At 48.3% G+C, this 132173-nt stretch overlaps 4 protein-coding genes across 10 annotated transcripts; 3 read left to right on the plus strand and 1 right to left on the minus strand.

Annotated features, from left to right (window-relative positions):
• Positions 1-2564: 2564 nt before the first annotated feature.
• Positions 2565-18766, plus strand: HPS1 (HPS1 biogenesis of lysosomal organelles complex 3 subunit 1). Of its 4 annotated transcripts, none has more exons than XM_082224980.1 (19): positions 2565-2881; positions 4087-4203; positions 4654-4791; positions 5591-5733; positions 6925-7033; positions 7645-7805; positions 8048-8162; positions 9410-9502; positions 9804-9873; positions 10304-10371; positions 11835-12002; positions 12080-12259; positions 12546-12613; positions 14236-14361; positions 14977-15041; positions 15703-15848; positions 16063-16176; positions 16544-16626; positions 17277-18766. In XM_082224980.1, exons 2-19 carry the CDS (start codon positions 4087-4089, stop codon positions 17437-17439), a joined length of 2127 nt encoding a protein of 708 aa, XP_082081106.1. In that variant the 5' UTR covers positions 2565-2881; the 3' UTR covers positions 17440-18766. The 4 variants fall into 4 exon arrangements, with proteins under 4 accessions (XP_082081106.1, XP_082081108.1, XP_082081107.1 ...); XM_082224981.1 differs by having other exon boundaries at positions 2566-2881; positions 8048-8150; XM_082224982.1 differs by lacking the exons at positions 9804-9873; positions 10304-10371.
• A 1978-nt stretch (positions 18767-20744) lies between these two features.
• On the plus strand, positions 20745-39378 carry PYROXD2 (pyridine nucleotide-disulphide oxidoreductase domain 2). Of its 3 annotated transcripts, XM_082224986.1 has the most exons (16): positions 20745-20930; positions 21765-21784; positions 21998-22091; positions 22186-22259; positions 24459-24614; positions 25766-25919; positions 26918-26979; positions 27116-27213; positions 28433-28574; positions 29366-29500; positions 31067-31139; positions 33186-33342; positions 34919-35073; positions 35556-35662; positions 35919-36039; positions 37431-39378. In XM_082224986.1, exons 1-16 carry the CDS (start codon positions 20789-20791, stop codon positions 37499-37501), a joined length of 1761 nt encoding a protein of 586 aa, XP_082081112.1. In that variant the 5' UTR covers positions 20745-20788; the 3' UTR covers positions 37502-39378. The 3 variants fall into 3 exon arrangements, with proteins under 3 accessions (XP_082081112.1, XP_082081113.1, XP_082081114.1); XM_082224987.1 differs by lacking the exon at positions 24459-24614; XM_082224988.1 differs by lacking the exons at positions 34919-35073; positions 35556-35662; positions 35919-36039; positions 37431-39378 and adding an exon at positions 34646-34877.
• Positions 39379-39496: 118 nt separating this feature from the next.
• Positions 39497-66867, plus strand: LOXL4 (lysyl oxidase like 4). 2 transcript variants are annotated; one of them, XM_082224978.1, is made up of 15 exons: positions 39497-41540; positions 53546-53830; positions 55404-55564; positions 55908-56113; positions 58982-59020; positions 59388-59604; positions 60164-60347; positions 60846-61000; positions 61343-61510; positions 61749-61911; positions 62737-62980; positions 63516-63631; positions 64480-64616; positions 64735-64846; positions 65855-66867. In XM_082224978.1, the coding sequence occupies exons 2-15, from the start codon at positions 53572-53574 to the stop codon at positions 65923-65925; spliced, it is 2232 nt and encodes a 743-aa protein (XP_082081104.1). In that variant the 5' UTR covers positions 39497-41540; positions 53546-53571; the 3' UTR covers positions 65926-66867. The 2 variants fall into 2 exon arrangements, with proteins under 2 accessions (XP_082081104.1, XP_082081103.1); XM_082224977.1 differs by lacking the exon at positions 39497-41540 and adding an exon at positions 51048-52297.
• A 7439-nt stretch (positions 66868-74306) lies between these two features.
• On the minus strand, positions 74307-110856 carry R3HCC1L (R3H domain and coiled-coil containing 1 like). The gene is given in 8 exon segments (XM_082224976.1): positions 74307-74892; positions 78752-78892; positions 79969-80064; positions 80203-80273; positions 80672-80847; positions 88852-90617; positions 110594-110702; positions 110704-110856. Coding segments are annotated over 8 exon segments (2526 nt in total). The 5' UTR covers positions 110815-110856; the 3' UTR covers positions 74307-74836.
• Between the last annotated feature and the right edge of the window lie 21317 nt (positions 110857-132173).

Consider the following 132173-nt stretch of genomic DNA (forward strand, 5'->3'; position numbering starts at 1 on the left):
GGTTTATTAATGCATATATAAAAACTCAGCCTGCGATAGAGGGGTTAACAGCATTAATACCCCAAAGTGTATTGTTTCTCCCATAGTCACAGCCGTGGATTCAAACAGATGTCAAACATTGCTCTCTGACCCTCTCTCCAGCTTGCTGCTTTACTTCTAGGTCACATTAATCCTACCTTTGCTCCAAACTCTGGCTTTTTTTCTGTTGAGACTCATTTGCCATCTCACATTGAGCCCCTTAATGGTTTATCACCCAGGCTATCACTTCACCAGAAAGCTAGCTTGGCTATTCCACCAATTAGAAGCCTTGATTAAATTCTAACACTTGCTGGGTCCAGGGATTAGAGGGGTCTGGCACACATCTTAACACCCCAAACTCATAACAATATGCATTCACTGTTATTACAATATGTATATTTTTGCTTCGTTTCATTGGTGGAAGAGAACTTTGCTGTTGTGCCAAAGTCTTCACAATAAATATACATTTTGAGATACGACTTTATGGAAGACCTGAAAGAAGTCCACCATATGGCAGTCAGAGAAGGAGAGGTGCCAGACATAATGGGCATTAAGAGAGAAAAAGGAGCCATTTAAGGAAGCAAGAGATGGCTGATATTATTACTGTACCAATTACAATAAAACAAATAGTTGAAAATAAGCCAGCTACCATGAAACACAGTTTAAAACACAACCAAGCCTAGAAAACTTCGATAAAATCTGGCAATGGTGCATATAATAAAGCATTTCAGTTAAAAGTGAGAGAAAACACAAACTACTTTGAAGTTCTCTTTAAAACCAGAAGTAATGGGAGTCAGCTGTATTACCCCTCTTGGGAGGAGATTCCATAGGATTCCACCACCAACATGACTTGCCTGGAAAGGAGACAGAGGAATCAAAGATAAAGGCAAGGCTGTCTGTCCCTGATCAAGAGGATGGATGGCGGTGTCAGTGGAGATGGAGTATGTACTAGGAGAGGAAGGCTTGTGGGGGGAAAGATAAGAAGTCTAGCCTTGACTATGCTGAGACTGAGACAGCAATAAAACATCGAACTATCAGACAAGCAGCTGTAGATATAGGACTGGATGGAGACACAACGTTCTGAGGTGAAGCTGGATATCATTACTGTATAGATGGTACTGAAATCCCATAAAATTTGATGCACTATTTTTACATTTATACCTCCTCCTTTCCTCCGGGGAACTCAAGATGGTGGGCCTGGTTCTCCTATTTTGTCCTCATAACAACCCTGTGAGGCAGGTTACACTGAGGTTGCCTCCAGACCGTTGCTATTTCCAGGTGGGATTCAACCACATGCCAGCAAATCGAGGCTTCCCAATTAAAATTGATTTAGAGCCGCTTCCCAAAAGATTTGACTTCTTGTGATAAGGAAAGTGTGGGTCAACACTTGCATGAAGCAACATCTTCTTACCTCAAGGTAACCTACTGAGTTCTGTGGGTCTTTGAATTTGGTCCTAGCCTGAACCTCTAGCCACTAGGCCACACTGCTTCTTGATGAGGTCACCCAGAGACATGTAAGGCAGTAATGGGGTGTGTGTGTGTGTGTGCTGTTGTCCTCCACATCTTGCTGGAGCCCCTCTTCCATCAGTCGTAGCCAGCATGGCCAGTAGTCAGGGATGATGGGAGTTTTAGTCCAACAACATCTGGAAAGTCACAGGTTCCCTATTTGGTGGGGGGCAGGCTGAGGAGAGTTTCCTGAGAACCCTAAGCAGCGCTGAGAAGGGTATACAGCGCAGGATTCGCCACGGGAAGTAGCGCCTTGTTTGTAGCATGCTTGCCACCAGTGAAGCCACAGCACTAGTGCTATCGTTAGGCCAACTAGGCAGCCGTCTGGGGCACAGACCTCAGTTTTTGTTATACAGTGGTACCTCGGGTTACATACGCTTCAGGTTACAGACTCCGCTAACCCAGAAATAGTGCTTCAGGTTAAGAACTTTGCTTCAGGAGAGAACAGAAATCGTAATAATAATAATAATTATTATTATTATTATTATTATTAACAGAAATCGTGCTCTGGCGGCGCGGCAGCAGCGGGAGGCCCCATTAGCTAAAGTGGTGCTTCAGGTTAAGAACAGTTTCAGGTTAAGAACAGACCTCCAGAACAAATTAAGTTCTTAACCCGAGGTACCACTGTATCTTATAAATTTTTGATAATATTTTACTTTTATTTTATATTTTGAACAATCTTACCGTTCCTACAATACACCTGTTTTTTGAAAATTTGAACTTAGCAAATTTTGGAGGGCAGTGTAATTAGCTAGGGCCTTGCCTGGGGTGCAAAACAGCCTGGCACTGCATGAACCTAGGGAGCTGCCCCACCAAAGAAATCACCGAACCTAGAGGACGGGAAAACCCTTCCTTGCCGGCCCTGCGTTTCCAGGGGCGGGGCGTGTCCAGGTGCACAACCTGCCGCCTCCTCCCTCTGCGCCCAATCGCTGCAAGGCAATCCTGCCTTCGCCCCGCCCCATTCCAAAGGACGTGGTTGGTTGAGCGGGCGCAGCCACCGCCCAAGATCTTCGCAGAAGTTTAGTTCCGGCTGAGTTTGCGCCTCTCCGCCCCCTGCGCCAGGTGAGGCGACAGCAAGTTCCAAGGGAGCCTCGCCAGGCGCCTCGACTCAGTCCCGGAGCAGGAAGAGGAGGAGGAGCTCGTGGCCCCGCCCCGTCCCGGGCGGAGTTGCCGCGGCTGCTGACATGTTTCCCTGGGACGGAGTCACGCGCGCTTTTCCTCGGGGCTGCTTTCGTGGAGCCCCTCCGGGACAGGATAGCCCAGCAGTCTGCGCGGTTCCCGCCGGCTGCGTCTGATTCCCGGGAACCGCCTTGCTCGCCGGCGACTTGCCTGCAAGGGGGTCTCTGGGGCGGGGAAGGTAGGGCTGTCGGCGCGGGCCCGGAGGCGCCCCTTCGCCTTCCGTGGGGGGCGGGGAGGGCGATCTCCGCAGGATCTTGACACTTCTCAGTGAACGGGGCTTCCTCCCGCTTCCATTTCTTGCAGCGAATAGTGGACCTGCCTGAATTTCCTCTTTCCACCCCAAGTTTGGGCGAAAAATGGTTTAGTTTAGTTGCACCTGGCTATTAGGAAGGGAGGCTTGGATCAGGCCCGGGTAGCCCATGACGATTCCTTAAGAGAGCTTCCTTTCTTTTGCGTCGCCCCGCTACTAAAGTAATCCAGTTTTCCGTCCAAAGCAACAGCAGCCCTTGTTTTACACGCTGCGTTTTGCTCAGCTTGCAGTCCGCCCCATCTGCAACAAAACATGCCTCTACTGTATGGGATTTTACAGCCACAACAGGCGCTGTAACTCTCCAGTGGTTTGACTCTGCCCCCAAAGGCACACTCCATTGTCTCTGGAGACAAATGGATGCCAAAAAAAGTTGGTTCAGTGCTTTTGGATGGTCATCTTGTCCCTTTTATATATATCTTTAATTTATGCAATACAAAATAGGGAAGAAAATTCTACCATTTCATACCTGCAGAGAATTAAATACAAACACAGTTGTTCCAGTTGCCCAATAGCACAACGATGCCTGTGGGTTTGTGAGCAGTAGGGGAGATGCACGCTATTGGAAATTAAGCCTCCAAGCTCATCTATTGTCAGGGGGAGACAAGGAGTGTTTGTCAAAGGCAAAGAAACCAGGACATGTATTTCTCTGGTGTGGGGAATGGTTCCAGTGTCTCCTGTGCAGTGATAACCCTCAGCTTTTACAAATGAGCTTGCAAGCCTATGTTGTGTTCCTCAGCTGCCTCCTTCCCCCACTCTCCAAGAAAGGTCACCTCCAGACTGTCAGAATTTTGCAGGACGGATTCACATGCATACTGAAAATGCATCATAGGACTGAGTTGAGCAAAATGGACTCTCCTCCCTCTGTTAACTCTAAATTTGTTCTGGTGTTCCCTCTAGTCCTCTAGAGCAGGTCTGGAGACAGGGTGGGGAATCGTATTGTGCTGGTGTTAATCTTTGTGCCAGCGCAACTATTTAGTTGAATACCAGCTGGGTTGACATTTGGATCAGGAAGCTAAGGAGGGGCCTTGTACCAGGGGTCTAGGTGAAGCATTAATGCATATATTTATTTGCAGATGAAGTGTGTGCTGATTACTAGTGAGGTGGCAGAGGTCCTGTTCTACTGGGCTGACCCAGAATTTATGGCAATTCTGCACCAGCGCTTTGGGGGCCATGATCAAGGTGGTGGTGAGGTGAGATTTAAAGGAAGAGGGAAATGGACCAGAGTAAATGGATGCAGGGCCAAAATGTCATTGCTGGCATTGTGTTCAGCGCTTGAGAAAGATGTTCTGCAAAGTTCCTGGAGTGATGGGGGAAAGTGTACTGGAGGTGGAAGTGTGTATGCTTATAAAAGCTTTGGGGCTTGTCTGAACAGGATCAGGTTATTTTTTCCCCTTCTGGTTTTGCTTTCATATTTGCATTTTTTATTTAAAAAATGAATGCTATGTTTTAATTGTTTTCAACAGTACACTGCCCATAAAACCCAAGTTCTTAGATGGCTAATGGATATGATGTGTAGATATGTATCTGGGAGGGAACTGGGTTATGGCCTGTCCATGGGTGTCCATGCACATGCGCATGGGATGTGGCGGGACTTGGCAGGGCACAGTGACTGCTGCTTTCCCCTCTTTTTCTTTCCACAGGCCCCCGCTCTGGAAGACAGCATCAACACAATGTTTGCCCCCATGATCATCTCCTGCACAACACTGCTAGAGAAGCTAGGAGACACATACACTTGCTTCTCCTCTGAAAATGACGAACACCTCTATGTGTTACATATGGTAACTGAATGGGCCACATGCTTAGAAATGTATAGATGTTGATGGGAATGTAGTTGACAGACTAAGTCACCTTGAGACATTCATTAGCGGCGGAGGGTGGAGGCTACCCAATGCAGCTACATGAGGCCTCCCATATTATTTAAATTGGGGTGGGTGGGTGTCATCCAAGCACCTTTTATTTGTTCCTGCAGTGGCAGGGAGGTAGTTTTCTTTGGCTATCACTCGTAGCTGAGTAAGATTGTCTTCCATGAACACGGTCTTAACAGGGAGTCCATAAATGACTGTGGAGGCCAGTTCTGGATCCACACGTCCTTCCACAGTGGGGACATAGGTTTCCAGACGGGAGTTGATATGTTGAGGGTTTGCCAAATGTGCCTTCCTCTTAGCAAGTTTCTCCCTTTTTTCCTGAGTTTGAGTGTCTTCAAAGTCCATGACACCTTTGGTAAAAGCCGTTCTCCATTTGGAGCACTCGCAGGCCAGTGTTTCCCAGTTGTTGCTGTTTATACTACTTTTTTTTTTTGGATTTGCCTTGAGAGAGTTGTTAAACCTCTTTTGTTGACAACCAGCATTATGCTTTCCATTTTTCAGCTCGGAATAGAGTAGTTGCTTTGGAAGACAATAATCAGGCATTGCATCCGAACTACATGACATTGCACAGATCTGTTTTATTTAAATAAACACCAAAATGCATCAATATTTTTGGAGCAAAGGGGACTTTAGATATTTCCATGATCATTTTACATCTGTCTTCATCTTCCTTATAATGACTGAGATAGCAATCCTCTTGCTGCTTCTACAGTTTGGTGAGTGCCTGTACATTGCTGTGAATGGCGATGGCTCCGAGAGTGAGGATGACTTGCGCCGTAAGCTCTACGTGCTCAGGAGACTGGCTGAAGCTCACTTTGGACTGGTCACGCTCGACAGCCACCTCTTCCGCAGAGAGTGAGTTACCGTGCCAGAGCAGGGATTTCCTTCCTTCCTTCCTTCCTTCCTTCCTTCCTTCCTTCCTTGTGATGAGCTTGTTTTCCTCCATCCCTGGATGGGATGTTTCGTTCACAGCATATGGGTACTGCTTTCAATGTGGTCTTCTTAGGCCCCTGTAACACTAAAGTCCCAGTGTGCTGAGCCACAGGAAAGCAGCCTCTCCTTGGTGCTGTTCCACACAGCTGGCACATGTGAGACTAGTTTGTATGGAACTGTCATACTTCTGGGCACATAACCACCTGGTGCATGAAGGAAAGGGAAGCCTTAGTGCGACAACCTTGCCCATGTGAGAGCAGTATTCTTGGAACACTGAGCAGTAGCTGCATGGGATGTCACCATAGTGCAAATTATGGTTTATATGCGCATGAAAAGAGCCTGAGGCAGAAGAGCCTGCCTTCCCTATAATTTGCAGAAAAGTAACAGCAAAGTAGGATCTGTTTGGGGTTTTGAGTGCATCTCTCAACAATGCCTATGTCTGGGGATGGTTACACAGGTGAGATAAGACCAAGGAAAGATGAATTGTATGGCCTCTCTGCTCCACAGGCAGGTAGCTGACTTTGCCCTGGGTGCAATCTGAAGATTATGAATGTAGCCCGAAAAAGTTCTCTTTGATTTGACTATGTAGCAATAAATTCTCCGCATAAGTTTTAAAGCCTTACTTGCAGAAACCTGGTTTAAACTTTACAAAAGCAATAAAAGATACTTTGTCTCAGTTATACATTTCTAGTATTACATACACTGGTCGCAGTATAAGGCTCAATCTTTGCCAAAACACAGTCATTTCAGCTAAAAAATAAGAGTCCTCTCTCTTTTCCAGCTTACTGCCTTTTGATTAATGCTCAGGGAGATCTGTGTGTACTTGAAAAACTCCTCTGAGTGGTGTGGGCTACTTCATTAACATAAGTAAACACTTTGGAACTCTGTCCCAAAAAAACATAAAACTTAACTCACCCCGTTTTTGCAGTGGAAAAATACAAACCTTCAGCTGTGTGTTCATTCTCCACAGTAACTTGAATACAATACGACAATTACGCACCATTTTATGTAACATTAAATAATTTTAACACAATCTGTAAGTTTGAGGATTTCTGTCTCTGCCCTGGAGGTAACCGTTGGCCTCCACTGATTTTGTGGGTTGTTGCTTTGTAGGCTGCGCCCAGGGGATTCTGAGCAGCGGGCTCACATTTGGGGACTGTTTCAGAGCCTCCTTCAGACCCATCACCAGCTCCGCCAGGATGACCAAAGCTTTGCTGTGGAGGTAAAGTGGACTGGGGCAGTCGATAAGTGGTGGTTGGAATGAAGCCAGAGATGCAGTTGTTCTACTGGGTAGCCTAGGATGGATGGAGCAAGCCAGGATGCGTGTGTGTTGCCCCCTAGAACAGGGATGAGGACCTTTTCCAACACAAACACGTTGAGCCAGAAGCAAAAGAACATCGAGCAATGGCTGTGTCTCTTACCATTGTCTACTAGGCTACATTCCAGGCATGCAAAAAACAGAGACTACAACACACACCCTCAACACCTCTGCATCCAGGGAAGCAAGATGCATTATCAGTATTAAATTGAATTTTTGATCTATATCCCACCCTTCCTCCCTAAGAAGCCCAGGATGAGGAGGGGTGTGTTTTTGGAAGAGTCCTGGAGGCCAGATAAAGGGCCTCCCAGGCCTGGGTTCCCTACTCCTGAAGTGGGTAGCAGGTAATGCATGTCCTTAATCTGCGTAGACTGATGGAGCTGGGGAAGTGGGCTTTTCATGTTGTGTGCCTCACGATAATTGCTGCCTGGGCTCTGCGTAAGGGACCATACATCCCAGGGCTGGGAGGGAAGACCTTGCGCTGCAAACCTGTTCCTCTACATCACCCTCTTTAGGCCGTGGAGCGACTGATCCACCCTCAGCTGTGTGAGCAGTGCATTGAGTTCCTGGAGCGCCAGGTCGTGCAGCACATCAATGGCAGCCCAGAGCGTGCTGGGCACGAAGTTGTGCATGCCTTCCTGCTTGTGCACACCAAGCTCCTTGCCTTTTACTCCAGGTAAACCCCCACTTCCTTTCTGCAGTCTCCTCATCCTCCCCTGAGGCACGTCCTGCTCATGCCAGCCCAGCATCTTCCACTGTGCCCGTTACCTCCTTTGGCACCCCGCACCTCTGCTTCAGTGCCAGCCAGGCCACCCTGGGCCTCTGGTTGTCTCTAGAAGGATACCTCCCACCTTCCGATATGTGGCTCCCCTAACAGATGGCCGTGTCTTCACCTCTTCTCTTTTACCTGCCTCCTAGTCGGAATGCCAGCTCTCTGCGGCCTGCTGACTTGCTCACACTCCTCCTGATTGTGCAAGATCTGTATCCCAGCAGCGCTTCTGAGGAGCTGCCAGCCTCCCAGGTACCTGCCCAGGTGGGGAAGGAGACACATTCATACAAGGGGCTCTGTGTTTGTGGAGATTCCTCTTTGGGATCTTCTCGGACAATGACCTTGAGCTGGACTGAGCTGTGTGGAGTTGGGCGTAAGTGAGATTCTGGGAGCTTGGTGGTACTTTACTGTCACAGAGCTGTCTTCCAAGTGAATTGCACTCTGCAATATAGGCCTTCATGCAGAATTTTTAGGGTGTGGCTACAGGCTTTGGTAAAAGGTTTAAATTGTGTTTTATGCATTTTGAGGGGTGTATTGACCTATGCTTTATCAGGCTACTGTAACTAGATTCTGCATTTGGATGGGTTTTTAAAAAATGTATATTATATTTGGTGTGTAAGCCACCTTGGGAGGGCTATGACCTAAGTGGCAAGCTTAAAATATTTAAATGAAAATTAATTAAATCTAAACAGGAGCTGGGATGGGTACCCTGGATTAATAGTAATAGTAGTAGTAATATTTGCATTTATACCCCACCCATCTGGCTGGGTTGCCCCAGCTACTCTGGGCGGCTTCCAACACAAAAACATAATAAAACATCAAACATTAATTAATCTGTTCCAAAATAAAAGCCACAATAACTTTAAAATAAATAAATCATATCAAACAAAGCAACGTTCATTAAGAGCTGTTGCGCTGTGTGAAGTCTGTCTAGATGCCTGAATAGCTAAATGTCACAGAGAATCATTGTGGATTAATCATTAGAGACCACAGAGGCCCAGGTCCAAATTCCCACTAAATGAATTTGGTCGAGTTTCTTATATGCCACTTTGAGCTCCTTGAAGGAAGGCCACAATAGGCCTCTTAACCACCGCTTTAATTTCCCATAATGTTCTGGTCTGACACTGAGTCCAGAGCATTGTGGGAAATTAAAACAATGGATCAGCACAGGTTCCTTGTTCATTTGTAGGAGGTCCTCAAACACTTCTTTAAAGAAACAATTCAGATCTGGAAAATTTCAGATTTGTAAAATTTCATGGAGCTCAGTGTTTGCAAATTGTTTGCTGCCATTTTATTTTAATGTTAGTATTTTTCATGATAACGTTTCGTGCTGCTTTATTAGAAACGTGCTATTTCATAGTATTAGAAATGAGACTTTAAGCTGCCTTGTGAGGATAGAGACACTATCAAAGGCAAGATTTTTATTAATAAATGGGCAGGAAGGAGCATGGCCTACATTGGTGGGTGAGTCCTGGCAGCTGTCCAAAGATGGCTAAGCCTGTCTCTTTCAGTTCTCAGAGGACGAGCCAAGTCTCCAGAGGCTCCATAGCAGTGAAAACATCCCAATGAACAGCCCTTGTCCCCATGCATCTTCCCAAGAACAGGTAAGTATCAGCTGGGCTTTGGGCCTCCCATCCCAAAGGCCCAACCCTGGGTCCTTGGAATTTGTGGTTGATCAGGAGTTGGGTTGTAGGCTTAGCTTTAAAACCTGAGGGAAGCAGGGGGGACTAGGATGCTGCTGTGGCAAATGATATGCGATTCATTATTTGCTAGGAATGGTGAAACCCCCATCATTGTCCTTCTGGGATCCCATGGTGGAACCTATTTTGGCAGATGGGGAGGGAGCCATCCTGGGCTCGTGCTGAGTCTGTTCCCTCCCACACCCTCCCTTACGCCCTCCCTCAGGTAGCAGATGATCTCTCTATGCCCGAGGAGTTCTACACCCCCAAGGCTTCCCCTAGCCAACAGAGCACAGGTGAGTTTGGGGTCAGTGCGGAGGAGTATGAGAAGCGACTGTGGTCTCCTGTAGATGTGGGGAGAGCTGTCAGAATGCAAAGAAAGAAAGAAAGAAAGAAAGAAAGAAAGAAAGAAAGGGTGACTTGCACGTCAGCTGGCTTGACTGAGTGGTGACTGCGTGCAAATCTGATTTCCCCTCCCTGTTTTGGAAAGGGGCATTGCCCCACTGCTTGGCTGACACTCAGAAGGTGTGCAAGTGTGGCTCTAAAAGCAGTTTCCTATAGCGCCTGCCAAGGGATGGGGTTAAGCGTAGGTGCTGCCCCAGCTAGGAGGTACCTGGATCAAAATGATGTTCTGAGTCTTTTGTTAGTTGCTGTTGGCAGCCACCTTAACTGTTCCCACCTGTGGTGCTGGGGGTATCTGGTGTCTCTTCTCTCTGTTGCCTGAAGGAAGCACGGCCTGGGCTGATGGTGTGGACTTTCAGGGTGAGGGGGAGACGAATTCTGCTGACATCCAGGTATGTGCTTGGGATCACAGCTCTGGATTTTTCTGCTGGGCCTCCCTTTCTGCTCTCTTCATTTCCACTTTACATTCTCTTCTGGGTCTGTCTGGGGTTTTTGTTGTTGTTTTGTTTTTGGCCACCTGTACTTCTCTTGTAGCCAAATCATATGATCAGTTTTTTTCACCACCCGCATAGCTTTTTGTGATCGTCAGCCTTGCAGCTTGTGGTTATGTCCCCCACAAATGGGGAAATGAACGGAAGCAGCTTTCTCAGAATTGTGCAAAGCACCACATGTGATGAGAAACGGCAACAAAGAAACTCCAGTAATGAAAGCTGGACAAAGAGGATCCATTCCACAAGGATTTTAGGGCAGCAGGCATTAGGGATCCCTTATGATCACATTTCCCAGTTTGCTTGATAGAGGTGTTGCTTTCTTTCTGTATACTTAGATGTTTCTATACTTTCTATACTTTCCAGTACTGTGAAATCTGGGACAACCTTCCCCACCACCTGAACCATTAACATACCATAAATGCAACCTTCGTGGTGTCATTAAGATTGCATATAAAGCTCACCGAAGCACATTGTAGTAAAGTTAACATTCCCTATGCTGGCAGACCAGGGTGTCTGTGCGTGGATGACCTTGGGGCTTAAATGAGGGGAGAAGAATGGACAAGAGAGCCTTTAGAGATCTCCTGGCCTTGCAGGGAAAGGGTTGGAACAGCATCCCCTCAGTTGCCCTCTTCCCCACCCCAAAAAAATGCAGATGGGAAAGACTGGCAGGGGAACAGGTCTGTGCATTCGTACTGCCCCACAGTTACCAGTAGCATGCGGATGGGAGCAGTTAGCCAACCGGGATTGGGAGCTAAGCATGTCCTGTTTTTCATGCCTGTAGTCCCTAATCCCACTCCCTACCTCAGCCAGGATCCCATCAGCAGTGAAGGGGACTCTCCCCTTCCAGCTGAAGGGATGCTGGTGGTGGTTGGGGGCAAGGAGGAATGGAATTGAGCTCTGAGGCTGCATGTTCTTTGAGCCCAGGACCGTAAGCCTGTGACCCTCCAGGTGTTGGGATATAGACAAATGGCTGTGCTGACTGGGGCTGATGGGGAGTGGAAGTCCAAGGACATCTGGAAGGCCACAGGTTTCCTCGCCCCTGCTTTAAACTAGGTGGGGCGCTGTCCAAAGGATGGTGGGGGCGAGGTGGGGGGGTGGTCTAACTTGACTCTGGAGGCCTCCTTTCTTCTGAGCTCCGTTTCCCTCTCCACTTCCTTCGCCTGTGGAATTGAGTTGCTCTGCTTGTTTCCTAGAATTGGCACTAGATGGAGCTATTGCTTCACTTTCCTGTTAAAGGAGCAGCCGTTTAGTTCCTAAAATTGTGGCGAAACAGGAGTCCTTGAGACACTTCACCCAAGAATGCTCTTATGTCCGGTCAGACAGATCCCAATTCTGTGACAACTGCATGCTAATCTTTTCCCCAGATGGCTGAGGATTCGCTGCAGTTTCTGGCGCCTCCAGCGCCAGAGGCTACCAATCCGCGGAGAATTTTCCTGGACGCCAACTTGAAGGAGGGCTACTGCCCCATGATGCCCCACATGATGTACTGCCTGCCTCTCTGGCCAGGAATCTCGCTGGTGCTCCTCACTAAGGTGAGCCAGCTCTCCTAAGCAGTGTTTATGACCCTCAGCCTGCCTGGATCTCACTGAATGTCCCCTCTGCCTCTCAGAGCCCCAGTTCCCACGTGGCACATTCCATCTACCAGCTGCTGGATGGATTTCTGGTGCTGGAGAAGAAGCTGAAAGATGGGCAGGAGATCAGGCCTCACCTGCGCTCTCAGCCGGTCCTCGTCGAACTCCGGCATCGGATGGACAACTTTGTCAGGAGGTTGGGTGGGCAAGAGCCACAGGTGAGATTTGGCCAATTTACATAGGAGCTGCCCAGGCACAAGGGTGCTGGAGTTGAGTACCCTTTCCCAGAACACACTGCTAAGAGGGGCTGAGTGATGTAGTGTCTAGTGGGGCAGAGCTGGGCAGGCATGAACAGGCCTGAGCTATGGGTGAGTTCCCATTTACAGGAGTAGGAAAGACAATAGAATTGCTGGGTAAGAGCAGACCCTGCAAAGAGATGAAATGATGCCGCACCTAGGAGCGCATATCTCTCTCTCTCTCTCTCTCTCTCTCTCTCTCTCTCAGTTGCAGAATACCTGGCTGGAATTCAAGAACAGAGCTTTCTCTCGGAACGAGACTGGGAGTTCCTGCGAGTGAGTTACTGGTCGGGCTGGGCTGAAGTGAGGGAGATTAGAATACAGGGTTGGGATAGGATTTTGGGGGTAGCATCCTGGGGACCAGTTACTATACCTTGGCCTCATCTGAGGATAAAATGGAAAGGTGGCAATGCTGCAGCCATGCGTGGTCCCTTCACGGATGCAAATGTAGTGATGAAAAGGATGAATGGAGGTCTATGAGGCTTAAGGGCTCTTTGGACTGTGACCTGGGACAAGGAAGCACCTGGCTGGACATGCTGTGAGGAAAGGAGAACGTTGCTGGTCTTACTGGATCTGAGCAATGAACAGACTCCTTTCCTGTCATATTTTGATTTGTGGGGTGTGTGCGTGTGTGCATGCCGCAGCAATTCTCTTTCAACAGCTGTGAGACACGGTTGCAGACAAATCTGGAAGAGCAAAACATACGAGGTAAAAATAGGAACCAATTTACAGAACACACCGTTGTATAGCACTCCTGGGACTGTACCACTTACAAATGTGTGTTTGAAGCTCCCCTGTGTGTGCACAATCAAGCAAAGCTTCCTCTGCACATAGTGAAGAGCGCATGAGGGAGAAGGCTTGGGTTCAAACCCTCCTCCTCCTTCCAGACATGCAATAGACTACCGTGTGCTGAGTTCAAACTTCAGCAGGGGCCAAAGGAGGCCTGGCTGGTAGCTGAAGGGGGAAGATTTGGCGTGCATTTGGAAAAGGGGCTGGAGGGACAGGGGAAGAGAGAAAGATTCCGATTGAATAGAGTGGGGGAGAAATGGCTGAAAGGACCAGTCTGGTCTTTTCACCTATTGATTTGTACCTGGGACACTAATGGAGTTACCAGCTGAATGGATTTAACAGTTCTTGCAGCTTGGGGAAAATGTTAACAATACCAAGTTAACCTCTATCGGTTAATGAAGATGATGTATTGACAGAGACTGCGTACAAATGAAACACAGATTGAACTCTGGGGCCATTCCTACTGCTTTCTTCTTAAAAGAAGCAATTTTCTCTGCATGACTGTTGCAGAATACTCCCTTTAGACAGGTGTTCTGTGGTGGGCGTGTCCTGCAACATGTTCTTGACAGCAGTCCTAGTGCACTAGTGGTGAGTTTCTTCTGCAATGCTTCCCTAATGCTACCACGTTATTGCTGTCCAAAGCAGCTGTAGCACAACAAAGGGGGGGGGGCAACCGAACTCCAGAACATTTGTGTTTTGAAATGTTGCAGGATTTCAGCAGGAATCTGTGGAATCTGCGCTCATTGGAAATGAAGCCATGTGACACACACACACACACACACACACACACACACACACACCAATAGCATAATGTGCACAAATAATCGTGAACGCACAAAAAAGGGACATGGGGGTGATCCTGAATGCCCTTCATAGGTGACAAAATTCAGATAATGCTTCTGGCTTGTCTGGATGGGGGGGGGGCAGAGGTGGGTGTGAAAACTGGCATTTCTGTACAGAGGTAAATTTTGCATTTGTTGCTCTGGCCTCTTTTGCCTCTGGCCCCACCATCGCTCCTGCCATGTGGCCCCTGGGAAGGGAATGTGGCCCTCAATCTGAAACAAGTTCCCCCGCTGCTTCAGAGGCACACTGATCTCTCTTTGGCGCAGGCTTCTGCAGGCCTTCTGCCGCATCCGGAGGCAGCTGTGTGCCGTGTATCGGCAGCTCTTTCTTGGATCCTCTGGGACGCAGGGCCTGCCGCAGAACTTGCTGGCCCAGGTGCAGCAGCTGACGCGGTGAGTGGGATGGAGCGCAGTGGCAAAACCACACGGGAAAGGGTGGCGGTGGCATATCTGAACTTGTACGCATTTGAGAGTTTGCACCTCATGCTGGATATCCCGTAAGGCAGTATTGGTCTGTTGTTGTTGGACTACAGCTCCCACCATCCTTGGCCAGCTTAGCCGTGGATGATGGGAGTTGTAGTCCAACAACATTTGGAGACCCGACATTGAGGGACGTTGCTGGAAGGTCACCCTGAAGTTCCCTTGAGCACAGCTCTCTTCCACTCTTATATCCATTCAGTTATGTCCAGGAGAAGCTGGTACACCCCAGTCATGCTCCACTCCTTATAGCGGCTGCTGAGAGGCTACTTGGACCCTTCTCCTGAATACCCATCTCTTCTTACCCTGTGCACTTTTGGGTCTAGTGCCTGCTTCTCCCCATGATAGTGGCCAACTAAGGAAGGAACATTGGGGAATTGAAAGGCTTGCTGTCTCCCCCCCCCCCCAAGGTGGGGCTGGAAACTCTGGCTCCAAAGCCAAGCACCACTTGCTGCAAGGGCAGGAAGGCAACACGTGCACCAAGCTCTTGGCCCTTGTAGCTTATTATTTCCGGTTCCTTTTTGTTGGCAGGGACAAGCTGCAAGACTGGAGAGATTTCCTGCTGGTGAAGAGCAAGCGCAATGTTACCATAGTGTCATATCCTTCCATGCTTTTCCCCGGTCCCGTTCACTTCTTTTCTCCCGGAGGACTTCTGAGCATCCCCAACCAAAACCAGGAGGAGGAGAGCTTCCTAGAGAAGTGATTGTGACGTATTCCCCCCTCCCTGGCTGAAGATACCCTGGTCTAGTGGGAGAGTACTGCTCCCACTTTGCATAGCAACCTTTGGGACAAGAAACTCAGCTCCCACCCTCACCTGGGTCATTTCCTGTATCCCAGCTGGTAGAATCTGAGACTCTTAGTCTCAGGGTCATAGGTGTGAGCCACACCGTGGGCAAAATATTCTTTTATTGCAGGGGGTTGGACTAGTTGACCCTCACGGTCCCTTCCAATTCTATGATTCTGTGTCTTGGGCACAGAGCTGGAGCAGGTGAATGTTGAGGTTAGTTCTTTCCTGGGCTCCACAGGTGTTGGGAACAGGCTGGCGAAAGTTCTCAGGTTGTACCAGGAAAGTACACTGTCCTTGGACAAACATTAAGGTCTAGAGGTGGGGGGGTGGGATGTTGAAGGATTTCCATCCCTCACTTGGGTCAAGAACCCCATCCCTGTTCCTTGAGAGGTTTTTGTGGGGCAGGCACCCAAGTCGAGAGGGGCAGCTGCCTTCTCCCCAGCCACAGGCCCTTAACTGGCTGCCATCCACATATCTGGAGGAATTCCCAGGGCTGGTGCACTTCATCTACGTGGACCGCACAGTGGGGCAGATGGTGGCTCCATCCCTTGGTGCTGCAGAGGACTCTGCTTCAGAGCTAGGCAAGGGGCCTTTGCCTGCCTTCATCAAGCAGAAGGTAAATCTCCCCAGTCTATGCAAGAGCCCCAGCTCCTGCTCCTTTCTTGCCTGCAAGGTTTTCGGTGCAGCAAGAGACAGGCGGTCTCCCGGTAACATGAGCACGTGGTGGGAGTTGGAGAGACCAAGAATTTTAAAATGGTGATTCAGGGCTCAGAAAGGGAGGTCTTGGGGTGTCGGGTTTCTCTTTGTCTTCCCTGTCTCTTCCTCCCCAGGTGTGGTCCTTGGTGGCGCTAGCGAGAAGCTACTTGCAGAAGGGCTATACCACGGTGACAGTCCGGGACGGAGACTACTATTGCACCTACTTTCTTTGGTTTGAGAATGAGATGGTAGGTGCAGGAGCTTTGGGGGAGAGGGTGGGTGGGCTTGGGATGCAGAGATCTCCTGCAACTTCCTAAGACGTCGAGGTGATGCCCTGTCCTGAGCGCTTACTCTGGATGTAAGAATCCCAGCACCAAATGATCATTCAGCTGCAGTCAGTCATCCTAACTTGTTCAGAGCTGATTTGAGGCTACAAATGATGCATTCAGGAAGAAGGATAGGGTATTGACATGGTGCATAAACAGTGTCCTCTGCTATGGTGTGGATAGTATGGGCTGAAGACATTTGCCTCTACATAGCCTAAGAATGCCTGCAGTGGTCCCTAAGCTCCTGTCCTGTCCCTGACCTCTCCTTTCTGTTGCCACGCCCCTGCAGGGTTACAGGCTGGAGGTTACGGAAGTGCCAGTGCTTTCAGATGATTCAGCCCCCATTGGGACATTGGCCGGCGACTATTACAGGTGAGCAAGGATTCCAATGCCCCAGATACTATTAGATACACGAAGGGCTTGGAGGGAGACTTCAGCCAGAAGACCCAGGTTGGAGAAGGGCAGTCCTTTTACAGCTTGGTCCATCACCCAGCCTCTTCCTCATCCTGGCACCTGCAGAGTCTACAGAGTGCTGCCTACAATCTCATGGGAATTTCTATTGCATATAGCATAGTATATTTTTATGAACCGCCTTATTTCTGAGCCTGTAAGTTGTTTTAAATTAAATTGTTTTCAATGTTCTTACTTGCCCTGGGACAGGATAGGGTGGGTGGTAATATTATTCATCCTCATCATCCCATGTTTTGGGATTTCCTAAGCTGAGGGTGGAAAACCTGTGACTCTTCGGATGATATTGGCACTACAAATCCCATCATCCTTTGACCATTGGTACTGCTGGCTGAGGTTGGTGGGGAGTTGGAAGCTCCATATAAGCCAGGGAGGAGCAACACAAGCCTTCAGCTTGCCTTGGATTACATGAATGGGCTTCAGCTGTTCCCCATCCTGTCTCTAGTTTAGCTGTGCATTCTCTGCTGGCTGGGCTGGGGAAGCTGTTTGGAATCCTCCTTGTCCCAGCAGCCCTGCCTCTTCCCCATTTCCTGACCACCGTCTCTCCCCTCCAGGAAGCTGCTCCGTTACTGCAGCAGGACCCACGCGAACGAAGTGGTGAAGTGCTATGAACTCCTCACCATCCACCTGGGTGTTGTGCCAACTGAGTTTGTGATCCAGCAGGCGTGTGACTTGGCCCGGCGACTTTGGGAGCCAACCCGCATCCCCTTGCTCTAGGGGTTTCATTTGCTGCCTCAGCGCCATGCTAGGGACTTTTCTTGAGACCATCACTTGTGGAAGGTTTTTGAGAATGGGCTCTCAAACCTGGTGCCTGGTACATCATCAAACCTGCTCTGCTGTTGGAAGTTTGTTTTTGTTGCCATTGGGGAATCTCATCTTCCCATAGTGGAGAAGGAAAAGTGCGAGGAGACCCAACTGCATTTAACCCTCCCCATATTAAAAGTGACAGGTTTCAGCTGAACAATTCTGTAGGCTTGAGTGCCTTCAGAAATGTGTGATCTAACATAAAAGATGGAGAGTTAATCATCAAATTAAACCCTGCACTTGTACTTCTGAGATGGAAGTTTGGTTTGGAGGGTGTGAGATGCTTTCCCACAGCACAGATAAATGCAAAGTGTCCCTTTCAAGGAAGCAGCCCCTGGAAAGAGGGAGATGAATAAACACAAATAAACCTTTAACTGAAAGTATCTTGCATACCAAAAAAAACCTGTCTGCAGTGCAGGGTTGTAGGACAGAAATCTCTCTTGCAATTGGTATGCAAGTTTGCTACAAACTCTGGTAGCATTTTTAATTGTATGTTTAGGAAACTGGAGTAAGCTAAACGTTTTATAAATGAACTGTACTAGCTGTCTTAAAATAAATGTTACCCCTAGGTCACTATTTCTCTCTTTTGCGATATTCATGTCCCACATACAATACAAATTCAATGGCAAAAAGGAGAGCTTTTATGTCTGTGAGGAATTATGATTTCTTATAAAATGTTGCAAAGGAGAATAATGGGGTGGGGTATGAAAATACCCAATATAATCTACATTACAAAGCTTTACGAAAGACTGTGTCCTTATTGCAGTGCTTTCTGAATAGTGACTCAGACTCATGAATAACTTCAGAGCAAGCTCCGCTGTTAGGAAACAAAGAAACAGGGGGTTGGACTAGGTCAGGGAAGGGGAACCATGCTGCCTTGCAGACATTGTTGGGCTCCATCAGACTCTGCCAACTGTCAGAGATGGTGGGCAGTCGTAGCCACAGGGTCCCCTTCACTAGACTGGGGTTGTTGATCAGTTGCCATAAAGCTCTTGTTTGATACAGTATTTATACTGCTGAACTCCCAGCTGAGGTTGCCACCTTTTCCTCTAAGCAAGCCCTGTGTTCTTAACAGCTACACGATGGACAGATTTTCCAAATGGGATGGCAATAAAAGGAAGGGAGGGCTGTGCTTGCTGAATTTCTGCCTGCTGTGCAACTATTTATTCATTTTGTCTACTATTTATATCCTCTTCTTCTGAGGATAGCTTTCAGCGGAATAAAGCATTTGTCAGGAAAAGATTGGCTGCTGTTCTTCCAAGGATGATGGGCATAGAGCAAAGAGGACCTCAGCATCAGACTTTTATTAAAGGTTCTATATATACTAATAGTGGACTCCTAATCCAAGTGCGGGTGTTTGTTTAGCAAAAAAGATACCATCCATGTGCCAAGAGGCTCTGAGAAACTCCAAGCATTGAATGAAATACTAAAAAGTCTTCAGAAACAAAAACTGTTAAAATGGGCAGGCGAGACCAACAACAGCCAAATGAGGACCGAGCATACTTGGTGACCGTACAGTGCTGCTATTTTGTTACAAGGTGGGGGTTAAAAGTGTAAAGTGGGAAAGAGGGGAGTTGGAATGGGGTACCATGGATTTGGGGCATGGCTGGCTACTTGGAACCCTGAATCGGGCACAATGTTTTGCTGCAGGTCCCACTTGTGAAATAATCAAAAGTATGCTTCGATTTCATCAAAGATTGGTTTTCTAGGCTGAAAAGAGTGACAAACAGTATAAAGCTGTGCCTTTCTACATTGCCATTTCCTCCTTCAGATGGAAACCAATCTGTTTAAAAATTAAGTCACATGGTCACATTCTCATTAAAATGCTAAGCAGAAATATTCTTCAATCTCTGAGAGATCCCTATTTGCAAAGGGATGGTTTGGTACCAAAAACATTGTATAAGATAATGGATATACAGCCTAGTGTAGTATATAATTATACCAATAGATATCAGAGGTTAATTATTTCTTTAAACGCTTGACTGGAAACCCTTCTCATCTCGGCTGCCTGCCTGCGTTGGCATTCAGCAAGGGGAAAATACTCTGCAGTGCTCTGAGCACAGTTGCTTGATTTGGTTTAAAGTCTTGAGTCACTTTTCCAATATCATACTTGAGCTCAAAGTGCACCATAACATTTTAAAAGTAAAATATGTCAATCTATATCCACATCAGCATAATACCCAAACACAATAGATGAAACCTGCAAAAACAGTAAACAATTCAATACACAATATAGTTCCATATGCTTAAGTTCCTCTGGGGGCTTTTATTTAGAAGGCGGGGTATAAATAAAATAATTCTAAACTTAATGTATCAGAAAAAATATATTTATATTATTTGTATTACACTTATATCTCACGTTTCCTACAAGGTGGACAAAGTGGTATGCAGGATTCTCTCCATTTTATCCTCACAACAACCCTGGGAGGTGGGTCAGGCTGAGAGATTGTGACTTATCCCAGGTCACCCAGCAAGCTTCATGGCTGAATAGGGATTTGTCTCCCAGGTCCTAGCCCAAGACACCAATAAGTAAGCCTGACCGGCGATGACAGTGGTTTACCCCTGAGTAAACATGCATAGAATTTCACTGTTGAGTCTGACTGACTGCTGCTCCCTGCCTGGAAATAAGAAATCTAACAACACAAAACACTGTGGCCAAGCCAAGGAAGCCTTGGTGTCTTTGTAGGTGGATCTCACGCCTATCTTTTTTTAACCGAGGGTCGTTTTGAGTCGCCTCTTGCAGCCCAGACACAGATTTAACGCCTCGGTGAGCGCCAGGTTAGCTTTCCTCATGCTTCAAGCTGATCATTGACGTTGACAAGTTCTAAGGCTGACTCTTGATCAAGACAAATAGGCAGCTCGCCTGGAGCCGCATTAGCGAGGCTTTGCTTGTCTCGTCCCTGGCTGAGGAGCTGCTTTGCGCGCTCATGTCGCAGCTCGGGCCCTCTTGCACTTACAGTTCAGTACTCCCCACAACTCTTTCCATATGTCTCTTTGGCCAGATAAGGGCCCCTCTTCGTGCATCGGATGAAGGCAGCTGCAACTTGCAGCCCAGGAAAGCACATGTGTCCCCCAATAAACTTAACGCGCGCCTTCTCTCTTCTCCTTCCTCCTTTCCCTGCGGACCTTTGCATTTGGGGCGGTTCACTGCCCTCCCTCTTCCTCTCGGCCCCTCCTTCCTTGCAAGCTCCCCGCCCCACGCCCCTTCTCCCTGGGACTGGACTGGAAGCGCCAGGCGAATGGCAAAGTCCTTCCAGGCGTCATGATGGCCGCGAGGCCCCGTCGGTGGCTGCGCGCTGCTGCTGCTGCTGCTCTCCTGAGGATCCCGGGGGGCTGCAGAGGATGCCACGTCGGGGCTGCTGCCTCCCTGAAGCGGGAGTACGACGCCGTCGTGATAGGGGCAGGTGGGTGGCTCTGGCAGAAAAAGCAAGGGCCCGGCGTCCAGGCGGGAAACATAAAAGTGGGGGGGTCACTCCGTGCCCCCCCCCGAACAAGATGCCCAGGGCGGTCTAGCAGGGGGGCCCGTGCTAATGAATGCTTCCCACGAGGAAGAGGAAAGCAGGAGAAGAATTGCGAGTAAGTGGGCAAAGAATGGTCTTAGGCTGGAAAAGAGCAGAAGGTTGGTTTTGAAAGACGATTGGCCAAATATAGAGAGGAAAAGACTTGTTCGAAGCATCTAGCTCATCCTCCACAGTCGAGGCAGTCTGCTGGATGGGCCACTGACCTGATGCCTCAGGTTATCTATCTATCTATCATCTATCTATCTATCTATCTATCAATCATCTATCTATATTGCCTTTATATCCCACCTTTTTCTCCAAGGAGCTCAAGGTGGCATACATGGTTCTCCCCATCCACAACAACCCTGTGAGGTAGGATAGGCCAAGAGGCAGTGACCGACCCAAGGCGAGCTTCATAGCCAAGTGGGGCTTTCAACCTTGGTGCCTTAGGTCTGGGTCCAGCAGGACATACTGGCTTACTGGTTTGGTGGTGCTATGCAAAGGGAGGATGCTTTAAACTGGAGGAAGGGTGGCTGGGATTGCCCATTTATTTGAGAGAAAGCTCCATTGAACTCAGCAGGGTTGACTTCCGAGTAAACATGCTTCACTTCAGACTGTGGGAGACAGTTTTGGAAAAGAACAACTTTAAAGAAGCCTTTAAAAAGAAGTGCATTGTGGCTACGTAAATTGTGGGAGGAGGAGGTGGCCCAAATCAAAGCTGCTCTTGTCTCTTTGCAGGACACAATGGACTGGTGGCTGTGAGTACTGAGAACTCCTGAGGGGACATGGCGTCAGGCCTTATGGGTCTCTGGGAAGAGATTGACTCAGAGGGAGGGGGCTGCTGGTCCCTACCTGGCTTGTCATCTGGGGAAGACCACCTTCTTGCCTGGTGATTGTTAAGTTCAGCAAAAGGCACGGGGTAAGCAGCTGGGACTTCTTCACGGCTAAGGGGATGCTCCTTGCATCTTCAGGCTGCCTACCTGCAGAAAGGTGGTTTGAAGACAGCTGTGCTGGAGAGAAGACACCTTGTGGGAGGTGCAGCAGTCACCGAGGAGATTATCCCAGGTAAGAGCTGTGCTTCCCGGGTGCTGCCCTCCAGCTTCTCCAGGCAGCATCCGACCGCTGCTCCTCAATGCACCTGACATGTCCTGTTCTACAGGGTTTCGCTTCTCCAGAGCCTCCTACCTGCTCAGTCTGCTGAGACCCCAGATTTACTCAGAGCTGGAGTTAAAGGTATGGGCTGTTTGCTTGTGCTGGTGGGGCAGGGTGAGCAATGACAGTGGGAATTGCTGGGTTCCTGCATGGTTTCTGGCCATTTTTGCTTGTCATTTTTTGGGCACCCCTGAAGCTAAACGCCTGCCAAATTCTCTTCCCTTCCTTCCAAAAACAAAAAGTTCTGATTTGCTGAACAGACCTTGTATCTTCCCAATTATCCAAAGTTACCATGTAACAAAGACCAGGGCAGTCTCTTTTCACTCTGCTTTTCCCCACTTTTTAATCTTTAGCCAGCAATTTCAATCCAGGAAGTCAGTCATAGTTCTACCATAGGCCCAGGGGCATAGGAAAGGGAGGGGGGGGCAGTCTGCCCCAGGTGCCATCATGGAGGGGGGTGACAAATTATCAAGGAACAATTACTGCCCTACTAGGGTGGTTCATAAAAAACTTTAAAAAAAATGCCTGCTCTGAAGGTCTTATCTTACTACACTAGGGATTAGTGTAGATTACTACATGCAGGAAATTAGTGAAATTTCATGCATATCAGTTAATATCTTGACCCTTCTCCATGAAAATAGCTGTTTACTTGGCCATTTTCCTATGTCGTGAAGGCTGAAATTTCAATTCACTGCAGCCATCCTACTGCCCTACCCTCCGCTGGGCTTCCCAGGTCCTGGAAAGTCGGCCTATGTGAAAATGAGACTAGGCTGAGTATATTAGGCCTTGCCTTCGCCTCGCCCCCTTGCACGCAGCCAATTTTTCTTGATTTTACTGCTGTGGTGTTTTTTTGTTTTTTGTTTTGGTAAACCACTTTGCAGGTTTTTTAACATAAATTTTATTAAATAAATAAACAATAAATATAAATAAAATAACACAAGCCAAAACACAATCCATCCTGTAGATTTAAGTATCTGTCTATAGTCGCCTACTTGTTACCAGAGGCCCAGAATCCACATTCCTTTGTAAGAAAACAAAACAAAACAACACAATGGGGGGGGGGACAAGAAATTTTCTGCCCCGGGTACCACCTGACCTTCCTACTCCTCTGCATAGGCCCAGCCCTGTAGAATCCTATGCCAGAGGCCTCTAGACTCATACTGAAAATTACTCTATTCTACTAGGATTCTGTGGACAATTAAAAATACATCTTTCTATAATAATTAATTCAATGATCTCTGGTTTTAAGTTTTGTACGTGTTGTTATATATCAATACTGTGGCAAACCACTTTGATATTTTAATGATCTTTTAATATATTTTTAAAAATAAGTTTCAAACTAATTTTTAAAAAAGTATAAACAAACAACAACAAAAACAATTCCAAATCCAAATATTGAGCTTACTCTGAACCTCCTGACTTTCCCCCAACCCCTCCATGGGTCCTAATGATCATATTTACAGCTGCATATCAGTATTTATCAAAAAAAAATCCTTCTAAATTATCCATATTTTCTGTTACTTTACAAGTGTGATTAAAATCCTGCTAATGTTTTAATTTGCTTAACAGTGGTCTTGTAAATAAATTATAAACTTTTCCCATTGTTTTTTAAAGGTCTTTTCTTCTTGATTTCTGAGCTTCCCTGTTAATTTTGCCATTTCAGCATAGTCCGTCAACTTGGTTTGCCATTCTTCTTTGGTCGGCGTTGTCTCTTACATCTTTTAATAAATTAATAAGCTTGGATGACTAAGCTACCAGGTTCATACACATTCTGACTGGAGGACCCCTGACACACAAGTTGTACAGTCTGAAATAGTTATTCTCCATCCCTCAGTCTTGGTATCCCATTTGTCATTGAGGTAGATAAATACTTATAATCTAAAGGCTGTCAGTTACTAGGTTTAGGTTGAGAAGGTGAGGTTTTTATTCATTTAGGTTGAGAGATGATATGGGGTACAAGCCTATCCATGTTTGTTCAGAAGCGAGTCCCACTACATTCAGGGCTCGCTTCTAGTTAGGTAGGTGCATGTGGGACTGCAGCCTTAATTGGCTGATGACACAGTGCATAAAATTCTGAATGATATGACCAATGGGCACAAATTCTAAGGCCAGTGTTCACAACTTGGTCTTGGTTGAGGCCCGTGGGCCTGTGACAGTGAAGCCTCTCCTAAAATCCAAGGACCCAGCGGTTTATATCTGTATCTGCCTCACCTCATGTGTGTGATAATTCAGCATGTTCTGTGTCCAGGCCTAGAGCCCATGCTGCCTTCTGTCTTCCAGAGACATGGTTTAAAGGTGCTTCCGCGTGACCCTTATTCTTACACACCGCTGCTGGAGGATGCTCGGGCTGGAAAAGCCCCCCGCTCACTGCTGCTGGGGAACAACATGGCTGACACACAGAGCCAGATCGCTCAGTTCTCTGTAAAGGATGCCCAGGTATTGTGGGGAAAACTTCCTCAGGTATGGAAGGGCAAGAAGCAGGCCCAGCCCAAGACATTTTGTTGCTGGAGGGGGGTGCAATGGGTATGAGTTCCTCGTGCGTAAACTGCCGCCTTTCTAGGCTTAATTGCCTTGGTTAAACCGTCCTGACTGCACAGCCCATCTCAGCGTGGCTGCCTCAGTCGCTATCAGAATCTGTCTGTGGGCATTTCTTAAACCTTTTCCAGCATAGAAGCTGTCTGACTCCCAGTCGCCTCCTCCTCTCACTGCGCGGGAGTCTTCTGCGCAGGGAGGGCGTGGGTAGTGGAGGACCTGTGCTCTCCTCACTGATGTCCAGAGAAGAATCCCGGAGCTCTCCCTCCGCTTCCCCCATTTGCCCCCCTTTATCCCTGGTGTTGCGCTGATTTCCTTCCTCCTGTACCGAGCTGCTTCTCCCCCTGGTGCTGGGTCCTTCACCTGCAGAGTCTGGGAGCCTCCCCTTCGCCTCTCGCTCTGATGTCAGTTCCCTGACAGGGGGGAATAGTCAAACACAGCCTCCCGCCCAGCCAAGTAATTTTTGCTCCTGAGGGGAAATCGCCCAAAGCATCCCTCTGGCAGTAAAAAATACAATAGTAATAATCATAGAAGTGGCTTGCTGGGTGGGCCAAAACCAATATGCTAGCTTCCCAGCAGGTGAGTTGCTGTCGCTTACCAAGATGGGGAGCGGGGAGGCTCAGCACATTGCAAACACACTGGCAGGAGTGTTGGATTGGCTTCGCCATTGTGTTTGCACCATGACATCCTCCCTTCAACTTCTTGTAACCCACCTGCTGGGAGACTATTGTAGCATCTCCACCCCACTTGGTGAGTTGCTTCTGAATATTAAAGTAAATAATTTGCTTTCATGACAGCTAAAATCAGCTGCCTTAGGTAGCTTCTTCATTCTGCCTAATGGTATCATCGGCCTGGGCAAAAGTGTTGAATGAGTCAGGGCCACGGGGCACAGGAAACTGGGCACAAAGACCTGCAGGGACTGACTGGGCCCCAAACACTCACGACTGGCCTGTGAGAAAACATTCCCTTGGCAAATGGAAGTTGTTGTCTTGGGAGAATCTCTGCTTGACATGGCTGATAGGACAGCACCCAGCAGTTTTCTTTTTCCTTTGTAGGCCTTTCCCAAGTATGAGGCGTTCATGAACCGCTTGGTGTCAGCCATAGACCCTCTTCTTGATACCTGCCCTTTGGATGTGGCTGGTTTCAGCCAGGGCTCCCTTCTTCAGAAGCTCAGAGCCTTACGAGGCTTACGGGCCCTGATCCGTGCAGGTAAAGGATGGAGGGGCTAGACCAACATTCTTGGGCTCAGGCTGGCCTTAAATCAAGAATGTGTGCCCACTGGATTTCCCCTCATGGGCCATTTTGTGTGTGTATGTGTGTGCAACTGAACCTCTGACCTAACTACTTAAACCGGGGTAGCTAACCTTGTTGGACACACATTTGGAAATCTAGGGAACTGTTATGGGCACCACAAAATACCCATTTCACAAAAGAGAAATTGGCAATGCTCAGCCTTCCCCTTCAAACACAAAACAAATGGAAAAATTGCACTCCCCAAACAACTAAATACGAGCCAAAACAGCAGGCCCCACCCCCCTCAAAAGTGTTTCCTAAATAAACAGCTGATGAAAGCAACACTCAGTTGTTTAAAAAAATAAAATTGGGAGGAGCAGGGAGATTGGCAGGCATCAGGGGGTGTCTGTAGCTCCTGTGGTGCTCGTGGGTGCCACATTGAAGACCCTAGATGTAGACGGTGTGTCAGAACCTCTATATGAGTTACCCTATGCTGGTGATGGGGCAACCTGTGGGCCCATAATCCCTGCCCATTGGTCATGGTGACTGGGCCTGATGGGAATTAGAGTTCAGTGATGTCTGAAGTTTAGCAGGTTTCTCAACCCTACCCTTCATTTATCTCTCTACCAGCCCTTTGTTGCTCTAAGCACAGGTTGTTTACAACCTGAACAACCCCCCAGGCAGTGTGCTTGGAGGGGCAATAGTGACAGAGGGCTACTGTTACTGAGGGTGAGGGCTTCTCAGAGACATCTGGTTCTCCACTGTGACAAAGGTGATGCTGAATTTGATAGACCATTTGTTTGTTCCAGCAAAGCTCATCCTTTGACTTGACTCTGTCGCTTGCCTGGCCAGCGGGAGAAGCAATGCTCACCTGGTTAAACCTTTCCTTAGGGATGGTCTGAGGTTCAGGGATGCTCTTTCACCTCTGGCTCTGTATTTGAACTACACCGGACCCCTGTTTTCCTTTTTGCCAGGCTTTACTCTGGGGAAACAGCTTCCGCAATATTATCAGGTTCTGACAGCCCCCATTTCCAAGGTAAAAACCACTGCATGACCCAGTCAGAATCCTCCTTCTCATCAGAATGGTTTCTGCTCCTTCTATAATCAATCGGCAGGTTCCTTTAGACGTTCCATACTGAGCCTGTTCCTGTTCCTCTTTCACCTTATTGCAGATCTTGGATTTGTGGTTTGAGTCAGAGCCCCTGAAAGCAACACTGGCAACAGATGCGGTGATAGGTGCCATGGCTGGTCCCCACACACCAGGCAGTGGGTAAGGTTCTGTTCAGGTGCACACAGCCTTTGGTTTTTGCCCATCCTGCCTCTGTGCACACCCTTCCCACTCCCTGTTTCAGGTCTGGCCCCAAAGCCTGTTGCTTATGTGAATACCCAGAGCAGAAGTGGGGGACCTGGGGCTCTCCAGATGTTGTTGGACTCCAGCTCCCATCAGTTCCAGCTGGTGTGGTCAGAGGTCGGGGATGAAGGGAGCTGTGGTCCAGCCACATCTGAAGAGCCTCAGGTTCCCCATCCCTTGTCCACCAGAGCCATCAGAGGTCTGCAGATGGGCAGTGCTCAACACAAGCAGAGATGAGTTATTCCATACTTAAGAACTTCGTGGGCCAGGTTCAACTAACCAGTTGCACTAGCAGATGGCAGCACAATGGGACTCCCCACCTTCCCAGTGCTGTTGTGCCCAGGTCCTGCTTGTAGGATTCCCAAAGGCATTGGGGTTGCTGGGCTAGATGGGCCAGTGGTCTGGTCTAGCCTAGCAGAGAGCCAGTGTGGTGTAGTGGTTAAGAGCGGTACTCTCGTAATCTGGGGAACCGGGTTCGATTCCCCGCTCCTCCACATGCAGCTGCTGGGTGACCTTGGGCCAGTCACACTTCTTTGAAGTCTCTCAGCCCCACTCACCTCACAGAGTGTTTGTTGTGGGGGAGGAAGGGAAAGGAGAATGTTAGCCGCTTTGAGACTCCTTAGGGTAGTGATAAAGCGGGATATCAAATCCAAACTCTTCTTCTTCTTCAGGTGCTTCTTGCACTCTTACCTTATGTTCCCTCCCTGCTCCCTCACCTTCCCATCAGCTGTGGCTGATCAGGAGAACCACCCCCTCTCTGGGAGGAGAGAGGAGATAGTTCCATCAGACAAGCAGAAATGCTTGCGCTGACAGAGCGATCTCCTTAGCGCTGCATTGAATTCCACCCCAGGCTTTTAATTTTTTTGTCGGTCCTTCGGGACTGAAAATGTAGAGCATTAAATATTGTAATAAATAAAGCCATTAATGATAACAACGTGCACGAAGGGGAAAGTGCCGTGCATTGTAACAGAGCCCTGCTTAGATGAATGCAAGCAGGAGGTAAAGAAAGTTGAGATGGCGCCAAGCCTGTCAAGCGCTCCTGGCCAGCTTCGGCCGGGGAGATGTTGCGTCTTTTGCCATGCTCTGGGAGCTCGGAGCCCTGCCCGTGGCAGCCCCTAACTCTTGGTCTTTCTCGTAGGTATGTGCTGCTGCACCATGTGATGGGTGAGCTGGAGGGGCGCCAGGGGGCCTGGGGCTATGTGGCTGGGGGCATGGGAGCGCTATCCCAGGCCCTGGCCAATGCTGCAACTGCACTCGGGGCTGAGATCTTCACGGAGAAGGTGGGTGGATCCCGTGAAGGGCAAGCAGTGCAGTGCGAGGGATACTGACATAATGGGATGGCACAGGGGAAAGAAGTTATCCTGGCACAATTCCCAGAGGGGTAGCTGTGTTCGTCTGTGTGGCAGCAAAAACAACCAAGAGTCTTGTGTCACCTTAAAGATGAACAAGTTTGGCAAAGGCTTTTCTGGACCAGAGTCCACTTTATCAGATGTACAAAGCCTAATCCTCAGTTGCAGTGACATACATATTTACAAATGAAGGCAAGAGCCTTGAAAGCAGCGAGGCCAGAGGGAAATTAAAAGCAGAAAAAGTGCAGGCAGAAGCAATGCAATTATAGCCAGAATGCACAGAGAGTCAATGCAGTGCCCGTTTGCAAATGCAGTGAGAGGTGACAAAACTCGGCAAAGCTGAGTTAATTAACGTCTGTAGCGGGACAGGAAATCATTGTCTCTATTCAGACCCAAATGGATAGAGGTGAACCTCTCCGTGAATTCAGCAGACTCTGGTCCACAAAACGCCCTGGTGATTTTCCTGGAGCAGTGAATGCAATCGCTTGGTGCCAATGGGATGCCACGTTTGGCATGCAGCAGAAGACAGAGGCAAAATGACACCCTCCAAAATGACAGTGATGTTGGCATCCCTGGAGATTTTGGTGGGGAGGATGAGAAGCTGAAGCCAGGGTCCTTCCTACCCCTGCTGGTATCTTGTTGATATGGGGCAGGTGAGAATTAGCTTTCTCCACGGACGCATTTATACTCTCGGTTACTTCTCCCTCTTCTCAACCCTGCAGGCTGTTGCCCAGATTCTTCTGAGCTCAGATGGGAAGGCGCAAGGTGTTTGCCTCCGGGACGGAACAGAAGTGAAGAGCCGTCTGGTCCTGTCGAATGCATCTCCGCAGCTCACCTTTCTGGAATTGACTCCTCAGGTGAGTCCTCCTCCTTGGCATAGCATGGGAAGCCTTGGGGGGATTCTCCAGACTTTTCCACTAGCCTTGCTTTTTCCTCTCAAGCAGCAGGATGCCCAGAGCTTGCAAAGGGACAATACCAGTTTATTACAGATACCCTAGAAGAGTGGGGAGCAGAGGCACCCCCTTTAAGGCTGAGCCCTCACCTAGGAATGATCGAGCAAAATATGCTGCTGTTCTGGTCCAGGTTAACTGTGAAAGCCCAGTTTCTGCAGCTCCGTAGCCAGTTGCACTGTCTTGCTTTCTGTACCTGCAAACCAGAGTGTTGCTGTGAAAGGAGGAACTGAGCTGACCAGAGACTGAAAGCATGGAGAGAGAGGGAGGGAGAGCTGAGGATGAGAGTGAAGAAGCTGAGCCCCAAACAGTGTGCTTCTAGTTTCTCCTACTCTTCCATTATATCAATGAACTATGCATTTTCAGTACAGCTGGAAACCCTCTCAAATTTAATGTTTACTCTAATATTGGACCACTTTGAGCCACCCTACCTTAAAAACACTTCAGGACTCTTTGGTCTGCTGTGTTCGGGATGGGGGGGAACTGTCTGGGAGTGCTGCCTTCATAGGTAGATTATTATTATTAGCTTTTGATGTTTTGGTGTGTTCCTTTATACTTCATTGGAAGCTGCCCATAGTGGCTGGGGCAACCCAGTCAGATGGGTGGGGTACAAAAAATGTATTATTATTATTGGTGGACTTGTAAAAGGGTAAAAAGTATTGGAAAATGATAAATAATGAATTGGAAAAAATGTTCAAAAGTACTTTTCCAAAAAAACCCCAATATATCTTCTGTTGGGGATAATTCAGACTGAAATTCCCAGGTGTCAAAAAAGGTTATTAATGTATGCTGCTACTGTGGTCCATGTTTTGTTAGCCCCAAAATGGAAAATGAGCAAGGTCCCAACCAAAGAAGAAGGGGAACTTAAATTGACAGAATATGTGCAGCTTGCAGACTTAACATATGGAATAGGAGAACAAGAATAACATACATTTAGAGAAGATTGGAAAGTGTTTATTTAATATATGGAAAATAACTGTGTACAGCTGAAAATGCTGGCAGCATTAAGATAAATTCAACAGTGTAGATAAGTTTTGATGGATGTAGTAATGGAATACTGAATGGTATAGTTTTTGTAAAATATGCAGGGATTTATGATATGCAAAATGAACCATGGAAAGCGAAAAAGGGAAGTCACTGATATCTTAAGGATGTAAAAATCAGTACTTTAGTACTTTAAATTGTAAAACAGAAAATTTAATAAAAAAATTATATAATGTGTGTGTGTGTGAAATGTTGAAATATATTATTTATTATTATTATTATTAGCATTGGAATCAGAGGCAATGATCTGGCTGCCTAGGATGCTAGGACAGCAACACCCCTTTGGGGGACTGATTACCAGCTGTTAAAGTGTGTGTGTGTGTGTGTGAGAGAGAGAGAGAGAGAGAGAGAGCAGTTTAACTTCCAGTTTTCTTCCAGATACCAAACTATATCCCAGGAGCTCATTCTGTGTCTGGCTCTTCTCTCTAGGAGCAGCTGCCCCCAGAATTTGTCCAGAGAATCTCCCAGTTTGACTCACGCTCTCCAGTCACCAAGATCAATGGTGAGTATTGCATGGAGGCAAAATGGGCCAGATGCTTACATGCAAAGGTTCTGCACTTCCACGATCCTGCAAACAGCAGGCAGGAGAAGAGTCACTCTGTGGATGAAGAACGTGAACATTTACACGTGGAAGAGAGCGGAAGTCTTTCAATGTCTTGCCCAAGGGAGGCCAGCAGCACCGTGTGTGGCCAGCAGAGGGAGCAGTAACACTACTAATGGGTGGTTTTTCAAGAAGGTTTCAAGGAGCAGGTTCATTCATTTCTATGTCTCTTCCCTCCACCTGCCCCCCCCAATCATGCTCAAAGCGGATAATAACAAAGAAAACAGGAATGCATTTCAAGCAAACACTACAAAAACAGTTTCATCACAACAGCAAAACAATAGCAAATGTAGTAACATTTTTTAAAAAATGTGTTTTGATACAATAAATATAACAAGATTGCTTAAACAACATGCAACATTCAATAGCAAACATAACAAGGGGGCATCAGTTTCACCTTAGTCCTAGAAACACCCCTTTCCCTGTCATTGCTCAGGGGCCCCCTTCCGCAGCACTTGCAAGGCTTCCAAGGGCAAGAAGGGTAGTGGTGGCTGGAAACATAATGATGTGGTCCAAGTCTTCCCAATAAAATGCCCAGGCTGGCTGCTGGGAGAATAGAGGGAAGAATTGAGGAAGCAAGACTCCAGGGCTCCTATTTTCTCTTTCGTAAGAGTCCTGGGTTCACCCTGCTCTCCCCTCCCCATGAATGCAGCTTTCTCCTAAAACCTCTTAATAATCAAAGAAGTGGTTGGTAGCCATTTTTTCCTTCCCCGCCCCCTCCCCTGCTGTTTCCTTGCTGATAGTGTGTTGGTGGCAGAGGGGCATGTATCCCGCCAGGACGGAGGGACTGGGTGCTCCCCTTCTCACAGATGACTGGCCTGCCTGCTCTTTCCGGCTTTCCTGAAGACGCTGTTAATAAATCCAAATACCACTTGGCTATAAAATAACAATGAGTTCATGCAGCTGCACCCGGACGCACTCTAATAAATTAGGTGCAAAAAATGTGCTAAAAAGTGCACCACCTCCCTCTTGCACCAAAAGGCAAGCCACTCTGACACCACAGAGGGTGTTTGTGCTTTATTTGGAAATGGGGACATTGCTTTTAGAACTTGGAAGCAGGTCCACCACACAAATACGCAAGGAGGCAGAGCAGGGGTGGGGAATCGCAGGCCCTCAAGTGTCCTTGGGACTCTTCCCAGAACACACCCTCAGCCTGACTTTACATCCTTCTTGTTTTTGCCCAGCTGGAATGAAGGTCATGAGTGGCTGGGTCTCACTGGCACTGCACCTCGCAGAGTCCCAGGTGGCCTGAAAGCAAAGTAGTAATAATAATAATAATTTATTTTTTATACCCCGCCCATCTGGCTGGGTTTCCCCAGCCACTCTGGACAGCTCCCAACAGAATATTATAAACATGATAAAAGATCAAACATTAAAAACTTCCCTAAACAGGGCTGCTTTCAGATGTCTTCTAAAAGTCAGATACTTGTTTATTTCCTTGACATCTGGTGGGAGGGCGTTCCACAGGGCAGGCGCCACTACCAAGAAGGCCCTCTGCCTGGTTCCCTGTAACCTCACCTCTTGCAGTGAGGGAACCGCCAGAAGGCCCTTGGCGCAGGACCTCAGTGTCCGGGCTGAACGATGGGGTTGGAGAGACTCCTTCAGGTATACTGGGCCAAGACCATTTAGGTCAGCACCAGCACTTTGAATTGTGCTCAGAAACGTCCTGGGAGCCAATGTAGATCTTTCATGTCCGGTGTTATGTGGTCTCAGCAGCCACTCTCATTCACCAGTCTAGCTGCCGTATTCTGGATTAATTGTAGTTTCCAGGTCACCTTCAAAGGTAGCCCCACACAGAGCGCATTGCAGTAGTCCAAGTATTGAAAACGAGGGGGAAGAGGTGGGAGTTGTGGGGCTTAGCAGAAAAGACTTGGGCCTTGGGCCCCCTTTGCCCCTCCCCTGACATCCCCCCTGTCCAGCCTCATCCTCCGTTCCTTCTGTCCATAGTGGCTGTGGATCGGTTGCCTGATTTCCGAGCGGCCCCCAATGCCAGGGATGGCTGCCCCTTGCCCCATCACCAGTGCTCCATCCACCTCAACTGTGAAGACATACAGCTCTTGCACCAGGCCTTTGAGGACGCCTGCCAGGGGAGACCGTCAAGCAGGTATGGGTGGGAATGCTAATCCCTGCAAGGACTGACTGGCACAGGTGGGCAGGATGGGGAATCCTTTAGCTAAAATTGGCCCCATCCTAGCCAAGGAACAAGAACAGCTAAGGGAAAGAGTGTGCTTAAAACTGAGTTGCAAGGGGCTCTTGTCTCGTGTCAAACAGCTGTGAGTGGACCTTGGTTGTTGCTTTCTTACATCTGTAAATCCCTGCCAGGCAAGTCCCCTGAGTGACCCAGGACCTCATGTCCTGTTTCCTAACACTGCGCTTGTTTGCAAATCAGAAGAGCCCAGATTTGTCTCCCTCGTTGTTGCCAAAGCCCAAGCGGAGATCAGCTGTAAGAAGGGAGAGAAAATGTAAAAATTGCAGAGGAGAGCTGACCGCTGCAGAAACCCACATTGCTCACAGCAGCCTCGTTTTGGCATAGTTCCTAGTCTCAAGACCTTACCATGATACGATCCTGGTCTAATGAGATAAAACTCCTCTTCTCGAAAAACAAATGGATATTGTCAAGTTCTTCTCCAGCATATTTATAATCCTGTGTGTGCTTTGGGAAGCACTGTTTCCTACACACACAATTAGCTGTTTTAGACGCTGGAGTGTCTGCCAGCCATCTGCCCCAGGGACGAGCGCAGGGCAGTCACTTTCATTTAGATGCACCTCCTGCATCGCCAGCTTTTGGCAACCGTTCTGCTCTGCCTTCCATTGCAAACTCCCTGAAACAGCAAAAGGCTCTGCTAGGTGTCTGCACCACCACCCTGTGTCGCTCTGGTTATTATCATTTGTTCAGCCCTTTAAGAGCAGAATATAAATTACATTCCCTCTTGCAGTTCACCTTGGAGTTCAACCTCTTATAGTGTCCATTGTACAGAAAACAAATAAACATGCATGCATGCTCAGTTCCACTGAGCTTAATTCTACTTACTCCTAGACATATGTGCATAGAATTGCATCCTTGGGCTTTAAGCATCGTGTTCTTAACAGCATGTTAGATTAAGCTGGGAAATGGAAAGCTGCATCTTTCAGATTCAACACTCCCAAGCCCTGGGCCACATCTGTCACAAATACAGTACATGATTCCCTCCTCAACGTTTACTGTATTAGTTTATGGGAATAACCGTTGCTCAATAACTTTTTTTATTTTTGCAAGATCAGCACCAAGCAAGTAGGAAGTATGCAGCATTGTCCTGCATTGTTATCGCTCTACATACTACGGGTCTTTTCAATGAGTTATTTCCAGGCTTGTGGCCATCTTCTCTTCTAAATATGTGTCCCCCTTACATCCCCTTCTACTGCAACAGTGATGGTGGCCTTCCAGAAATTGCTAGACTCCAACTCCCATCATCTCCAGCCAGCATGGCCAGTTGTCAGGGTTGGTGGGAGAGTCCAGCAACATCCACAAGTTCCCCAGCCCTCCATTACGCGATACCTGCAGGTCCACGGCCAGAATAGAGTCACTGCTTGAAGCCTTGCTGGTGCTAGATGAAAAGTTCAGTAGGGCTGAAGCAACTGCACTGAGGTTCTTCTGGACTTGACCCCAAGGGTTCCTGCTTGGCCTCTCTCTGCCGTTCCAGGCCCATGATTGAACTGTGCATCCCGTCTGCCCTGGACCCCACACTGGCTCCGCCGGGCTGCCATGTGGTCTCTCTCTTCACTCAGTACACCCCCTACACACTGGCCGGAGGGAAGCAATGGGACGACCGTGAGCGTGAGGACTATGCTGACCGAGGTACAGCCATTGCACAGAGGACTGGCAGGAGCAATGGTGGTTTTGCGCTGCCTCTCAAGAAAGGGGAGAATTTTCCAGTCTTGGGAAGGCTTACCACCACCCTAAACCTTATCCATTGGGCCATGTCTCCCATTTGCACACCCTTCTATCCTATGCTTCGCACCCCTTCTCTTTGGGGAGAGAACTCTCCTGCTTAAAACTGTGTAGCACAATCTTCTCTTGGTCTAGATGTTGCCCACTGGTCTCCCATGAGTCTCAGGGGTGGCTGGAGACCAACGTCCAGGGTCAGCTGAGAAGGGATTTCTCCATGGTGCCTAAGTGTGATTGTCTAGTCTTGGTGACTCTTGGGTGCTGAAATTCCAGTTGAATCCCTGTCAGAAAACCAGGTTTTTTGGGGTGGGGGTGGATCCTGGGTGACTAATACTTAGCCTTCCTTCAGGCAACTCTCAGTCTTTCCCATGTGGCATCTCTTCCCCTTGTAGTCTTTGATTGTGTTGAAGCCTATGCCCCTGGGTTCAAGGCCTCTGTCGTCGGCAGGGATGTCCTGACGCCTCCAGACCTTGAGCGGATCTTTGGCCTACCTGGTGGGGTATGTATTGGCTGAGCATCTCTGCCCATAGACTCTCCTGCCCAGCCTTGCCTTGCCATGCCCTTCCAGGGCAACCTCCCCAAATTGACTGATATGGCTTAGATGTTGCAGATGAGTTTTAACACCCACACAGACGTCTGCCCCAGCTGCCTCCCATCTCCCAGCCTCCACTTCTCGACTCCCTTTGTACTGGGAAGCAGAGACAGAGCACTGCTGCTTCCCAGCTACCTTGTCTGATGCTGCCTCTGGTTTTCAGAACATATTCCATGGAGCGATGTCTCTGGACCAGCTGTATTTTGCCCGGCCAGTGCCTTCCTATTCCAGCTACCAATCTCCAGTGGAAGGCCTCTACCTCTGTGGAAGTGGCGCCCATCCCGGTATGTATCTGGCAGGGGCAGCGCAAGGCCAGACGAGGTGTGTCTGTGCTGCTGCTGCAACAACGAGGGAAAGAGCCTGGCCTCGGTGGGAAGGGGGTGGCTCGAGAGGACCAGGGAGGAGGGGGGGCATCTGGTTGCGTTCCTGGTCCACCTTTTCCTAAAAGCCCACTGGATGCAGCATCGCTGTGGGGTGAGTTTGCCATGCTCCTCTAAGGTGTCTCTAGAGCTGGGTCTCAGGCTGTGCCTCTGGGGAGAGGAGCAGAAGACCTTCTTTGCCCAAGGACAAAAGAGAGAGGGCACTCCATGGATGCCCCACCCTGCAGTGGGTGGAAATGATGAGGTTTTTTTACTCTTAAAGATCCTGCCTGTGAATGTAAGCCTGCTTGTTTAATTTTTCAATGTACAGTGGTACCTCAGGTTATATACACTTCAGGTTACATACGCTTCAGGTTACAGACTCCGCTAACCCAGAAATAGTGCTTCAGGTTAAGAACTTTGCTTCAGGATGAGAACAGAAATCGTGCTCGAATGGCGCGGCAGCAGCAGGAGGCCCCATTAGCTAAAGTGGTGCTTCAGGTTAAGAACAGTTTCAGGTTAAGTATGGACCTCCGGAACGAATTAAGTACTTAACCTGAGGTACCACTGTATTTCTTTACATTTCAGTTTTGCCTTTTGCCCCGCCCACTTCATCTTTTTGCCCCGCCCACTCTTGGAATGTGACCCTCCTCAGAAGGTTGGGCTTATAGAGGTTTCCCACCCCTGCTGTAAAGGGCAGACACTTGTGTGTGCTGACCTTTCCCCCTGTGCTGCAAATCCCAATGAAACTCCTCCTCTCCTCTCTTTACTTCACCTCAAGGAGAAGGGGTTTTTCACTGTGACGGGAGAAAGGGTAAACACCACTGAACCTCTCCCCCATAGCTTCTGTTTAAAACAAAACAAGCAAAATTCAACATGTACATCAAATGCAAGCACACATTTTATGTGCTGTGTCACTGGCTTTGGCTTGGGTCTGCCTGGGATAGGTAGAGCTTTTGGTGTCTGGAAGGATAAATGGAGACATTCCCTGCCTTGTCTTCTGCCTCCTCCCTCCTGGCTAATGCTGACTGGAGACTGGATTGTGAATCTTCTCTGTGGGACATTCTTAGGTTGTTTGAATGCTTTCTTACGATGCAGCTCAGAAGGGGAACGAAAGGAGGTGCTCTCCCTTCTCTGGGTTCTTGCTGTGAGGAATTTTAGTCCCTTCCCATTCCTGCCCTGCTAGGGGGTGAGTGAACTGGGTTCAAGGATTCCCAGTGGCAAATACCCACAAGAGTTCTACCATTTGGCTTGTTGGCTGTGGACCTGGTTAAGCTGCCCACCCTATTCTTGCAACATCTCCCTTTTCTTCTCAGGAGGAGGTGTCATGGGAGCATCAGGGCGGAATGCGGCTAGAATGGCTCTGGAGGATTTTAAGAAGCTGTGACCTCCCCAGTAGGACCCTTGAGCTGCCCTGGCTCAGGAAAAGGGATGGACGGGAAGCCACTCTGTTGCATTCTGTCTCTGGGCCCAGTGCTAGAGAGAGATCTCCAGTCTTTTGCTCTGGGCATTGCACAGCTATGGAGCAGGAGGTGGGCACTGCTCTTGCAGATAGATGGACACAAGTGTGCCACAAGTGTGTTTGCAAAATGCTCTTGCTACCATTACCTCTCCCAGCTTTATAAATCAGCTAATGTGCGCTCCTCCTAAATGCTCCTATTGTACCCAAGGCTGCAGTTTCTTGCAAAGGCTCCGGTTTCTGCTTCCTTCCTCCTTGGGCTGGTTGGGAGATGCATCCTGTGGTTCCTGCTACAGGAAAAAGGGTAAAGTTTAGAGTCCTGGGTGAGGCTGGCTCCTGAGTAGAGACTGGGTATTTTAGTAGAATAGGGACCCACTGGGTTAAAATGCCCTGCAACAGCAGCAGCATTTATTCTGAAAGCCCGTCTCTGCTGCCAAACTTAGGAAATAGGAGTCTGCCTTTGAGAGTCTGACCATTGGGTCCATCTAACTCAGGAGTGTCTGCACCGATTGGCTGTAGCTCTCCAGGGTTTCAGGCAGGGATGCTCTCCAAGCTCTGCCTGGAGATGCCAGGGATTGAACCTAGGACCTTTTGCATGCAGTCATATGCTCTGCCGCTGAGCTTACATCCCTTCCACCCCAACTTACAAGACAGCATCTTGGCTTCGGTTCCTTAATGCGCTAAAACACAGACATTCTGCAAACGTGGCTCCAAACACTGAACAAACTGTCCTGAGAGACAGCTTAAGATCTACACATCTCTGGAAGCTCAGTGTTTCATGCCACCCTAATCTCAGAGCGGTGCAGGATTCCAGAGTTTCCAGGGTTTGTGTTTCCTTTGGAAATGAGGCACAGCAGAGACTGTGGTGTCTTTATGATATATGGCACATATACAACCTGAGCCTGTGATAGAGGAGTTCCCAGCATCAACACCCCAAGAAGGTCTTGTTTTTCCTCATAGCCACAGCCTTGGCATCCAGCAGAAATCAATCATTGCTCTGCTTCTCTCCCCTTCCAGCTTGCTGCTTTGCTTCTAGTTCACATCACTACAACTCTCTGCCCTCCACTCTGCCTTTGTCCTTCTAAGTACCCACCACCCACTTGCACAGAACCCCTTTTCTTTGTTCCCCATAATGGCCCATTGCCCATGCTATTGCCTCAACAGGAAGCTAGCCTGGCTTATGTTTTAACACTTGCTGGGTCCAGGGGTTAGGAGTGTTCTAGCATATAGCCTATTCCCCACCCCCAATTCATAACACAAGAAACAAGGCCAAGTTGTTACAGTGCTGCCTTAGCTAAGGGGCAAGGAGAGTCGGCTGCTGTTCATGTCTGTTGACCTTGTGCTCCCTATCCAAAGCCGGACATGCCTGGCTGAGCCCCAGTCCAAAAGAGCCATATTTCTCACTAGCAAAGAGCAGCTGCTTGCAAACACCTCTCTGCATTCGGACTGCAAATCCAGCTTAGGAAGTGGCTGGTAGCCAGCTGTCCTCTCTGGCAAGAGCCACTGTTGGGTTTTGTGCCCGAGGCAGCCTGAGGATCACACGATTCAGTTGCACTGGCTTTCATCCAGTTCCATCCCATTGAAATCAATGGGGATAAATCAGCTTAAATCTAAATACTCTGCTTTAATTGGCGGATGGAACCTAGCCAAAGTGTGTTGACACAATAAGGAAAAATCAATAGCTAACTTTCCTCCCTAGCTATGATGGATTGATTTCATGTGAAGAAATGATTGTAAAATCATTGCCAATGGTACACTTAGAAAATATATGTCCAAAGATTAAAGAGTTTTTAAAAGACTGAGAACCCAATCTTCCTTTGTAATAATCTTTCTCACTTTTGGGGGGTGGGGGAGGGGGGGAACTCTGCCACTGACCCCTGGGATGAGAAAGGCAGCCAAAATGCAACATCTTTGCTGGTGAAGTTGCCAGCCATTACAAGGTGCTGTTTTCCCAGGTATTCTTGCTGAGCACAATATCCATTCATTCCAGTGCAGCACAAAACTCAATTGAAATAAATGGGGGTTGTGTGCAGCAGTTGACGGACTTTCCCAAGGAGAAAAGTCTCGTGCTGACGGACGTCTTTGTGTTATGTAATGCTCTGCAACTGATGCCGTTTAAGTTAAGCGTCTTACACAATGAGGATGTCAGAAAGTTGCTTTGAGGAAACGGAAAGCACGTTCTATACAATAAATAAATGCCAAGAGCTATGAGCAGAGCTCTCTCCTCTCCCCTCCCTCCCCCCGCCGGAGGGGCATCCCTAAACATTGTCAACTCCAGAATATGCTGGCTCAGTCAAAATGCAACCCACGAAGCTTCTCTTGCTGCACCATTGCCCTGCTGATTCATAATCTGGCATCTTTCCCCTTACAACCTCTCTACTCCTTTCTTTTTAGTGTTTGCTTTTCCAGTGTATGACAGTGACTGGAGTTATAAGTGCAACAGCAATTAATTTTGCCTAATGGCAAATTATAAGCTGATAAATTCTCTGTGCCCTGGGCGTCGGCTATGTAATGCTGCCCCAACACTGCCATATTTTGAAGAGAGAAAAAAGAGGACACATTTGCATTTAACTATGGATCGCTATGACGACTCTACCCATGAAAAAGAGGACATATGGCTACTCTAGATGTCTGCCAGTGGATGCTTCCGCAGACAGGACTTTCCCCTCTCTGAAAGAGCCACAGCACTGCCTGATGAAAGCGACACAAAACCCACCTTAACTCCTTTGAACGTCCGCTCCGTGCCTGTTGGACCAGTCGCTTCCGCTAGGTGGAAGCATTGCTCCTTTAGCATAATTTAGCCATGTTTAACAAGCGCAAAGCCAAATACAGCAACGATAACTACCTAGCTAAGGCAGTTCCATACTTCTCATTGTTTTATGTCATGCCGGCCTTATGTACAGCTATTTTAGCATCGCCAGCAGTAGCTGGCAAGCACTGTGCCCGCTGCATCGAGGCTGACGGAAGGCCTTCCTGCTTGAGATATAGCGAAACATGGCAGGGATGATGAATGCGGTGTTGGAGCAGGGCCCTGGTAGGAGCTGAGAAGCAGGCAGGTCTCCCATGGCTTACAAGAGCCACAACTCCCCAAAGCAGGGGCTGCTGATCCTGGCTAGTGCCTCTTGACAGCTCAGGTTCCTTAAGTTGGTGGAGCAGGTCACCCGAGGTAATAAGAATACTAACCTCAGCGCTCCCAAGAAGTGGAAACCCTTCTTCACTCAAGGTGTCCCTGCTTTTCCGACACCAGAGGGCAGGTGCATGCGTCATGATTTCCTGCATGGAAACCAGTATGACTGACGGCCCTTTGTGGACGTTGTCTTCCCAGTCAGCTTACCCAGGAGGAGGAGAGGGCTGAAATGTCATATGCTGCACTTCAGGGTTTCAGACACACCCAAAGCACTGAGGCTCCTTCTCTTGCTCAGCTGTCCATGCCTCCCTGCCCCTCTGCCTCCTCCCTGGCCTCTGCTCACCCATCCTTTATTTGACTTTGGGTTAAGCATCCCTGCAGTCCCAGGGACTGCTCTTTTTGCTCTGCCATTGGCTCACTCCCCACACCCTGGCTGCCTCTGGGCCAATGGGATTGCTAGAAAGCACAGCTTCTGAAATGTTTTTAACTCACCCCCTAAAGGATGAAGTACCTTGCTCAGTTGTTCTATACATTTTATATTTGAATCGTTCGCTCTGTGCAATTGTTTAAACTTTTTCTATATGTAGTAGTTTTATCACATGTGGACACTATTGTAAGTCGGTCTCAGGTGCCTGATAGGGAGAGGTTCATAAATGAGAATAATAATATCGGATACATAAATGAAATAATGATGTTCTTGAGGAGCATAGGAAGCTGTTACTGTAGTTACACTGTTTTAAAAATACAGTTGAAACCATTTACAGTCAGAAGAATGAGAAGGGTCCTGAGACATCACCTATAAGGAGATCCCGACTAAACATCAGGAAGAACTTTCTGGCGGTAAGAGCTGTTTGACAGTGAAATGGTCTCCCTCAGGAGGTTGTGGACTCTCCTTCCTTGTAGGTTTCTTTTTTTAGCAGAGGTTGGATGGCCCTCTGTCATGCGTTGAGATCCCTGCATTGCAGGGGTTGGACTAGATGACCCCCGGGGTCCCTTCCAACTCTACAATTCTATATACTTATCTCAGCTGTAAAAAGCCAGGGTAAAGAAATGCTTCTTTAGCATATGTTGAAAGCTTCACTAGGTGTACCTCTATGAGGAGGGGAGAACACAGCTTGGGGGCTGCCACAGAGAAGAATCCCTCCCAGATAACCACCCCCCCAAAACACACACATTTTGGGGTGATGGAATTTCCAGTAGCACCCCCCAAAAAAAGAAGCATTGTATGAAGAAGTTCATAGACTCAGCTTGGCACTGACTGCAGGCTTGGCACTCTGGGCAAGGTATGGCTCACAGCACAGGTTTCCCTGAAATACCCGTCAACTTTAAATTTTAATCCAAACCAGGCTACAGGGTGCTTTCTGAAGAGGAGATGGCAGCCTCCAGCCTCCTATTGCACAGCATCTTGCCCTGAGTCTCCCTCCTCCCTGCCATCTTCTCCCTGCCTGCCTTTGTGGGAAGAGGAGAAGCAGGGAGTGTTTGTGTGGCCTAAGGGTGCCCTCCCCATCCCTGCCAGCTCTCGCAGGCCAGCCGTCAGCCTCTGCAGGGAGCTGAATGCTCTTCTATCCGTTGGCTCGGCCTCCGAAGCCTCTTCCTCCTGCTGACGCTTCTCCCAATTGAACTCTGCGCCCTGCCTCCCACCGGCCCCTAAATAAAACGTCCCTGGAACGAGGTGCTGCACCTGAGACAGCTATATAAATATTGACGGGATGAGAATAGCTCCAGGCGGAGCTGTTTTTAGTGCTGCCTGAGCTGCTCCCTGGCCTTAACCACAGAACATCCCGGGCCAAGGGCCTGACACGTGCTGAGGCAGCAGCTGACAGGGAGGACCAGCTCGCCTCCTCCGCTCCGCCCTGTGCCACGTTGGACTGGCAAACGGGCGTGCCCAGCCCAGGCAGTCAATGACACAACAGCTTTCCAGCCTTGAGCTGCAATGGCAGCAGCGCTGAGTGCTCTGTGGGCAGGTCAGAGGAGGAAGAGGAAACACAACCAGCAGGTGCAGGGGGAAAGGATGCTCTTATTGCCATGGGCAAAAGGCCTGCAAGGGATCTAGGGAAGGAAACTCTGCAGCTTAGTAGGAAATGGTGGGGTTTTTATTTATTATGTATACAGTCCTGGGTTTAATTTCCCGTGGAAGATCTCAAGTATTGGGGCTGGGAGGGTATTCCCCCCACCCCAAGAGACCCGCAAAGAGATGCAGGCAGTCAGCCCTGGGCTTGATGGGTCTTTGGGAAAGCAATAGGGAAACACAAGAGGGAATAATTCCTGCCCATCCAAGGTGGGCCATTTGACAAATATGGATGAGGGTAAAGCAGGTGGCATTCCTTTCTACTTTCGAGATTCCCCAATCATTCGTCCTGCTTTGTGTACCGTGTCTGAAGTGAGCTGCGCTAAATCAGTGGGGTGACAGGGTCCCATTAGAAGCCATGTGGGGCCCCGAGATATTTCCTTTGCACATGCATCTGCGCAGGCAGGTCTGGCTCTTGATGGATGAGTCTGAAGGAAGCGGCCCAGCTGGACTGGATCTATGCTTCTCTGCAATCCTTTGGAGAGCCTTCTTGAGCAAAGCAGAGCCATTTTCAAACTGGCCAGCCTGCTATATTTGCAGGCTAAGCTGTGAATCGGCTTGTTCTCCTTTTCTGATGCAGGTTGTATAGGTTACACATATATTTCCTGATGTATTAACCACTTTCCATTGAACAACAGGTTTCTTTCCTTGCTGTTTGATTCACTGCCAGTGTTTAGTTTGCTTTGAATCATAACCAGCATCCATTCTGTTCTTGGTTAAACCATGCAGGTTTGTGGTGTCACCAGATTCTCTGTTTCAGGTCCAAAGCAGATGTGATGTGAGTCGCCCGTTATCAACCACCCAACACCCTTTTCTTGGGTTAAAAGCACCTGTGAGAGAAGGAGTCATTTGAAAGCAGGCCATGTTGACACTTGAGGAGGGGGCTAACATTTCCCCCCACACCACAGCCCCAGTAAAAACCCACCCCCGCAATTACAGTTGGCTGTGAACAACAGGTGGGGAGCCAGAAAAACTGATACCCATATATTTCCTGTCTCTCCTTCTCCCACCCTCATGGTAACAGCAGGTTGGGGGGATTGAGATCAGAGGTGCTACATGGGGGAATCTGGTTAAGCCCCTTACCTTGCACCAAGGCTCTGCTTCACCCTTTCAGCTGATGGGAAGCCTGATCAAGAATCTCCCAAATCATGTTTACCGGTAAATTGGTCCTCGGTGCATGTAGGTTTGTGTAGTGTTTTTGTTGTAATACTACTGGATGGCACTTGGCTAAGTTTTAGTCAGAGTAGACCTTTTAAAATTAATGGACATAACTTAGTCAGGTTCATTAATATTCAGTTAATGATTGAATATGTCCATTAAAGATGACATACTGTAAAAAAATTTTTAAAAAAATTTAATATCAGTGGGTCTATTCTGAGCAAAACACAGCAGAATACCACCCATTGTGTACTGTTTTTATGTTGCATGCTTCCTAGTGCTCTTTTAAAAATATTAAGCTTGTGAGTTTATAAATGTTTTAAATAAATAAAACAACAGCAAATCTATTTTGCATTAAAAAAGTGCTACCTTTTGACCTCAGTGTGTACCTCTGATTTGCATTACTGTGGCAATGAGGCATGTGTGTAAAGCTGGAGCAAAAAAAGAGAAGTTAATGCCTATCTGCATTCATAAATTTATTATACCTTCTTGTAACTCAGAGCATGAGTATCAGCCCATATTATTCTGGCATGTTCTTTTGTCTCTGAAACTAATTTGATGCATAGCTAAGCTGGAATGTGTTTTTAATGCTTCCTTCATCTTATATACATGGTTTTATGTTCTCTTCTGTTGTTCCTAAATAACCATTTTTGTTTCGTTTGTGTGATTTGCCTTGGTTATACAAAAGCTCCGTCTTCCCACGCAGTCCTGGATTTAGACCTGAGGCTGGGATGACGTGGATTCAGATCCCCAGTTAGCCGCAAAACTTTTCTGAGTGACCTTGGGCCAGTCACTGTCTCTCAGCTTAACCTACCTCACAGGGTCAGTGTGAGGATGAAAGGAGGACTAAACTCCTTTAGAGCAAAGGCAAGATAGAAGTGCTACAGAAACAACAGCATTAGGAATACAATGGTGCCTCGCAAGACAAAATTAATTCATTCCGCAAGTTTTAATCTAGCGATTTTTTCGTCTTGCGAAGCATGGTGTCGGAAAAGTTTTGGAAAAGTTTCAAAAATACCAAAAACCTCAAAAAAGGCTACCACACCGCGTTCTATGAGTTGCTCCTCGAAGTCAAGTCGCAACTGTATTAACAGTGTTAAGAAAAAGGAAACAAACTTGCAAGACGTTTCATAGGGAAATTTGTCTTGCGAAGCAGCTCAAAAACCGCAAAACCCTTTCGTCTAGCGAGTTTTTCGTCTTGGGAGGCATTCGTCTTGTGGGGCACCACTGTAAGTTGAGCTTGGAACCTCCAATGTTACAAATAGATGCTGCTGTGATTGAATTAACCAGATTTACCTGTGTTGAGTTAAAATGGATGGTAAAGTGATGGCAGCTCAGTTGAGATGCCATTGAGGAATTGGTTCAGCTCACTCCTTTTTTTCTATGCTATGACAAGTCACTCAGGAGAGTGGATCTGATTGTAAGAAATGTGCAAAGCATCTGAGCTGGATCAAGACAAGCATCCCTGATATTTGCAGATACTTGGCCAATGACGCGTCCTGGCAAATCTTCCCAGAGCTGGCAAGACGGGCAGGAAAACAAATTATCGTCAGCCCACGTGGCAGGAAGAGTGTCCCTTTCTGGTTCAATGATTCTTAGGATGGGCAGAGCCTCCCTTTGATTCACCCCAGCCAGCCATCCAAAGGTCATCTGTCTTGCCTATTCTCCTCATGTTTTGCGCAGAGCAGCTGCCCTGCTGCTGACAGCTCTGGGTCAAGGGCAGTCATTTTTGGAAGGATCTGGTATTTTGGCAGTTGCTGGTGCCTTGACATCATATAGCCAGAAGCCACGTGCTGGGCAGAGATGCAGAAAGTGTGCCACTGCCAGCCTCTTGGTTGACCAAGCTGGGCACAAGTGGGTAGCCACAGGACTCTGCCAATAGACATGGGAGGATGTTCCCCTGTGCCCCCCTCATAAGAAATAGGGGCATGAATTTTTCCTCCGTGGTCTCGGTCTTTCCCTGCAAAGGATTGCCAGAAAAGGTGAGTTCACGGGGTATTTGGGGCCATGCTTTTTCTGGCTCCTCATGCCAGGAACCTACTCCTTAAACTCTAAACAAACAGCCTGTAGCCACTGGCACATTCCTGCCTGGGATGTGGACTACGGCATGGGCAACTTCCTGTTTATTTCCAGCCTTGTAATGGGGGCTAGTTGCTGCTAGGCAGAGGCCACAGACAGTGCTGGGCAGGGCCAGGATGAGTCCCAAGGAAGTGTTGCATGGGGAAGGCAGCAGCCCAAGGAGACACCTTGCAGGAGTACAGCTGTGGACCGTGGTTAAGGTGCCTTGGCAAAGCTGTCAGAAGAATCCCAGGAGCGAGAAGCGCAGAGCTAAATTAAAGCTGGCTGCAACTGATGAGTCGTGCATCTGTTGATGGTATCCATCTGTCTCAGGAGACAATGGAGGAGTGTGCCTTTGGGGGGGGGTGAGGTCAAGCTGTTGGAGAGTTGCAGCTTCTGCTGTAGAGACCAATACAGGAGAGACATGTTTTGTTGCAGCTGGGGCAAACGAAGGCATCCAGTTGTGCTGCTGCAGATGTACCATGGTGTTTCTTCTCTCTGTGCTCCACCCAGCAGTCATTTCTCCTCTGGCCACTGCTGTTGATACAAGACCTGACTGTCTGTTTCCAGGCACAGCAAGGGATTCCCACAGGGTGGGGTTGATGTTGCCAGCCTTCATGTCACGTTTGCAGAAATCTTTGCAACACAGAGTTGGTCTGCCAACTGGCCTGGGGCCAGAAGCCAGCTCCCTGTAGAGCACATCCTTGCTCTACATGGAGTTCAGACGTGATCACGAATCAGGGAAACGAGGTCTGCTTTCTGCTCCCATGTTTCTTTCTGTTTTGGAGTGGTGCCTGTGTTTGTGTGACCCTTAATAGAGCCTATTTTAATGCATTTGTGCACACATCATACACCCACAGTCATGACCTGCAAATATCCTCACATGTTCCACAAGTGCCCATAGGCTCACTTTTTTTCAAGCCCATAAAATTGACACACACATTGAAAACAAAGCATGTATCTTTTTTTCACGCAGCGAGCCATTAATCTTCACAGCTTGCAGCTAGAGGGCCAGCATTCCTAAACACGGTTAAAAGACATGACTTGGCAAAACGAGGAGGAAATGGGAATATCGGTGGCTATTATTAAGCAAGACAGATGGGAGGGAGTTGCCCCCGTTGATGGTGTCCCCAGTCAATCAGCTTCTTGAAGGTGGAAATGATTGACAGAGAGCAGAGCTCTCTATTAGTATCTTGAGCTGTTATCCTCTAAAAGCCTTTGCTGGAGAGAGCAAGGAATTCTCCGAAGGGACAAATGGTCACAACCTATAAAGATGAAAGTTTACCCTGAAGCCATTTTGCAAGCAGAAGAGGAGGTCTTCTCTCTCCACCCCCACCCCCAATCTAATAGCACTTTAATAGTTGCTACTAGGGAGCTTACTGGGAATCTGGGGAGCAGATTTATACTGAGACAGATCATTGGCCCATCTAATTCAGCATTGTTTACATCAGGGCTAGGGAACCTTTTCTCTATCGAGAGTTGAATTGCCACAGGCAATGCCAGAGTATGATCATCTGTCAGGGCCCACATGCCAGAGGTGGGTGGGGCTGGAGCCAGTGTTAGGTGGGGCTGGAGTCAAAAGGTGGTGGGTCGCCCACTCTTGCCCTCCCTTTCTTGCCCTCAGCATGGTATTAGGTCAAGGGCTGCACGTGGCCCTCAAGCTGACCCTTGGTCTACACAAGCTGCTATTTCTCTTTTTTTAAAAAAAATAATTTTTATTAACCGACCAATCAAATCAAATCACATCACATCACATAAATTCCGAATTATAAAGCCGAATTTTAAATTTTTGTTGAGGGGACCCATATTTCAAGTTCCGAAGGGGGATTCCGATCATCTTCTTGCTGCTGCGTTAATATCCAAATCAGTCCAAATAAAGTTCATAATTCTATCCAGTCTTATCTTGCTGTTTCCACATCTCATCTTGTTTGTATATATTTTTTCTTTTTTTCTTTATGATCTCTTCTGATAATCTCCTTAAGCAGATAAACCCCAATTGTAATCCTGTGTGAATTTTTCCGTTCGTCCAATCCTCATATCGAGATGGTTTCCATATATCATTGCTTTCATAAATAACATCGCTCTTTCCATCATTTATCTCGCAAACTGTCGTTCTTAAGTCCCTCTGAGGAGTCTCACACACAATACAAAAGCAGCTCTATTCCTCCTCCCAGACTCAAGTCCTCCGACAGAGCTTGCCAACATGGCGACGGTATTTTTAACTGCGTCATTCCAAAGCTCTTATACATTCTACGATCTTCTTAAAACATGCTTTGGTTAGAAGATTTATCTCCACACAGTCTTAAATCCACAGCTTAAGTCATTAAAACAACATTTCTGACTTGTGAGGGGGGGGGATTCTTGTTTAATCACATAGAGGAAAGAAAGGAAAGTTCCCCCCCTCCCCCATCCAGTCCCTTTGCCATACCGAGTCTTGGCGTATCTTCTCATGATTTATTCTTGTTCCTCCGACTCGTCTTGTTTATCAGAGATCTCTTCAGTTAGCAGTCTTTACTCCCCCTCCTTCCTTGAAATATGTGCATTCACTTCATCCTAATTGTTTCTTTTGAAGTTCTTGCAGCTAGTGGCGCGGATCAGAGACAGCGTCCAGGAGCGCCGAAATCCCACAGGAGGGCATTCTGCCTAGTGCCCCCATCCCCACAAATTCGGGGGTGGTATAGGGCACAGCAGGCAAGGGCAGCCCCCCCAACCTTGGGGGGGTAGGGAGGCTATTTACTCCCATCACAGCCTCCTAATTACCTCGTGTGGGTCGGAGAGATGTTATTGTCAGCCATCTTCCAATGCGCCCCTAGTGGCCCCTCGCTATCATCGGTTCTCAACCTGTGGGTCCCCAGATGTTGTTGAACTACAACTCCCATCATCCCTGAGCTCTGGCCTTGCTAGCTAGGGGTGATGGGAGTTGTAGTCCAACAACATCTGGGGACCCACAGGTTGAGAATGGTTCTCCAGGGTTTTGGTCAGGAATCTCTCCCAGTCCTTCCTGGAGATGTCAGGAATTGAATACGTATAGGACCTTTCTACAACCAAAGCCTGCACTTTGCCACTGACCTATGACCCCTCCTCTGGCACTTCATTGGTGCATTCCTCTGTCAAATGGTTCATAAGAGCAGAGGGGGCTCTGCCCCCCCAACCTCAGCCTACCTTCTTCCAACCAAGCAGGGGCATCTCTGCCTGTCACTGGCTCTGGCTCCGCCTACTGTTGGTCTCATGACACCTGCCCCACCAATCCCAATGGGCACTGCACCAGCCACTGCAGCCTATTTGCACATAGTGGAAGAGGGCAGAACTAACCTTGTTGCTAAGGAATTACATGCTGTAGATGGGCTATCCTTAAAAAAAAATGCACCAAAGAAGTAGAATCCTGAATCTCCAGTGGAACAATAACAGCAAGAAAAACTGGAAGAAAGTAGTTTACATTGGCACAGCATTCACAATGTCTTGGGGACCATTTTTTCTCTCTTCCCTACCCCAACAACAAGCTGTTTCAAAGATGGGAAATGAACCTAGCTTGGGGAGAAGGCCTGGGGGAAAGGTTACAAAAGAAATACTGCTGGGTGAATCTATTGATTCTCCTTGCAAATGCCTCCACATTATAATTAGACAACAAACACATTTGCTGAAGTAATGCACAGTTCCTCCCTGTGGTGGATAATGTGAAAAATAAGTATGTTTAAGATTAGTCACAAAGCAAACATTCCTCACAAGCAATGGAATTATCCCTTGAATGAGCATCATTGCAGGCTTTTTTGTTTGCATAAATGCCATTGGATCTCTCAGTTCTACAAGTGGGCTCATCTTCCGTCAGGTCTTCCCAGATAAATGAAACAGAATCACCACCTCAGCTCCTCTTTTTCCTCTATTCAGCCTGAATGCATCTGTGATTTTCTTGAATATCCTAAAAGGAGAGGCGTCTAGTCTGTGTACTGGTGAATTCCTTTGTATCACCAGTTCTGTTGTTATAGAGGAAGTTCATGGGAGAATTACATTTTGCAATCAAAGGGCATATCTAGGCTGTTGCTATTTTCGGGTGGGATTCCATCGCACACCTGCAAATTCAGGTCGTACAATTAAAGTTGACTGGGAGGTCTTGTGCGACAAACCCACTTCCTCAAATGGTCAGACTTTTTGTGATAAAGGGAAGTACTGGGAAATACTTTGGAAAGTGTGTGATAACACTTGCTTTGATGCAACATCATCTAACCGCCCTGAAAACAAATAAGAGCAAAAGCTCATTAAATAGTCGATACTGTCTAATACCCCCACAAACAAATCAGGATGGTAGTTTTCGTTTTTTTAAAAAAGGTTGTGTGAAAGTGCCCTTAGAAGATTCTTGGTTCTGCGATCTTTTGAAGGGAAGGGTTGTGTGAATAACCAGCAGCAAGCTGCTTTGGAGATTTGCAATTTTGTTGAGCAGACAATTGTTGTAGGTACAACGTTAGGTGAGAATAATTATGCAGATGAGGACACTGTGTTGAGATGTAATTTGGTGCCGACCCTACCATTAGGCAGAGTCAGGTAGATGCTCAGGAGTGTGGAACAGACAGAGGTGTGCAGAAGACCACATGACCAGCCCTGCACCCCACTCTCAAGCTAGCCTGGTACCCTCAGATTCAGTTGAGGGCACTGCCATGTTGCCAGTGTGGAAGAGTCAACTGCCAATGTAGCTGGTTTCCATGCACTGACTAGGAGAAGGCGCCATCTTGTCTTTCCTCAGGCAGAAAAATGTCTTGGGCAGGCTTTGATGTAAGCTGACTCCACATCCAAGGCCTGAGCATTTGAACCCTGCATTTCATTCTTTTCACAGCCTTGGCTCTCTTGTGATTAGACAGACTCACGTGAAAGGGAGCAGAGAGGCAAAGATCCTCTTCCTTTGTTGAAATGAGAGAGAGAGAGGGAGGGAGGGAGTGTTATCAGAACAGCTACTGTACCTCTGAAACCTAATGTGAGATCCATCATCCGTAGCCTTTGAAACGCAGAACATCTTCGGGAAAACAACTGCCTACCAGGAATCTTGCTTGGTTTTGTCTGAAATCTAAAGATTTCAAAACTTGAGATGGCAGAGCCTTCAAGCTTCTGCTTAGTGAAGTTAAGGAAGATGGTGAGACTTGGCTGTGGCCCCGTGGGCATTCTGGGACAGAGCTAAGGTTTCCCATCCCAGGGATGTTGATGGGATCAATGCAGGAAAAGTTTACTCAGATTCCAATCCTGCTCCAGAAGCGATGCCAACTATTAGGGTGAATCTGGAGCAAGTCTGTATTGCTGCTGCTTTAGATTCCTCTACACTTCTTCAAAAGAGAGAAACCTTCCACACACACCCAACAGGCCAGAGAGCATCCTGGGTTTCCCCTTAAATATGTGGTATAACTTCTCTCTCCAGCCCTGATCATCCAACAGGGTCACAGGATGCCCATGCACTTTGGGCCAACTCAAACCTGGACTTGTAGGGTTGGGAGAGGCACAAACACAAGCGTTCAACTGGCAGCATCCTGGCAGGGACTTCCCCACCCTCCCTGCAAATCACATTGCCCTTTTCTCTGCCCAGATGCCCTTTCAGGAGGATATCCAACAGCTGAAGGCTATGCCAGATGCATCAGTACTTCAGCTGTCGGCTTCCTCTCTCGGCAGCTTTTAAGACTGGGCTGGGGAACCTGTGACCCACCATACATTCATAGAATCATAGAATTGGATGGGATCCCATGGGTCATCTAGTCCAACCCCTGGGCAAGCAGTAATCTTCTTATTGGACTCTGGCTCCCAAAAGCCGGAGTCAGCAAGAGCGATGGTCAGGAATGATGGAAAAAGCCCTCCAACACTATCTGGAGGACCATCAGTTCCCCAGCCCTGATTTAAACGCAAAGGGACCTGCCCAAAGTGTTTTTCCCCCCTAAGGGGGAGAAAGCAGCAGCAGGCTGCGGGCACCCTATTCGTGGGCTCTTTCTGAAGGCCCCCCCTCCCTCTTGAGCATCCAGGCAGTCGAGGCTCCGTCCTGCCCTGCCCCTTCTCGGATCTGTCCGAAAGCCAGAGGGGGCGGCCGCCACGATAAAAAGGCTGGACGGGACGGGCTGCGGACGGAGCGGACGAGAGGCGGCAGCGCGGAGACAGGCTCGGCTCACCTCTCGCTCTCTGCCCCGCGTGGACGTCCTGGTCGGGATCGACGCCGCCTGAGCGCCCGCAGCCCCTGCGCTTCTCCTCTCCGACTCCGTCGCTCGTGGCCGCCAGCATCGCTCACTTGCTGCCTGAAGCCCCGTCTCTCCTTCTCCATTCCTGCTCCTGGACTGAGCCGCGCGTGCACGTGAGTATTCAGACGAAAAGTCTCGCCGGGGAGAGAGGTTTTGCGGGACTGGCTCTGGATTTCTGGGGAGAGTTATTATTTTGGGGGTGGGGGGAGAGGGGATGTCCCCTGCAACTCCTTTCCAAAGAAATTGGGCGCGTTACTTATTTTGCAAGACAGAACCCCCCCCCCCAAAAAAAAACAGGTGGTAGAAAGAAATGGAACATGGATCCCAACAGCAAGTGCATTCTGCTGATTTGGGGGGGGGGGTGTATTGGGAAAATAGCGATAAAAGAGGGGAGGGTCCAGCAATGTTTCCTTTTCTCTCCCATGAGGGGCTCTCCCACTAGATGACCCTGGAGTCCCTTCGGATTCTGTGAGCTCTGCATTCTCAGGTGAAAACACTGACAACCGGTACCTCCGTCCCCCTCCCCCCAAAACCACCCAAGGCAGCATCTAAATAAAGGAAAAGCAGACAAACAAACGTCTCAGCTCTCTGAATTGGAGGTATTCAGCAGAAGATTATAAGTCACCATCCCGCGCGTGTGGGTGGCTGGAATGTTCTTGCCTCAACCTGTTCACATCTGTCTCTCTGTCCCTCCACATCTGTCTGTCGGCCATCCATTCATCCTGGAGGAACGGGCTGCGCGTCTTTTTGTTTTGCTTTAACCCTATACAGTATCAGTGTTAGGTGCTTCGCGTGGGATAACTATCATCATTTCCTGGTCCTGTTTTTTTTGGCCTGGCTGTTTTCACACACACTTTCCCAAACGAGTGTTAGTTTTAAAATACTGTGTTACAAGCCACCTTGAAAGTCTCCGATGGAAAAGCAGGATATAAATGTTTTTTAAAATCAGTCTCAGTAATTAACAATAGAAACTGTTTAACTGCATAGTTTTATTCTGTCTTCATTTGTCCCTAGCGTGACAGTGCTCAGAAGATGCCTGTCTTAATAGGATGGGAAAAACTAACGTGATGACTCTGGACTACAACTCCCATCATCCCTAGCCATTGGCTATGCTGACCAGGGCTGATGGGAGATGGAGTCCAACAGCAACTGGAGGACCCTGTTGTAGCACAATATCCAGTCTTTTGGGAAGGACCAACCCTGTTAGTCTTGCCCAGCCACTTTCCTTCTCTTCCTGTAACTTTGTGTGTCTGTAATGATACCTAATCAAACATGAATTCATTGTAGCAGGGAGTCCTGCTGACCTCGTTCCTTATCCAGAAAACTATCTTTCCATTAATCAGGTTTCTCATATCTCCCAGGTCTCCCAGTCATCCTTGGACCCACGATGCTCTCTCATCTCACCTTCCTCCTGCTGGCATGCCTGGCTGTGCCCAGCTGGGCCCAGCGTCCACAGATTCAGCTGCGGCTGGTGGGGCCCAGGAGCCAAGTAGGCGAAGGGCGGCTGGAAGTGTTGTACAATGGGCAGTGGGGCACCGTGTGTGACGACGACTTCAACATCCATGTGGCGGGCGTGGCTTGCAGGGAGCTGGGCTACGAAGGTGCCGTGAACTGGGCGCACAGTGCCAAGTACGGCCCAGGAGATGGTAAGGAGGAGCTGGAATGGGGGGACATGGGGTGGTGGTGCTGATGGGCTCAGATTTCGATGGGTTTCATAATAGAATCATGGAATTGTAGAGCTGGAAGGGACCACGAGGGTCATCTAGTCCAACCCCCTGCAGTGCAGGAATCTTTTTGCCCAATGTTGGGCTTGAACCTACGACCCTGAGATTAAGAGTCTTGTGCTCTACTGACTGAGCTATCCTGCAGACTTCAGCCTTCCAACCTATTCCCTGTGTCCAAGCTGAGGACCTGCAAAGAGGACCTCTGAGCAGGTACAGAGAGCATTGTCTTCACTGTCAAGTAACCACAGTCCACATTAAGATCATGGGCCCTTGTTTTCAGGATCTGAAATGCTGCTTCCAGGCACATTTCCTTTTTAGAAACGAGTGCTTTGGTCAGGCTCTAGCCTTCTTATCAGCTCCAGTGTCATCAAGGGCTCACAGTGGGTGGAAGATTTGGCACACCTCAGTAAAACTGCTCTCGGCAAGGGGCACCATAAAGAGCAGGGCAAGTGTGCCACCTGGAGATTTTTAGAAGGAACTCCCTGCTAATGGTTAACTTCAACCCTGCTCAGTGTTCCAAAGTGCTGGCTGCCTTGCCAAGGGCACAGAGATGCCAACCTGGAGTGGCACCAAAGGTGGAGAAATTACTTTTGAAAATGTGCTTGTCTGTTGGCACGCACAGCTGAAACGTACGTCTCCATCTTGAACCTATGCATCCAGGTCTAGGGGGCTGTGAAATGCCAGACCCCTCTATGATGCGGCATATTTCATTCAAGCTAATTTATATCCCTGGTGCTTTTTTCTTTTCTTTTCGGTCAGGTAATTCTACTGAAAATATCTCAGGTCTGAAAATATCTCATGTCGCCGCAGATAGGCTGGCATCCGATTAGCACAGTCAATCTGCCCAGACAAATCTGCATGATAAATTAAGTCCTTGTTCTAAAGTCAAATGCTTTGGTGTTGTGCTAATGGGAAGAGTTACCTCAGCAGGGATTGGCAGACTTCAGGTTTAGGGGATATACTCTGGATTCCCCCCCAAAAAACTTGAACCCCAATGTTCACCATCCAGAACCAGGTACAAAATAGTGCCTCCAAAGAGGCAGATATTTATTTATAATGACTGAGCACATAAGCAGCACAGAAACCTGGTTTTGGTACCCAAACTGAACTCAGGGGTCTTTTCCCTCCAAAATCATCTCCATCTTTCCACCCACCTTCAGCAGCCTCATTTAGAAAATACAGTACAATCCTATACATGTTAACTCAGAAATAGTTCAATGGGACTTCCTCCCAGGGAAGTGGGTACAGGAATACGGTGTTATCATTCCTGTTTCCAAGCAACTAAAATTGGGAGCTAAGAAACCCTTGATCATCTACTGAAGATCACCCAGGGGTCTCCTACCAGTTGTCTGCTTTCTGCCTACCCCTGCCTTACAGTATAAATAGGAGAGTATGGGTTTTCCTAGGAAAGTGGCACCTACCTGGAGGAAATTGGGCTGTGACAGCCATGCTTGGAAAAAGAATAGCTAGGAATCCTTGTTCTGTCTATCCATAGGCCCCATCTGGCTGGACAACATGCGCTGCTCTGGCACAGAAAGTTCCTTGGCTGAATGTGAATCCAATGGCTGGGGTGTGACAGACTGCAACCACAACGAGGACACTGGCGTGATCTGCACAGGTCTACGCCGATCCAACCCAGCTACGGCACGCATCCAGGTGAGGAGTTCTGCAAGAGGGACTTAGAGCAGGTGTGGACAGCCTTTGACCCTCCAGATGTCGCTGAACGATAACTCCTATCAGTCATGGCCAGTTGGCCAATGGGTAGGGATGACGGGACTTGGAGTTCAGCAACATCTGGAGAGCTAAAGGTTCCCCACACCTGGCTTAGACCCACATCTCATGCCTATTTGCTCAGATGTGAGTTGAACTGAGTTTCATGGTACGTATTCCTCAGTAACTGGCCATAAATTTAATGGGAGACAAACCCAACCTTGGAACATGTCTCCCCTCATCTGTGGACGGGTGAAGTAACACATACCATTTCCTTTCTTTCATGCAGGACTCCAGAGTGGAAGAGGTGCGTATCAAGCCAATCCTGGCCAGGGCCAAGTTGGCTTCTCCCATCACAGAAGGCGCCCTGGAAGTGAAAATCCACGGGCGTTGGCGCCAGGTGTGTGATGCCGGCTGGATGCGCAACAACACTCGAGTGGTGTGTGGGATGCTGGGCTTCCCCAAGGAAGGACGAGTTGCCACAGGCTTCTACAGGTCAGAGCCGGTGGGGGGAGGGGGGCTGCACAGGTGGAAGGGCAAGTTGCCTTGTCAGGGTGCAGTGGTGCAGATGTGGCCGAGAAAGCGATAGAGGGCACCCATGATGGGAGACAGCTTGATGTGCATGCACAAAGGGTGCATATGCATCAGCATAGGATGTTTGGTGGGGAAGCATTTGGTGCATAGGAACACCGGAAGCTGTTTAAGTCAGATGATTAGGTCTACCTTGCTTGCTATTGTTACAGAAGCCTGGCACCTGTCCCACACAGGATCTCAGGCGCCCACACAGATTCTGTGTCCCTGAGAAGAGAAGACACAGCGGAGGTTGTTATGCTCTAAGAAATAGTATTTATTCACCTGCTTACACCTTCCATCTGCCTGGAGGGGGTTCAGATCCTACAGCATGGTCCACAGCAGTGCAGGCAGTCTTTCCTTCACCCTCACCAAGATTTTTCCCTTTCCTCCTCTTTCTTCTTCCCAGAAACCCCTTGTCCTCCCCCGAGCAGTTACCCTGGCAACCTTCCAAATCTCCAGTCTCTGGTCACACCTGGGACAAGGAGTTTTTTTTTTTTTTGTGGGGAGCCAGAACAAGCGATTACCAGGGACAAGGAGTTTTTGATGACCTTCAATGGCTCTCTAATTTTTATTATTTATCTTTTTTTAGAACACAAAATATAACAACTTTTCAAAACACAAATCAAATACTTTTGCTCCACCGAGCACACGACTTCCCTCATTCCCTTCAACTGGTTTCCCAATTTCTAATAAATTGCATGCACATTTCCACTGCCAGTTTCTGTCCTTCAGTATATATCAAGTTATTTTCTGGTCCATGATCAGATACTATTTTTACGTTACATTACAAGATTTATTTCAGTCCTGCTAGTGTATTCACATTTTTGCAATAATCTTTCAAGTAGTCAATAAATTTACTCCAATCTCTTTGGAATTTCTGGCCGCCTTGGTTCCAGATCCTAAAAGTCAGCTTGGCTAACTCCGCATAGTCCATCATCTTCGTCTGCCACCCCTGAATCATTGGTAATTCTTGTGACTTCCACCTTTGGGCCAACAAAATTCTTGCTGCTGTTGTGGCATACTTGAATAGTCTTTGATCTACTTTTGCAATTTTGCAAAAATTGCAAAATGGTTCTCTGTTTTAATGCTAACAGCTCTGCCCTTCCCTCAGCCAGCCAGGAACCCCCTTGCAGCATATATTCTCCCTTCATATCACAAAGAACTCCAAATCCTATCATTTCTTAACTTCTAGGGTCTACTCCACATCTCTAACACTATTGTCTATGCTATCTGACAGTTTCAGGGAGGGAAACTTTCCCAGCCCTACCTTAGAGATGCTGGGGATTGAACAGGAGAGCTTCTGCTGCAAAGCAGATGCTCTACCACTGAGCTACGGCTGTTCTCACATAGAATCATAGAATTGTAGAATTGGAAGGGACCACGAGGGTCATCTAGTCCAGCCGCCTGCAATGCAGGAATCTTTTGCCCAACCTGGGGCTTGAACCCACAACCCTGAGATTGAGAGTCTCCTGTTCTAGCAACTGAGCTACCCCAGAGTCTTATGCAGTATGTGATTTGGTGCTGTTTTTTAACACCACTTTCACAATAGTCCTGCATACACAGGTGACTGGTGCACATGAGTGGCTTCCTGGGGCACAATGGCCTCTCTATGTCTTGCCTCAATGTCCATTTTTGTCTCCCACGACTGTCCTGTCCCATTCCTGTGGCTTTGTGGGATCTGACTATGCCCCCCCCCTCACGTGCTGGTAGTCCCACGTGCCCCTGTTTTCTTCTGCTCATCTTCCATGCTCCACCCACCATTCTCTCTATAAATATAGCCCTGCAATGAGCAGGTGTGGGTGCCAGGACCATCCCTCCGGCGGGATAAGCCAAACCGCAGTGGGGTAATTACAGAGAAGGCTGGGGCTGGCCCAGGCAGCTTCTCACAGAGGAGAAGGACCTGCTGTTTCTGGCTCTGAGCCTGGGAGGCTTCCTCCCCAGACCAACATATTTATTGCAGCCAAAGCAGGCTGTGGAGAGACTTGGGCCCATCTTCCCAGACCATGAGGGTGAGGATTCAGCTAAAGATGCCAAGGCCCTTGGTACAGCTGCACAATCTTGATTTAGATTACCCATCCTTTTCTGCGGATGCTGGCACTCTTGTAGCATTTGCCACAGCTCTGGAATTTGTTTACAGGAGAAACCGTGCGGCTTTCCAGGAGTCCGGTGGGGGTGAGGGCATGACAACAGTAGCATCATCCAGTTGCTGTTTGAAATGTGGGCAGCTCCCCCAGAGGGAAAAAGTGGGAGAAAGGAAGGGCAGTTGGATGAATAAAACCCCTCTGGCAGGGGTTTTTACTTTGTATTGTGTCTTTTAAATTTACTGCTGTTTTCTGTGTTGTTGGGGTTTTTTACTATTTTTTATTACATGTCGTACATTGCTTTGAGATGTGTGAGAAAGGTGATAAATAAATAAATTGTTATGACTATTAGTAATAGTAGTAGTAGTAGTCGAATAAGTGTTTAGAATTTAAGATGATGAACAAAAAGTCAGTGCTTTTTTTCTTAAAAAATGTTTAGGGGTACTCTCATTTTGACTAAAAAAAAATCACCATTTTACAGCTCAAATCAGGAAAAATAAATACAGTAAATGGACAAAAGTACAAAGATACACAAGATGTTTAGGGGTATGCGTACCACTGTGTCCCCCCCAGGAAAAAAACCACTGCAAAACGTCTCAATAGAAAGCACATTTGGGTCTCTATAGAAGTGGCAACTCCAGTCACACACCATGCCTGTTCTCAATACCACTCTCCTGATGTACTGATATTCATTCTTCTCACCCTTCAGGAAACTCTGGAATCAGAAGCTGAAGGATCCACGGTCCAGGTGAGGGTTTTTACTAGTCTTGTCCTTCTGTTCAGCAGTGCACAATCAAAATGTGATAAGAGGAAACTTGGAAATGCTCGGAAGGAGAAGCATCATCTCTAGAGGCCAGAATATGAGATCTCTGCACAAGGCTGACCCCTCTCACCTCCCCTGTCCAAAAGTCAGGGTGGGCAATGTCTGCCTCAGGCTCAGAGCCAGAAGTGAGATGTGGGTCTCAGGGATTCGTTTGCCCCACCCACTTTTCCTGCTTGCTCCCAAGAGTTCGTAGCAGCAAATATTTGAAGCACCAGCAAAGATTGTGAGAGGAAAGATCATTTGGGATGGGGTTCACCCACCTCCCTATCACCTCTGCCTTTTAATTTTACAGTTTAAAGAGCCTGACCGCAAACAACACGTTCTGGATCCACCGGATCAAGTGCCTGGGCACGGAGGCCCATCTGGGTGAATGCAAGCTGCATGTGCCTCCCCCAGCTAGGAACCAGTCTTCCTGTCCCCGGGGCATGCATGCCCTGGTCAGCTGTATAGCAGGACCACAGTTCCAGCCTAGCAGAGCCAAGCTGCCTGGCCAAGCCAAGCCCAAAGAGGTAAGCAGAAGGGGGCACATTTCCCACTGGGCAGAGTCAGTGTCAGACACACCTTGCAAAGAAGGATTCCTTTATTTATTTCATAAAATTTAAACACTGCTTGATTGTGAAGGGGTGGGGACACCTCAAAGCGGTTTACAAAAGATAAGACTATAAAATCAAGAACTAGACCAAAGTCTTCCTATCAAGCATGGGAGAACTGATGGAGCAGTGGAACCAGAATCCACCAGCAACTGCACTGTCATGGCAAAAAAAACCATTATTTCCCTCTTGGTCTTCCCTGTCTTTGCTACTTTAGAAGTCACCCAGTCCTAGCAGCCAATTCCTGGGAGGGCAACATCCCTTCAGCCCCCCAATAATATATTTGAGGGGGCTGCTGCCCCAAAGTTGATGAGCATTGCCATTCAAATGGTGTGCGTGTGCTACTTCCTGTGATCAGTTATGTGGGGTGGGGCTTACCTGCCCCATGCCAATATTTTATTCAAGTTGGCAGTTTTGTCAAGACAGGCAGGGGCCTTCGTGCCTGCTTTGACTCATATCCGCCTTTCCACTCCTGCAGGAGCAGCAGGTTCGTCTCCGTGCGGGCGCACAAGTAGGCGAAGGACGTGTGGAAGTGCTGGTGGGTGGCCAGTGGGGCACTGTGTGTGATGAAGACTGGGACCTGCCTGCCGCCAGTGTGGTGTGCCGACAACTGGGATATGGCACGGCACGAGAAGCTCTTTCCAGGGCTCATCTGGGCCAAGGTGAGTGGAGGATGAGGCTGTGCAAGCATTACAGGGGAGCTTCCCTTGTCCTATGGGGGAAGGAGAGACAAGGAAAGGACCAGCCAAATGTCCCTCCCTCTAGAACACACCACAGAGCCACACAGTTTGGACGGGGAAAGGGAGACCCTTGGAGGGTGGCAGAAGGAATATTTGGTGATGGAGAGTGTGGGCTGGGGAGAGAGATCCAAGGGACTGTTGAGGCAGGGGAGGAAGAAGAAGAAGCAGCAGGGAGAGGAAGAGCCAAGAAAAACATCCTGCTGGGATAGCTCAGTTGGTAGAGCGTGAGTGAGACTCTTAATCTCAGGGTCGTGGGTTTGAGCCCCACATCGTGCAAAAGCGTCCTGCATTGTAGGGGGTTGAACTGGGTGGCCCTTGTGATCCCTCCTGACTCTACAATTCCACGAAAACCGAGGTTGGGGAAGCAGTGAGGCCAGTCTGGTGACTGTCCATCCCTACTAAAAGCGGCTCCTGTTACAGGCCTGGGTCCCATCCACTGGACAAGAGTGCGGTGCAGGGGCTACGAGCGCTCGCTGGCAGAGTGCCGCTCCCAAGGGGCGATGCAGACGGGGTGCCGTCACGAAACAGATGCGGCTGTTCGCTGTAATGTGCCCCAGACAGAAGCTCGGAGCCAGGTAAGACCCGATTCCTTGGGGGCACACAGGGAGTGAGACAAATAACACGAGGAGGGGAATCAGGTATTATGCTTTTGGACTCTGGTAGCTGAAATGACACTTGCTGGGCCCAAAGTTCAGGGCTGGGGGGCTGGAAAGCGGCTGAGGCCCATCTCAAGCCCATGTGAAGACAAACAGCTTCCACTTGGTTCACCCAAGAGGTGAGGTGCTCTCAAGCCTGCATCCCTTAGTCACTGGGCCCTTTCCTTCTCTGAATTCTTAGCAGCGGCCATAGGTACACCTGAGACCCAGACCTCACCACACTGGAATGATCTAGCCCATTAAGCCATTTCCCCCTTTCAGGTACGCCTGGCCGGTGGGCGCACTCCAGAGGAGGGCGTGGTTGAGATCCTGGTTTCCAAGGGAGGTGCCTTGCACTGGGGTGCCGTCTGTGGGGAACACTGGGGACTTCAGGAAGCCATGGTCGTGTGCCGGCAACTGGGGCTGGGCTTTGCCAGCCATGCTCTCCAGGTGAGTTCTTGCACCCAGAGCCAGGTTCTGATCCTGCCTTGAGCAGTCAGCTGCATGTGGCTCGCTTCCCCAGTCGCACGGATGGAGGCTGAGGTTTCCTGTCCAAACATCCAGAGCTGGGGAGGAGTTGAACAGGGCGCCTTGGAGCTTGTGTGATGAAGAAGGGCTGCTTCACACGCAACGCTCCCAGGGTCGTGTGGGGTTTTGCTCAACGGAATTGCCTTTGCTCTCTTTCCAGGAGACGTGGTACTGGCAGGGAAACTCTGACGCTGCCAAGGTGGTGCTGAGCGGCGTGCGCTGCAAAGGCACCGAACTCTCCATCCTGGAGTGCCAGCACCATGGGCCTGTGCACTGCCCGTCCGGAGGGGGGCGCTTTTCTGCCGGAGTCACCTGCACCAGCAGTGAGTAGAAAGGGGAACGGACCGGCATCGGTGGCAGCGCATAACATGATATGGCAGCTACATCTGCAGGGATGTAGCAACCATGTAGAGAGCCAGTGTGGCATAATGGTTAGAGTCTTGGACCAGGACCTGGGAGAGCAGGGTTTGAATCCCTACTCGGCCATGAAACTCTTTGGGTGACCTTGGGCCAGTCGCCTTCTATCTCTTAGCCTAGCCCACCTCACAGGGTGGTTGTGATGATTAAATGGAAAAGAGGAGAACCATGTACACTGCCTTGAGATCCTTGGAAGATAAAACTGGCATATAAACATAATAAATAAAAAACATGAGAAGCACAGTTCTGTCCTGGGGGAAGGCAGGTAGATTCATCTCTGGCCAGGCCCAGACAGAGGGGGGCGGGCGGCATATGGGCCACTTGGCCTGGGCCTCCGATTCCAAAGGGGGCCTCAGTCAGCATATTCACAATCGCAGGGGATGCACTGGGGCCTTGAAATAAAATTATTTGTCAGCATAACTTTTGTGAAAATTATTTATATACTTACTTATTTATAAGACCTCAGTTATCCCCAGGGTAAAAAAAAGGGGGAGCACATTATCTACCTGGCCCGGGCTTCTGCCTGGCTCTGCAAGACCCTGTCTCTGGCCACATGCCAAAGCTGAGCCAAGGACTGCAGCGCTGAGTTCAAAGGATACAGCTATTCGGGAGGCGTTTGGGAGGGAGCAGTAAGGCAGATCAGGGTTGTCTGTCCTCAGAGTTTAACCTCCCACTACACACACAGTCGGGACAGCACGACACCTCGTGGAACTTTGGACTTCTCTTTGCAGCTGCCCCAGATCTGGTGATGAATGCCCAAATGGTGCAGGAGACTGCCTATCTAGAGGACCGCCCACTGAGCATGCTGTCCTGTGCCCACGAGGAAGGCTGCCTTTCTGCCTCTGCCGATCGCATGGAGTGGCCCTACGGCCATCGGCGCCTGCTGCGCTTCTCCTCGCAGATCCACAACCTCGGCCGGGCTGACTTCCTTCCCAAAACTGGGCGCCACGCCTGGATCTGGCACCAGTGCCACAGGTAGGGGGTTCCCTCTTGACGCAGTGCTGCCATTCCTGCCATATTCACTGCTAGCAGAGGGATACAGGTGCCCTATGGAGCACGTGCAGGATTTCGAGCAGAAAGTTGGATGCCAGAAACCAATTGTCAGGTTCTCCCTGCTATACATATGCGGTCCAGACTTCCTTTCCTCTCGCCAAACCCAGTGGCTTCCTCTCCCTGTGAGATGAGGCTCACGTGTCCCAAAGAGCAGCATTTCCCCCCCGGCGAGATGTTTTGTGGTGCAAGCGGAGTTTGTTGTATCTGGGAAAATAACAACGTTGACACCAGGCTTGTCATTATGGGTGAGCGGGGCTGCAGAGCTATAATAGTAGCTCAGCCGACAGCCCCGCCTAATCCTCCTGCACTGCCGGGCTTCATGGATCAGCAGATTTCTGCTCCTTCCCACCCCCAAAAAAGGGCTCCAGTGGCCGCTGCCCAGCCCAGCCCACTTTCTCCCCAACCCTTGCCTTCCCCTGATTGCACAGCAGTCTCCTGATGGCCCTTCCTCCCACAGGCACTACCACAGCATAGAGGTTTTCACCCACTATGACTTGCTGACTCTCAATGGCTCCAGGGTGGCTCAAGGACACAAGGCCAGCTTCTGCTTGGAGGACACCAACTGCCCAGATGGTAAGTGCCAAGAGGGCGCAGGGGCAAAGCCAGAATCTGGGGTTGCCTCTACAGCTGGGGTCCCCAAACTTTTTTTCTGAGCCACTCCCCCCCCGTTCCATAAAGTCCTCTCCAGTGCCCTCTAGGTAATAGTAAAGGGACCCCTGACCATTAGGTCCAGTCGCGGACGACTCTGGGGTTGCGGCGCTCATATCGCTTTATTGGCTGAGGGAGCTGGCGTACAGCTTCCGGGTCATGTGGCCAGCATAACTAAGCCACTTCTGGCGAACCAGAGCAGCGCATGGAAACGCCATTTACCTTCCCGCCTGAGTGGTACCTATTTATCTATTTGCACTTTGACGTGCTTTCGAACTGCTAGGTTGGCAGGAGCTGGGACCGAGCAACGGGAGCTCACCCCGTCGCGGGGATTCAAACCGCCGACCTTCTGATCGGCAAGCCCTAGGCTCTGTGGTTTAACCCACAGCGCCACCCGCGTCCCTCTAGTGCCCTCTACCTTACCCTTAAAAAACATTATCCAGAACAGAGATTTGCATGACCCACTAAGGAAGACAATAGCACAGCAAAATTCAAAGGCTTAAGTCGGCAGGATAGCTCAGTCGGTGGAACATGAGACTCTTAATCTCAGGGTTGTGGGTTCGAGCCCCATGTTGGGCAAAAGATTCCTGCATTGCAGGGGGGTGGACTAGATGACTCTCATTGTCCCTTCCAATTCTATGATTCTCAGTTACGCAGACAAGCAGCCTCTGAAAGCAGAGGACCTCGGTAGTGATGCAGGGCAGGCCTTATTCTATATCAGTGCATAAGGGAGAATGGCATTGAGAACCCAGCCTATGGTCATTCCCATACAGGACTGCAGCGGCGCTTTGCCTGTGCCAACTTTGGAGAGCAGGGTGTCAGCGTAGGCTGCTGGGACACGTACAGACATGACATTGACTGCCAGTGGGTGGACATCACCGATGTGCCAAGTGGGAGTTATATTTTCCAGGTAAGTGGTGGCAAGTGACAGGGATGGGCAGGTGGACCAATCTGGACACAGAACATCCCCCTCCCATGATAGCTCTCTGAGCCACGCTTACAGCAGTCTCTGCCCTCTGCCCTACCAGGTGGTTGTGAATCCGAAACACGAGGTAGCTGAGTCGGATTTCTCCAACAATGTCCTTCGCTGCCAGTGCCAGTATGATGGACACCGTATCTGGGTACACGGGTGCCACACGGGTAAGAAGAGAACAGTGAGGGAGCCTTGGCTATGGCCAAAGCTGGGGGGGGGGAGATGCGCACTGCAACAGCACTGCAGAACATGCATAGTGTTATGATGTTATGTTGTATGACAGCAAAAGGTGTGGGCAGAATTTGGGTCCTCAATGGGAATGTAAATGCCCCAAAATACATTCAAATGAAGGAAAGCTACTGCATATCAACCCAAGCAAGTTGTGTTTCCTTTTTCTGGTTATTTGGCTATAACTTTTGATAGAATACAGATAATTTTACAAACTTTGTTGCATTACATTCTTCATTTAATTATCTTTCCATTGATAAATATTTTATGGTATTACTAAAAAAATAAAAGTGGTGTTATGAGCCACCAAAGCTCGGAAATACACTTTTTCTAAAAGGTTTCCACAAATTTGGCCACTAGTGTATTATCATTATCATTATCATTATTATCATTATTATCATCATTATTATTATTATTATTAGCCACCCATCTGATTGGGTTGCCCCAGCCACTCTGGGTGGCTTCCAGCAAAATATAAAAACACCATAAAACATCAAACATTAAAAACTTCCTTATGCAGGGCTGCCTTCAGATGTCCTCTAAAAATCAGATAGTTGTTTATTTCATTGAGATCTGATGGGAAGGCATTTCACAGGGTGGGCACCACTACTGAGAAGGCCCTCTGCCTGGTTCCCTGTAGCTTCAATTCTTGCAGTGAGGGAACCGCCAGAAGGCCCTCGGATGAGAATCTCAGTGTCTGGGCTGAATGACAGGGGTGGAGGTGCTCCTTCAGGGATACAGAGCCGAGACCATTTAGGGCTTTAAAGGTCAGCACCAACACTTCGAATTGTGCTTGGAAATGTCCTGGGAGCCTTTAGGACTGGTGTTATATGGTTCCAGCAGTTGCTCCCTGTCTCCAATCTGGCTGCCTTATTCTGGATTAGTTGTAGTTTCTGAGTCACCGTCAAAAGTAACCCAAAGCCACTGTTTCTTCCTCTCACTTGTAGGTGATGAATATGGAGCCAACATAGAATGGGATGAAGAGGCACAGCAGAGACTAGCCAGCAACTTGGTCTGAGGCAAATGCGGTGCAAGGAATTCAGGTTCTCAACTATTCCTGGGCCCAGAACCTGCTCAAAACTCAGAGTAAACAGCAGATACCAGCTGGCACAAAAATGATAGCTGAAAGGATTGTCTCCATGCCTCCCTGCCTCACCACCAGCCTTGGGGTGACATGCAGCAGCAGCAGCAGCAGCAGCAGCAGCAGCAGCAGCAGCAGCAACTATCCTTGCAGTGCCTGTTGCCCCTTGTCTGCTTATCACAGCCCAGCCTGCACGGTCTGCTTCCTCTTTTTACTGAGGTTGGCAGCTACGGACAAAAATGGGGCTGAAATGAGCTGGGAGGCTATAGTCTTCTCTCTCCACCCCCACCCCTACCCCACCCAGGCCAAGAAAGTAGCACTGCTCAGAAGAGGCCCTTTCCTCTTGCCTCTCTGGCAGATGGGCACGGGAGCAGCCCAGTCCAGAGCGACTACCTCAACCAGCTCCACCCGCTGAAGAATGCTGCCTCAGGAGCCCACGTATTTGGGGGCGGCCCTGTTTGCTGGCTAGTCCCACAGGCATCCCCACCTCTACCACTGGCATGGAGGAGCCACCTTCCTGCCCATGGGCACAGAACCCTGTGACGTATCTCTGAGTCCGAGGGAATGGATGCAGAGGAAACCAGGCATCTGGGCCCTTGCCTGCTACACACTCCAGCCAGGATGTTCCTGAGGCTTAAACTTTAAGGGACTGGGGAAGAGGGTCTGGTGCTATCTGTGGAGTTATTTAATGTGCAATGGACTGTGACGGCCGACAGCATGGAGGGCAAAGGCCCTGTGTAGGGGGGTCACTTGGTCACCTCAGGGAAGAGTCCTCGACCCCACTCCACCAGCCCAAGCGCCAAAGGGCTCTCCGTTTCCACATTTCATAGAGCTTGTTCCTGCCAATAAAGATTGTTGTGTTTTGTTTTTTTAAAAAAACTAGGCAATGGTGTTTGTGTGACTGAGTCATAGAGTGGAGTAAAAACACAGAGGTATGCAGTGCCTCCGTTGGGGATTGCTGCTTCTTCGCTCTTCCTGCAGGAGGCAAGACCACGGGGCAAGTGGAGAAACAGCAGAGGAAGGCAGAGGGGTGGGAGACCCTGAGGGCAATCTTCTGGGGGTCACATGTCCAGAAGTGGGTGTGGCCAGAGGTAAAAGTGGGTGGGGTAATGAATGTAAACATCACCTATGCACAGTAGGCTGGCATCCCTCTGCTCCATCCAGACAAGAGTTCCAGGACACATTCCAGCCACTGAAAAGCTCAAGCAAAGTGAAAGAAGGTTGTGGCCTGAGAGTCCAAAGGGCCAAACAGAGAGGGCTGGGGGCTGCAATTGACTGCTGGGTCTAACATTCCCCATGCCTGGAGAAGCACTACTGCATGGTTTCTCTCCGCGAGCGCAGCGGAGGGTGGGAACAGCTGGTGACTATGAAGCCAGATGGAGCACACACCTTGCAGGAGGAGTGAGGCTGCTGTCCTATGATCAAGGACAATGTAGATAGCTATCAATGTGTGGTCACAAGTAGGCTGAAAGTCCGGATCATAGCAAAGTGGTATCTCTCCCCTCACTCAGCGCTGACTCCATTGCAGTGCTCCCCCTCCCCAGGCAATGAGCAAAGCCTGGAGAAATGGCAGATGGACAGCAGCTGCTTGCAATCCATCAGGTCTTGTGGGTTGGGGAGGGGGGTAGCCCTCAGGCCTGTGTCAAGGCATGAAGAGGAATGGGTGGGAGTGATTTATGCCTGCCTGCAGCAAAGGCAAGACCCTGCGGCCTTATTGATTCCCCAGCACCGCAGTGGAGCCATATACCAAGACCAACAGCTTCACTCTTACTTCTTGTCCTTCCTTGCCTTGCTGCTGAACTCAAATAAAAGGGCCTGTCCCTGTTCCTAATCCTGGCCTGCAAGAGATCAATAAATACCTGAAGTTCTGCTAGCTTTCCAAAGCCCTTCTGGCAGTCAGTCCCACCCATTTCAGGGTGCATCTTGACCTAAGGAAGAGGAAGGGTGGAGGGCACAGAACCACTCCACAAATATATGCCTCTGTTCCACCTCCAAAGCAGAGCGAAGGGAGCAGAAGGGGGAAAACGAGCAGAGGTCAGCTTGACCAAGGCACTCCTGAAGCATTTGGCTAGACCATCACTAAAGGCAGACAGGAAATTACAGAAAAAGCAAAGGCATATAAAGGGCCAAGCCAAAGAGATGCACCCCCCAAATTAAGCAGCACCTGCTACATTCCTCTGTAGAGGATGTCTCACTACCCCTTCTAGCCAGCATCCAAAGTGTGAGCCAACATTTGGGGTTAAACTCCAGGGGAATTAAAAAATCTTCTGTGTCCCTTTTGTCCAACCGATGTTAGGATAATTTGGAAGGGCTCCATGCTTTGACAGATCTGGACGTCCTGCTCCGTGGCTTAATCAGAAGAGCCAACGGCAACCAGGGACACCTTGTGCAGCCTTGTTCATGTCTGGCTAAAGGCAGAGAGTATTAAATGGGTTCTGAAGAGAGCCTGTTCATAGTATGAAGCCTCAGGAGGGTGAGGCAGCAGAAGGTAATCACTCCTGGAGCCTGGGTGGGACAGAGAGAGCAAGGAGGAGTGTTCAAAACAGGAAGACTTTATGATGTAATAAAGCCCTTGTGTGGAATTTAGCATCATTTTCAGTTCCCAAGGTGTTTTTGTGAAGAGTGTTTTTTTGCCCCTTCTTGCTCCCTTTTCGCATTTGGCCGCCAGCCTCTCCTCCATTTCTTCCACTTCCAAAGTTTGCACATTCTTATGAATTACACTTCCTTTGGCATCCTGCACCCACTGGCACCCTGTCCTGCTCCCTCCTCCTTGGGTGGGGTTCCTTGTTTTTAGCTGCTTCCTGAACTTTCAGTGCCACAACATTGCTTTGAAGATCTGCCCGGTTCCTCCGTTCCCAATAGCTCTCATGCTCTTGCTTTGACTACAACCTCCTCTCTGATCTTGCATTAAACCATTTCCACCTGTTTACCACCCTCTTTTTACGCTATACTAAGATTAGCCAGCTCACCTTCCACACAGCACTTCAAGTGAGAGAGAAAAGGGAAGTGGGAAGCTTTCATTTCAAAATAGACCAGACTCGATTTAGCCTGTGGTCCATTCACTTCAATGCTGGGATTAAAAGGATGTGGGACACCTTCATGTTCCTCCCTCCCCATCCTGAGCATTACTGCTGTCCAATATTCACTGGTTTCCTTTGGAGCTCAATATAAAGTGAGTGCTGTTGCCTTCCTTCCCTGGGCACACTTGCATCCTGCCCAGTTTCATCTCCTGCTCTCCATGGCCTTGTGCCCCTGATCTCCCTGCTCTTCTGTCCCAGGACATCCCTATCTGAGATTTCTGCTCCTCCAAGCTCAGTCATCTGTTCTCTCGAAAGAAGGGCAAGGGAACCCTCTTCATTCTAAGGGCCGTATCTCCTCATAGGCAACTTTCTTGGTGATACGTGTTGACGGTGGACAGGGCTGGAGACAAAAGCAGGTGTAGCCACATACAGGACACACACTTTGTGGTGTAGGCTACATTGCAGCCAAAAGGTTTCTCTACATAGACGAGCACCTCTTTGCTGTCACCCAGGCAAGAGGGGCTCACGGTTGAGCGGCACATTCCAGCCTGGCAAATCACCCAGAGAGGGCGCAGAGCAGGGCTGGTGGGTATGTGGGCTGAAGAGAGTGCAAGGGCCAAGTAGAGAGGCCTAGAGGGCTGTGTTTGCCAGGCCCTGGATCTGAGGCACCTCAGCGCCTTCATTTTTGCCTTATACACTAATTCACAACCTTGAAAGGCTGCTTCGAAGATCAGGAAAGGTGTACTTTGGGAGATCCAATCCAAATCAGACATTGAAGCTGCTATAAGCTCAGTGTGTGTGGGGGGGGGGTGACAGGTACTGAAGATAGTAGCAAGTTTGGGAGGCTGGGGAAATTAGATTGGTAAAACAAGGGCAGAAAGAATTAAAGGCACTCTCCCAGACTGCCACTTCCCCCATCTCTGAAGCAACCATATGGGGTTGATAAATTAGTAATAATACTTTTTTTTATTTAAAGCATAGTTCTTCAGCATCCTATATAGCTTGGCAGTGTAAGGCAGCCAATTCAGAGGGCAGGTGAAAGGTAAACATTAAACTAGCTTGATGGTTCAGTTCTGCTCTCTTAAAATTCTCTTTCAAGTTGAAACCCACTCAGTGCAGGCTCCGGGCAATTTCTGATGTTGGGAAGCCAGGAGATTCACATTGGGACCTGGTCTCTGGCTTCTGGAGCTACTTCAGCTGCTTCCCTGGATATTAAATCGGTCTTCAAAGTCTTGGTCTCAGTCCCAGTGGACCTGGGTTCAGAGTTCAGGCAAAACATTCCTTCCTGTAGAAGACAGCCTCTACCATGAACTTGAATTCCCAGTGATACGCCTCCATGGTCACAATATACGTCGATGTTTTCAGGCTCATTGCACAGGGAGATGTTTTTAAAAAAACTCTTTAAGTGAAAACCATCTATATTGTCATAACCAGAGTTTGCCTGACCACGATCTTACCAACAAGTCCTATCCTACAGTTGTTTGCTGCTACCAAGGCTTGTCTGGTAATGCGCTATGCTGTCCTCTTGCAGAGTGCACATTTTACAAGAGGATGGTGGCCTTAAAACAAAAATAATCCACGTATTATCCTTCTGTACAATATGGGCCATTGTGTGCTAATGCACTTCTGTCTCCTCTCCCCGAGGTGTGATATAGACTCAAAATACGGTTGCCAACTATCAGCGCTGAAGAGGAATAAAGCAGCTGCTGCACAGCTATAGGTCTGGGCTTCTGAGCTTCTCAAAGAGGGAAGGGCATTTCACAAGAATTAGATGCCAAAGCTGGGCTTTGGGAAAAGGTTGTTTAGCCAGACCCAGAGGACGCAAGGCAAGGGCCTTTGTATTTTTATGCTGTGAATTGCCCTGTGATCTTTGAATGAAAGGCAGTATACAATTTTAATACATAACAAAATAATAATAAATAAGGGTGGCTGACCGCCACATCTGTGACTCCACCACCCCTCCTCTGCTGCCTTACCTGCCTGCACATGTGTGTGTGTGGGGGGGTGCCCACGTTTGCCATGCTTGTGGACCTGAGGCTGAGTAAGGTTAGCCACCCCAACACAAAACTTTTCATGGAGGCTAGACTAACCATCTGGAGCAATGGACAGCGGAGGCTAGACTAACCATCTGGAGCAATGGACAGTGGAGAAGACAGTGAACTCCCCAGTGCTGTAGACTTTTGAGGTCAAGCCCAGCAGAATAGGGAAATGCAAGGACTGCCTCTCTCCATACGAACGTACCTGGATCCTGAGACCATTCTCCGAGGTCCTTCTTCGTGTGCCTCCTTCACGAGAGATCCAGAGGGTGGCCACATGAGAAAGGGCCTTTTCTGGAGTGGCTCCCCTTTTGTGGAATGGTCTCCCCAGGAAGATTTGGCTGGTGCCTTCATTATACACCTGTAGGTGCCAGGCAAAAACGTTCCTCTTCAACCAGGCCTTTGGCTGATTGACATCCAATGCCCTTTCAAAGGTGTTGGGGGGGGGGATTATTGGTTTGTTGTTATTTTTACTATGTATTTTGTGGATTTTATATTGTAATTTTATGTTGTGAACCACCCTGAGTTCTACAGGTGTAGGGCAGTATACTAACTAAATGTATGTGTATATTGTTTTGGTGTGTGTGTGTACATACACACAGTGCTTTTTTCTGGGGGGGACGCAGGGGTATGTATACCTCTAAACATTTTGTGAATCTCTGTACTTATGTCCATTTACTGTATTTATTTTCCCTAATTTGAAGTATAAAATGGTGATTTTCTTGAGTCAAAATGAGAGTACCCCTAAACATTTTTTTAAGAAAAAAAGCACTGTACACACACACACACACACACACACACATGGTCCCTACACATTATTCTGAAGGCCTTCAAAACAATGGTTAGCTGCGTGTGTGGCACAAATTCTGTCAATCTAACACAAAGGCAATGAGAAGGAGTGAGGAGAAGAGAGACTGAACCAAGGTCCATCAGGATGGAGGTGTAGAAACAGCCACCCAACACAAGACTTGAGGCACAACTTCATGAGGAATGCTCTGCGTTGGGGCATTAAGGCAGCCCTGACTAGAGAGTAAGTCCCACTGAACTTTTACTTCTGAGCAACACGCCTAGGACTGCACGAAGTCTCCTGATCAAGGAACAAAAGAAACAAGGCAAGCATTTCTGAGGGACAGAGTAGCCAGAGCAGAGACATTTCCAGCTCTTGTGCTGATGGAAACTCCCTCTCAAGTTGCTCACAAGGCACAGATGGCTCATGGCTGCTGGCCTTTCATGTCGGCAGCCTCCACAGGCTGCCAGAAGCTATAAACAGGGGTGGGACACAGTTTAGCTGCTGCGCTGTATCAGTATTTAGAGTATTTAATTGGCCCAAATAGACAGGGCTTGTTTTCGGGGAGCAGCTGGCAGGCCAGCGCAAGCCAGGCCTCACCAGGGGGTTAGAGACTACTGGAACTGCCAGGAAAAGCAGTGAGCACCCATCCGCCTCCCCTTCCAGAACGCTGCCCACATCAGAGTCCCGGGCTCCACCCTGCCCAAGAGGAGACACAAGAGAGAGCTGTTCCAGGCAGGGAGATGCCTGCGAGCTTGGCTGGCCAGTAAACACTCAGCCTGCCAGCACATTCCAGGCTTGAGAGCTGTCTTGGCCTACCTTGACCTGACCCCGGGCAAAGCTAAACACGACTGGATGCTTCTGAGACAATATTTCCCATGCAGCGTCTCCCCAGGCTCTGACAAGGCGGCTCCAGTCTCCCTTTTCCCTCTCAGGCCATGTGGTGCCACAGACACCCTTTCAAACGGACTGGGAACGTTTTGCAGCCTGGGGGCCACATGTCCTCTTTGGAAGCCTTCAGGGGGCCACTAACCAAAGGCGGGTGGGGCCAGAAGCAAAAGGGACTGGAGCAACAAGTGCCGATTTGCTCATCTCTCTGCATTTGCCATCCAGGGAGTGCAAGGATACAGGCTGGGCAGGCAAAAAACACTCAAGAAGGCTGCAATGCAGGGCCAGTGAGGGGCATGGCCAGTGGAGGAGGGGTGTGGCCTGGGGAGAGTTCCAAGGGCCAAGCAGAGAGTTCTGGAGGGCCATAAAGTGGTGCCTCGGGTTAAGAACTTAATTCGTTCTGGAGGTCCGTTCTTAACCTGAGGTACCACTTTAGCTAATGGGGCCTCTCGCTGCCGCCACGAGATTTCTGTTCTGATCCTGAAGCAAAGTTCTTAACCCAAGGTACTATTTCTGGGTTAGCGGAGTCTGTAACCTGAAGTATCTGTAACCTGAAGCATCTGTAACCCAAGGTACCACTGTATTTGCTCCCCCCCATCCCTGCCTTGAAGCACCGGCCAAGAAGACTCTGCCTCCCCACTCCCATTTAGTCCTCCTGAGCACCACTCCTATTCTTACGGCCTGTGAATCCCAAATCTCTACCCGCTGGTGGGCCTGGGACACGTTGGGCTGCATTTGGGCTGCATTTGGGCTGCAGTCGTGCCTGCTCCCTCAGTGCTGTTGTCCTTGGGTCTCGAACTCTGGGGCAATCAGGCAGCAGCAGCCGCTACTCAGGGAGCCAAGTTGCTCCCAGGGTGTTGACCCCAAACACAGCTGGGAGAGTCTGACCACAGGAATCTCCGGCACGGCCTAGCAGGGGCGTGTTGTCGATGTCAGTTTACAAGGAAGTGGCCAATCTGCCTGCAGCTCGGGCGTTTGTAATCAAGCTACCTGGAACAGAGAGGACTTTGTCTGCTGCCCCTGGGGAGGCATTCCTGAGGGGGTCGGTGCCCGTAAAGCGAAATCCAACCTTTCCTGCAAGCTGGCCAGAGCAAGCATGTTTGTGCTGTGACCTGGGTCCGGCAGCTATTACAAGCCCTATATTCACAAGGTGGGAATGACATGCTGCAGGGGCCTCTGCCAAAGCATTCCTGCTATGAGGAGGGGAATCCCAGCAGCAGCAATATCCTGGTAGGGCCAGGGCTATTGCATTCAGCTTGGGTGGCAAAGGCCTCCCGTAGACATGCCAGCTTCCCAGCACACACAAGGGAAAAGAGCATCTCAACACCAGCTCTTTACTGGAACTTAGCTCTATCAGGATTCTGCTAACATACAAGAGTTGCTGCTTTCTGTGCATCTGATGCTGACTTCCGGTCAGCATTTGGACATCCTGAGGAGCTGGGAGGAGGTCTGGTCCAGCCGCAGCATTGGCAACCCATTGGCTGCCACCACCGGCTGTTGCTGAATCCACAAGGTTGCAGAGGTTAATTCAAGAGCAACTTGGAAGTAGTGAGGCTGCGTGTAATTGCACACTGCACCATGTGAATTTTTTTTAAAAATAAAAAAGCCTTTAATAAGAAACTCAATGGCGGGCACTTGATCATCCTAGAGGGCCCATTGTAAAAGCTGCCACAGCTCAGTCCAGACCCACAGAACCCAAGGGCACCACACTGCTCAGTGGTCTTCCTGCTGCCCACAGCGGAGGAAGGCAGCGCATCCAAGAAGGGCCGAGCCAATGTCATTTGGATATTGAGGGTTATGTTTCCATGGCACAACAAGTGGAACAGTGCCAAGTCTTGGGGCCGGATGCCCAGTGGCAGCTCTTGCAGAGGCACTGCCAACTCCAGCTCCACTGTTTCAGGGTCTCAGGTGCATCCCAGGGCAAGGCTTGCTGGGGCTCATTTGAGCACGTTTCCGCCGCTCAGGAGGGCCCATGTTCTTGCTGCTTAGCCCAAAGGGAGCAGCAGAACTTTCCCCGACGCTGCCGAGCACAACCTGCCCGCCTGCGCCCAAGCCCCAGTCCTGCTCAGGTGAAGTCTCAAGGCATCTCTCCCCTTTCTCCTTGAGATGGTGCGGCCTCACTCACGTCCTTCCCAGGCATCTTCTCGTTGTTTCATCTCCAAGCGCTTCCGCTCTGCAAGGAGAAAAGGGGCAGGTGAAGCCATGGGGGATGCACTCTGCCAGCGTGGGAAAGTGCCACACTTGGAAGCTGCAGGGGACTGCAGCCTGTTAGAATTCCTGCTCCATGATTGCAGTCATGGGATTGTTGTCTATCACATGACAGTATATGAAGTTAGTTCTTGGTATGAGCTTTCGTGTGCATGCACACTTCTTCAGATACACTGTCTATCTGAAGAAGTGTGCATGCACACGAAAGCTCATACCAAGAACTAACTTAGTTGGTCTTTAAGGTGCTATTGGAAGGAATTTTTTATTTTGACTATGGCAGACCAACACGGCTACCTATCCATGACAGTATATGTTTTGACTCCACAGAGCGGCGCTTCTCCGCAGCCTTGACGCTTCCTCTCCCTCCTTCCTCCATCATCTCCCGCCCTTCCCAGCTCACCAGGTTCTGCTCCCGTGACACAGCACAACCACTTTCCTCAGCAAACTGTGGTTGCCTATCCTGCTGGCACTCAGAAAGCGTGTGCCCTGTGCTGACCTTGCTTCATGCTGCCATCTCCTTCCTCCCATCTCAGCCGCACTGTGCCTGCCCCTTGACCAGCCTCTACCGGCAGTGCCATGCCATGTTCCGATGGGCTGCGTCTCACCTGTGCTAGGATCAGAAAGCCTGCCTGGTGACCCGAGGGAAAGGCTAGTGAGCAGAGAAGAGCAGGGAGACTGAAGAGTTGGCAGCTTCAATTAAAACAAATCACCTATTCCTATGCATGACTTACACTGCCTCCTGCAGCTGGCACTGGCTCCCAGTTCCGCATCCTGGAGCAGTAATCAGGACTGGAGCACCACCTAGTGCCCAAACCTGAGGATCACAGACCTGATGCCCCCCATTTTACCATATAGCATTTTGGGAGAGCAATTGAGGAACGGGGCCAAGTATATGGGAGCGCCGCTGCTGGTGCCTCCTGTCTCATAAGCATCTGGCCGAAGCCATAAACTAATCTTCCAGCTTTTGTCCCTCGCAGCGCCATGGCAGAAAAATGGGCAAAAAAGAAAAAAAAGAATAAGAATCACTACTCTAATGTGGTCACAAAGAGGACATCTGCAAGGACAGTACAGTAAAAATATGAGAGCAGGGGGAGGCCTGGGCTGAACGAGGCTACAGTAACCTGGACATCATATGTATACAATGAGAAATCTGTTGCAGGAATTAGTCCAAAATGCTGTGTTCACAGGGCACACGCCATCATTGGCAGGGGTAATAGCGCTGGAAACGCTGCAGTGATTATTGGATTCAGATCCTATTCAAAATGCTAAAGTGAAAGCTATGGAGAAAAACAATTTTTAACAGCTTCTGATTATGCTGGGAATGTCAGAGAGACCCAGAGTAATCCATGCTCATACTCCAGTTTCAAAAAGAATGACAGAAGGTAATAGAGTCATTGTATGAGAGAAGCTTCCTCAGAAAACTCCATAGCTGTGCGGTGTGTGTGTGTGTGTGTGTGTGTGTGTGTGTGTGTGTGTAGTGGGGGCTGGAGAGGAGAAGGTGTAGGGGGGAAAGAGGCTATATTAGAAACAGGAATATCACGGGGAAATTTATCACCTGAACTGACAAACAACTATCAACACTTTTTTTTTAATGTGCAAAAAGCTTGTTGTTAAAGACATATACCTACAGTGACTAAAATATTTGCATTGTTAATTACCTGCACCCTCTTCTCCTGATTTTCACTGCTGCCTGAAGGGTCTTTGCAAGCTTAAAACACTGCGTTTTGTTTCTAAAAGAGCAGCAGGATTTTTTTTTAAAGGCAAAGCCTAACGTGACCTCTCTAGGATGCACGGTGTGCTTCTTTGAGATCAGAGGCTATTCAGCTTCCCTCTCCAAGCCCAATCTTTGATGGTCTCTGGGGGGCATGATCCATCAGCTGTGCCCCCATCCTCCACCTGCTTCAATGAGAGGCCCTGCCTCATCCCACTTCCCTGAAATCTCTTCTTCCTTCCACATTTTAGGGCAGGGGTGAGCAGCCTGCAGCCCAAGCAATGCATGTGTCTGAAGCAGATGGCAAGGTGGGGCGGGAGGACCAGGGGGGAAGAAAGTGGCAGAAAGAGAAAAGTGGGAGAGAATGAAAGAAAGAGAAAGAGAAAGTGTGTGTGTGTGTGTGTGTGTGTGAGAGAGAGAGAGAGAGAGAGAGAGAGAGAGAGAGAGAGAGAGAGAGAGAAGTGGTGCTCCCCACTTTTGGGTCAGGCTGCCTCCACTGCTGGCACACAGTTCCCAACAGATCATCCCCAAGAGAATGTGGCTCTCAAAAGAAATAAAAGGTCCTTGTCTCCCTACAGCATATACTCCTGTAACAAAATCAGAGGCTCTGGATAAACTAAAAACGAACATGGGAACCAAAGAGCTGCCAGCTCCTTTGCCCAACCTGCCAATCTGGAGTACAAGACAGATCTGAACGTCTTCCAGACTACCTGCCCTGCAAGGCCCATAGGCCTACTGTCAGGTTCCACTATATACAAAAGACTTTATTGACGTAATAGAATCAACTCAGCCCAGAGGGAGCCCTTGTCTGTGACTTTCAGTACCAACTAACCCTTTCACACCAATTCAATCCAGTTGTGTCTTCCATAAAACTCCTCCACTTCTGAGCCAAGTCTGTGATTCTTGGTTCCACCTACTGCTACCCCTAGGGCAAATACTCGGCCGAATCAAGTCACATATCCATCAGGGTTAAGGGCCATAAACCACAGGTACAACATGTGTGTGAATTTTATTCTGGGCAACCACTGTGGAGGGTGGGAGCTTTGTGGATTCCCATGAAGACTAGAGATGTCAAAATATCCCAGCCCAGAGGACTAGGACATTGGGAGCTGGTACCTGGAGAGACAAGGTACTCCCTAACTACTCCTTTCTTAACAAAGGATGCTGAAGATGCAACTGACAGCTGTAGGACAGGAGCGTAGCATCCTCAGGTTCCTACAAGCTGCTCTGAAGTGGCCGGCTCCTGCTACCCAACAGAACCCTCCCAATCCTAACAGGAAATAACAGACATGTGGGGAATCTGAAAGGACCTCACTGATCTCATTACAGTTTCCAAACAAATATGGCAAAGCTGCGCACTCCCCAGCCAGGCGGGCACGCTCCACTGCTGTTATCTAGCTGGTGCAGCTGAAGGGCAGGCGGAGAGCCAGATGCCATCACACTGGGAAGAGACAGGGCCCTTAATGGATACAATAAGCCCAGGACAGCAACATAGCTGAGGTGGCAGCTCATCTGACCATGGGTCTCCTGTGCCCTGGAGAAAGCTGGTAGTGGTAGGGAAAGGGGGAAACAACCCCTTTCCCCTGCCAGGCCACCTGGTACCCCCTTTGTTGTGCAGAGGGTGCTTCCCTTAACGCCGTTCTGCCTTAGCAGCAGAAAGTGGAAGGAGAGGGAAGGGCTAAGAGGGAACCCTTTCCCAGAATGCAACCTGACACCAAGGGTGATCCCCTCTCCTGTATCCCTGCATGTTTCCGCCTGGCACACTCGGTGCTTCCGTGACCTAGACATTGGCTGCCTAACAGACTCCCTCAGGTCCTCAGGCAGGCAGAGCTGTCTGTGTGACAGCAAGGAGAGTGAGCAAGCACGTGGTTGGTGTCGCTTACTTGCAACCCCGCCTGGAAGCAGAGAGCCAGACTCCCCAGAGACTCCCGGGACGTGGGTAGTGAGTGAGAGCAGGGAGGCCTGAGGCGGAGACATCAAGAAATTCCCCAGCATCCCTCGCCTGCACTCCGCAGCACCGCAGCCTGGGCCACCTCTGTCTCCAACACACTTCCTGCCTCTACAACACAACAGCATCAGCTCACGTCTTTCCCCCCTGCATCCTTAGGCTTACCTCGGGCTGCTTGCAGCTGCCTGCGTTCAGCTTCCCGCTCGGCCTTGCTTTGGTTGCTCCGCACGCCCAGGGCGCCTGTCACCAGTCTCCTGGCCAGAGCGGCTGAGGTCTCGGGGCGCTCTTTGGCTGGCTGCAGGAATTCTAGAGGAATTGGCAGAGGGAGGAGAACAGTCTCAGTGCTCAGAGTCAGGACTCCCATTGCTGGAAGATGAGAGTATTTAGGCACTACATCAGCAGATGAGTCCTTTTCCAAAAGCACATATTAAAGGAAAAGAGATAAGGCAGGGAAGAGCATCACCCACAGCCTGGGTGCTGCCCTCTATCACATACAAAGAGGATAGCAGAGGAGGCTGAGAGCACCCCTGATGGTCAGGAAAATGGGAGTGGAAGCAGCTGTCAAAGGATCTGCCATGGGCAAGAGACACATGGGAGCAATGGGGTGACAGTGTGTGTGTGGGAAACACTGGCTGGATGGGGTATGCAGGGCTGCACTGTTGCCTGCCTGACTCTTCTCTCCTGTGTGTCACACACCCACACAGCTACATTGCAAACAGGCCATGTGACACTGGAAATGTTTTGAATTGTTTTAAATATCTGCTTCTAATGTTATCGATTATTCACGATTTTAATGTGTTTAATTTTCTGTAAATTTTTTTTGTAAACCGCGTAGCAGATTCTACTTTCAATATTAATTTTGTTACTTTATTTTTTTAATGCACCTTTCAATTCCCTGGATGTTGCCCTAGGAAGCCAACCAGACTACTTGTTATTCTCAGCCCTGATGAGATGCAAGGGACTAGGGCAGCCAGCAGGAACCTTAAGGGAGGCAACCCATTTTTCTTGATTCCACTGTTACAGTTAACAAGCCCTGTTCGGTGCTAGCAGGAGATCTTCCACTGGTTTAAACTGCAGCTGCTTCCCTGGAAAGGTGGTTGTAGGATTTGGGAAGCCCAATGTTCGTGTGAGAGAGAGACTTCCAGCAGACCAGGTTTCATAAGCAGTTGTGCTGAAGAACCAGTGCTCATCAGCACCTGAGAGGAGCAGAGATGGAGGGTCCAGGTGGGTGGGCGGGTGGGGCTGTTGAAGCCCTACAACTATGGCTACCTACAATGATCCGGGATAATCTCTGCAAGGTAAGAATACATAGTGCAGCTATGAGCTACAGGCTGGAAGATGCTCAGCACCCCAGGCATTTAATCTCTTTCTTCTGGACTCACCAGAAAAGGCTCGGGCCTTGGTCTTTGCAGCTCGCGTGGCCTGGGACAGCGGACGGGTTTTCACCATCAGGTGCTTGGTGCTGAGAGCATCTCGGGCTGCGAAAAGAGAAGCAGGTGTCATATGGGGAAGAAGACTCCCTTCCCAGTGAATGCATTAGGCAGGCCATCCCCACCAGGTACCAAGACAGCCGCTTCCTGTTGCCCAGTCAAGCCCTGCTGAAAAGCAAGCCTCACCTGTGATGGGGCTGGAGAAGATCCCCAGGGCGTGTGTGTCATCCACCCATTTAATGTCAAAGCCTTTCTTCCTGGAGAGCAGGAAGGAGAAATACAGGGACATCAGGGTTCTTGTGGGGGTGTTCAGAGGAAGAAAAAAGCAATTGTGTGCATTCCTGGGGGGAGCTCAAGAGGGGGTGCAGGCAGGGCTAGGCAGAGTTGGAAGGATGCCTGGTGGGTAGTGATGCCAGAGCATCTTTGGAACAAGACTGGCCTTTGCATCTCTGAGCCAGGGAGTACACCTGGATCCAGGTCCAAGGACTCACAGAAGTCAGGAGGCCATGGAAGGGAAAGCTCCAGGTGAAGAGAGCCCTGCCTGCTGGGAGTGATCCACACCCAAGGAGAAGGTGTGACATGGGACATAGAATTGCAGAGTTGGAAGGAGCCACAAGGGCCCTCTGGTCCAACACAACGGGGACAAATGGCTCACTGGTAGATGCAGAAGACGCGCAGCAGGTCCTCGGTGCGAAACTCCGCTGGGAAGTCGTAGATCTCAATGATGTGTGGCAGCTCAGAGTCACTCAAGTCCAAGTCAGCCGGGGTGTAGTTGTAGTAGTCAAAGCGTGGTTCCTGTAGCCCCGCAGGGTGTGGTCTGTGGGGAGAAAGCTGGAGGGAGGAGAGAGGAAAGCAGTGAGGGGTGGCGAGCTCCAGCAGCAGCACTGCAAGGCCCTCAGCCTCTTGCCCCTTCCCCCAAAGCAGCCCAGGCCACTGGTGGACACCCCCACCCCAATGCCATTTCAGGGAGCTCATCCTGATCCCCCCCACACCACCTCTGAAACGACAGCCAGGCGCTGCCTCTGACTGCTGAGCTCCGTGGTGCATCTTAGCCCCTGAGCCCTTCTGGCAGCCCTGGAGCGGGTGCGCTGGCTGATTGATGAAGCCGTGGGCTCGTGTTGCGGAGAAGGATTGATGGCCCACGGGAGATTGGGAGTTATTGATCAGGTGCCTCCTGCTGCTTGCATACTTTCCCCATTAACCGTTTCGCCAGGCTCCCTCGTTCTTTTCAGGGGAGGAAGCTTGAGTGGGTGCCCAGCTCCCCAGCAGCAGTCTTCCTGCCTGCTCCGCGGAAGGGCGTTGGTGGCACCCAAACCAAGGAAGCTGAAAAACCCAGCTTACAGAGCAGGCGTGGCAGCCCCCACTCCCCATGGCTAAGCAGGTGAAGCTAGAAGAAGTGTGGGACAGAAATAAAAGGCTTGACTGGGTTCAGACACAGGTGGGAGAAGACCTGGGCCCATGTTTTATTTACGGTAGGTAATGCCCCAGTAATCTCTGGGCCAGAAAAACATATGAATTGCGGAACAGTTGAGAATAATGACAGACAGCAGCCAGAGATTTTTTATTCTTTTTAAGACAGGCTCAGGGAGGAGACAGGTGTGCTGGGACCCGGCTCCCGGGATGCTGTGCACACCTGCACCCCAAAATCAAAGAAAAGAGCGGGAGAATGAAGCAGGCTGATCTCACACTGCTCCTAAGGGAAACAAATTACGCTGTGATTACTAACACACTCTAGATGTGAGGTTGCCCTTGAAAACTTTTCAGAAACCACAGCTGGTGCAAAATGCTGAAGCCAGAATAATGTCTGGTGTCTGCTTTTCTGGCCATATTACACTGGCCTTGTTTAAATTGCAGCAGCTTTCAATTCATTTTCAGACCCAATTCAAGGAGTTGGTTATTATCAATAAAGCCCTAAATGGCTTTGGGCCAGGATATATGAAGGCCTGCCTCCCCTCACATGAACTTGCCCATCAGTTGTAGTCATCTTCCGAGGCCCTGTTCTGTATTCCACTGACAACATATGTGCATTTATTTATTTAGAGCTTTTATTTTCATCCCATTCTTTGGCTATAATAGCTTATAAGTCACTAAACAAAGATTTCTCTGCACTCAAGACACATCACAAAAGGGAAATGGATTGGGAGGGATGAGAAAATAAGCAAACTCAGGGTCAACTTCTTTATACAAGCAGTTCAAATGGTGGAGGACATTGTCTTTTAGATGGGCAGTTAAGAAGGTTTTATTTCATCTGAATTTTAGTGTATATCCTACTCTGGGTGTTTTATTTTGGCTTTTTAAATGCTTACTAGTTTTAACTGCAGCGAGACTTTAACAGCTGTAAACCACCTTGGAGGATTTGCAAGAACCAAAAGCCAAAATGCAAACACGGCTCCTTCCCTTGCAAAAGCGGGGAGGGAAGAGACTCAGGTCTCTGGGAACACCGCGAAATGCTGGCAGATCTCATGCCTCCAGGTCTGCAACATCATGGCCTAATGAACAACGACCCTTCACTGAACTGCTTAGCCTGACCACTCAGCTCCCCTCCATACGTGGGCCTTGGCAAACCTTTACCCCCAAAGTCTACCATCATAGCTGCTGGGAGACTGAAAGCTGGATGCAGTTTTCCTAGGGAAACGCACTTGTGCTAGGTCCCTAAGCGGCGCAGCTCCGCGCACATCCTGTGGCCAAGGGAGTCTATAATTCAGCCAGACTCTGTCTGCTTCCCCAAGTACCTGTACCAACAGAAGCCACGGCTGTACAGGGAAAGTCTATAAATTCCAGCTACTTCGGTCAATAAAAGACAGCAATTCAGATAATTTCTTCGGGAAAGTGAATTGGTGGGTGGGTGGAGCACGGAAGAACGAGCCGGCGAATCAGGGAGGAAGAGGTGGATCTGCAGCAAGAGGGGCAGGATGGAGTGTGTGCCTCGGTGGATTTAACAGGATCCAAGCTATTAACTTGATCGTTAAGGAACCTAAGCGAAATACACTCGGTTGCAGCGGGAGCTGGCCAAGAAATGCTTGAGGGAGCAGCCTCTCATAACATTAAGTGGCATGGCAGATCTTCAGAGACGATGGAGAGCACACTGCATGAGCACCCCTGACCTTCACAAACCACTGGGTGCAGCAGAAGGCACACTGAGGGCCAGGAGCTGCCTGCCTCGCAAGGGTGGTGACAATCCATGCACAATGCACAACATGTACAAAGCCTGCTCGTCTCTGCACACAACTTCAGGCTTGACTGATGTGAGCCGGCTCTGCAGCGACAAAGCACATGCATGTTTTGGGGCAGCGCAGCGGGGAACACGGCACCACATTCTTACAAATATGCTTGCAATGGTTCGTGCAGGGGGAAAGCGAGCCCATTAATGGGCTTCCTGTCTTGGGTTGCTTACAGGAACCGTGCGCCCTCGTGCCGCATTAACACAGTCCCAGCCTCCTGCTCGCAGTCTCCTTCCCAGAGATCGCTAATGTTCAGATGTTGTCCTGTGCTGGGAAAGCTTCTGCCGGCGGATGCACAGGCAGCAAGGAGCAAGAGGACACAGGAAATGAAGACTGTCTGCCACGGCTCAACGCTCTCCAAAGATTTATCCACGCTGCTACACTGACTCTCGCTCGCTCGCTCGCTCGCTCAGCTTTTGAGACGGAGAAGACAGTCAACATGCGGCGGGGGGAGAGTGAAGCACAGTGGCAGCGGCCGGAGGAGCCTTATAGAGATAAAAGCGTGTAAGGCAGAAATGTGTGCCCGTGACAGCCTGCTCTAGCACACTCCTCCCTTTTGCAGACAGGGCTGGCTAGTTACAATCTCTCCAACAGAAATGGCCAGTTTAGCCAAAGGTAATCCTCCCAGAAACACTGTATTACCAGCTATGGCATATTTTCCACGGATGACTGAAAAAAGCGCATCACACGGCACACGCATTGGCCTCTCGGGTGCGCAGCCTGCAAGGACAGCTGGATTGCTGGTCAGTGCTGGGAACCCAAACTAGACAAGTAATGGCCTTCAAAACAACAGAATGAATTATTTCCACCTTTTCCATTGCATGTTAAAGTTTTCGTTCTGATTTGGGAAGGATAATATTTTCTTCTTCTTCTTTTGAGTGAAGGGAGACAGGTTGGACTGGACCAAAAGAAACAGGAGGGATGGATCAAATAGCCTTTTGGTGGTCCCTTCCAACTCTGTGAAATGAAAATGAAAGAATCCACTCTAGACTTCAGGGCCACGAGGATCAAGGGCCCGGCCCCAGAACAAGATCCCCCCCAGTCATTGAAAACAGGGTGTTCCAAAAAGGCTTCGCAGATTCCTGAACAGGAACCAGCAGCAGTGGTTTCTAGGTAGTGAGGAAATGCCCAAGGCCTGTGCCAGAAGAAGGCAACTCTCAAACATCTATCTGCACAGGGCCTGAACATAAGCCCTTACTCTGATCCCCAGGCAAGCCTGAACAGAAGCATTTACTCCCAACTCCACTCTTACACACAGAGAATTAAGCAAACACATCTCACCTGCAGCTCAGAACCGACACACAAGCCATAACATCAACTCATGCAAAGCACCCTCTTTTGTGTATGCCAAGATCTGATCGCTCTCATTCTAAATCCCACTTTCACACACCCGAATCTCAGCACAACACTCCTCGTATGCAACGAAATGAGTTATACTGACCTTGGTACGAGAAACTAGAGTAAGTTTTTCACCAGGGAAAGCAATAGCAGAGGAACAGCTTTATTTAGTCACGAGCTGTTTTTCCCCTCCTTCCATTTTTATCTCACCATATTCTTCTTTTCTTAAAACACAAGCAGGAGGATATAGATATGTGCATATCTGCATCAGCACAGTCACTAGGCTGGAGCTGCAGAAAGGAAGCCAGACTCTGAGCTTTGCAGGAATCTTGCCTGTGAATTTTCACTGCCACATTTCTCCAGCGCCCGGAGATCTTCTGATACCCGGACTCTGGGGACATTCATAGTTTAAAGGAGAAGCATTTTCACCAAGGACGGGATCTTCCTGTAGTATTTTAAAAACACTCCAGGGAACAATTTACTGCAGGACAGATGCAAGTTGACCCAAAGCAGGGGCATGTCCCAAAGTAAATATTATTAAACACTCAGGAGAAGTTGCTAATGTGGATGGACCCTCCATTTGAGATATTGGCCGGCATCACCCACAAATTCTGCTGCTGATATTCTCACGAGGAACAGCACAGCTCACACCATATCCCAGAATCTGTCACTGTAGGCAACCCAAGTCCTGTCTTATCCACACAAAATCTTGTACCTCATTAAAGCGATACAAGCTTTTGTGTAATTGGTCTCGACAAAAGTCTCATGCTGTCCCTTGTCCCAGCCATCGTCCCGCCTTCTCTCTTTCATTATCAGAACTATTTTCTTCCTCAAGGTGAATTTCCAGCACTGTGCCCATTTGCCAGGGCATTCTTCAGCTATATCAACTCATTTTTCTTAGCAGACAGTAAATCTCGTGTCGGAACTATGTGATTCTAGAGAGTCCAGCTATTTCACAAGGTTCTCAGCTTTTTAGGGCCGGGAGGAATCAAAGCTGATAAATGGATTGGGTGAAAAATATATGTGGGTATATTCATGCGATCACACATAGTTCAGTGCTCATTAAGATAAATATGACACGCCTGGTGTTCATTAAGATAAATATGAAAAGCCCAAACTACTATTCTAGGAGGGAAATGAATACACTTAAGAACATAAAAAGAGCCTCCTGGATCAGTCCGACGACCCATCTAGTCCAGCATCCTCTTCTCACAGTGGCCAACCAGATGACTGTGGGAAGCCCAAGCCCAAGGACACTCTCCCCTTCTGCAGTTCATTCTGAAGCTTTATTGCCTCTGACTGCGGAGGCAGAGCATATCCATTGTGGGCAGTAGCCCAGCTCTCAGTGAACACACACATTTATTTATATTTTATTTACCAAAATGCACATACAGCATTGCTTGATTGTAAGAAGACCCTCAAAGCGGTTTACAAAGGGGGGGGGGTGGAGAGTCAAAGGTTTGATCTGGTACAGTGAAAAGAGACTGCTGAAACGAACTGCAGTGTGGACACGGCCTGGCGCTCCACAAAGGTTTTGAACTACAGCTTCCACCAGCCAGTATGATGCTTGCACTGGCCGAGGCTTAAAGGAGTTGTAGTTCTAAGCATCTGAAGGACATCAGGTTGGGGAAATCAATGCCTCCACAATTATTACATGATATTCTGCATCACCACACCATCTACATTTTTTTTTTTTTTTTGCCCACAAGTACAAAACAAAATTGCGTCTCCGTTTTTTTAAAAAAATGGCTAAAAGCCAACTGCTCAAGTTCATTCCTCACTGTGGCAAATGGAAATTCTGGGGTTCTCCGAGTGTGGCACTGTTACAAAAGATGCAGCTGCAATTGTGTTTAAGAAATGTGTAAATCACATTAAGAACCCCTCACCCCGCCCTAAAGAGCCTAAGTCATCCCCTTAGCCTGCCCTAATGCAACACTGAGCCTTTCCCCAGAGTATTGACTCCCGAGACCTCACCTTCATTCTTTCAACTCTGCAGTCTACACCTTCCTCCAAGTGGTTACTTGTGAGATAATTGAAAGGAAATTATCCCTGACTTTTCTAAAATTAGTGCTTTCTAATGCAGGCAGTTTACTGGTATCGGCTCTCTGATGAAAGCAGGCGCAGAGTTTGTTTAAACAAAGCAAAGCGATTTCATAATGCAGAATTCACAATGCTACAAATAGGTCATGCCCACAACTAGGCACGCATCCATGCGGTCAGGCCTTTGGGATCGGAGGCGAGAGCACAGAGAAGCTCTCTGGCCACAGGACTCGTCCGCTGGTTGCCCCTCTATTTTTGTCTAAGCCCAGCCATGCTATTGCCCTACATGCAGCAGATCCAGCCTTACAGAAGAAGGAAAGCAGACCTAAAGTAGATCATCTAGATTCCTTCCTCACCACACCCGCTTTCCTTGTGTCTTTCAGGATACAAACATTTCCACCCAGCAGTATCCCGAGCATTGTAACTGCAGAAACATGTGAACATCCAGTAAACCCTGCAAATTTTCCTTTGCAGCAGGATTCGTTTATATAAGCCTGGGAGTTGGTGGGGGATGTCTATGCGCCTTGATATGCAAGGCCAGCACCATACAGAGACTGAGCCACACATGTGCAGCAAAATCGGTTTGGAGGCAATTCTGTTCCTGCTACACCTTCAACACCTATGAAGACAAGTTCTGCTTGGTGTGCTGTCACTTCTGCACAGAGGAGCAATGGGTAGCCTGTGCACCGATTGCACGATCCGGCCTCACTTTCAACTGGCCGGTCACCTGCCAGAAAGGGAGATTTAATTTCCTTGCCGTTAACTGACTGGAATAAGCAGCAGTGAACCCAAAGCTACTTCCTGTAAAAGCTGCCCCCATGGAGTTTTAACAGCTTCCATTACCAGGAGTTTAGGATGGTTTATGAGCTAACCCTTGGTAATGAGCCTGCTTAGTTAATTTCAATGGTTCGCCGGAGCTATTAGCAAGCCGAATCCATTCAGATCAACCCCCGGCTCCTAAGCAGGCCTGAATGCACATCGCAGCAATATTAGGACACTTTGTTACTTTAGGTACTATTGTGTCACTCCAAAAGTACAGGGTTTATGGTATTGATTTAAGCTTTAATAAGGGGCTCTCAGCCATCCAGCCGACACAGTGCTTTCCTCATAAACGGAAGGCAAGGCTGCACGCTCCCCGTGCTGAGCTACTCATCGCAACACATTTTGCGCTATTCTTGCAGGGCGATATGCTAACAAGCCAGAGCCAATTAAAAACCTGCCATTTCCATGAAACTTCACGGTACGTCTCTGCACGCCTCGTGGTCATCATGAAGGCTCTGCTTCGTAGCAACGCAGCCGTCATGCAGAGGAACTTCCGCCTGCCTTATCTTACGCATTTTATTATATCTAGTCAGCCAAGAGAGTTTGGCAAGCGTTGCAGAGTTCAAGGTGTTGGGGAGTTCTCAAGCCAATTGCTGTGCTCCTCTTTAATAATTTCTCAAGCACCACTTCTGTTGGAGACTTCCACGGACTACTAGGTCGTTCGTGATATTTTTTCTGAGTCCTCCTCTAGCCTCGTGACAGAATACATGTGACCATCTCCCCACAATTATCGAAGGGGACAGAAATCGGCTCAACCCAGAAAGTGTCATCATGCGCTAACTTTGCAAAAGGTTTCTCCAAACCCTCTAACTCTCACCATGACTTCATAAAGAAGCAACTTAGTAGCTCCCATGCCTCTGGTGAAAAGCTTCAAAGTGTGCAGGCAATCTGTACTAAATGCTCAAAAAACAGAGTAGAACTCGGGCTCTCTGTATCTGCTGATCACCAGTTTCCCGTCCCTGTACATACAGAGACCCAATGTGGCTTCTCTCTCCTCTCCCTCCAAAAGAATGGAAATGTTTCAATAAATGGAATCTAAAAACTGAAATCAGGACAACCTACAGATTTAAACTGGTGTGTGTGTGTAAAAATCAGAAATCAGTTTACTCCAAGAATAGAGGTTTGGATTTTCCAACAGAAAAATTTAAATCTCTTGCTTATGGTATGACCTTCTGGGAAAGGACATCGGAAAAATATTGAGATTGTAAGAGAGAAAGAGAAGGCGAGAAACAAAGCGCACCTATAGAATAAAGGCATTGCAGACACACCAGCTCAGCCAGCCATGCAGGGCCTCAAAACTAAAAATGCATTCTCCGTAAACCAGCTGCGTCACGTGCTCCCCAACATGCAACTATCTCCCGCCACCATGTCTCATGACACCCAGCTCCAGGAAAAGTCCACAGAGAGTACTCACCCCCGCCAGTAAATGCGGATCCAGGCAGTCACCATCGTCATTAAACAGAGCATCCCAGCTCTCATCTGCTACGCCGCCGTCCTCATTGCCGGTTGCCGGATCAATGCTGGTTCCAGCAGGCTCCTCGCTCCATCCAGCTTCTTCGCCTGCCTTGGCTTCAGACGGATGCCACCACCTCATGCCCACATCCCCATGGCTTGGCTTTTGCACTGAGGCGTCCCCTGAGAGAGCTCTTGCTCCCTCCATGACTCTCTCTGCGCTGCACGCCGCCTTCTTTGAGGCACATCCCAGTGACTGGCCAGCAGCCTCCCTCCCTTCAGCGCTTTGCTCTCCCACGCCCAACGTCGCTTCTCCTGTTGCCGGCGCAGCCTCAGCCCCAGAGACATCGCCTTTGCACCGACAGGTGTGATGGGAAATGCTGCCTCCCTCCTCGTGTTCCCTGCCACACCCTTGCCCCACTTCATCCTCCAAGACACAATTGGGGTGACAATCCCTTGTCCCGTAGTCACTATCTGAACAGTTACAGCCTGCAGCCACCCCTGAACCACCTGCCTCAATTAAAGGGCTCTCATCCCTGTTTCCTGACACATTATCAAAGCTCACTCCAATCTGATCAGACATGTGTTCAACTGCATGACTGGGCACGCTACTCTCATTCTCCTCGCCATGCTCTAGTGTGCTCTGCTCGTTGGCTTCTGCCTGAGGAGCGACGCTCCCGTTTGCGTCTTTGATGCCACTGCCTTCCTTTGGTTCTGTCTGATCTGGAACTGTATTGGCCGTATCGTCCAACATGCTACTGTCACTCATCTCTGTCGGATTGGAGTTGCTCTTATCACGTCCACCAGGCTCAACTGTCTCAGGGCAAACTAACGTGTTTCCCTTGCCTGCATCTGTTGGATCAGGCACTCCCTCACCTGCACATGCCGAGAGGCAATCCTCATGTGCCCCTGGGCCACCTGGAACCCCCTCAGCTAAACTTCCAGACACATCGCCCTCACTTACTCCAGCTGGTTCTGAGTCACCTTGGCTCGCGGGCGCCATTGTGCTTTCCCTGCTAGCCAACAGGCCACCGTCACCCACCTCTCCCTCATCCGAGAGCCTCTCGCTGCTGGATGTCTGCACACTCCCTTCACTCAGCCCTACCTGGTCTGTGTGGAGTGTTCCTGCCTGCTTGCTCACGCCAGTGCGGGGAGTCCTTGGCAAAGAGAAAACGCCCTGCTCTGCTGACGGACACACATGCTGCTCCTCCCAAGAGCAGTCTACCTCGTTACGCCTTGGCTGAAGCTGGAGCTCGGCCATCCTCCACAACAGATTAGTATGAGAGAGGTCAGTGCAGGACTCTGCGTGATGGCTGGGCAGTGCAGAGGGAGTTGTGGCTAGGAAGCTGGAGGAAGCGGGCAGTCTGTGTGACTCAGCCTTCTGCTGGGACCCTTTCCGAGCCTTTGGCCTTGTGCAGAAGGCATTGCTATAGTTCTTGCCTTGGGATGAGGTTCCTCTTGGTTCTCTGGGCGCATCCACTCCATCCCGGTCCTCGTGAAACAGGCCTCTCCCAGCTCTGGGACTCAGCCTTCCCTCACATCCTTTGGTGATCTCCTTCCCTGAGGAGCAGGAGAGGCTTCCCTCGCTCCCGTGTCTGGTGGCTAATGAGGTGCTAGTTTTTGAGCCAGCCGTCTCCCGTAGAGCTCTGGGGACGTACAGGGCCTTGTCTGGCTTCTTGGGCCGTATCCGAGTCCTCTCCGTATCTGGCTGCATAGTGCTGCCAAGATCTGTAAGAGAGGAAAGAAATCAGTCAAGTGAGCAGCAGAGCAATGTAGCCCCACGTAGGTGTTTGGGGAAGCAGGAAGGGGAGGATAACCTGGAAACCGCAGCACAATCTGTGTCCCACCTGCTGCCTTTTACAGAGCAGAAATAGTCTACAGCCAGGGGAAGGCAGAGGTGGAACTAGATCAGAAACTCATTTCCTGGCCAAAGGACGGGTGGATTTGCGCATGCCGTTATGCACAGTTACAATGGCCTCATAACCATGGCTGCATTCTAAGCGCAGGGTACAGCTGTTTTGTCTTACTTTATTTTGCTTTCATGATTCAAATTTTCAGTGATTGTACCAGATCTCTTTCAACTTAAAAGAAAAATGGTACAGGAGTTGACTAGGGTAGAGGCATGTGAGGCAGAAAGGCACAAAGACAGAAGTTGGGAATTGGGATGCAGCCTAGAGGGTCTCAAAGTTTTTTCTCTGGTTCACACTTTAATAACAAAAATTTGCTCGTGCCATGCCAAATTTTTGAAAATAAGAAATGCACTGGAAAACACAACTAGGAATGTAATTAGTATCACTTGAGGCTCCTGCTCTCATTTGGAAAAGATATCTATCTATATTCTTCAAATAAAAAATATTTCAATATTATACTTGTACTATCCTATGTAAAATTGAAATGTTTAAATGTTTCTTTGATTGTCCTTGGGTTTTCCCACGACCCTTGCCATCCTCTCCTGCCACATTCATTGAGAACCACTGATGTAGCCAGTTATAGAGCAGGAAGGGGGAGCTGAAATACTATCCACTGACATTTGACAACCTTGTGTAGCCTCTCCCCTCTACAATCTTTGCCAACGTGTTTCCAAACTTCTCTTTGCAACCATGAGGACTAAAAACATGCTCCAAGCACCAGTAATTTCATAATGGTGTGGAACTTCTAAAACCGAGGCGGCTCTATTGATTTGTTATTTCCTTAAACAGAGCTACACCTGGAATCAAACATTCTGCCAAAAAAGCTCTATATACCCTCTATTACTCCGTATTTTGATTATTCTTTTGGATCGAGGAACTACCCATGCATCTCTTATGTGCCTTGCACTAGGATTTAATGGCACCCATCCCTCTTTGTGGCTTCCACTCTCCCCCTAAACACTTTCAAAAACAGCTCTCTAGAAAGCAGGGCAACCGTGTCCCAGGAAGTCACGGTGATTTTGCACTGGATGTGGGAGAGAGCTAATGCTACATGGCCTTTTCATATGCTGGACCTACAGCTACCTTGCTATTTCCAAGAAACTGGTAGAAGCAAGCTCCCACCTGCACATCAGCATCCTGACCCCAGATGCTTCAAGCCCTAACCAAGCTGCTCCAAGGCTTTTATCGGCTTTGCCTCAATCCGGCACAGAGAACCACAGCAGTGCTTGTCGTTGACTCAGGGCACTTCAAAGTGCATGAAAGCTAGAAAACAGATTGCTGCCTTTAAAATGCCAGAGCCCTCCTCTCAATTTGACTGTTTCCATGTCCAACTTGATCCATGTCTACTGGACAGTGTTAAGTACAGGACTGAACAAGCAAAACAAGTCAAAATAACAATAATGTAGTTTTAGCCTACACTTGCAACAGTTACCTTCCAGTCTCTCAGCTGGGGTAGGGTAGGGATGGGGGTCGGACGGACCAATGGTTCCCAAACCATCCACCCCCCTCCCATGGACCACTTGAAAACTGCTGAGGGTCTTGCAGAACCACTTCATGGGTTGGTTTGTTTTTTTGGCCTGTCATAGCAGTTGATGTGCTAGTTGCTGTCTGCTTTTTAAGTATGCTTTTAATTGCTTCTTTTATTTCTACGGCATTGCATTTTATGGTATTACAATTTTAATTCCACAGAATTAAAACTGCACTATAATAAAATACAATATAAGAAATAAAAGATAATTAAAATACACTTAAAATCAACATATTTAATTTGAGGATGTGCCATTTCCTGTATTCAATCCAAAAGCCACAGACACACCATGGTCCACCTGAATGGAGTTCACAGACCATGGATGATCTACGGAACTCCTGCTCCAGGCCTTTCTTTTACACTCATACTTCCTAATCCATGCCCCACAGAATTGGCAATGGCCTTCTCTATCTTTTGGGTGGGGGTGGAGATCCACTATCAAGATCAGTCACGCCAAGCCATCTCTTCCATACGTCTCCCCTCAAATTAACAAGCCAAATCCACAGCTAGGTCCCCTAATAAGGTGAAGTCCAGATACTAACTGCATCTCACTTTTAATAAACTGGGCATTAGCTGGCAAGACAGATTAACACACAGGGGGAAAAGCTGTTCTTATCTAATTAGTAAGATAGGACGCATTTCGGAGCAATTAATGTTCGGAAGCAAGATTAGCCCCAGAGGGTGACAAGGTAAGATTTTTGCTGCAATCCCAAGAAATGCAAAATGCCCATTGCCTAAGAACGTGGCCGTTCTTATTTTGTACAGAGCACCAGGAAGTACAGAAGCCATGTGAAAGAATCCAGCAAGCAGAGGTCTCTAGCAGAGGTACCCACTATGATGCTCCGCATATGTTACTGGACTACAATTCCCATCATCCTTGATCACTGGCCAGCTGGCTAGTCCATCAATACCTTGAGGGCACCACGCTGCCTCCCTCTGATCTAGAGATATTAAAGGTAGGTAAAATCTAGAGGTATTATTCTTGCTCAGGGAATGAGAGGTCCTGTGTTAAATCTAGGAGAAGAAGCTGAAAAACCAATGCTCAGTGGCAGCGCACACGCATTACATGCAGAAGATATCTAGTCTGATCCCTGGCATCCTTTAAAAAAAGGATAAGGCAACAGATGGTGAGAAAGACCTCTGTCTGAGACCCTGGAGAGCTATTATCACTCAGTGCAGACAGTTGCTGGGGTAGGTGGACAGATAGTCTGGCCAAGTAGTCTTGCCCAAAGATCTCCCAAATTCTGGATCCAGAACTGTTAGGGGGAAATAAATAACAACACGAGGAGTCCAAGCCACCAAGGTTGCATGCAAACTTTGAACACCCAGAGATTTGGGTGAAATTTAAAGAGTCTGTGATGACCCATTTGGTTGCATCCATCTGGACGGGAACCTAGGCTTTCAGCCGATCCAGGAAGCAGCCCGTCCTGCTTCCTAATGCAAAACAACACCAAACCCCCGCTAAGTCCCAATCTTGCTGCCTCCAGGCGGAAATGATACAGACACTCATCAAAGTCTCCAGTGCTTAGATAAGAAGGCCAGAGTGTTGCTTTGTACACTCTTCCCCCACCCCTAATGGCAAGGGGAGGGGGCTGTGGTGTGCCATCTCCTCCTTGCAATTGCATTCCCATGGATATGCAATAAGTGCAGCATATAAATCCTAAACCGCCAAGCACCTAAGGGACAGATTTAAGCTTCTGCAAACCAGAGATCTACAGAATATGCTAAACACGTTGTATCTCCTGTTAGCTAAACTTCTGAAAATATATAGCGTGTGCTGTATTAAATTAAGCTCCACACATTAATAAAGCAGCATCAAAAGATGTTGCCGTGAACATATCACATGTCTGCAACAAGATCGGCTTTGTGCTATCTTCCCCTTCCTAGTGACACTCTCTAGTCACCTCCACACACCTTACTGTGAAGCCTATATGCTGAACCTGCCCCGTTTAATGTACGGTGACACCCAATCCCCAACCTCAATAGATGCACTCAAGCGACAATTAAGGAGATTCACGCCCCATCTCTTCTCTTACTTCAGATAAGAGAAGCCCATCAGACTATGAGGCTTATGGGAATGGCTGCTGCCACGCCAAGCCCATCTTTCATGTGCATGAGGGGTCTAACGACTGCAGGATAGATGAGTTACACTAGTAAGGGATAAATGAGTTATGGAAAAAGCTGGATATTAGGACTAGCAAGAGGAAGGAGTGCTCTTGTACCTATGGAGGTGAATATCTAGGTTTGACCTTAGTCAGCCCAGCTGCCACCAACCCTAAGCTTCAAAATATACAGAGAGGATTGAAAGTATCCAGAAGTGCTAGAAATAAGCCTAACATGTAGTGCAAGGACCCCCACATTTTTGCTCACTTGCCACTCACCAACTAGAACACCACTTGATGTTACCAACACAGGATCAGTAAAATGATGAGCCAGTGATGCACTGGCCCTTCTGTGCTTGCTTAGACAGAACAGATAGAGACAGAATCCCCAGGACCCCTGCCTCTATCAAAGACCAACCAGCACCTTGCATGCTCAGCGTTTCAGAAATGTAAACCCAAAATGCACAGGCTTTCCTCCTACCAGGACAACTTGTCCCTTTGGGAGCACAATGCAGTTTTCTACACCCGCAGATGGCACAAGCCACACTGAAAGGAGGCACTCAGCCACATGCCACTTTGGTAAAGGGTCTCACGTGCATTCTGCAAGTGGGCAAACTACACGACTGGCCAAGTTCACACAGGCAGCCAATTAGGAACAGGTCTGTGAAGCGCACTTGGAAATCCTGGCTTGTAGGGCTTCCATTTCAGCTGATCTAGGGTCAGGAGCAAGTGTGCAGCACACAGTCTCCCTCCCTGAGCCCACTAGGCCATACCACCCTCCACAAGCCCTGCATCGGTGCTCTCATCACCAACGGCGCCTACCGGTACTTCTTTCTCAATGGCAGGAGCGCAGTCCAGGAATCCTGGCTCTCAGTCCTATTGAACGTGCTAGGCCACGTTCTCTTCCTCTCGCTCAAGCCCCCTTGACCCTTTCCTCAAACCCCAGACCACACAGCCTTCAAGGCTAACCGCCACCCTGAGGCCCCAGGTACTTGCGGCCCCCCTCTTGCCAGAGAGATTTATTTTTCATAAGCTTTGGCACAAACAGCAAGGCTGCTATCTGCCAGGCCCCAGGCCCCTATAAATATGCATCAGGCCACATTTATGGAGACGGATGGCTCGGGGGTCTGTCCTGTGGTTGTGGGGGAAAGGAAGAGTTGGGGAAGGGTGTGGCCGCAAGATTAATCACTGCCCACTCCGTTTAGGGGTATTCATCATGGCCCACTGTCAGGTAAATCACTGGAAAAACACCTCTCTAGTAATTAATGGGAAGTGACGGATGGACAGCCCCTGGGCCCATTAATCTGGACCATCAGAAGCAGACCAAGATTATGAATGTCAGGATGCATAAACTGTATACCAATCAATAGGGCCAGGAATTCATCCAAGGTTCTCATTTCCGAGGCACCTCCGGTGCATTAGGCTCCGCTCACCTTCCCCGCCCCTGCTTCTCTCTCCCCTTTCTTCTCCCCTCTGCTGATTTGAACTGAAAACAGATCCCTCCCCAGCCAAGCAGACGGTATGTACAGCCCAGAGCCTGGAGGGGCAGGAACGCTGCCAGAGAGCCACGCAGAAGCCTCACAGACAGGGCAATGGAAGCAAACGCCCCCCAAATGAAAAGGCAGGCATGGCGGCCGGATCATTCATGCCGCACCTTCCATCTGCCTGCACTTCAATCTGCTTCATTCCATAGCAAGCGCACACATCTAAGGGGTTAAAAAAAAGTGGGCCTTGCACCACATAGTCACTGGATCGTGCTGGTAATGGGAACCCTTGCCAAACACCAGTCTCTGCTCCAGTGAGATTCTGCCATGGTTGAAATGCAGTGCCCTGGATTTGGGGCAACCTGTTCTACCCAGAATGCAGCACGAGGCTCTTACTTCACCTGTTCCCACAGTTGTCTTCACTGTCTGCTGACTCAACCTTAGGTGGGAACTAAGTAGGGCTGGGTGATATATTGATAGATAGATAGATCTTCCAAAACCAGTTCAAAGTCCATATCGTGATATCAGTTTCATAATTTTTGACCTGGCAATATATTGCAAATCATGATGTGTGTGCGCGCACTATGCAAAAATCACGATGCAGGAAAAAGCCAGAGCTCTTGCCTTATTTCAGACACATATATCAGTGCTATATCAGTATACCGTGATGTTTAGCTGGTGATATATTGCAGTGTTGAAAACCAGATATTGTTCAGCCCTAGAACCAAGAGAGCATTCACAGGGCAAGGTGCCTGCTCTACACTTGAAGGCAACTTGTGCTCAAGTTCTTGTGGGACAGGTGTCAGATCAAACTGCTAGTAGACACAGTGACAAAGATGGTGGACACAGTCCTTTTCTGCTGTCTCCTGAGTTGCACAGGACCTTCACTCTACAGCAGAGATCCCTGACCATCAGCCATGCCATCTGGGGCTGATCGGAGACTAACAACATCTGGAAGGTCACAGTGTCCTCATGCCTGATCTGCAGCCTAACCAACTCTTCAGAAAACTAGAAGGGCAGCAAGGATTCCCTAGATGGTGAACAAAATGGTTTTCATGCAGCACAAGTTAGCACGGGAGCAGGTAGTCAAGCTGCTAAAACATTATCCCCTGCACCCGGGGGCAAACTTTTTACACAGACTGCAAGGAGTCTAGCAAAGAGACCAATCCATTTCCTCACCAAGAAGCAGGCAGAGCTCTTGGATCTTTTCCATTCTCCAATAAGCTAATTTCACCTGCAGAATAGTCCCCTTCATCTTTATTGACTCGGTGAGAAAAGAACGTATCATTAAGACAGCTTCAGCCCAGAGGAGTCATTTTTCAGCACAAAATATAATCTATTTCTTTCCGAACAGCCACACCCACTGTGAACAAGGAGCTGCGCTCAGCTAACTGGGTGCTCTGGGGGTCTGTCACGGCAACAAAGCCTGCTACTGCTAGGTAGGGGCAACGCCACACAAAAGCCCTGCTCATAACCACGTTACAAAAACCATTTGGGTGGCAGACACAGAACCGGGCACCATGCAGAGTGGAGGCAGCCTTGCGGAAACCCAAACATTTAGCCGAAGAGGCCATAAGAGCCCCAGAAAAGTGAAGATAGGAGGGCTGAAAGAAGAAAGGCAGAGTTCCCTACCTAAAAACATAACGGCGGCTTTTAGGATTGAAAGTCTACTGGGCTTGCTCTCAGGCCAGCCACATTCCAACATCAAGATGGCAAAGTGAATCTGGGGACATTTATTATCTTAGGGCTGCTGACATTTGCTGATTCCAGTGCTTCCTTACAGTCACAGTTGCTGAAACAAAGGGGGTCTCAGGTTCTCTTCAATGCTTTTTAGGCCTGATGATCATGGAGATAAAGAAAAGACGTGACTGCAATGCATCCGAGAGCTCAAGGCTCAGTACCAGGAAGTCTGGAAACAAAAAACCCCAAAGAATACAATACGTATTTTAATGAGTGGGGGCTCTGGAACAGAGTCTTCTTTTTTTTAAAATCAACAGTATTACTGACCCTCTCATCACCTAGACCAGGAATAGCTAACTGGCAGTCTGCCTCTGGCCCCCAAAGTAACTTAATAAGGTCCCAATAATGCTACAGTGGTACCTCGCAAGACGAATGCCTCGCAAGACGAAAAACGCACAAGACGAAAGAGTTTTCCATTTTTTGAGTCGTTCCGCAAGACGAATTTCCCTATGGGCTTGCTTCGCAAGACGAACAGTCTTGCGAGTTCTTGCGAGTTTGTTTCCTTTTTCTTAAAGCCGCTAAGCCGTTAATAGCCGCTAAGCCGCTAATAGCCGCCGCTAATAGCCGTGCTTCACAAGACGAAAAAACCGCAAGACGAAAAGACTCGCGAAACGGATTAATTTCGTCTTGCAAGGCACCACTGTACCAAATTTTGAACTGCATTGTTAGAAAGAAAACCACACAGCTTTACTCATCAGGAAAAAGAAGCAATGAGTCTATGTCTGTTTCACTGCCAAACTGCCACTTGTTTAGGGAGGTTTTTAATGTTTGATTCTATTTTTAATATTCTGTTGGGAGCCGCCCAGAGTGGCTGGGGAAACCCAGCATGATGGGCAGGGTATAAATAAATAAATAAATGAAAGGATCAGTGCCAGTTCCCTTCCCTATTAATAATCCTGTATCATCTGATCACATGCGATCCACATCTACAAACCCAAATTAACTACAGAATCTGGACAGGCATGAGGTCAGGTTGTTCCAGCTCTGGACAACGTACAGTCCAGGGAATAGAGTAGTCCTGAGAACAAGGAGGTTGGCTTTCCCTGACCTACACTCCACTGATGCAACAAGTCTTGTGCAGAGCCAACACTTTCAGATAGCCCAAACTTAGCCTGCAAATTGCAAGCCTTCCTGAAAACGGCTTATCTGTCTATCTCCTCCCACCCCACCACTGCTCATCTGACTGGAGAGTCGTCCATCATCTGTGCCGAGACAGCCCTGCCACCATCTCTCATCACAAAGCCGCACAACCTGCACCTTGCTATGGTCTGAAGAGCCACAGCCGGTCGTGCCTCCCATTAAAACCCTACGGAAGTCAGAATTTGTTTTTTTTTTTTATAATCATATTTATTAAAATTTCCAATAATAACAGAATAGGAAAATAAGAAAGATAAAGGAAAGAAAGAAAAAGAGAAACTAACTTAGACCCTTCTTTTCATAACCTTCTTTCTGGGACTTCCTCCTTCCCCTCCCGATTGTATTCCCCTTTATCTAAGTTGGTTCCACAAGTTCTCATCCCCAATTAAACCTAATATATTATACTCATAAACCAATTTAAATTTACACCATCTTAGCATCACTCCTCGTCTTATAATAGAACAAAATTTTCCCCAAGATCCGCTCTCATTTCTTCCACGAGTTCCCCCTTTCTAAAAAAAAAAGAAAAAACAGAAACGTAAGATATCAAAGTTATAAAGAATATAAGATAGAAAGTATAGAGAAATTCAAAAAGTTGGTTACAAAGCCTTTGGATTCTAAGGTTCCCCCTCCCTTCCCCGGTTTTGATTCCCCATGTCCATTTGTCTGTATGTTGTCGGCCTGGAGATCTTAAGTCCACAGCCAAATTTATCTCAGTCCATCATGCTGTTTTCTTCGGATTTGATTGTCTTAATGATGTTTAACGTCGAAAATCCAATCTAATAGAGGCCTTTAATTTTCTTTAATCTTTTGTTGCTCCTCCCATTATTCTTTCCGTGTCGTATTCAGTCATCTACTCTTTTATTTCTTGGTTTCTCAGGTTTCTGTCTTGTTCAGCTGTCAAAACATTCTTGTTCCAAAATTTAACGTCTCTACAGAGGTTTGTTATTCAGGGACACAGACTTACGTCCAGTTCCTTTCTTGCTTCAATAGAAGATTCTATTGTGTTATAGTCACCTCTGTAGACAAAATAATATTTCCGTTCTGCAGCTTTCCCAGGAGATAAGACCTTTACACATCCCAGAGTAGTTTTCCACATACGACACTTGTAATGTCCCGAATCCCCTCTAGAGGGATTACAATAACTTTGTATCCTCTAATCCCAAAGGTCAATTTGTTGTTTCTTTTTCCCGACAGTTTATATCCATATTTATATCAAATTGTAACAAAATTAACCAGCAAAGAACTTGTAGCAAAGTCCTCTTTATAATTTCCAGTTTTGACAGCTCCTTTGACAGCTGTCAAAATCTCCATCTCTCTTCGCCAGGCTGTCCGAATCGCCCCGGTTCCCAGGGGGGGGGTTGCTTTTTCCTCACCCTCGACTCCTCTCCTCCAGCACAGTTCTTATAATTCACATCGTGGAGTTGGTAATTTTTATCATCAATAAGCTTCTGAATAGATCTTGGTTTCTCAGTCCTTGTTTTAGCATGTTTACAATCAGGGAGGGGACTGACTTCCTTTTTTGGATCCCCTCCCGCTCGTGCCAAATCCGGAAAAAATTTTCTTTTTTCCTCCTTTTAAACCCGGTTGCCCAATTACTCACGGGTTGTTGATCAATTGTCCGAATTTCCTTTGGAAGAAGCCAGCGCTCTCCGCCGAATGGCATGCGGCTGCGCCCGGCAGGGGAAGCGGAGGACTCAAAGCACCACGCTACTCCCCGGCGCCCGATCCGTAGCCTTTAAAAAGGCTCTTTCACAAGCCGGGAGAGCGATAACGGTGCCAGCCGAGTCACCATGTCCACGGGATCCGTTCCCGTGGTTTCTAAGGGTCCCCGCGTCGCCGGCGCGGTAGGACCCAGCCCCTGCCGAGCAGACTCCCTCCGGAGCTCGGAGGGAGTCCGCCATTCGGCGATGGCGCCAACCCGGAAGTCCGGAAGTCAGAATTTGTAGCCTTTTCAAGCACCTCTGGTTCTCCTTGTTGCACCCTCTTTAGGAACGTCTACCCTTTATGCGGCAAATACACCTATTAGACATACACTGATGGACATCTACACAGTGTGGACATCACATAAAATGTGGACATAGATTTGGGAGCCCTGCTCCAAGTTCCCAGACCCATCCTGATGGTATGGAACATTCATTTATTACATGGAAATACTAGCGTAACATCAATGTACACACAGCAGTTGTGCTTGTTGTGTCATGTGTGAAAGCAAGAGCATTTGTCAAGCTGCCCTTATCCAGGCAATCAAATGAAATCCAGCTCACAGGATGGCAAAGCTGTACAGCCCAGGTTACTCCATCTCTAAAATGATACTGTCGAGCTGAAAAAGGTACAGAGAAGGACAACTTCAGAGTAGAGACACAGAATCATAGACTTACAGAGTTGGAGGGGACCCCCGAGGGTCATGCTAAAAGGGGGTTCGGCCACCCTTTAAAATGCAAATGGTAGGGAGAAAGTGAATATTTCCTCCCTCTCTGACAACACAAGAACTCAGATCACACAATTAAAACTAATTAGCAGTAGATTCAGGACACACAAAAGGAAGCTCTTATTCACCCAACACATAATTAGCTGGAAATTGACTGCCACAAAGGACATAGTGATGACCACTGGCTTAGAGGGCTTCAAAAGGAGATTAGAGAAATTTCAGAGGAGTAGGAGGAAGTCAGTCAGCAGCTATTTTGCCAGGATTGCTAAATGGAATTTACAGCTTTAGAGGCAACATGCCCCTGAATCACTGCTACTTGGGGACCTTAAAGAATGGGGAAGAGCTGAGGCCTTGGCGCCTGGGCTTGCAGGTGGCCCAGAAGAAACTGGGTGGCCACACTTAGAAACAGCATGCTGGACTAGATGAACACTTGGCCTCATCAACATATATTTGAACTATGGGACTCACTCACACAGTGATAGCAACCTCCTGGTTGGAGGATTGAACAAATTCAGTGAGGATGTGGCTGTCAATGGCTACTAGCCTTGACAGGGAGGCTCTGTCTCCATGGCTGGAGGCAGTAATGCTTCTGAATTATGGACCAGGAGAGGAGAGTGCTCTTGCACTTGGTTCCTGCTTGCAGATTTCCCACAGGCATCTGGTTGCTCACTGTGAGAACGGGATGTTGGAGTAGATGGGCCATTCGCCTGGACCAGCAGGGCTTTTGAAAATTATTATTTCAAGCACCCTGCCCTGTGCTGCAGGAAGCCTCACTAGGCCATGGCTACCGCATCAGCCTCTGCAGAGATTTGTTTTGTTCTGTTTGTTTTTTAAGGGCAGGGAGAGAAACTGCAGCCCACAAATTCCATTCCTTTGGATCCTGTATCTCCCTCGCATCCGCAGTCTATTACACACTCCATCAGACGCCCCCCGCCACGCCTCGGCACCAACCCATTTCATGCTCAAGAGGGTCGAATCAGTGTCCCTTGGCGTGTCTCCTTTTCACACTACACCGAGCAACGTAACTTCCAACTTGCTGCACTAACTTCTGCGCTAAAGCCCTCCGTCCGCAACGAGGGGCAGGGCAGGAGCAGAAGAACCGCAGAAGCAACAAGGCAGCTCCCAGGCTGAGTCAGCCGTTGTGCCAAAACTGAAAGAATGGTGTTGGTTCTCAAGCAGGCAAAGGTACGCACCTCAGCTTACACTGAGGGAGGCTTTTACCGCTAACCACATGAGCGTTTTTCTTCTCATTTTAACCGTGTTTTCTTTTTAATCCATTCTCTATTATTATGTTTCTCTCTCTCTGCATCCCATCGCACGTGCGCTCCTCTCCTGAACCATTACATCTCTCTCAAAAGTATTCTGTGAACCCTCCACTCCTTCTTTCTCTCTCCAAACGCTCTTATCTAGCTCTCAGTTACCCCATTTTCCTGCAGCCTCCATGACTTTTACTCCGTTTTTCTCTCTGTACCTTAAATGCTCTTCATTTTCTGGATCACATCAAGTCTCTTAGCGTCCTCACCTCTTTCACTCCATGTTCTTTCCTATCATCACCCTATGGCCCTCTTCTCTGGCCTCTGTTCATTAACCAGTCATTTCCTCTTTTCTCACCCTACAAGACTTTCTGTGAGCCCATTCACCTGCCCTCCCCTTTCTTCCTCCACTGCCTTTCTTTGCTTCTGTTCTTCTGCTTGCAACATCTACTCTTCCCTTCTTGGAATTCACTGGCAACAGCACAGCTGGCTTCCACTCTGCCAGCAACAGGCACCTTGAGGCAGGCCAGGTGATATGCAAGCCGACTGGAAAAGCTGGTGCCAACTCCTTCACATGCCTCTGAACCTACAGAGAGGAGATGGAGTGTAGACAAAGCGACACTGAAAGCTCAGGTCCTAGTGGCCTTTTGGTGGGATTTCCTATGCAGCAGGGGAAAGGACCACCACCAAGGGGCATCTGGAATTCTCCCAGGTGGTCACAACTAAGCCGCCATCAGGCATCAGGTTGTGCGGGGCTGATCTAAGGAAAAACGTAAGACAAAAGACAAAGCCCGCTGAGCCTGCTGAGCAACAGGAGCCCAGAATGCCATAGTGACCCAAGCTTAGCAAAATAAATAAATATATATTTCAATCACCCAGCAACCGCAGCAGAGAAAACCCAAGCAGATGTGCCACATGAAAATGCACACGAACAGCCTTCTCTACAAGCCATCCTCAGAATATAATTCCATTGGCACGTCTCTCTTGGCAAAAAGCAAGTGATATCCTGTAAAAGGAACACAGCCAGGACGAGCGACTGGGACCTGAAGCCGCTGCTATTTGGAACAGAGAGCTCGTTTGTTTATCAGAAAAACAGGGGAAGCCTACTGTGTAATCAGGACACCCCTAGAGCAGAAATCCATCCACCACACCAGCTGCAGCACAGGCTGAAGTGGCACCCCAGCAGCTCCCAGCAGCCTATATTGTTTCCTGGCAGCAAACTGTATTTTTAGCCTTTGAGGTTTCCGATTCCACTCAATCCATAATTCCATCAATAGAATATTTAACCTTAGAGCCTTGATCACAGGAGAGAAACGGCAACCCCTTGGACCGGGCAGTGAACGGAAGGCAGTGCTAAATCTCCCTTGCCCCAGAGCACTGAGGAAGCAAAGCTCACGCCGGCTCCTTTACCAGCCCGAAGGGATTTGGCTGCTGCCCTCCCTGGGCTCAGCAGTGACCAGACCTCCATCTGCCCACCCGCCTCCTTCCTGCAAAGTGGGAGCGGCTCTTGATTGGTGCTTGGGGAACAGCAAAGTGCCCTTGAGGGACAGCACCAGGTGTCACTCAGCGCTCGCACATGCACAATGTCACTCTTTATGGCGTGCTGCAGAACGGGTGCTTCTTCCAAAATAATAACGCCAATAAAAGAGAGAGAAGTGCAAGGAGACTCCAAACAGCCCAAATTAGAAAACCCTTTGGACGCCGCCACTCATTTAGTCTCCAGGCACATGGCAAGAGTGCCTTCCCCTCCCCAGCAAGGAAACCTTGGCAAAGGAATGAGGAGGCTGTGCAGCATCTTTTCCTCCAAGTTCCTTACTAGAGGCCAGAGGTGCAATACAAGCTAAATATAATCAACACACACCAAAAAATCCCACCTACCTGCTCTCAGCAATAAATAAAGTAGCAGTGGGGCAACCCCCAATATCAGAGTCCCATTCCCCCACCCCAAGGACAGCCCACCTTTTATTTGCCTTCTCTTCCCTCCCCCTCCCCTTTTATGAAGATCACCCGCTTTGAGACCCCACAGCTAATTCTCTCCTGGCCTCCTCGCTGGCCCAAGTAGGACCAATTCAGCCAGCTAGCCCTGGGGATTATCTAATTGATTTTGATTTTTGAATTTTATTGTTATTCATGTTTTTATACAGTATTTTATGCTGTTTTTATAATTAAGTGTTTTAAAGTGTTTTAAATTTGTTGTTAGCCGCCCTGAGCCCGGTTTTTGAACCGGGAAGGGCGGGGTATAAATAAAAATTTCTTATTATTATTATTATTATTGTAGACCAGGGGAATGCCTATGAACAGCTAACAAAAGTCTAGCAGTTGAGACAATGGGCTGTGTGCATTATCGCAACTCCTAGCACTCAGATCTGCACTGCTGTACAGGAAAAAAGAAATGTTGGTTCTAGACAGGAATGAAGCTTCCTTACAAGCAGTATCCAAAAGTCTAATAAAACCCACAGCTGGCAACATTCAAAACTCAGCAGTCAGGAACCAGTTAATGCCATGGGGAGGGGTGGGTGGAATGGGAAGCATCCAATGAAAAATACAAAAAAAAAAGCAGGACAACCAATCTCAGGATGCTGAAGAATATTGCACTAGTCATTGATGCCCAATGTGCTTTGGCCAGAACACGCCTTCCTCAGGGGCTTTTATGCTTCCTTACAGGCAGCTCAAAAACCTCTGTTTTGAAATCCCTGCAAGGCAAAGCTGCCCTGCACCACTCCGACCATTCCTGCCCCTTCCCCAGTCTTCCTGGGCAGAGGCTGATGTATCTTCTGTGGTGGGGAGGGCTACAGCACTTGCAGGATCTTTCATCCAGTGGTCTGAGGGAAGGCTATAAATACCGTATCATTTACGCTTGCTGTTGGAGCAAGAGTGTAAAGCTTCCCATTCAGCAGCAAAAGACTGAGCTGACTGCCATCAGGAAGCAGCCTGCAAAGCAGAAGCGGAAAAACATTGCCTCGGGGCTCAGTCATGCTCCCTTGCACCTTAGGAACACTTGCAACACTTGTCATAAAGCCAGTAAGTAGCTCTGAATCCAGCCAGCTGGATGGCAGGAGATCCATATCCCACCCCTGCCCTGATTCTCAATCACCTTTTAGAGTCATACAATTTCACATCTATATTATTCCACATTCTTTTCTTTTATAACAGGAAAAAACCCTCTTGCCCTCCATACTTGATTCCCCAAAGAACTATAAAGACCCACACAAAGAACAGGGAATCAATTGCACTTCACGAGGCAATTCCAAACATGCAAAGACAAATCTCTTTAAAAATAATAAGACACAACAGAGGAAGCAGTTCATTTTCTGCCCGTTGCCCGTCTCCCGAGTTAAGCACTAACACCAGTCCGACATAAGAATGGGGTCTGGAGTCAATGGCATTCCTTTAAGGCTGCATGGAAAGGACAATGCAACAACGGAGAAAAGTGAATTAATGTCTGACCAAAAGAACTAAGGGAATTAGGCAGGATTGTACAGATATATCAAGGGCAGAGGCCCAGCCAGAGAGCACATCAATAAAAAGGGAGAGAGATGAAAATAACAAGGAGTCCAACAGGAATAAGATTATTTAAAAAGATGAGAGGAATGACCTTGTGGAAAAAATATCCAGCACATATACATCTAAAACCAGCACCTCCTGATAGCATGCATACCAGGCCAAATCAGGTTTAGCTAATGAGCTGACTGAACCCCAGATAAGCTATTGCTAATGGCAGGAGGGGGGGGCGGTCTAAGCAAGAGGCACTTTGCATTGCTGGTTCTTGCATTCCCCACCTAGCTGCTTTTTTTTTTATTGCCCTCTAAACGAAGCTTCTCCCTAAGCATGGCTGGGCTTCCGGCAGAGGAAAGGGACGTGCAATTTCTAAAATGTCTGCTTCCAAGCATAGCATCAATACAGGGTATAAAAAAGGGGGAGACGAAGAACGAATGACAGTGATGGGATCAGGGGCACCCAGGATTAAAAGAGCACAAGACCAACTCCGTCAGAATTGCCATAAAAAGATACTGAGTGGAGAAACAGCATTAAAATTCGATGCAACTGAACTTCAGGGAAAGTTTCCTCAATTTTTATTTCCCAAATGCCTGACAATTACATTTGCAGATGACACTAAAGGGGAATTTGCGGCAAAGAGCTGAGAGAACAAGGAAATAATTCAAAGGAAGTGAGGGAGGCTAGAAATAAGACGCGATTCAGCCGGGCAAGGCACAGCTTGCAGAGACGGGAAATGCAGACGCTGAGCAGGGACAGAAACCTGGAAAGAGACACAGGGTGAGAGCAAATTGGAGATGAGCTGACAATGATGAAAGAGCTGCTGCTATTTCAGGCTGCAGAAACATCACACCCCAGAGGAAGGGGGGATGACAGGCAAGATGCACCCACAATCAGGAAGATCAGCTTTGCCCAAAGGAACCTGGCAAAGTGGATGGAATTGGTGGGGTAGACCTGGCAGATTAAAAGAGCCAGAGGCCAAAGGAAGTGGCATTCTCAGTGGTGGGTAGGCCTTTGATCTCCCATGCGCAAGATGCCCCTCCATGAATCACTTAGGCAAGCTCCTCCTTTCCTTCAGTTCCATGCTCAGACAGCCATATTCAACACTCAGTATGTCCCTCTCCCACAAGAAGCAGCCGTTCTGTTGCGCAGGGTCCATATAGGCTCACCAAGACTGCAAAGCCCAAAGAGGGATGGAAATGGGCCTCAAGCCATCCCTAGTGGCAAGCTCTTGCAGGACAGCTGCCAGGCTTCACAGTGAGAGGCTGGCTGTACTGCCTGCCCTTCCTGACCCAGCCTTAGTACCCACACTCCTGAGAATAATTCATGCCCACTAAGCCAAAGGATGCCTGCTTGGCCCTCCCCACACCCATCCACTTGAAGCCCACACAGCAAACGTGAAGCCCACAATTCCTCAAACATGGGCTGCAGCTTCAACAGCTTCGCCCATTAGAAAACTGAGTTCACTGGTCAGAAGTTGGAATCCACAGAATTCTATTTTTGCAAAGGACAGTAGGTGCTGAGTCTCCTAGGCTGCAGAGGAAATCTTGAAAACATGGGAGGGAGACAGTTATCTAACTTGTTTGCTGCTCTCTTTGCAATTTCCCCCCAGTCACTTTGTGCTCCCCCAGAACCTCTATGCTTACATCTCACTCTCTTAATTGTGTGAATTTCTTCCCCCAAGTAGGAACTGAGTGTTTTAACAGGAGTGGAGAAACACAGTTGATTTGGTTTGGGACACATAACGGAAATAGGGTGTTCACAACTTTAAAATATGGAGTTCAGAGAGAGAGAGAGAAAATGAATTTGAGCCCAAAGGTTATAACATGATACATTAAATGCTTTTCAGAAAATAGATTCAACTAGGGGCCTTCAACCTTCTGTGGCCAGGGACACATTTGGAAATCTAAGAAACTGTAGTGGGCACCACAAAATGCCCATTTCACAAAAGAAGAACTGGGGATGCCCAGAGATATGCTCCTAAAACAAGTGGAATACCTACATGCATCCCAAAGAAAACAACACACTGGGGAGGAAAACAGGGAAACGCCCCCCAAATCACAAATGGCCAAAAAAGGCAGGTGCTCAGAAGGGTGTCTGAGGACACCATGATGCTCACAGCTGCCATATTGGGGATTCATTAATGTACTCAACAGAAGAGTCCTAAGTTGTTTTTTTATTTTGATTGTAATCTGAAATGGCAAATCACAGAAAAGCAGCACACAGCCAGGCATAGGTTACTGGCACCCACCTTAAATAACATAATTTATACAGTGCTCAGGCTTAGTAGTTGCTACATGTGCTTCCCTAATGAAAGAATCTGCAAAGTTCAAAAGCCTGGTCATGTACACACCAACTTGTCAGCAAAACCACGTTTATGCCCCTAACTAAATCCTGGCCTCTCCTTACTAAAGGACTACCCAACACTTCTCCCCATCTGAATTCCAGCACAAGCACTGTTCTTGCCAGAAAATGATCCACCACACAGCTGGTCACCAGCAGCCGCCTGTGAACAAGACAAGAGAGCTGAAAGCACCACAATGAAAAATGGCACTTATGGCATGCACTAGCAGGAGACAGTGAAAAACACAGCCTGGTGGCTGGGAGCGAAGGGATGTGTGTTTTATGAGGCATCGAGTGCCTGGGACTATGAGTGCGTCAGGAGTGGAGGGAGGTACGCCGCAGCTCTTCTGAGGGACACCATATAACTTCTCTCCTGCAGGGGCTCTGACAAACAGAATTTCTTTCTAATTCAATAAAGGCCCGGCGGTTACCATGGCTCATCCATTGTACCCAAAAGGGTTATAGCTGCTGCTCACATAATTTTCCCCTGTCCAAAATGCACAGGAAAAGGCCTCACCTGATAGGTGAGGGGCAGTGATGATCTTCCCAAAATGCAGCACCAGTTAAAAGGCAGGGAGAACACAAAGCACTGCCAGAACTCAGAGCAGGAGACCCACGTAAGGTAAGGAGAACAAAGTCTCTGAGACTGCTCCAGGCAAGAGGGTTCCTAGGATCAGGAGTCTGGACGTGTGGTGGGGGAAAATCTGGTACAAGGAGTTTCAAGGACAGTTCATTGTACCAGGGATGGGTAACCTGTGGGCCTCCAGTTATTGCTGGACTCCAGTTCCCCTCAACGACATACAGAACAACCAATGGTTAGGAATCATGGGAGTTGTAGTCTACCATATTGAGGGCCCCCACCACTGCCACTGCCTTAATCTAATCTAATCTATTCCAGGGCTAGTCATGGATACTTTCACATCCCACACAAAAGTAAGCCAGAAAATATAGACAGAGACAACTGAATATCATGCAGGGCAGTGGGGGATAACTGAAATTCTTTTATCACTCTTACACAAAGTAAATTTACCCAGATGCATATATTTGTACTGGCTTCTATTATCTTCCAGGAATCAGGCAGGTTGTGAACTAGAAGGCTTTAAGAAACTGAGCCAATGTATCTAAGGGGCTACTTCTTCTGCTATGCCTTGTTGCAAAATTAACTAAGATCTCTTAGTGGACAGTTGCTATTTGCCCACTAAAAAGGATGTTAAGATTTACATAAGCATCTTGAATCCTTTTACCACAGCTTTTAAATGCCTTTTCCATTGAGGCATGATACATAGGATTTCAGCCATAGAGTAGACTTGCTGCTGGTGGGGAAAATACAATGTTGATTGCTTTTGGGGGTGAGTAGGAGCACCATTTTTTTTTTTAATAAAAAGCAACAGAAACCTCGTGAATCTGGTGTGTGTTCCAGTACCAGAGAGAAGCACTCAGCATTTAAGCAACTATCAAGACTGCACCTATCTGGAATCACACCATCTTCCTGATTAAAAAAGCAATGAAAGGCAAATATGACTTTAAAAAGAGTTCTCTACAACGGCACAAACGTCAGGAAGAGTTGTGCTCCTCAGTGCCACTGATGTCACAGGTTTTATCCAACCGAAGCTCATCATAATTGCAAAACTATTTCACGAGATAACTCACAAGCTTCTATTAAGGAAAAAAAGATTTACCCAGTGACAAAGTGCGGCGGCATGCGCGATGGGGAAATGTAATAACCCCACAGGAGAAATGTGAACTTGAAGGAAGAGGCCCGGATCTCTTTGAACAACTGCCCTTGTGATGCGCAAACACGACGCCCGTCTGGAAAAGTTCTAACACAAGGCTGAATCTCCCTGGACAGCAACCACAGCACGACCCGGCCCCCACCTGAACCAACGGGGCAAGGTTTTCCAGTCAGCTTGGGGCTTCCAGGTAAAAATACAGCCCGCCTGTCCTATTGCTTTATATGGATAAAAGTGATCTTGGATATTACATGCAGAGACGAATCAACTATCTGAAGTTTAAGCCCCAGCCGCTTCCTTCGTGGAAATAAACTGCTCCCCACCTGTTGCTCGAGTGCAATAAGCTTCTGCGGGGAGGACGCAGTAATGCCCCCCGTCACATTATGGGATGGAGGAACACCGCGGAGTGGGGGGGAGGACCAAGAGCAAAAGGTGTCGATATTAGGGGAGTCCAGTCCTAAAGCGGGGAAAGGGCAGGAGGAGGAAGGCAAATAAGCTGCTTTTAGGACCCGATATAGGAAAGTTTGGGGGGTGGGGAAGAGACAAGTTACCGGGCGCACGGCAGGGTCGTGCTGGCTCTGTTGCTTCCGCCTTCGCCGCTTCCGCCCGCCCCCGTCTGGCCCCGCCCCTCCATGGAGAGGAATGCTGGGAAATGTAGTCCGGAGGGGGGATAGGAGTGCCTGCCCCGCAAGCGTCTTCTCATTCCATCGCGTTCTGTCTCTTTGCTATGGCGGATGCCGTTCACGGCGCCCACGAAACGACCCAGTGGCATTCGCGCAGTCGCCTCTCCGTGCTGCCATTGACTGCCGTGCTGGGGTGTAACGCGGCTGGCAAGAGGCGCCTTGTGACTGTCCGGAACCTATAAAGCATTCCCACACACCCGCTCCCCGTGAATAACACGTGCGTTTCTGCATTTGTTCACACGTACTCTTTGCAATCCCCGAGGAAGCAGAAGGCGCGCTTCCGGGTATAGATTTGAGGGAAACTTGGTGTGCCCTCAGCACCCAAAGACAATCAAGGTATTTGGGTCGTGTGAAAGGTCCCACATAGGTAAACCCTGAAGATGGACAACGGGGGAAAGCCTACCGCCTGCACTGTGGAACATATGTGTGGTTACTTAAGGAAAGGCACTTTGCATATGCTCAGAGTACTTTTTTATAATAATAAATCTATATGCTTTCCACAACTCCACTGCCTTGCAGGATATCTTTATGTGGAAATCTGGAGTGGAATCCCTAAAATGATTGGGTGGTATCTTGTAGGCCTCCTCCTGGCAATTCCTGCAGTCAAGCTGGTGCCCAATGTATTGCTCTGCTTTCCTTTGAGCCACATCAACAAGGCTGAGAGCAGGGACTTGTCATCTGGGCAGCCCAGGACCTCCATACATTGCCCAGACTTGCACCCGAGGGAGTTCACTTTGGTGCTACTAACACAGTGGTTTGACTTCGCCCCCGGAGGCACACTCCATTGTCTATTGAGACAGATATATGCCAACAATAGGCTTCTAAAAGCAGTAGCTTGGGGGATCATCACAAAAATAAATTCACCCCCCCAAAAAAGAAACTGCTATGAAGCTGTTGCAGCAAAAAGCAACACTCCTGTGGCATCTTAAAGACTGACAGGTTTATTGTGACATACAGTAAACATGTTATACTGTAAGATGCCACAAGTCTCTTTTTATATATATAAAGAGTCGGTAGGTCCCCATGGGCTCACTTTCACCTGCTACAGGTGACAGAATTGGAGTGAGGGCGGAGAACCTTCAACTCAATCAATAGGCCATAACTTCAGTAAAAACATATTTAGGATTATCGTGAAATTCTCTGTGATTTCTCTCTCAGAAATCTAAGTTGCGGGACAAAAGCCACACCTTCTGTGCCATTCCAATATTCTTCAGCAGTGTCTCTACTATGCACCCAGCCAGCTCCATTGGCAACTACTGCTGAATAAATCACACCAGTCTAGGCTACCTCACTGGTCTGTAAGGAGGGCTAATGCCACAAACCGGAACAGCTGCAGCAGTAGCATTTATTGTTCCAGAGTTAAGTCCTAGTAAGCCATGTCTCCATTCAACCAAAGTTCAAAATACAAGACTAATTTCAGCTGACAACTCCAGATACAACTACCCCCCCCAACACAGTTAAATCTTATTCTGACATTAGGCATGGGGCAGGGTCTTCTACAGCACCTGAGGACAGAAGGGTTGGGGCAGGGTGGGCCACATGCCCCACCTAGGTCTATAGGCTCCCTTTGTTTCAGTTGAGGTGACTCACTATTTCCTGGTAGAGCTGGCCATGGGTGAAAAGCCATCTAGGAGACCTACCTGAAACCTCCAACAATGGCCTTGCTTTGACTGTGACAAAATGTAGCGTCTAGACCATAGCTGTCAACTTTCAGATTTGAAAATAAGGGATCAGCAGCTTCACCTGTGCTGGGGACGGTCTACAGGATATCTAACAATCCGGGATAGCAGCAGGAAGCAGTGGGAAACGGCGCTGGAATAAGGGGATTTCCCGCAAAAAAAGGGAAGGTTGACAGCTATGGTCTAGACATGTTATTGCCTCACCAATATTGCCACAAAAGATATTGTGTTCCCTAGTCCATGTCAACGATTAGTACTGAGGGTCAATTAAATAAGCCAGTTGTAACTGGGATTCCATCACATCCATGGGCCTGGCACTGTCACAATAAATAAATAAGTTGTTTGCTGTAATTGAATGATATAGGGACTAGCTGCTTATCATATATGGGCCAGGAAGTAGTCCCCTCTGCAAAAGGGGGACTCATTAGCTTGAGTCTCCTTGAGCTATTTATCTTGTAGGCTCCCATCTGTGATGCATCTACAGCTGGTTTGTGGCACATTGTAAGCTGATTTTCTGGAGGCTGGTGGTTCTGCCTTGTACTGAAGCTTGTACTGGATAGCTTTTTTGATGTTTTATGATGTGACGGAGATCTAGGGCATAAAAGACTGACCCATGTGGAATGCTAAGTCCCCCAGGTATTCAGGCTAAAAGGAGACTACCTTTTTCTCCTGAACTTCTTTTCTCTCTGAACACTTCTGTTTGACGCTGCTTATCTGATTCTGGTGAGCATGTTCATGTGTAACTGAAGAATGGCAATGCCACATTGCAGTGTCACACAAGCACCAGCCGGCAGGATCTCTTGAGAACTGCCAAAGCTGGAAGGCTGATGCTGATAACAAGACACTGACAACACTGAAAATGCACATGTTTTGAGTAAAACTGGAGCCAACAGGGAGTGCGGCTGGGAAGCACACGTAGCCAAGATTTATGGGATTGTCAGGATCTAGCTCTGGGTTAAGACTCTGCGCAGAAGAGTTGCGTCTTTAACTTCCTTGGACCTTACCCGATTATTAGCTGAGAACCTCTGGGAGTTACAAATTACTGTGCTAAAGTCATCAGACCCATATTGTAGTTGGCTCACCCACAAATTGGTTTTTCTGGACCTTGGTAGAAGCATGCTGACATCTCCCAGTTGACATGCGCTTGGATCTACATGTTTCTTTTAGAGTCTAGAATATCTAGAGTCTCCCTTTCCTGGAGTTTTCAGCCATGCTAGGATTTTCCCCTGGTACCATAACACCTGGCTCCCTCTGAATCCACAAGATACAGTAGTTTTGTTCCTATAATTTCTACCTTTTTTGTTCTATTATTTCTTCTTCTGTAACGTCGCTGGGCAAGTATACCTCGTGTGGACGAGAGATGTCCTACTGCTCCACAATCCTTTGTATCTTAATCATATAACTTCTCTTATCAAACTCTGTTCCTCCCTCTACTGTCTCATATCCCGATGCTGGACCAGCCTCCCCATTTTGAACAAGGATTTTCCCTTTTCCCATTCCTCATCTTGAACACCATCTTCACCCTGACTTCCAAGGTTCAACAAAACCAGGGAACTGCCAGCTAATTGTACACACCTGGTGAAATGCAGTGTGCCACTTTTTATGGCCCAGGTCAACCAGTCAAGCCATACCTTAGGCCAGCGAACAAGGAGGGCATTGGTGTCGCTCCTGCACCACTGCCGTCTCTACAACCTTCCATTCCTTTGCCATGCAGACTCCCCAGGATTCCAGTTCTGATACTGTAATAACCTCCCTCTCTGTGACAGTGTTTATACATATAAGGTCCCAGGTTCCATTTCTCACTGTCGTCTCCAGTTAAAGCCAATCATTAGAAGAGTCTGAAGGAAGACTTTCCTGTCTGAGACCCTGTCTGGTGAACTGTGTAGGTTGGTCTGGGCCCTTTGGAAGCACCATTGATCTAACAGTATCCTAATTCAGTCTTGTGTGATCACCTTTGGGTTTCTGCCTCAGCGTCAGAGACCAGCCCTGGCCTATGTCTCTATGATTGAATTTCTGCCAGGCAGGGTGTCCCTACTCCTTTCGGGAAAGGAGGTAGATGGGCTGACATCTTCATCACACAAGGAGGAGGCTGTGGAAGTGCCATTAAATCATGATTCATTAACTCCCACTTCCTGGCATGCCATGGCTCAATTCTGAGGGACTCTACCTCAGCTTCCGGGGTCAATGCCTACCATGACAGGGCATTTTCCCACACAGAGGCAAGGGTGCTAACAGGATTTTCTGGGCCCTGGACACTGCCAAGGGGCCAGGTGTGGGGCCTTGCTTACAGTGGACTTCGTGCACCCAGTGTCCTCTGTACCCACCTATCAGCAGCCCTGTCTTCAATGCCAGAAGAACTAGAAGGACTAAACAAAGTGTCTACGGAAGAAGGACATACACGGAATGTCTTTTGAAATCTGGACTCTTCTCACCCCCAGCTCCCCTCAGAGTCTGTATAGGCCTTTTGGGTCTGTGTTTCCTCACCTCTTCACTTCCTACAACTTCAGTGCCCATGGGAAACTGCAAATCACTTGAACTCTCCTAGAAATGTAAAGTAGGGATGTTGATATTCCAGTGTATTTATTTATTGAATAAATAAATGTATGGATAAAAAGTATAGCTTTAAAAGGTCTTTCTTTTGATATTTTTTGAATTGGACTCAGAAGTATACAGACATTTTCATTTCTTTTCCAGTGTGTATTTGTTCCTTATTTGCTTACCTCCACCCTCAGAGAACTACTGCTCTGGTTTTCCGTAAGTAAGACTTGGTATGTTCTGTAGTAAAGAGGTGAGGAACTGTGGTGAACTGGTCAGCTCTGGTGGTCATCTTCACAGAGGTAGTGGTGCTAGCCTCCTTTGCATCATGCCCTTTGGAGCATCCTGGGTTTGGGATGAGCATCACTGGCATTCCTTAGGGAGGAATGGACAGGTGGAGGATGGCAAATGCCTGAGAGAAACTTGCATGTATCTCACATTGCCTGGGGCTCAGAATCCTGCATAGAGGAAGGGTCAGTAGTGGATCATTCCTGTCTGTTTGGAGAAGGGCTGTAGCTCAGCAATAGAGCATCTTTGAATGCAGAATTCCCCAGCTTCAGTCCCTGGCATCTCCAGTTAGAACTGGGAATGTCCCCTGCCTGAAACCTTGGAGAGCCTCTGCCAGTCAATGTAGATAACACTGGGCTAGATGAATTAATAGCTTCCTACTTTTCTTGCAGTGGGGATCATCTGAACTCTTAAGTGCTGAAGAGCTGTGTGATTACTAGCATCACATATGCAAATCCAGGGAGGGCATAAAAGCCCTCAGAGCAGCCCTGTTTTCTTACTGATGGAACAGATTCAAGGTGGGCATCTACATCACCCAGATTCCCATTCGCATAGGCTGTCATGCTGGAAGAGAACTACTGCATCTGTATGCTAGGCAAGGGGCAGGCTGGGTTTTTATTTCATTTTGCAGCGTAAGTTAATCTTGTTTCTCCCTTATCCTATCCAATTATCTCTTCTATCACCAATAAACAAATTTTAATTTAGCATAATTGGACACGAGTGTGGTATGATTGAGGGCTGGGGTATAGATTTGAAATAATCAACTTGGGAGGGTTTTGTCTCTTCAGAGGCAGCCTGCAGTCCAGTGTCAGGAGTCCCATGGAGGTGTCATGGAAGGGGGTGGTCAGACCCTGAAGAGGAGTGGGGGGAGCTTGGGGAATTAGATCCGGAGGACCCTAGGAAGGGTCCTAGGAGGGTTGGGTTGCAGATTCCAACAAGATGTTTGATTCTAGGGAGGCTCTTCATGGGTTAGGGGGGGTCATCCACCCTCCAGAGGAGACTCAGGCATGCTCTCAGAAGTGCTTCCCATTGCCTCACCTCCAGACATGCAATCCTCAGCTTCTCCAGCCAAAGTGCTGCCTCTAGTGACTTCTCCTGATACACAGGAGCTTCTCACTTCCAGGGAAGCAACTGGGAGTAGATCTGATGCTGAGCCAGCTCCCACCACATCTCCATTGCCTAAGATGTGGAGACACGAGTGCTGTCACGCACAAACCATACAAAGGCGGGTTTGGGTTGCTTTTTTTTTTTAAAGAAACATTCACAAATAGATGTGGAAATGAGCAAACTGCACTTAAGGTTGGAAACATGAGCGACTCAGATCAAAAGGTTCGTCCACCTTACTTGTAAACTACCACCATAGTTTTGGCTTAGCACCGTATCCATTGTAGGCTCATTTAAAGAGCTTAGATGTTGTTGTTTTTTTGGCTAAGAGACCCCCTACCACCATCACAGGACTACAAGGCTTGTGGCGGATTTTCTCTTCAGCACAGTTTGTCTGCTTGGACTAAGGGTGCAGTTAGATCATTTCAGACTCTGGGTTTGTTGAGTCTTCTGTAGATGGTAATGTTGTTTGCTTGACTTCCTTTGAAATGGGAAGGCAGCCAGGCTTCCTGCGTTTCTGGGCCCTCCTTCATATTCTGCTGAGTGGGGTCCTAGACCTCAGTCCCAAAGTCCTGTCCTGAGTACACCACTGGTTTTGACCACCTCAGTGAGAAGGTGCTGACAAGACTAGATCAGAGCTAGTCTTTTGGTGGGGGGGGGGAGAGAAAGAGAAGGAGAGATTGTAATTGTTGTGATGAAAGACATATGCCCACGGTTACATGGTGATGTCCTTGAAGCCAGAACAAACAAGCTCCACATCTGCTTACGGGGAGCAGGCAGCAACCAAGATTCCTGTCTTGCTTAAAAACAATAACCTTAGAACAGGGAGTGTACGGAAGAACCCTGGTGACATGCCTTCAATGCGTATTCCACACCTTTGACATTTCCCCCAACATGGTCATGGTAAAAGCCGTATGCAAAACATTTGCTTTACAATTGATGAGGAAAAATACACACTTCGTTATACGTGCTTGGAAGCAGCAGCAACAACTAGAACATCTCCCTCCATAATTGGTGAGCAGAGGGCCACACCTAGTACCAGTTGCTCCCCACCTATGGAACAAACACGCCCCAAAAAAGCAGCTCTGCATTTATCAGAGCAGAATAAAGATAGGTTTGCCATCTTAATCTGTTTTAATGGGTTTGCTTTGAAGTAGCATGGGGTGGTGAGGGGGGGCACTGTTCTGTCTTTATTCAACCTTACCAATATGCCTGGGTGTTTCTTTTCCCCCCAAATGCGCATATGTTTAAGTAAATTAAAACATACAGTTGAGCAATGACTTTGTTCCCCTGCAAAACGTAGCAGTGCTCATTAGGACAGCTGTGCCAGCTGTTGTGTCTCTGGGGGCCCCTGCTGTGGCCAATTTGAAGAGGTTGGGGGACAGGAGGAAGAACGTGCAGGATTCACTCCCTTACTGGATCACTCCCAAGTCGAGGGACCTGAGTCTAGGGAGCCGGAGATGTTTGTGTATTAGGTCCCCCCCCCCTTTGCAGGCAGTAAAGTTAATTATTATTTGATTAATCTGTCTCTCGGGTAATGAAAGAGCAGTTATCGCAGCCTTGAGCACACAGCACCCTCCACCTGCTCAAGATTTCCCTGCAGCCACGCCTTGTCTCTTCACCTCGCTCACCCCAACCCCCCAGGACTCTAACCAAGCCCCAGATCTGGTGTACGGTGCAAGCAGGGGTATTGCTTCTGAGCAAATTCCCCTTGAATGAGATCCTATGTTGGGGGGCCCATAAAAGTTAGCTTGGCAGCCATGGACAAATTGTGAGGGAGGGGGAGAGTGGGAGGCGGCATCCAAACCAGCAGCATGAATTCATTCCAGGAGGGACAGGTCGCTCTGGAGCAAAGGATTAGGTAATGCAACAAAGACGGTGCCATTATGATCCATTCAGAGGCTTCTACTGAGTTGCCAGCCTGGCATCATCATTAGAGAATACACAGAATGCCTGCGGTGGGGGGAACTCCCTGCCACACACTCTGCAGCACAGACACCAGGTGCCCTGTTGTGCATTCCGGCAGCAGCTAGCACAGGTGATCCTGGCCTGCGTGCTGTTTTGTGCTGTGTTTAATTTACTAAGCAGGGAAGTTTTACTGATGGAGGTGATAAGCTTCCATTTCTCTAGCAGAGAGAGGATGTAATAACGGCGATAACTCCTGCCCTTCGCTCCTGGGATATGAATGCCTCTTCAGCTCTTAATAATTCAACCTTGCATTTGCACATGTACGTCAGGGCACAGACACGCATGCATATACACACAAACATACACTCCTTTCATCCACCCATGGTAGTTTCAAATTCCAGCTCCAAATTCAACCCTCTTCTTGGTTCTTCTCATTACCGATCAAAGGAGTTTTGAATTATTTGGGGCTGACACTGCCAGCACCAGTTCCTTTGGAGGCTTCACTGAAGATGTTCCCGAATCCCATGGGGTACACAACTATCGTTCCCTCTACCTGTCTCTATCCCACCTCGCTCTTTGCCAGAATGATACCTGGATTCAGATACAGAACACTCAACATAGGGGGTGATCTGGTCTCCCTTTGTAGAATCACAGAACTGGAAGGGACCACGAGGGTCAACTAGTCCAACCCCCTGCAACTCAGAAGTCTTTCACCCGACATAGTGCTCGAACCCATGACCTTGAGATTAAGAGTCTCATGCTCTACTGACTGAGCTATCCAGCTTGCATGCATGCCCTGCTTGTGGACTCTTCCCACAGGCATCGTACATGGAGGAGAGGGCTATCAAAGGCTACTCAACAAGATGGCTACACTCTGCCTCCACAGTTGGAGGCCATAACGCTTCTGAATACCAATTGCTGGAAACCACATGAGGGGAGAGTGCTCTTGTGTTTCAGTTCTGCTTGCCAGTTTCCCAGAGTCACCTGGCTCACCTCTGTGATATACCAGGATGCTCGGTGAGATGGGCCTTTGGCCTCACCTAGTAGGACTCTTTGTGTGTTCTTAACCTGTCGGTTGGAGTCACTGGGAACTGGGATAAAGTTGGCACAAGGCTCATGGAGCCAACACAATACCTTTGTAAGCCGCAGGAACCCCTAGCACCAGGCCCCAGGCGGCAGCAGTTAGGGTGGGTGTATATGGCATAACTGCTAAGCTGGGTTTCAACAGCCCAGGATCCTCACTTGGGCAGTAGCCAGAATTGCAAAGTCCCCAGCTCCCTGCTATTGGAGCTCAGGGACATCTTGCATCCAAAATACCCACGCGCACACACTTTCCTGGGCATTATTTAGGACAGCACGGCGCAAATAGTGGAAATAACAACAGGTGATGCTTCGTACAAAAACAGCTGCGCCGAGGAGAATTGCAAACCTCGAGATCTCCATTCTCCTTGTATGGTGCTTCAATTATTCAACATTTAAAATGGGAGCCGCTGCCAAATGAATATCCCGCGACTTGTCACAACACATGAAACCCTGGCACAGCGTGAGGCGTGCAGCACCTGACACCTCCAGCTCCCCTGGCACTGCCAAACAAATACGGCTGGTGCCTTTGTTGCACTTGCTGTGGAGGGAACCCTGCTGTTGCTGGGATTGATTTTCCCATTACCTTTTAATGTCGCATATTAAAGCCATATGGATTCACTCCGTTACTCCTCTGCTTTATTAGCTTCCGGCAGGGCTGAACTGGCATTGCTGCGACTTTCCAGGGCTGCGTGTAGGCAAGGGTGCTGTGGGGGAGGGGGGCGAACACAGGGCTGGAGGGACAGTGAAGGGACCGGGGCTAGTGCCAGACAGGTCCAGAACCCGTGCAAGGCAGGCAGCGCTCTCCTGGGCAGATAGACTTAGGTAGCGGGACCAACAGATTGAAACTTAGGGACAAACCAAAAAAGACGTGAGGGGGGATTCTGCTTAATTTATTTACCCCTTACCCCAAAATGAATGGGGAGCACAGGTACCAGTTCCTGGGGTCTGAGGCAGTTTCAGTCCCCCCCAATGTTTTTCTTGAGGGGCTGAACCCCCTCAATGTTCAGAGGTTGTGTGGCTCCGTCCCCTGGTGGGCAGTACTGATGGAGAAACTCATTCATCTACCTCACCCCTGCTTTTATCCTAAAACCATCTCTCTCTCTCTCTCTCTCTCTCTCTCTCTCTCTCTCTCTCTCTTTCTCTTTCTCTTTCTCTGTACACACTATACAGTGCCTTTAAATAACATTTCCCTCCTCAAAGAATTATGGGCACTGTAGTTTTCCCCTCACAGTTACACTTCCCACCAACACTTAACAAACTACAGTGCCCAAAATGTGCTTTGAATGTGCTTTAAAGCTATAGCCCCTCCCATCTCTCTGTCAAAAATCCATTCATGACAGGAATTCAGTGGTGCATTGGTAAATTTTGAAGTTGCAGTTCCCATAGAAACACAGGAAGCCAGCTTAGGCCAAGTCAGACTATTGGTCCATTTAACTCAGTATTGTCTACACTGACTGGCAGCAGCTCCCCAGAGTATCAGGCAGGGGACAGTCCCAGCCCTACCTGGAGTGATTGAACTTGGGGCCTTCTGCACACCAAGCAGATGCTCTATCACCAAGCTATGGCCTTTCCCTAAACATCCATGCCCTCAAGTAGATGCCATAGCCACAGTAGTGTAGCATGCGGGGGTGGGTGTCACGGGGCAGTTGCCACCAGTGCAAAATGTCAACATGCAGTGTCACCTCAATACAGTTGGGCGCTTCTGTTGCTGGGCTGCACTGAAAACAGCTTCTCCATGAGAATCCGGAAGTGATCTCTCTAGATGATGGAATGACTCTTATCTCTGCAGCTGTGATCTCCTGGGTGAGGCAGACACTGCTAGGCAGTTGAATGCACAGGTGTACTCCGTCCATTTCCTTTGCACCCACCCACCTCCTCCATGCAGCCCCGGGCACTGATAACCCACGCTATGCCACTGCTTAGCCAAGGAGAGTCAGAAACTGTTCTGATCCATTATGCAACCCCTTCCCAAGAACAGCAGCTCCCGAAGAGCTGGCAGTGTGGAAACAGTAGTCCCACCTTTAGTTGGTGAGAGCGGATAACATGGTGAGTGAGGCCCATGCATCTGCAATGGGAGCAGCCCAAACTGAAAGCATTCCTGCACACCAGCAGTGCATCTGCTTCCAAAGAGTGGCCGCACAGAGCACACACCATTTGCTGCGCATTGACCTTTCTGTTCCCTGCCCCCCAGAATTCATGGAAGATCTCGCCCAGAAACATTTGGGCAGGTCATTGTGGTGCTACAGCTCATAAGGCAGCTTGAGAAACTCATAGGATTGTGAGAAATATGAGGTTAGCTGCTGCTCTCTCCCAGGAAAGTTCTGAAACTGATAAAAAAAAGCCATTAGCAGCTAGTGCACAATTGCCTGTGGAACCTGCCACACTGAGAGCTGCAATGCAAATGGGGAAACTATGTGGAAAAAAGAAAGAAGCAGTCAATGAGGCAACTGTCTGTGGCTGCAGTCCTTTAAGCACACTTGCATACGTTAGAATGAGATCAATAGGATATGCTGCCTGCCGTGCATTTTTCACACGATTCTTCCTTTACCGGGGATCTTAACTCAGGCTCCTTCAAGCATGCTGTGGTTCCATGTGGTCTTGGTTCCTCTTCATCTATCCACTTCTCCCTGCGTGGGTCTGAGAAAAGAATAAACGCTGCTGGGAAACCATCTTTATTTTGCCTTTCCAACAATGGGGAGGTTCAGACAGCTGCTTTGTTGCTTTAGGGAGCCTCGCAGTGATGATTCTAAATGTCGAGGGTGGGGAAAGATTCAAAGTAACCACTTTAGTGGACAGAAAACAAGGCATTTCTTCTGCAATGTGCATCATCCCCGCAGCCAGCGCATTACTGTGAAGCACCCAGCTCTTAACGAGGACGGCCACTTATGCCTCACAAAAGAGAGGACAAAAGATGGCACAGATTTGCATAGGTTAATTTATATATATAGATGCAGATTTAGAAATAATTACTGACCAGGTGACCTGATGGATCTACTGTCCAGGTGCTGAATGTTAATAGGCAACTTCAAGTGGCCTCCTGCTCTCCTTTATTTATCTTTAAACTGGGCTTTAAAGCAGGGGTGATGAAGCTACAGCCCTTCAGATGGTGCAGGGCAACTCCAGTCTTTCTTGACCATTGAACATGCTGGCTGGGGCTGACTAAAGTCTGTTTATTCATTGCATTAATACCCCACCTTCTTCTGCCAGGAGCTTCAGGTGGCCTATGTGGTTCTCCTTGTCCTCATCAATCCCCACAACAACCCTGTGAGGGAGGTTAAGCTGAGAGGTAGTAACTGGCCCCAGGTGGCCCGTTGAGCTTCATGGTCAAGTAGGGAATTGGACCATGGTCTCCCAGGGCCTCATCTATGCCACACTATCTAACAATGTCTGGCGAGCCAGCATTTCCTTAACTGTGAAATAGAGGATGCCCTCAAATGGAAGACTGTCCTCTGTAAAATGGGCCACATGGGCCAACAGCTAGCTCTTAGCTGTTGTTAAGAAAGGATAATGGTGCAGGTGCATGAATTTGATGATGGTGATGATGACAGCAGCAGCAGCAACAACAGCAACAACAACAGCAATGTAATCAGGGCCCATTTTCACTGCCAGATTTTGTACCACAAATATTTGAAGTGCCATATTTTTCGCTCCATAAGACACACTTTTTTCCTCCTAAAAAGTAAGGGGAAATGTCTGTGCGTCTTATGGAGTGAGTGCGTGGTCCCTGGAGCCGAATTGCCCAGGGGCAAAAAGCAGATTGTGCTTTTTTTTAGAAAGAGGAAAGGGGGTGTTGAAACAAAGCCGCTGAGCAGCTGATCGGCAAGTGATTGGGAGGGTAGATAAGGGTCTCTAGCGATAAAGGAGGCTGCCTGGGAGGGGGGAGGTAAAGACAGCAAACTTGCAAAGAGAGGAGACAGGGAGATTAAAGCAATGAGGAGAGAAATTAGAAGGAGGAGCAAAAAACTGTTCCAGCTAAGGAAAAGACACTAAGGCAAACAAGAGGGAAGGGGGTGTTGAAGAAGGCTACCTGGGAGGGGGGAGGTAAAAGCACAATGGTGCAAAAACGTAGTTACAAAGCACAGAGCCACATGGATCCTCAGGATTTTTGCATTGGGTCACCTCAAATTCACCATCAGATCATATAGCATGTCCATGGCTATAGCCTGCACCAAAAAATCATGCATCCATTGTTTCGTGGGGCTGCAATGCCGCAAAAACATGGTTACAAAGCACGGATCCACATGGATCTTCAGAATTTTTGCATTGGGCTACCCCTGACTCACTGTTAAATCACATATCATGTCTGTGGCCACAGCATGAACCACAAAAATCATACATCCACTGTTTTGTTCAGAATATTTTTTTTCTTGTTTTCCTCCTCTAAAAACTAGGTGCGTCTTATGGTCAGGTGCATCTTATTGAGTGAAAAATACGGTATAATGAATTGAAAAAAATGTTTAAAATAACTTTGTAAAAACAAACAAACCCAGAAGCCTTTTATTAGGAATTGTAGGTACTGACATTCCAAAGGAACAGAAAAGACTTTCCATGTATGTGACAACAGCAATGTGGATGCTACTAGCCCAGAGATGGAAAGAAGACAAAGTCCCCACCAGAGAGGAATGGCAAACCAAGTTGTTGGACTATGCTGAAATGACAAAACTGACCGGAAGGCTCAGGAACCAAGAAGACCAAAACTTCAGCAAAGAATGGCACTAATAAAGAAAAGTTCCAGGGTGGCAACAGAAAGCAAACTAAAAATGCTTTTGCAGTTCATCAGAACTATCGAGCAATATCAAGTTATAGGGAAACTGGTGCTATTAACAGTAACCCTAGTTGGTTAATTGATTTGGCAACTTCCATGCACATGACGTCTGATGCTAATTCCCCCCCCAAAGAGTTAAATGAGATTCAGGTGAGGGTCATATGCTTTGTCAATCCCAGCAGGTATATAACAGGAAGACCTGGCCTGCCTAGGCCTACGGCCTGCCCACCCTGCACTGTCCCTGAATCTGGATTTGGGGAAACCTGTAGAAAAGATTTAGGGGGATCACAGGGGGAAGAGAGGGAGGAAAATCCCATTGTGGTCCACTCATGCAATTATTTAATTGAATATCACCCTATGTCTGCATGTCGAGCTGCTGTTAAAAGCACAGCTACAATGGCCGCTTGAAAACACTACTTGGGCAGAATGTGGAATCTTTTAAAATCATAGGCCACCCACAACCAGTAGCATTTGGTGGGGGGAGACACTTGGCATATCTCCCAACGCTGACATCACTGTGGCTTACAAGAAGGTAGAGGAGGAAGGAGGTAAGGTTGATGTGGTGTGAACACACTGGCATGAGCACCAGTTTGGCTGCACTGGTGTGTTTGCACTGTGCCAACCTTACTCAACCCTGCCAGCACCAGCAATGCCAGTAGTGAGAGGTCATGTAAGTGCCAGGACCTTAACCTGCCAGCAGTGCTAGCTGCAATCCAACATGGAAACCCTATGCATAATCCTACTAAACCTAGTTGGTTTAATAGCAGTATTAGGTTAGCAAGGTCTTGTGAGATCTAACTGAAATCTCACAAGATCTCATGAGCTCCGTAAGATCTTGCAAGAGCTCAGTGAGATCTCACAAGATTTCACCAGAATCTGCCCTTGTTGCTACCAGGCACCACTGCACAATCCAGGTAATGGAAGCTTGGGCGGTGGTGAAATTCTCAGCATGTTGTACGCTGAAAGAAAATTATATGAAAATGATGTACCGGTGGTATTTGACTCCTAGTAAGCTTGCAAAGGACGCGGGTGGCGCTGTGGGTAAAAGCCTCAGCAACTAGGGTTTGCCGATCGCAAGGTTGGCGGTTCGAATCCCCGCGGCGGGGTGCGCTCCCGTTGCTCGGTCCCAGCGCCTGCCAACCTAGCAGTTCGAAAGCACCCTCGGGTGCAAGTACATAAATAGGGACCGCTTACTGGCGGGAAGGTAAACGGCGTTTCCGTGTGCTGCGCTGGCTCGTCAGATGCGGCTTTGTGACGCTGGCCACATGACCCAGAAATTTCTCCAGACAGCGCTGGCCCCCGGCCTCTTAAGTGAGATGGGCGCACAACCCTAGAGTCTGTCAAGACTGGCCCGTACGGGCAGGGGTACCTTTACCTTTTATAAGCTTGCAAAAATGTATAAGACAAGTGCACATATCTGCTGGAAATGTAAGCAAAAGGAAGGCACCTTCTATCATACGTGGTGGACCTGTAAGGGTCTAAAAGCATTCTTGGAAATGATATACCGGTAATTAAAAAAAACAGTGCTACTGGTCATGAGTAGAGGTTGACTGGCCATCTGTCATGGATGCTTCTGTTGAGATTTCTGCATTGCGGGGGGGCTAGACTAGATGCTCCTCAGGGTCCCTTCCGACTCTACAATTCCATGATTCTATGTGTGGAGCGCCTTTCCATCAAAAACAAGTCACAAGCTCTCCACAAACATTTGCAATTACAAGGCAGAGTGCGTGTGTCTGATTTCCTAGCAAAATCACACCCAGACATTGCTCCTTTTGTAAACCAACCCCTCAAAATGAAGCCCGAGCAAAGATGTTATTTTGACCCTGTAGAGCATGACAGAGCCCATCTCCATAGCCAAACATTTCTCATGATAAAATGTCCGAATAATACTGCTCCAGAAACCTGTCCTTCCCACAGTTCTGTCAGGGGTCTTCTTATCTGCTACTCTCTGCAAGGGAATCCAGCAAAGCCCTTGAGCTGGAGTAGCTCAGTTGGTAGAGCATGAGACTTCTTAATCTCAGGTTTGTGGGTTTGAGCCCCACATTGGGCCAAAAAAACCCTGCCTTGTAGGGATTGGACTGGATGACTCTTGGGCTCCCTTCCAACTCCACAGTTCTATGATTCTATGATAAACTATGCTAACATCTCTTGCAAAGCATGCCCCACATGGCCTATCCATAGGGAGAGTCCTTGCCCGGCTCAGTCAGCAGCACTGCAAGGAAGCGTTAGAGCATGAATCGTGGGCAAGTGGCCCTCTGCACAGGTAATCAATAGAGGGAGCCCCGGTCGCTCCACCAAAGGATTATTATTATTTTCTTATGCATGTGTGCACAGGAGATTTATCGCCGAGGCTGCCACGGCAAAATCAATTATTCATGTTATAAATTAGAAAATGATTTATGACACCAGGAGGCTAAGGGAGTGGCAGGGAGCCCAGACCCTGTACAAGATACAGCTGAGTTCAGACAACCTTGTGCTCCTATGCGTTCCATGGACGACCTTCTGCCAAAACGAAAAGGGTGCCTAATTTCGGAACACCCAGCTGTGCACAGTGCCTTCTGGTGGCTAAAGTATGGAATTGCACCTTTTTTGCTCTACGACACCTGATTCTGCAATGTTGGTCAGCTGCAGAAAATGTTGGCTTTGTGGCATTCTGTGCAGCCAGCACCTTGGATAAGCTGGGTTGCCTCACATATTCGTGTAACATTAATCACTGAACCATAGAATTGTAGAGCTGGAAAGGACCATGAGGGTCAAATAGTCCAACTTCCTGCATTGCAGGAATCTTTTGCTCATTGTGAACCCACAAACCTGGGATTAAGAGTCTCCTGCTCTACAGTCTGAGCTGTCCCAGAAGTTTTAACCATGCCAAGGATTTATGGTCTGGACAGTTGGTGCTCTAGTGATGCATCCATAGGAACTGAAGGTTTGTTTTAAGTGAGTTGGCCCACTGTGCTGGTACTCCTTCCCCTTATATGTCAGTGTCACATTCAAATCAGTCTTGAGCCATTATGTTTGTGGACAGGAACATCACACACACATGCACACACACACGCACACACACACTTTTAATATTCACACGTTTCACTGATTTTACAATCATTTTGACATTTCAAAACTTGACTCCCTTCCCACTCTTTCTGTGGTTCCTTAAATTTATTTTTAATATCTTCTGCATATCCAAATTAACTTAATTTGCTCATTTATTTATCTTCTTTAAATATATACTCTTATGAAACTGCAGGTTATTACAATATTTCTGCCAGTGGTTTTTTCCCTGTTTACAATTTATCTGTAAATATTCAATAAACCATTTCCATTCTTTTATAAAAGGTTTGTTATCTTGATTTCTTATTTTCCCGGTAAGATTTGCCATTTCTGCATATTCCATAAGTTTCTGTGTCCATTCTTCCATTGCTGGGACTTCTTCTTTCCATTTTTGGGCAAGTAACATTCTTGCCGCTGTAGTCGCATACATGAATAAGTTTCGATACCATTTAAGTAGTTGTGTCCCTATAATTCCCAAGAGAAAAGCTTCTGGTTTTTTTGTTTTTGTTTTCCCCCCAAATATTATTTTAAACATCCTTTTCATTTCATTGTATATCATTTCCCAGTTTGAAATTTGCATATGCTAATTTGCATGTATAGGTGCACATTTAGAAATATTTACAAGGATCCAAATGGAGACACACTGCATCTCACCAGATAACCTATGTGCAACTGCTGCCCAGATGTTAACTATGCAATGAGTTTCAACTCCTCTGCTCTCCCTTCCTATGATTATTTATCTTTAAACTGGGCAGATTTTAAAACAGAGGACTCCTTCGAATAATGGGCAGATCTCTGTAAAGCAGGTCACATAGAGCCAGTGTGGTATAGTGGTTAACAGCGGTGGACTCGTAATCTGGTGAACTGGGTTCGCGTCTCCGCTCCTCCACATGCAGCTGCTGGGTGACCTTGGGCCAGTCACACTCCTCTGAAGTCTCTCAGCCCCACTCACCTCACAGAGTGTTTGTTGTGGGGGAGGAAGGGAAAAGGAGATTGTTAGCCGCTTTGAGACTCCTTAAAGGGAGTGAAAAGCAGGATATCAAATCCTAACTCCTTCTCCTCAACTAGGATGGCCACAACTAGGATGACTTTAAAAGAGGACTGGGCAAATTCATTTAGGATAAGGCTATCAATGGCTACTAGTCAAGGTGGCTATGATCTGCCTCCACAATTTGAGGCAGCAATGTTTCTGAATAATAGTTGCTGGAAAACACAGGAGGGGAGAGTGCTCTTATGCTTGAATCCTGCTTGGCCACTGTGAGAATAGGATGCTGGACTAGGGTCTGTTCTGGACTCCCTTCTCTTCCTATGTACTCCAAAACAGCACCTACCTGAGGTGTGTTAGCACCTTGCATGAAATATTAAAATGCGGCAATTGCAATGTCTTTCTGATATCCCAGGTTCCAGTTGGTGTTGCTGATTCTCAGACTGACACAAACAAATCCCAGTTATTACCTCTGCTCAGAAATCTGACCCAAGGAGCTCAGTGCACGCAGAAGACTTCTTTAGCTGTCCTATTTGAATTTTGCTTCCTGGAGGACCCCAGCAGTGCCTCCTCCCTGATCTCAGGTCTCTTCAGGATTTATAAAAAGCTTCAGAGCATATTGTGCTTTACATTTCCACTGAGATCTGTTTGGTATAAGAGAATATGGTCTATCACTCTGATGTCAAAGTTGACTTACTTAATAAGGAATCGTTCAGGGGAACAAACTAAGCAATTTATTCAGAAATGCTTCATGTTTGTAATGTACTGGAACATCACATTTCACGATATTGTCTATCCATATGCATTTGTCATCTGTGTTTTTGGAATTTATGTACAATTTTATTCTGCACCTTATTAAAAATGGCTTTTAAAAATGTTTCAGATAATAGATTTTTGTCTCCATGGAGAGGCTGTGTGTGTGTGTGTGTGTGTGTGTGTGTGTGTGTGTGCATGCACACACGCACACATCAAGTTGATGAATTTGGGTCAGTTCCCCACACATTTACCACAAAACATTTTGTGCCCAATTAGAATGAATCAGATGAGTTTACTGAAGATGGAACAGTGATAAACAGAGGATGAGGAACAAGATGCACAGCCAAATGAGGATAGTGCTCCTAGATCACCCTTTGGCAGAAGGTCCCTTTGGAAGGGCTAAAACAGATCTTGCGTGGACAGGCCAGATCAGTGACCGAAGATGGAAAGACTATCTGCTGTAGCTTAGAGTCTAGGCACATGCCCTGGACTCCAGCCTCGCAGTGCTGCTCTTTGTCCCTTTCTCAGACCCTTCTCTTATTCAACCCTCCCTAAACCAGTTCCTGGTGGTATGTCCTCCTCCACCCCCCCCAGTGCGGCTGTGGAAAAATATGCCTCATCTCTATGGCAGTTGCTGGCATACATTGCCTTTCATGTGCACTTTCTTGCTGGTGGGGGGATTTATCTGAGAAGGAAGACAGGCTTGTTCCACATCCAGCTGCTGAAGAACTGGGATTGAACTGATGACCACTTTTGGGGAAGACAGAAAAACATGTTGGGGAGCCTTAGATATCCGGTCACGACGGCTCTTTCCCTGAGCTGGATTGCTCCCCTTTATATAATGTGTCTAACATGGGCGTTTGCTGGATCCTGAGCAGCTCTCCATTCTAGCAAGCCCCACTCTGACTCTGTCACAAGGGTTTTTCAGGCCACACTTGCACCATACAGTTAAGGATCTGTGATACCACTTTCATCAGCCTGCAAAGAATTCTGGGAGCTGTAGTTTGTTCAGGGGGCTGAGAGTTATAGTCTTAACTGTTTAAAGTGCTAGTACTGTGCTTTAAACATAGGTTGTGAATGTGGCCACAGCGAAGCCTGAGCCATGGGCCCCTTTAGGCTGCTGCTTCTGTACCACATCAGGTGCACTGGCGCCCTCCTCATTGTGATTCTTTGCTTGTTGCCCAGCCCAACCTTGCTTCCCTATAAGATCTCCATCCTTCGTTTGCCCCTTGTCCATTACTTTTTAACAGCAGCAGCAAGACACCCACCAGGGTGGCTACAGTTCAGTGATGGACTTTGCATGTAGAAGCTCTGAGGTTCAGTACCCGACAAATCCAGGTAGAGCTGAGAGAGCCCCTCATCTGAAATCCTGGAGAGCTGCTGCCAGTCAGTGCAGACAATATGGAGCTGGTCGGACCAGTGGTCTGATTCAGGAACTTACGTTCCTGCACATTGTGCCAAGGCACAATGCATTGCTCCCTTCCACAGTGCTGCCCTACTGACCCTTCTAAGATATCCTAGCAGTAAGCTCAGCTCTGCTCTGAAATACCGATGCAGCTCCTGGATAGTGACCACTGGTATGCAGGAGGAGGAAGGCTCATCCACCAATCTCTGAAACCAGTAGAGAATGGACCCAGCTGAGCCAGCCCAGCTAGAACACCTGGGATGGAAGAGATTTGGGAGTCTCCTTATTACTACCAGGAAAATTGGAAGTGTCACAGAAGACAGGGTGCCTCAAGCCCCCAGAGAAGCCCAAGCAATTTTGCCTGCACCTTGGGACCTCCTGTCAGTCCAGCTATGGACCTTGCCCTGGTTTTAGCAACTGTTTCCATAGCAGCAGCAGCAGATCAGGTTGTAACCGAGTTTCTGAGTCAAATCCTCCATTCCAGCTCCTCAACATGCCGAGCCCTGAGCAGCTGGGGATGGAGGCAATAGCAGCCCCAGCGAAATCTTCACTGCACCTTCCTATGCTGGCCCTTACGCAGCCTTCCCTGACTCATCCTGCTCATTCACCAGCACTCCTTCGCCTCTGCAGAATCCCAGTGAAAGTTCTGCATTAATCAGCATCCGGCCCCAAAGAGGAGACAGGAGTGAGCACGAGAATTCCAAAAGAGAAATGACCACTTCGGTGCAGTATGACACTACAAATCCTATCACTCTCCCTGCCTTCCTCCCTGCCCCCCACATCCCAGGCTGAATTGCACAATTGCTTTCCGGCACTGGGACTGGCATTGTGGAAATGCCCTGTGAGACAGAAGGCTCTGGGGAGGAAAGGGTTTTAGTTTCAACCCCCCCCCCCGCCGTCTTACCTTCATCAGACTGGTGACAGCCATACTTAGCTGTGGACCCTTCTGAGAAATGCATTGGGGAAGCCCTCCCACTTAGTTTGATTATATACCAACATCCAATTACATACCTTCTGATTGGAGATGAAACATTGTCATGACAGGAGGAGATTTAATTAAATATGAAGTAATTTGTCAGAGAGAAAAATAAAAGCAAACTGAATGATTGTATAACCACTGTGTACAACAACAACAAAAAAACCTTTCCTATGTGGTATATATCATATACGGCTATGTGATGGATAATCAGTTTATATGCTATATGATGATGTCTATGATATGCAATGATTGGAGGGGATTTCTGGGTTTCATGGGTCTTCTAGTGCTTGTGGGCCCTCATGCCCCACACCTCTGTGTTGCCCTATATGGCAGCAACTGCATCAGACCCAGAAGAGAGCTCTGCTTAGGTTTCCAGGGCTCTTTCACCCCATCAGCAGCATCCCCTGTTATAAGCAAAGTTTTGAACTGGGGGGGTGGCAGACAATGTCGCCTATTCTACCCATTGGTTTGCCAGGGCTCCTGTGCTTTTCCAAGTTGCACAGAAAATCCCACCCAACGTGCCTTCTTCCCCATCAGGGATCTGTAACAATAGGGACAGTTGTGGGTTTTTCTCTTTCATGCAACCCCAATCCTAAATACATTAGGAGCAGCTCCCGTGGATTTCAAAGGACTTACGTCCATAAAGCATGCTCAGGATTGCAGCCTCAAAGGTTTCAGAAACCTGCCAGCGTCTTGCGTCTCTCAACGTTGCTTCCCCACGGAGGCTTCATCAAATGCAAGATTCTTTAAGCCCTATGCATGCTGACATCTGGGATGTTTTGCACCCTAAGGTGCATGCTGGCTCCCTTGGATGTCTCATCTCTGTGATGGCCTCCATACTGAATGAAGCTGAACGTTGGAAGATGCAGGACACATAAAAGGAAGGACTTCTTTATGCAGCACACAGTGAAAC

Source organism: Podarcis vaucheri (genome assembly GCF_965113315.1).
Source record: "Podarcis vaucheri genome assembly, chromosome: 5".
Classification (NCBI taxonomy): Eukaryota; Metazoa; Chordata; class Lepidosauria; order Squamata; family Lacertidae; genus Podarcis; species Podarcis vaucheri.

What these genes read in the sequence shown, in the direction of transcription:
- HPS1 (XM_082224980.1), top strand. Translation starts at nt 4,087, where the DNA reads ATGAAGTGTGTGCTGATTACTAGTGAGGTGGCAGAGGTCCTGTTCTAC. An exon ending in TGGGTGGGCAAGAGCCACAG is followed by an intron (nt 12,260 to 12,545) that starts GTGAGATTTGGC and finishes TCTCTCTCTCAG; the next exon opens with TTGCAGAATACCTGGCTGGA. An exon ending in CAGGTGCAGCAGCTGACGCG is followed by an intron (nt 14,362 to 14,976) that starts GTGAGTGGGATG and finishes TTTTGTTGGCAG; the next exon opens with GGACAAGCTGCAAGACTGGA.
- PYROXD2 (XM_082224986.1), top strand. Translation starts at nt 20,789, where the DNA reads ATGATGGCCGCGAGGCCCCGTCGGTGGCTGCGCGCTGCTGCTGCTGCT. An exon ending in TCTCTGTAAAGGATGCCCAG is followed by an intron (nt 24,615 to 25,765) that starts GTATTGTGGGGA and finishes TTTCCTTTGTAG; the next exon opens with GCCTTTCCCAAGTATGAGGC. An exon ending in TGGAAGTGGCGCCCATCCCG is followed by an intron (nt 36,040 to 37,430) that starts GTATGTATCTGG and finishes TTTTCTTCTCAG; the next exon opens with GAGGAGGTGTCATGGGAGCA.
- LOXL4 (XM_082224978.1), top strand. Translation starts at nt 53,572, where the DNA reads ATGCTCTCTCATCTCACCTTCCTCCTGCTGGCATGCCTGGCTGTGCCC. An exon ending in GTTGCCACAGGCTTCTACAG is followed by an intron (nt 56,114 to 58,981) that starts GTCAGAGCCGGT and finishes CTCACCCTTCAG; the next exon opens with GAAACTCTGGAATCAGAAGC. An exon ending in TTGCCAGCCATGCTCTCCAG is followed by an intron (nt 61,511 to 61,748) that starts GTGAGTTCTTGC and finishes CTCTCTTTCCAG; the next exon opens with GAGACGTGGTACTGGCAGGG.